Genomic DNA, 144,179 nt, shown 5'->3' with positions numbered 1-144,179 from the left:
AACTAAGGAGAGTGCTACCCTCCAGGTCTGCTTATAGAGGCTAACAGAGTCACCTGAAGAACAAGCTCTTAACAGTGACAACTAAAACAGCTAGCTTCAGAGATTACCAGATGGCGAAAGGCAAACGTAAGAATCCTACTAACAGAAATCAAGACCACTCACCATCATCAGAACGCAGCACTCCCACCCCACCTAGTTCTGGGCACCCCAACACAACCGAAAATCTAGACACAGATTTAAAAACATTTCTCATGATGATGATAGAGGACATCAAGAAGGACTTTCATAAGTCACTTAAAGAATTACAGGAGAGCACTGCTAAAGAGTTACAAGTCCTTAAAGAAAAGCAGGAAAACACCGCCAAACAGGTAGAAATCATTAAAGAAAAACAGGAAAACACATCCAAACAGGTGATGGAAATGAACAAAACCATACTAGAACTAAAAGGGGAAGTAGACACAATAAAGAAAACCCAAAGCGAGGCAACGCTGGAGATAGAAACCCTAGGAATGAGATCTGGAACCATAGATGCGAGCATCAGCAACAGAATACAAGAAATGGAAGAGAGAATCTCAGGTGCAGAAGATTCCATAGAGAACATCGACACAACAGTCAAAGAAAATACAAAATGCAAAAGGATCCTAACTCAAAACATCCAGGTAATCCAGGACACAATGAGAAGACCAAACCTACGGATAATAGGAATTGATGAGAATGAAGATTTTCAACTTAAAGGGCCAGCTAATATCTTCAACAAAATAATAGAAGAAAACTTCCCAAACATAAAAAAAGAGATGCCCATGATCATACAAGAAGCCTACAGAACTCCAAATAGACTGGACCAGAAAAGAAATTCCTCCCGACACATAATAATCAGAACAACAAATGCACTAAATAAAGATAGAATATTAAAAGCAGTAAGGGAGAAAGGTCAAGTAACATATAAAGGAAGGCCTATCAGAATTACACCAGACTTTTCACCAGAGACTATGAAAGCCAGAAGAGCCTGGACAGATGTTATACAGACACTAAGAGAACACAAATGCCAGCCCAGGCTACTTTACCCAGCCAAACTCTCAATTACCATAGATGGAGAAACCAAAGTATTCCATGACAAAAAAAAATTCACACAATATCTTTCCACGAATCCAGCCCTTCAAAGGATAATAACAGAAAAGAAGCAATACAAGGACGGAAATCACGCCCTAGAACAACCAAGAAAGTAATCATTCAACAAACCAAAAAGACAGCCACAAGAACAGAATGCCAACTCTAACAACAAAAATAAAAGAAAGCAACAATTACTTTTCCTTAATATCTCTTAATATCAATGGACTAAATTCCCCAATAAAAAGACATAGACTAACAGACTGGCTACACAAACAGGACCCAACATTCTGCTGTTTACAGAAAACCCATCTCAGGGAAAAAGACAGACACTACCTCAGAGTGAAAGGCTGGAAAACAATTTTCCAAGCAAATGGACTGAAGAAACAAGCTGGAGTAGCCATTTTAATATCGGATAAAATCGACTTCCAACCCAAAGTTATCAAAAAAGACAAGGAGGGACACTTCATACTCATCAAAGGTAAAATCCTCCAAGAGGAACTCTCAATTCTGAATATCTACGCACCAAATGCAAGGGCAGCCACATTCATTAGAGACACTTTAGTAAAGCTCAAAGCATACATTGCACCTCACACAATAATAGTGGGAGACTTCAACACACCACTTTCTTCAATGGACAGATCGTGGAAACAGAAACTAAACAGGGACACAGTGAAACTAACAGAAGTTATGAAACAAATGGACCTGACAGATATCTACAGAACATTTTATCCTAAAACAAAAGGATATACCTTCTTCTCAGCACCTCACGGGACCTTCTCCAAAATTGACCATATAATTGGTCACAAAACAGGCCTCAATAGATACAAAAATATTGAAATTGTCCCATGTATCCTATCAGACCACCATGGCCTAAGACTGATCTTCAATAACAACATAAATAATGGAAAGCCAACATTCACGTGGAAACTGAATAACACTCTTCTCAATGATACCTTGGTCAAGGAAGGAATAAAGAAATTAAAGACTTTTTAGAGTTTAATGAAAATGAAGCCACAACGTACCCAAACCTATGGGACACAATGAAAGCATTTCTAAGAGGGAAACTCATAGCTCTGAGTGCCTCCAAGAAGAAACGGGAGACAGCACATACTAGCAGCTTGACAACACATCTAAAAGCCCTAGAAAAAAAGGAAGCAAATTCACCCAAGAGGAGTAGAAGGCAGGAAATAATCAAACTCAGGGGTGAAATCAACCAAGTGGAAACAAGAAGAACTATTCAAAGAATTAACCAAACAAGGAGTTGGTTCTTTGAGAAAATCAACAAGATAGATAAACCCTTAGCTAGACTCACTAAAGGGCACAGGGACAAAATCCTAATTAACAAAATCAGAAATGAAAAGGGAGACATAACAACAGATCCTGAAGAAATCCAAAACACCATCAGATCCTTCTACAAAAGGCTATACTCAACAAAACTGGAAAACCTGGACGAAATGGACAAATTTCTGGACAGATACCAGGTACCAAAGTTGAATCAGGATCAAGTTGACCATCTAAACAGTCCCATATCACCTAAAGAAATAGAAGCAGTTATTAATAGTCTCCCAACCAAAAAAAGCCCAGGACCAGATGGGTTTAGTGCAGAGTTCTATCAGACCTTCAAAGAAGATCTAATTCCAGTTCTGCACAAACTATTTCACAAAATAGAAGTAGAAGGTACTCTACCCAACTCATTTTATGAAGCCACTATTACTCTGATACCTAAACCACAGAAAGACCCAACAAAGATAGAGAACTTCAGACCAATCTCTCTTATGAATATCGATGCAAAAATCCTTAATAAAATTCTCGCTAACCGAATCCAAGAACACATTAAAGCAATCATCCATCCTGACCAAGTAGGTTTTATTCCAGGGATGCAGGGATGGTTTAATATACGAAAATCCATCAATGTAATCCATTATATAAACAAACTCAAAGACAAAAACCACATGATCATCTCGTTAGATGCAGAAAAAGCATTTGACAAGATCCAACACCCATTCATGATAAAAGTTTTGGAAAGATCAGGAATTCAAGGCCCATACCTAAACATGATAAAAGCAATATACAGCAAACCGGTAGCCAACATCAAAGTAAATGGAGAGAAGCTGGAAGCAATCCCACTAAAATCAGGGACTAGACAAGGCTGCCCAATTTCTCCCTACCTTTTCAACATAGTACTTGAAGTATTAGCCAGAGCAATTCGACAACAAAACGAGATCAAGGGGATACAAATTGGAAAAGAGGAAGTCAAAATATCACTTTTTTGCAGATGATATGATAGTATATATAAGTGACCCTAAAAATTCTACCAGAGAACTTTTAAACCTGATAAACAGCTTCGGTGAAGTAGCTGGATATAAAATAAACTCAAACAAGTCAATGGCCTTTCTCTATACAAAGAATAAACAGGCTGAGAAAGAAATTAGGGAAACGACACCCTTCTCAATAGTCACAAATAATATAAAATATCTCGGCATGACTCTAACTAAGGAAGTGAAAGATCTGTATGATAAAAACTTCAAATCTCTGAAGAAAGAAATTAAGGAAGATCTCAGAAGATGGAAAGATCTCCCATGCTCATGGATTGGCAGGATCAACATTGTAAAAATGGCTATCTTGCCAAAAGCAATCTACAGATTCAATGCAATCCCCATCAAAATTCCAACTCAATTCTTCAACGAATTGGAAGGAGCAATTTGCAAATTCATCGGAATAACAAAAAACCTAGGATAGCAAAAACTCTTCTCAAGGATAAAAGAACCTCTGGTGGAATCACCATGCCTGACCTAAAGCTTTACTACAGAGCAATTGTGATAAAAACTGCATGGTACTGGTATAGAGACAGACAAGTAGACCAATGGAATAGAATTGAAGACCCAGAAATGAACCCACAAACCTATGGTCACTTGATCTTCGACAAGGGATCTAAAACCATCCAGTGGAAGAAAGAGAGCATTTTCAACAATTGGTGCTGGCACAACTGGTTGTTATCGTGTAGAAGAATGCGAATCGATCCATACTTATCTCCTTGTACTAAGGTCAAATCTAAGTGGATCAAGGAACTTCACATAAAACCAGAGACACTGAAACTTATAGAGGAGAAAGTGGGGAAAAGCCTTGAAGATATGGGCACAGGGGAAAAATTCCTGAACAGAACAGCAATGGCTTGTGCTGTAAGATCGAGAATTGACAAATGGGACCTAATGAAACTCCAAAGTTTCTGCAAGGCAAAAGACACCGTCAATAAGACAAAAAGACCACCAACAGATTGGGAAAGGATCTTTACCTATCCTAAATCAGATAGGGGACTAATATCCAACATATATAAAGAACTCAAGAAGGTGGACTTCAGAAAATCAAATAACCCCATTAAAAAATGGGGCTCAGAACTGAACAAAGAATTCTCACCTGAGGAATACGGAATGGCAGAGAAGCACCTGAAAAAATGTTCAACATCCTTAATCATCAGGGAAATGCAAATCAAAACAACCCTGAGATTCCACCTCACACCAGTCAGAATGGCTAAGATCAAAAATTCAGGTGACAGCAGATGCTGGCGTGGATGTGGAGAAAGAGGAACACTCCTCCATTGTTGGTGGGATTGCAGGCTTGTACAACCACTCTGGAAATCAGTCTGGCGGTTCCTCAGAAAATTGGACATAGTACTACCGGAGGATCCCGCAATACCTCTCCTGGGCATATATCCAGAAGATGCCCCAACTGGTAAGAAGGACACATGCTCCACTATGTTCATAGCAGCCTTATTTATAATAGCCAGAAGCTGGAAAGAACCCAGATGCCCCTCAACAGAGGAATGGATACAGAAAATGTGGTACATTTACACAATGGAGTACTACTCAGCTATTAAAAAGAATGAATTTATGAAATTCCTAGCAAAATGGATGGACCTGGAGGGCATCATCCTGAGTGAGGTAACACATTCACAAAGAAACTCACACAATATGTACTCACTGATAAGTGGATATTAGCCCCAAACCTAGGATACCCAAGATATAAGATATAATTTGCTAAACACATGAAACTCATGAAGAGTGAAGACTGAAGTGTGGACACTATGCACCTCCTTAGATTTGGCAACAAAACACCCATGGAAGGAGTTACAGAGACAAAGTTTGGAGCTGAGATGAAAGGATGGACCATGTAGAGACTGCCATATCCAGGGATCCACCGCATAATCAGCATCCAAACGCTGACACCACTGCATACACTAGCAAGATTTTATTGAAAGGACCCAGATGTAGCTGTCTCTTGTGAGACTATGCCGGGGCCTAGCAAACACAGAAGTGGATGCTCACAGTCAGCTAATGGATGGATCATAGGGCTCCCAATGGAGGAGCTAGAGAAAGTAGCCAAGGAGCTAAAGGGATCTGCAACCCTATAGGCGGAACAACATTATGAACTAACCAGTACCCCGGAGCTCTTGACTCTAGCTGCATATATATCAAAAGATGGCCTAGTCGGCCATCACTGGAAAGAGAGGCCTATTGGACTTGCAAACTTTATATGCCCCAGTACAGGGGAACACCAGGGCCAAAAAGGGGGAGTGGGTGGGCGGGGGAGTGGGGGTGGGTGGATATGGGGGACTTTTGGTATAGCATTGGAAATGTAAATGAGCTAAATCCCTAATAAAAAATGGAAAAAAAAATACAAAAAAAAAAAAGTCTCCCAACCAACCAACCAAAAAAAAAAAAAAAAAAAAAAAAAGCCCAGCGTCATATGGATTTAGTTCAGCATTCTACCAGATATTCAAATAAGAATAACCTCAATACTCTTCTAATTATCTCTCAAAATAAGAATAAGATGAACGTTCCCAAAATCTTTTGTGATATCAAAGTTACTCTGATACTTAAACCTCATAAAGATCAAATAAAGAAAGAGGATTGTAGGCTTTTTTTTTTTTTACAAATAGAGATGCAAATGATAGTGCAAACCAAGTCCAAAAACACATCAAAATAATCAGCCATCATGAACAAATAGGATTCATTTCAAAGATATAGACATTATAAGCATATATACATAAATGTAATCCACTATATAAACTGGAATATCAAAACCACACGATCATCTCATTTGGTGCAGAAAAGACCTTTGACAAAACCAACATCCCTTTATGATAAGAGTCCTGGAGAGATTATGGATACAGCAAGCCCATAGCCAATATCAACTTAAATAGAAAAAAACTCAAGGGAATTGTTTAAAATCAGAAACAAGACATTAACCACCCTCTCCATATCAATTTAGTACAGCACTTGAGGTTTTAGTTAAATCAATAAGGCAACTGAAGGAGATCAAGGCAAAACAAATTGGAAAGAAGTCAAAGTACATTTACAGATGATAAGATAGTATACATATGTGATCCTAACATTCCCATAAGGGAAGTCTGACAGCTGATAAACACTTTCATCAAAGTAGCAGGAATTTTTTATTCACGTATATCAACTCACAAAAAATCAGTACCATTCTATATATAAATGAAAAACTGAGAAAGAAAAGAGGAAAACAATACTTTCACAACCGTGTAAAATGATATAAAGTATTTTAGGGTAACTCTAGCCAAGTAATTGAAAGATCTATATGATAAAACTTCAAGTCTTTGAAGGAAATAAATTAAAGAAGGTATAAGAAGATAGAAAAATTCCTCTATGCTCATTGACTTGACTACTTAGGATTAACATAGTAAAATTGAACATACCACCAAAAGCAATCTAGAGGTTCAATGCAATCCTCATCGAATTTCTAACACAGAAATTCACAGAATTTTCTGAAAAACTTATTGATATTTTGTAAAATTCACATCTTGAACACCAACTCCACTCATCTCCCAGTCCCTCCACATCTGACCTCCACCTTGCAACCTTCCCACAGTGAGTTGGGAAGCAGGGGGAGACGGGAGTGTATAGGGGATTTGTAAATGAAGAAATATCTAACAAAAAAGAAAAGAAAAAAATAAAAATTAATAACACAAACAGTTTTACTTGCAAAAGTTCATTGCATTATCCAGAGGTTAGAGTCCTCTGGATTCTGCTACACTATCAATACTGGATCCACCACCGAGACTCCTCTTGGATATACTGTTGTCACACTTATCAGTGTACTTCATTCTCTGATAAATGAGGTAGATTCATAGATGTTGTGGTTGGCCAACTCGGAGCCCTGTATCTCTGCCTGGGTGGTAGCTAACTTGGTCACCCTGCCAGCTCTTCTGTGTCCACCCTACTAGGGCTCTGCCCATGCAAGGGGTAGGGCCATCTCTCCAGTGCTCACACCTTGGGGACAACTGGCCTATGCCCACCCAACAAGGCTAGCTCTACTGTGCTGCTCAGATAAGATATAGGTCCACTCTCCCAAGTGCTGCAGCCAGCAAGGGGAGGTGTCTGCTCACCTACTCTCAACCCCTCGGCTGCCCAGGTGAGGTGCAGTAGCTGCTCTTCCAAATACCATAGCCAATGAAGAAATCTTGAAAAGACAATTCTCAATTTCACATGAAAATACAAAAAGTAAAAAAGAAAAAATTAAAACAAAACAAAACAAAACAAAAAAAAAAAAAAAACAGGACACCAAAAACAACCCTAAACAATAAAAATACTATGGGATGTCTCACCATTTCTGATCTCAAGTTATACTACTGAGCTATAGTAATAAAAACCATGTGGTATTGACATAAAAATGGACATTTTGACTAATGGAATAGAACTGAATGCCCAGAAATAAACTCACACAATTAACAATAGCTTATCTTTTCTTTTTTACTTTTTATAAAGAAGCTAGAAATACACACTGATTTTTATTCAGATACACTGAATTTTATAGAAGAGAAAGTGGGGACCAGTTTTGGACTCATTAGCATAACAAGGGATTTTCTGAGCAGAACAACTTTAATATAGGCACTAAAAACATCATCATTTGTACAAAATGGAAAAGGTTTTTATAAACTACCTATCTAATAGAAGGCTAATATCCAAAATACATGGAAAGAGAAGCCCATTGGTCTTGCAAACTTTATATTGCCTCAGTACAGGGGAACGCCAGGGCCAAGAAGTGGGAGTGGGTGTGAAGGGGAGTCAGGGGGAGGGCATGGGGGACTTTTGGGATAAGCATTGGAAATGTAAATGAAGAAAATACCTACTTAAAAAATTTCAAAAAATGGACAAGAAAACAAATAAATCAATTAAATAATGGAAAAGAGATCTAAACAGAATTCTCAAGAGAGGGAAGTCAAATGACAGAAACATTTAAACAATTATTCCACATTCTTAGTCATCAAAGTAATAAAAATCCTTTGCAGTTCCATCTTACACCTGTCAGAATAGCTAAGATCAATAAATAATACAAGTGACAGCTCATGGCAAGGATGTGAAAAGAGGGGACTCTCATCTACGGTTGATAAAAGTGCAAATTTTAAAGCCATTAAGGAAATCAGTGTGGTGTCTCCTCAGGAAGATTGAGGTCAATCTACCTCAAGATCCAGCTATTCCACTCTTACATATAAATCAAAAGGACTTTTCATCCTATTACAGAGACATTTGTTCAACAATGTCCACTGTTACTCTATTCATATAGCCAGAAATGGAAACAATCTAGATGTCTGTCAATGGATAAATGAATAATGAAAATGTGGTATGTTTACACTGTGTTACATAATGAATATTACTTGGCCTTTAAATACTAAATCATGAAATTTACAGGTAAATGGATGGGACTAGGAAAATCATCCCAAGTGAGGTAATTCAGACCTAGAAAGACAAATATATTATGTATCCTCATATATGAGCATGTTATTTATTAAGTCATTGATTAGTAAGCTATAAACCATATCAGTACAGAGATTAGATAAAAAGTAAGGGACCATGGAGGAGGGATGGATCTCCTTAGGAGGGAAAATAGAATAGTTATAGATGGACAAGTTGGTGACTGGAATGGTAATATCAAGAATGAAGGAGGAGGGAAAGGGTTGGAGAGAGAGGGAATACAGGGAGGGACAACTAAAACTAAGAGCAACTTGAGGGCTGAGGGCTTGTATTCAAACATAGTAAGTAGAGGCTTTCTACATTATATAGATATTTGAAGTTGATCCAAACAAATAGGCAAATAATGAAACAGAGACCCATCTGGACATCTCTCATCACCAAGTGATGTTTCCAGTATTGGGAACAGGTTTCATCTAATCAAGATGTTAGCTAAAGAGCCCCATGGGAACCCCAAGCAACCAAGGGCATCCACCAAGGCTATTGTTGGCTCTCCTAAAAAAAGATGGTACAGTCCTTTTCCTGAAAACATCTGCATAACTCATTGAAAACAGAAAAGTCAGCCAACTGCTTACTTAGATCCTTCATCCTATAGATCTAATATGCATGGTCCTAGGAGGTGTTCTGCATGATACCAAAAGGGGTAAAAACCAACCCAGTTACAAACCCTTTACTCTACAACAGTAACCTGCCTGCAAGATAGGCTGGCTCAATGGTGACACAAAGTTTGTGGGAATAACCAGGCCAATATCTAATTTGAATTAAAGCATACTCTATGATATGAGACCCATATTCATCACTTCTTGGGTTGCCAAGTATACTAGAAAGGCAACAGACCTAGGGAAAAACCAATATTACTATTCTGTTAAAAAATCAGAGCAATGAAATAACTCCTAATAATATTCTCCTATAGTCACAGATCAGTGCCTTGCTCGGTCATCATTACAGAAGCTTCTTCCTGTAGAAGATGAGAACAAATACAGAGACCCACAGCCAGACATTATGATGAGAGTGAAAGAGCTTGGGATATTCAACTCTAAAAGGGCAGTCTCCATCAAATCCCTCCTGTTAGGGGTCAGGGTACTCTGTGAAAGAGGAGACAAAGGAGTGTAAGAGCCAGAGGGGACAGAGTACACTGAGTAATTAAGACATTCTAAACTCAACAGAACCAATATACGTATGAACACATATAGATCATGGCAGCAGGCACATGATCTAGATGAATCTGCCCCAGACAGGGTCCTAGAGTTGAAAGGAGAAAGGGGCAAACCCATTTCTAACTGAGAAACTATTCCAACAGATAACTACTTGAAGATAAAAAAAATCAGTTTTATTCAAGGGAGTCTCACTAGGGAAACAAGTCACTCTTAAGGATAGGTCCTATTCATGGGAACATATGACCATTATAAATTATACATAATACAGAATTTATAATATATATATAAATGTATAAGTATATATAGTCAAAGAATGTGATGTCATAAAATAAATTCAAATAGGTATTAAAGAAGCAGACCTAAACACAATAAATATGGCTAACTTCAATATGCCACTGTAACCAATATATAAACCAGAAATAAAAGATGACAGCATAATAAAATTTACATAACATGCTCATATCCATTATTACAATGAAACTGGAAGATCCTGAAAATATTTTCTTTAAAATGCTTACCCCTCTTATTCAATATAGTACTTGAAATCTTAGCCATAGAAAAATATAAGCAAGAAAGGAAAATATAAAATTATACCAATTAGCAGATTATATAATTCTGTACTTTAAAAATGTTAAATAATCCAGAGAAGTTTTTAATCTGACTGAGAAATTCATCAGAGCAACAGGATGGTAATTTAGCATGAACACACTACTAGGTTTTTCATGCGTTAATCATAAACTTGCTGGGAAAGAAATAAAAATTCTCTTTCACGATGTCTTCAAAAAGCACATCAGAATAACTTATTCAAAAAATTAAGAACCCCTCTATAATAAAAATTATGATACACCAACAAAAGAAATTGAAGAAGACAGACACTGAATTATGTGAGGGCTTCCCATATACATGAATAAGCAAATCAATAATGTGAAAATGGCTATATTTTCAGATGTAATTTACACATTTATGTAATTTCCTTAAAATTATGAATGAATTTATTTATGTGAATAAATTAAAAAGCCATAAATTAAAGTGTACTTGGAAGTAAAATTGAATACCAGTGTTGGGGGTATGATAATACATGACTTCAAAATATTTTATTACAATTTCGTAGTAATAGAAGCAGAAGTGACATTGGTATAAACACACCAGTAAAACTGAATGGCAGGCAGTGGTAGTGCATGCCTTTAATCCCAGCATTCAGGCAGCAGAGGTAGGCAGATTTCTGACTTCCTGGCCAGCCTGGTCTACAGAGTGAGTTCCTGGACAGCCAGGGCTACACAGAGAAACTCTGTCTCGAAAAACAAACAAACAAACAAAAACAGAATGGAATATTCAGAAAACCATTGACATGTTTGTGCCATCTGACTCCCAGAAAAAGTGCCACATTTTAGAGAAAATATAGACCTTTTACAAGTGATACTATGAAACTTGAATAGACATATGTAAGAGAAAGAAACTAGACCCCTATCTATTAACACATCTAGGAATCAATTTTAAAAATCTATCAAAGACCTTATTATGACACATGAAACTTTGAAGCTACTGAAAGGAAACACGTCAAGGCATAAGCAAAGGCAGGAGTTTCCTGAATAGAGCTCTGTTCATTCAGGAAACAATACAGAGAAATGACAAAAAGGGTCACATGAAACTAAATCTTCTGCATACTGAAGGACACACTCAACACAGTGAGAAGACGGCTGCAGCATCAGAGGAAATCACTGCCAGCTAATCCTTTGACAGAGTCCAGACTATAGAACCAGCTCCAAACAGTTACTACTGAAAAGAAAAGAGTAATGTAGCCACGAAGTGTGCAGAAGAGTGGAGCAGATGTTTCCAAGATGATATGAAAGATGAATTATTGTATAAAAAATGTCCAGCATCTTTAGTCAGAAGGAAAATGTAAATCAAAACTATATTGAGATTCCAACTCACTCAAGACAGAATTTCTATCATCAGGAAAGTATAAAAAGCAGATGTTATCAAGGTTGGAGACTGGATTATACAATGTTGGTAGCAATGTGAATAAGCAAAGCCACTATGAAAAGGAGCATGCTGGTTGTTCAAAAAGATAAAAGCAGGACTACAGTGTTATTCAGTGGTACCACACTTGGTTTGTTTACTGATAGGCACCAGAGTCAGCATATATACACCCATGTTTATCAAAGCATTGTTCAAATATAGCCAAGTCACACACTCAATCTAGATGCCCATCAGTCTATGAATGGATAGAGAAAATGAGGTATTCATACACAAGCAATGATTATTCAGATATTAGGAAGAATATAGTTAAGTCAAGAAGATGGTAAAAAAAAAAAAAGAAGATGGTAAAAGCATTTGATAAACAAGCTGACCACCTGAGTTCTATCCTCAGATCCACAGTGGGAAACAAGCGGCTTCTGAAGATTGTCCTTGGACTTTTGCTTGAGAATGTGGTATGCAAATGCTTTTACTCCTTAATATACAACCATTGTACTCCATCTCCAATAAAGAGCTAATATACAAAATATATGCAGAACTCAAGAGACTAGATATCAACAAACCAAACAATCCAATTAAGCAATGGGGTATAGACCTAAACAAATTCTCAATAGGGGACTCTGAAATGGCTGAGAAGCACTTACAGAAATGGTCAATATCCTTAGCTATAAGGGAAATGCATGTCAATACTACTCTGAAATTCCATCTTACATCTGTCAGAATGGCTAAGATCAACAACACAAGTAACAGCTCATGCTGGCAAGGAGCAACTCCATTGCTTAGGGAAGTGTAAACTTGCACATTTACCATGGGAAGAAAAAACATCGTTGTTTTTTAGAAAATTGGGAAACTATGTACATAGCAGCTTTATAGTAGACAGAAACAAAATAACATAAATGTCTCTCAATTAAAAAGTAGATAAGGAAAAAAAGTAGATAAGGAAAAGAAACACACTAAAATCCACAGATTCAGAAAAGCTAGCCAAAGAGGAGAGGTCTGGGGGCATGGGGTGGAACATATGGATTTCTGTGGGAGGGGAAAATAGAATAAATTTTAGGAGTGTAAGTTTGGTGGAGGAGGTAGGGATAGAACCAGGAAGGATTCAGCCAGAAAGAGAGGGACGGAAGGAGAGAGTATAGGGAGAAATGACTGAAATAGATGAGCATTTAAGGGGTAATAATTAAATCTAGTACAGTGGAAACTTCTTAGAACTTAGGAGGTTGACCATAGAGAGGATTCCTAGTAATGGAGGCTATGGAGCTGAACCAGCAGCCATCTCCTGTAATCAGGCAAGGCTCCCAGTGGTGAGACTGCCACTACACTAACCTAGCCACAATAATCTATGAACCACAAACTGCCCTGTCTGCAACACACTCTGGGACAGTGGTAGCTCAGAGCTTGTTGCAGTGATCAACCTGACAGATGTAACCAGAAGCCTACACCATGAGAGAGTGCAAACCATACCTAACACTGCCTAGATGACCATGATCCAGAACCTGGATGTCTTTGAAACCTAGAGTAGAACTAAACATGACTGACAAGATAGAGATAAGATAGAGATAGAGATAGAGAGAGAGAGAGAGAGAGAGAGAGAGAGAGAGAGAGAGAGAGAGAGAGAGAGATGAGAGAGAGAGAGAGAGATAGAGAGAGAGAGAGAGAGAGATAGAGATAGAGATAGAGATAGAGATAGAGATAGAGATAGAGATAGAGATAGAGATAGAGATAGAGATAGAGATAGAGATAGATAATCTCTTATGTACTGTGTGGAATCCTCACCTGTCAATAAAAAGCTGATGGCCTATTAGCTGAGGGAAGAAATACAAGGTGGGACATTGGGCAGGATAAGATCCTAGGAAACAGTAAAGAATGGGGAGATTTCACTCTGAGCTCAGAGGAGATGGACACATGAAACTGAAGAGAGGTAAATAGTCATGTGGCAGACACAGACAGACTAAATGGGTTACATAAGTTACAAGATAGTAGGAGAATGAGTCAAAGCTTATGGCCTAGACATTTATTCATAAATAATTAAGTATCAGAGTTGTTATTCTGGAAACAAAGAGGCTGTACAGAAAAGCCCCTAGTTACACAAAACAAGAACAACAAAAAATCCAATATAATTATTCCTAATGATATTCTGCTATTCTCATGGTATTGGTGCCTAGAGCAATGATCATTAGCGAGGCACTACCCAGCAACTGATGGGAGCAGAACAGAGAGATACCCACAGCCAAACATTAGGTGGAGCTCAGGGAACTCTGTAGAAGAGGGGAAGGAAGGATCTTAAAAGCCAAAGGAGCCAAGGACACCAGGAGAGCACAGCTTACAGAATCAGCTAAGCAGAGCTCACAGAGACTGAAGCAGCATCCATGGCATCCATGGCACCTGCATGGGTCTGTGTCAGGCCTCTGCATACATGCTGTAGTCCTTTAACTGGGTTTTTGTAGGACTCGTAACCATGGGAATGGCTGTATCTCTGACTCACTTGCCTGCTCGTAGAACTTTTTCCCTCCTACTTGGTTGCCTTATGCAGCCTTGATATGAGAGTATATGCCTAGTCTCACTGAATCTTGTTATGATGAGTTCCATTGATATCACTGGGAGGCTTGCTCTTTTCTGAAGGGAAGTAGATATGAGGGAGAAGGGAGGTGGTGGGAGGGAACTGGGAGAAGGTGATGAAGGAAGCTGCAGCTGGGATATATTGCATAAGAAAATAATTAATTTAAAAAATTATACACATGTCATACACTCATAGTAGTAAAAAATAAACTTAAAAAATAAAATTGTTTTCTAGTTCCATCCATTTGTTACAAAATTCATGACGTACATTTTTTTTAAGATTTATTTATTATATGTAAGTACACTGTAGCTATCCTCAGATACTCCAGAAGAGGGCATCAGATTTCATTACGGATGGTTGTGAGCCACCATGTGGTTGCTGGGATTTAAACTCGGGACCTTCAGAAGAGCAGTCAGCGCTCTTAACCACTGAGCCATCTCGCCAGCCCCATGACATACATTTTTAATAGCCGAATAGTATTCCATTGTATAAATAAACCACATGTTCTGTATCCATTCTTCCATTGTGGGACATCTGGGTTGTTTCCAACTTTCGGCTATCACAAATAAGGCTGCTATGAACATAGTGAAGCACATGCCTTTGAGTGAGGGAAATCAGACCCAAAAGGATATGCATGGTATATACTGACTAATAAGTGGACATCAGCTAAAAATGTACAGACTACCTAGGATACAATCCACAGAACTCAAGAAAGTTAAAAAAGGGCCCAAGTGAGGATGGCTCAATCCCACTTGGGAGGAAGAAGAAAGCAATCACAGGTGACAGAGGGAGGCAGGGATCTGGGTGGGAGAGGAGACATAGAGGAGAAAAGGAGAACATGAACAGGTTTTGGGGTGACAGGAGTAAAGCCCTGAGGGCCAACAGAATGAATGGAAACGATCAATCTCAGGAAGTAGGATGTGGGTGGACCATCTAGAATGTACCAGAGACCTGGGAGGTGAGAGAATCTAAGGATTCAAAGGAGGAACCTTAGATGAAATGCCCAACAGTGGGGAGAAGGAACTTGTAGAGTCTACCTCCAGTAGAAAGACAAGGGATCAAGTGGAGGGATTGGATTGCCATCCTACAGTCAAAAACTTTGACTCAGAATTGTTCCTATCTAAAAGAACTTCAGGGACAAAAACGGAGAAGAGACTGAGGGACAGGAGGTCCAGTGACTGGCCCTAATTGGGATCCAGCTCAAGGGGAAACTCCAAGGCCTGACACTATTACTGATGCTATGGTGTGTTTGCAGACAGGAGCCTAGCATGGCTGTCCTCTGAGAGGCCCAACAAGTAGCTGAAGGAGTCAGATGCAGATACTTACACCCAACCAATGAACAGAAGCTGGGGACCCCTGTGGTTGAATTAGGGAAAGGCTGGAAGAAGTTGAGGAGGAGGGTGACCTCATAGGAAGACAAGGTGTCTCAACCTACCTGGAACTCCGAGATCTTTCAGACACTGACCTACCAACCAAGCAGTGCACACTAGCTGATATAGATCCCCTGACACATATGCAGCAAAGGACTGCCTGTATGACCTCAGTGAGAGAAGATACTCCAAACTCTTGAAAGACTTGAGGTCCCAGGGAATGGGGAAGCCTGGTGTGGTTGGGAGGGGGCATCCTCTTGGAGATGGGGGAGGAGGAATAGGATGAGGAACTGTTGGAGGGCAGACTGGAAGGGGAATAACTACTGGACTGTAAAACATGATTAAATAGTAGTAGTAGTAGTAGTAGTAGTAGTAGTAGTAGTAGTAGTAGTAGTAGTAGTACAGTAATCTTCAAAATCAAAAAAGGAAAAGAAATGTGAAGTACCACTCAACTGTTTAAAAAATGACATGAAATTGTCAGGCAAATGGATGGAACTACAAAGTAACAGCCTAAGAGAGGTAATCCAGAATCCAAAAGATAAATATGATATGTATTCACTTATATCTAGATATTTGCCTTTAAAATTATAACCAAGCTACAATCAATATATCCAGAGAGCTTAGGCATAGAAGAAAGGACTCAGGATGGCAAATTAATCTCTCTGTATGGGGGAATAAAATAAATTTTTAAAGTGGACTGGAAACAGGGGTGTGGTAGAAGGGATGAGAATTGGTGGATCCAATGGAAATAGAAAAGGGAGATGAGATTGAATAAATGTATGCAGGCAGAGACCTCTAGAATTAAATCGTGTTTAAAGGACAATATAGAAATCTAGTACAGGGGACACTTTTTATAACATACGAAGGAGATCCTAATGAAGTCTCCAAATAATGAGGGAGATGCAACCCCAACTGGCCATCTCTTGTCACCACCAAGTGAAGTTTCCAATTGTGTTTTATCCAATTGAGTTGTTGGCCAAAACTATCCCATGTAAATTCCCAACAACCCTTACTGTTGACAAGATAACAGGTTGTTCTCCACAAACTGACAGCAAAGCCATATTGAAGAAGACATCATACAATTCATTAACATGGAGAGATAAAGCTGGTGCCTATTAGATTCTTCTCCCCTGTATTATAGTGTCAATGACATAAAAAGGTACTCTGAGGCTACCAAAAGGGAAACATAAACACTATCCCAACCTCAGAACTTCTTGACCTACAATCTGCCCTGCATGCAAAGTATGCTAGGGCAATGGTATCACAAAACTTGTGGGAGTAACAAACTGATGTCTGACTTGACTTAAGACCCACTTCGAGATGGTACCCATACCTGACTGATTGGGTGTCCAAGAACCAGAGATTAAATAGCCAAGAGGCCTTGGGTAAAACCATATACTACTTGTCTAAAAAAAAATGAGACACAATAAAAATATTCCTAATGATACTGTGCTATAATCGTAGATCAGTGCCTTACAGCCATCATCAGAGAGTCTTCTGTAGCAGATGGGAACAAACACAGAGACCCACAGAGAGTTACCTTGGAACATACACCTCTGTATTTATGAAATCACTCCCTTCAGAGCTCAGGGTGTCCTGTAGAAGAGGCAGAAGGAATGAGGAAGATAGCATAGATGAAGAACTTCAGGAGAACAAGGCCCTCTAAATTGACTGAGAAAAGTTTATAAGAACTCACAGAGAGGAAATCAACAATCATAGATCTTACACAGGTCTGCTCCCAATTCTCTGTATATGTATTGTATCTTTATGAGGTATGCATATGTACTTTATGAGACTCCTGGATGTGTAAACAAGTGGGTCTCTGACTCTCTTGTGCCTTTTCTTGGGCTCTTTAAAAAAAAAATGTTTTATCTAACTTTGATATGAGGATTATGGTCTTAGAAGGGGGAACAAAGTTCCCAAGGTCAGAGCAGAGACTGAAGGAATGACCATCCAGAGACTGCCCCACCTGGGGATCCATCCCATAAACAACCACCAAACCCAGACACTATGGCAGATGCCAGCAAGAACCTGCTGACAGGAGCCTGATATAGCTGTCTCCTGAGAGGCTCTGCCAGTGCCTTGCAAATACAAAAGTGGATGCTCACAATAATCCATTGGACGGAGCACAAGGTCCCCAATGAAGGACTTAGAGAAAGGACCCAAGGAGCTGAAGGGGTTCCCATTTCCATAGGAAGAACATCAATATGAACTAACCAGTACCCGCAGAGCTCCTTGGAACTAAACCATCAATCAAAGAAAACATATGGTGGAACTTGTGGCTCTAGCTGTATATGTAGCAGAGAATGGCCTAGTCAGTCATCAATGGGAGGAGAGGCCCTAGGTTCTGTGAAGGTTCTATGCCCCAGTATATGCCAGGATCAGGAATGGGAGTGGGTGGGTTGGGGAGCAGTGGGAGGAGGGAAGGGGATAGGGATTTTCAGAGGGGAAACTAGGAAAGGGGATAACATTTGAAATGTAAATAAAGAAAATATCTAATAAAAATATTAAATAAAAAGAAATTATTAAATAAGGATAAAATAGGGAAAGGGTTTGCAGGAAAATTCTCTTTTTAGTCATGTGGTAATAAAGTCACATAGTATTTTATCTAGAGCATTAAAAGCTTGTTCAGTTTTACTGCAGTTGGAAATGATACTGCAGTCATACTCCTGATTGCTCACTAGCAGTTATTTCGACCTCATGCAAGATAACTCTTTGTTCAAAAAATATCAGCCCTTTGCAGACATGAGCTGCACCTGAAGTAAAAACAAAAAGTTATCTGGTGAGATTGAGCAATAGTAGCATATGCATAAAAATGTCAGAAAAGTTTAAATTATACACTATCAAACTGGCTTCTACAGAAGGAAAATCCTTGCTTTCTTTCTAGCCTTATATTCAATGAACTAAAGTATATCACCATTTTCATTTCTTACTTTTTATCACAATCATTTCAGATGTATGGTTATTCTTGACAATAAACTATTCTGTCCTATAGAATCTTTTCTCAAGGAGAAAACTAGATTCCTACAGCTACTGTCTCACTCATTCTTTGAATCTCATATATTGGCTGGAATTTTATGTCTGACATTGACTTTGGAAAGATGAATAAGTTAAAGTTTTGGTCGTCAAAGAACTCAACTGCAATATGAGAAAACAGATACCACAAAAACACTATTAATAATTCAGTGACCAATCGAAAAGATAGTGTGTTATGATAGAGGAAGAAAACTGTAACTTTGTGTGGATATAGAAATGGGGATATGGGAGGACCCCAAAATGGAATAATCTTGGGAAAAGAAAAGAAAAAAAAAAAACAGTGGCTTCAGGCTTGGGCCCACAAGAAGGCTAGAAGGAGGAATAAAACCCTGTCATTTCTTCCTTCTGTTTCTCTCTGTGTCCTTACTTGGGCCAGTTGCTTGCTTCTCTGGGCCAGCATGTTAATCACTCAAGAAGTCAGTCTAATGGAACTTGTTCTCCAAACCATAGACACAGAGATAAGTCTTTGTCCTTAACTTTAAGTCATCTTGGATTCTAGAGAAAATAAAACTTTCTGGAGCCAATTTGCTTCCCCTCAAAATCCCCAAGAAAGGACAGTTACCCACAAAGGCAGTGTGTATACTGGGCCAGAAGGAATCAACTCCTATGAACCAATTCAGCACATGTTGAACCACTATTTATCATCAAAACTTGAGACAAAGATAAATGATAGTATATTTTCTACCAATACTACATGTTTAAGCATTCCTCTTACTGCTTGCCCTGATTTTTAAAACTGAAGTCCCTGTCAGTATCCCCAAAGCAAATGCAGGCTCACTAGACCCCTTATTTGTTCCTATTTCAAATGTGGCCACACTGAATAAATCAATCTCTCTCCACCTCTTCTCTCTATTTCTCACTCACATAAGTTATCTCTTAGATTAAAATTTTAGTGATGAGGAACCTACAGTTATACCCCAAATCTCCAATCACAGACATCCTGAGAAAGGTAATGAAAGACCCACAATGTGAGAACTCCCCCACGTTCTGAACACCCCAAATCACTCACGAGACACGCTCTTGATGCAAACTGCCATGGTGCCAAGCCTCAACTCCTTTGCATGACCCCTTCAGTCCTGGGCCATCAATTGCAACTGAGGCTGCACCTTCACCAATGGCCTTCCATGGTCTCTCACAGTGCTGAGCCTCAGCTGCTCTGCCTGATCCCTTCATGCCTTCAAAACCACTACCATCTGGGTCCTGGAACAATGGGGCAAGTTCTACTCCCTGCCATTAATGAGGTCTATTTTGGACACAGGTCTAGGGGCTTAAATAATTTTTCACTCTCTCTCTCTCAGGATCTTTCAGTAGCATGGCTAGTTTATACATAGTACACTGGGAATTTTGGAGGCAATCATTTTGAGGGACCTCCTAACATTTGTATTCTTCTATTAAAATAATAAGGTAATGGAAGAATTGGTCATTAAATGCAAAATATGAATAATTATTGATTCAAAGGTCTTGATCTATTCATTTAGCATGAATTATACCCACAGTCTGAAAAATAAGCCTAAACAAAAAAGTATGAATATAATTCACAAACAAATGAGTTGTTTTAGATTAGTTATCCTACAAATTATCTTCTTTTAGGCCATAGTAACCTTAATTCTAGGTTTCCTACCTTTTAAAGATGTAGGCAAACTGGCAATGATGATTTAGTATCATGGTATAGCCTTGATAGGCACATGTTTAGCACTAGTAGATGATAAAGTTAGAAATCTGGGCACACAAATTAGAACATTAGAGATATAATGATTAAGAATAATGTTCTGAGAGAAATTATCAAGAGCTATAAAGTATCCACTTCATCAAAATGGATCAAGAAGGACAAGATAAAGAAGGATAATGAGGCTTAATTATAAATACTTGGGTTCATTATAGGTATCTCCTAGTTTTCCTGATTTGAAAAAAATAATTAAAACAAAAATTGATATAGAAAATGGATTTATTTATGTTGCTCAAATCAGGAGAAAAACAAAGTCTACACACACACACACACACACACACACACACACACACACACACATACACACACAAACATATCATTTATTGCCATCTTAAAATATATAAATAAATCCATGAAACAAATAGGTCAAAACATAAATATATTCAATTGTGAGGCAGATGGGTTGTTCTTTTCCTGAGGAAGGGGACCTGGGCTCTAGGTTGTCTCTAAAACACTTTTCCCATTTAAGTCCAGGTAGACAAAAATGAGGTCTTAATGATTCTGCTTTTAATATTCAATGCGAAGCTCAGATCTAATTTTGAATGGATTAAGAGATCTTTTGTGAACCATTTATGAATAATCATACCAGACAAATCAAATTCAGGTTGTCCCAAATAGACTATTTCAATATGGGCATGGCTTCATCAAGGTCTTATTGCCACAGGACAAACAAGGGGCACTAATGAAGGCATTTTGTAACACATTGGTGGAAACATCAGATAGACAAGTTACAACTAAGAGAGGACATCTTTATCATAGGTTCCAGACACCATATGAGGACGTTTTTAGATTTTGTCTGGTAAAACCTAGTGGCTACTAAGGTTAAGTACTATTTACTACTTTTGTTCCTGTGAGAAAAGGCAAAAGCATATGAAGAAAGAAAATGGCTTATTTTGACTTACTGTGCAAGAATACATTCTAATACATTGTCACGATAGGTTACAATCATATAAAAAGTTCTTGATAGAAAAAAATCTTCAACTAAAAATAGATCTTTTTATTATTATTATTATTATTACTACTAATAATAATAATTTTCTTTATTTACATTTCAAATGTTACCATCCTTCCCAGTTTCCTCTCTGAAACCCTCCCATCCCCAATTTACACCCACACATTACATCATTAACATTCTAAACAAATTTTCAGAGGAAAAAAAATCTTCAAGAAAGGTTTTTAAGTTTTAAAATATCCATTTGGCATGTGTGAGTATGGTGCTCCGATGCCAGGAACCACACGTGGAGGTCAGAAGACAGCATTGTAGATGTTTCTCTCCTCCCTATAAAGGATTCAGGGGCTGAACTTGTATCACCAGGCTTTGTATCGAGTATTTTCATCTTATGAGATATAACACCAGCTAAAAAAGAACACTCTGGTGTCTTTTAGCTAGTAGCCATGCATGGTAAAAAGGTCTTTTTTTTTTTTTTTAAGTCAGTTAATTTGTTAATTTCTCCAGACATAGACAAGGTCAATTTTTGAACTAGAAAATATGGCCACTGTGCCATTTGCTGTTTGTTTGTTTTTTAAACCAGTTACCATGTTTGCCCTTGGACTTTTGCTGGACTCTACCTCTAAAGGTAAAGTTATAACAAATTATAATTCTCTGCAAGAAAAATAAAAGATTGTAAAAGAGAGCTCCATTTTTTAAAAGATTTGTTTTATTTTTATTAACGTGCATGTGTCTGTATTTACGTCCACACGTGTTTAGGTGGCCAACGGATCCAGAAGAGGATGTCAAGTACTCTGGGCCTGGAGTTACAGGAGGTTGTGAACGAACTCATTTGGGTTCTTTGAACTCTGTTCTTTTTCTGAAAGAGAAGCTAGCACTGTTAACCAGTGAACAATTGCTCCATCCTTGAGAAAGCCCTCATGTGAAATCTCCAGAAGACACCATTGCAAAAGATCTCATCCCACAGACATTACTAAGGGTAAGTCCCTCTTAGTATATGAATAAGGAAAAGAGGTCAGGGGGAGAAATCAGTACTTTTTTTAAAGCCTGCCTTTGCAATCTGTTTATCCTTAGAGAAATGGCTAAAGAATTGAGGGTTTTTTATTAAGTGAAGATTCTGTCAGCCTCTTTTACTGTTTTGTAGTCCTTTCAAAACGGTAAGATCTAATCTCTCACTCCAAAGTACACAGGTTCTATCCAACTTTGCTTTCGATGAGACACTTGCTCATCCTAGCTGTAATAACATGACCCAGAATGGAGTTAAACAGGGGAGAAAAGCACACCAATGAATAACAATCAGCTCAACTTAGACTTGGGCTTCTTATGGCCCAGAACCTGGTCAGACTTTCTTCTGTAGATAACTTTTCAATCCACGAATACATTATGGGTGTTTTCTTTTTACCCCAATAGGTTTTTGTCTTATCCCATCTAACAATGACTTAAGGTTTAATGTTGTCATTGCCTATCATTGAGCATAAGTTATCATTTTTTTATAAATTAGATACTTTCTTTATTTACATTTCAAATGTTATCCCCTTTCCTGGTTTCCCCTCTGAAAACCCCCTATCCCATCCCCCTCCCCCTGATCACAAATCCATCCACTCCTGCTTCCTGGCCCTGGCATTCCGATATACTGGGGAATAGAACCTTCACAGGACCAAGGACCTCTCCTCCCATTGATGACTAACTAGGCCATCCTCTGCTACATATGCAGCTAGAGCCAAGAGTCCCACCATGTGTTTTCTTTGGTTGGTGGTTTAGTCCCAGGGAACTCTGGGGGTACTGGTTAGTTCATATTGTTGTTCCTCCTATGGAGCTGCCAATCCCTTCAGCTCCTTGGGTACTTTCTTTAGCTCCTTCATTGGGGACCCCGTGCTCCATCCAATGGATGGCTGTGAGCATCCGCTTCTGTATTTGTCACACACTGGCAGAGCCTCACATGAGACAGCTATATCAGGCTCCTGTCAGGAATCTCTTTTTGGTATCCACAATAGTGTCTGGGTTTGATGGTTGTATATGGAATGAATCCCCAGGTGGGGCAGAGACTGAAGAAATGACCATCCATAAGTTATCTTCTTAAATAAGATAACATATATCACTAACTAGATATTTTATCCTACAGTTAATTATCACAATTACAATTAGTTAATTTATTTTTCAGATAAGGTATCAATCAAGTATTAAGAGAGGCTATGGTACTTGATTGGATATGTAACAATAGAGCTATTATATGCAAGTGTAAAATCCAAGCTGGTGAACCCCACCTTTAGTCTATCATATCTAGCCTTAATTTCCTGACACACATGATTTTGACTTATCCTTTCTGCTAAAATAAAAGTTTTTGCTAGTCAAGAATCAAATTTTGCTTTGTTCCTTCAAAAATATTTGTCACAGTGCTCTGCGTTAATTTATTTCAAATGCTATGGTTGCCAGACACTCAGATTTAAGAAGATGCATGGATTGATGGTCAAATAGGCAGACATGCAGGCAGGTAGACAGACAGACAGGCAGCCAGACATTGAAATAATGAGAGGAGATCAGCAGAGGACTGTAAGGAGGAAACAAAAAATTTCAAATGTAATACTTCAGTTCTAATTTATTGCAGCCAAATCAAGTAATAAGATATATATATATTTTTTACAAATAATTGCTAATGTCTCTTCTGATTTATACTTGAAAGGATTTATTGCTGGTCTCAGCTCTGCAAAGCAATGTGAGGTAAACAGGATTAGTTGAATTATATTGTGGTTCTCCACAGAATTTAATGCCAGCTGGGGCTGTTAAAAATTTATAGAAACAAATAAGAAAGTCCAATATCCGCTGAAGTCCTAATCCCCACCAAATGAAAACCAACTTCTAGATAACCATTTTCTTTGGAAATATAAACCCAACCAATTGATGTTTGCAGATTCCGCTGGTCTTACCTTAAAGCAGGAAAGTAGAAGAAGGAGAAATGACTGGACAGATATAGAGGAGAACCTGAAGACACTGGCACTCTGTGTGTGTGAGAGCACCTACAGCAGTAAATACAGAAATGAGAAGAAATAACTGAAGGATGGAGAAGGTAAATCTGCCCTGTCAGTAATGAAGTATAAAACAATCACATGATAATTAGAAGCAAGGTACCCTGAAGAAGGCATGATGACATCTATGGTATTAAATTTTATTCATTTGTTCACAATTTATTTGTTTGTCCACAAGTTTAAAAGATGACTTACATCTATTAAAAAGGAAACTCATCAGCAATAGATATTTATATAACCAAGATTTTCTTTGACAATCAATAGAAGTAACCAGAGAACAGGATTTTTGGCTCTGAGTCCTAAGCCCTCCTGATCACACTGGAAACACTGCCCTGAATTGGAATCAGATGTGTTCAGTCCTTCTGACATGTGGCTCTTTTTTTCCTATCATTCACTGTGGAACCTATGATTTAAAGAATCCATTCAAAAATGAATATTATACGTATTATTTACTAAGAAAAAGCAAGATATACCCATAGTGTGATAAATTCTCCTTAAACTAGATAACTGTAATATTAAGATGAAACATTGTTCCACATTTTGCTCTGTTGCTTCTTTTTCTAACTCATGCATCTATCTTCATACTGTGTCTGACCCAAGGGCTGACCTGAAAAGGCTACATGCCTAATACTTAGGACCCTCCTTGGATCTTAGGCATTCAAGGCCACACTACTTTTTAAATGACAGTAAGTATAGTTGTGTGCAAAAACCAGGTTGAGCCCTGCTGTGGCCTCAGCAGGCATTAAAGCAATGGACCAAATGGAGTTATAGACAAGATGGGGTATATTCAGGGAAGCATGGCTGTCACCAAGTAACATTACTGTCATTGCATTCTTCATTTACCAAACTAAATGGGGAGAAAAATAGAGAAAAAAATCAATGTCAATTTATTAATGCCCATGGTTGAGCAGAAAGACTAGCCTCACCCTCTGAGTTCATGTCTTTTTGCTACTCCAGGTAATGTAATGTGTATGTGCAGGGAGCATTTCTGCCACGTTCAAAAAATAAGATATTTGCCTCCCCAAAAGCAGTTACTGCTATTCCTTTAAGCTGCATGCTGAACTACCCAATCTTCTCATGGGTTACCATTCAGAAAGATCAATATACAAATTATGATTATAGAGAATGAGGGTTTAGCAGATCTTTTATCAGGAAATAACATGAGTCTGTTACTTCAAGAAAAACAGTTGACAGTATTTATTTCCAATGATACAATTTATATTTTTAAACAGGCAATAGGATTTTTGAAAACTGTTTTTAATGATTGGGAGTTTTACACTGTCAGTGTGTCAATCAATATTTGGTAGAAATGCATAATTCATTAAACTATTATCTTCAAGATTATCAAACTTGAAGCTTCAAAATCTAGACTTGAATATATAAACTAAATCAGTGACTGTCACCAAAACCTATGTGCTGAATGTTTGGTCCCAAGCCTTCGTGGTACTGTTGGGAGGATTGAAGCATTCCAAGGTGGGTCCTAATAACAAGTTAGTCATGGAGGTGTGCCTTTAAAGATTATATTGGGATAAGCTGTCCTTTGTGTCTCTCACTTTGCTTCCTGACCATGAAGTCAGCAGTTTCCTTCTCTGCTATATTGCATTGCCATAGACTCAGAGGCCATAGGACAAGAAATGACGTCCTGAAACCATGAGACAATATTAACCTCCATTTTATAAGTTGATTTATTTCAGGTGTTTGTGACAGTGATAGCAAAATGATTAACGTATAAGCTACAAAATACATAAGGATGTAATTTCAAATTATGTAGTGTACTAACTAGTATAGTTACTTTCTGTTGCTGTGATGAAACACAGGCCAAAATGAACCTGACAGGCAAAAGGTCTTCGTACAACTCCCAGAGCACAATCCATAGCTGAGAAATCAAGACAGAAGCTGAAGGAGGGATTTTGGAGGGAGCAACTGGAGCAGAAAGCATGAAGGATCACTGTCTCCTGGGTTGCTCCTTGTGACTTACTCAGCTTATTTTCTTATTCAGCCCAAGACCACCTGCCCACAGTTGGCACCACCCACACAGGTCTGGGAACCCTGCATCAATTGTTAATAAGAAAATGACGCTGTCCTAGCAAAGAAAATTAAAAACCTAACCAGCACAGTAACCTTTAAGAAACCACTCATTGAACATTAGCACATTTAAAAAGAGTGTCTGTAAGTATCTGAAAATGTACTTATTTATGATCTTATATGTTCTCATTATCTTACTGTACAGAGGTAGATTTCATTCTATACCTCAACCAAAACAACATATCACAACATTTGGATGAAAATTAATATAAGGATTTAGTAGTCTTTTATTAAAGCAATTTTGAAACATGAAATGCTACCTCTAGTTTTTAAATATGTCTACCATTTTTTTCCATCAAAGGATGCCACTTTTATCACCACACTATGGAATTTTGTTGTTTAGGGATTTTGTGTGTATTATTGTTTTGATTTTGTTTTGAGACAGGGTCTTACTATGAAACCTAGAAGGCCTAGGTAGAGGAGGGTGGTAGAGGAGGGTGGCCTCAGATTCATAGGGATTGCTTGCCTCCTGAGCGCTGAGATTAAGGGCTGAGATTAAGGCATGTACCATCATTCTAGACTCTGACACTGTAAGACCCCCGAAGCTGGGCCTCCGCTCAAGTCCCGGGATGAGCTGGCCAACACCCCAACGACTGAGAGAAAACCACACCTGATGCAAACTGCAAGAGGTTTTATTATCAGCTAGCTGAGGACGAACCCCTTCTGCCTCACAGGGCAGGGGAGTTCGACCCTGAGTGGTAACAGTAGGGGGCTTTTAACAGCTAGCTGAGGAATTGGGAGGAGTTGGGAGGAGAGTTGGCTACAGCTCCTTTCTGGTGAGGGGTGGGAGTGAGCTGCAGCCTCCTCTCTGGTGTCTATCTCCATGTCCTTGTAGGTCTTCCTGCATCTCTGGCTGTAAGGCCCAGGAACAAAAAGGCTTTTTGCTGGCTATAGAGAACAAAGAGCTTCTTTCTGGCTGTTTTTTGTTTGTTTGTTTGTTTGTTTGTTTGTTTTTGTTTTGTTTTGTTTTGTTTTGTTTTAGAGATCAGGGAAAACAAGCTTGGGGAACATCCAGGGGCTTTGCCTTCTAGGGAGAAATGCTCTAAGTCGGGGTCTCACAACACTACAGATTTTAATTATTTTGTTTGGATTAATAACCATTTTTTAGACTTTATTTATGGTGTGACCAACATCAAGAAAGGTTCACTCAAAAATTCTTGGGGTGATCAATAACTTTTAAAAGATGTGTGTGTGTATATATATATATATATATATATATATATATATATATATATATATCCATGCTCATGGTTATGTATGTTTATACAATACATGTGTGTGAGGATATGTGTCTATATGTGTGTACATACATGCAGAGGCCAGAGAATGATGTAAGGTGTCTTTCTTGATCATTCTCCACTTTGTAAGGAGAGGAAGGGTCTCTCTCACTTGAATCCAAAACCTCAGGACTCAGCTTACACAGCCAACTAGCTTTTCCTGGGATCCTGTCTCCACTTCCCACATTCTGTGATTACAGGAGGGCCATCCTGCCCACCCAGAACTTACATTGCTACCGGAGACCTGAATTCCAGTCATCATGCTTGCTCAGCAAGCATTTTTGCCTCCTAAAACACCTTCCCAGGTTCCTCAATGCATTTTTTTTTGGTTATTTTATTTACCTACATTTCAAATGTTATCCTCCTTCCCAGTTTTCCCTCTGCAACCCCCCTATCCCATCTCACCTTCCATCATTGATATATTAGTTCATTCTATGTGGTTGTTTTGTGAACTGGAGCATTGGGGCAGGAGGGTGCTACAGCTTTGTTAAGGATTCTACAAGGAGGATTGCCTAATGATCAGGACTTTTATGACTATGGGAAGTGGAAATGTTGCAGGATCTGTGTCAAATTACTTAGGACTACCTATAATCAACCCTAGTAACCATTCATTGTATCTGACCTATCACCCATGCTTGTGGCTATTAGGTAAATCCTGACATATACAATTAGATCACAAACTGCCATCAGTCTGAAGGCTAAGAATGTCTCCAGGTGATAGCCGAAGCCTGTAACTGATTCCCCTGCTGTGCTGACACCCACCTCACTTAATGTTCCCAACAGTGTGTTTGAAAAGCGCCCTGATTAGTTACTTTGTCCTGTTACTATTTTTTAAACCTTATAAAATTGCTCTTGTGTTAGTACATAGTATTTGGGATGAGTTAATTCTGTGTGTCTGATCCATGGTCACTCACCTTTGACTCCAGAAGAAACCATTCCCTTTGAAGTAAAAAATAAATAAATAAATAAAAATAATAAAAAAAGAAACTGCATTTTTACATCAGCAACCTGAACATCAAGAACTATTTATGTATTGTGAGGGATTTTTAAAATAAGGAGTAGTAGCAGTCTACAACTCAGTCACCAACCTGTACTTGACGTTATTTAACAGATGAGTTTTGCTGCCTGGAGAATATAGGATCCAGCTCTTCCTGAGCTTAAGGTAAATAAGGCCCTTTCCAATAAGACACAGTGTGAATAATCTTCTGTCTCAAGTATACACCTGGGTCTCCAAATAAATAGATCTTACATATCCACATATAGATATTTCCAAATCCTTTCTATACAACAGAGGCTAGTCTGTAGGAGGTGCAACAAAAATATTCTCCATTTACATTGTGGCTCTCTCTCTCTCTCTCTCTCTCTCTCTCTCTCTCTCTCTCTCTCTCTCTCTCTCTCATAAATCTTTCATTATAAACAGCAAATATTTACCTTGGACCTCCCTCTATTCATAATTATCTTTCAATTGCTGCTTTCCAACTTCAACCACCTTAAGAAAATGGAAGGCAAAAAGAAAAACAAACTTAACTAATAACAAAACAGGATAGCTTAAAGGGCCCTGTAATTCATCTCAAGACTCAGAGCTAGTAGATACAGTAACCACACTTGAGCCTGTGTTTTAACGTCAGGAGAGTGAACTATAGGTGAGCCCACTCATTTCCTGAGTTTCATAAACACCTACATTAGGCAGTGGGCAGTGGAACAAGTGTGTTCCTTCTCTCAATGAACTTAGGATCCTCCAGGGTAATCAGACCAGATGTGTATCAAACCTAGCTCCTCAGAATGCAACCTGTCGAATGATGCCCACAGAAACCATGGATATAGCAGAGGAAGATTACAGTGGAAAAGCAGAGGGCTTCCAAGAGGAGCTAGCATTTTAACTGCACTTGAGTGATGGGTGGAATATAATGAGGAAGCTGTCAAAGGAGCAGAAAGTAGGCTGAGCGCCTACTGGTCTAGGATGGAAGAGATGGAAGGTAGAGAAAAGGGAGCTATTTATTACCAATTGTCACTGTTTGGGATTTTGCTCCTTGTATTCACAAGCAGCTCAAATCAGAACCTAGAAAGGGCAGACCCTTCCCTGGGATTGCCCACCAGGCCTTCTCATAGCTACTGCTGTTCCCCAGACACTTGCAGATGTGTCTGGTGCTGGAGGCTGTCACTGAATTCTTAAAGAGTTTCTCATCGCTGCCCTTCAGCTTACAACTTTGGCTGTCATTTCATTCTGCACACTCACCCTGTCTGAAAGAGGCAAGTAGCACCAAAACTGCGAGAACTGGCAGCAGGGGTTAAAAAGATTTTTTAAAACGAAAAGGAGGACCAATAAGCTATCTAAATTGGTAAAGGCACTCACTGCCAAGCTTGATGACCTAAACCCCTGGGACTCACATGGTCAAGGGAAAGAATTGACTCCTGCAGGTTTCCCTATGGTATGCATGTACAAATAACAAAAATAGTTGCTCTGTCTCTCTGTCTGTCTTTCTCTCTCTCTCTCTCTCTCTCTGTGTGTGTGTGTGTGTGTGTGTGTGTGTGTGTGTGTGTGTGTGTGTGTGTGTGTGTAGCAGCCTCTGAACAAATCTGAACCACTCTACTCAGGCAGCATCAGACATTTAAAAGGTTGGGATGTGTCCAGTGAGTGGGCATCAGAAGTTGTCCATCACCACAGCCCTGCTTACCCCTTGTCTTATACACAGAACATCGCACCCTTACTTCCTCAAAGAGGAATGACTCTTTGTAAGGAAGCATCGCATTGTTTTTCTGAAGTGAATGACCATTTATTTTTTTATTATTTTATTTATTTTTTTCCATTTTATTAGGTATTTAGCTCATTTACATTTCCAATGCTATACCAAAAGTCCCCCATACCCACCCACCCCCATTCCCCTACCCACCCACTCCCCCTTTTTGGCCCTGGCGTTCCCCTATACGACCATTTATAATCAAAGTAAGAGAATGAATGTTCAAATGTCTGGACAGAAAACTGTGGATAGTTAATCACAGAGCTGAAAGAAACCCCAACCCTAGAAACCCCTGCCATGTCTGAGATTTTTCTAGCTCTATCATAACGCTCTTCAACTTTGTAAATAAAAAAGAAGCTTATATGATTTGCAAAGACATCCTATACCACATTTAAATGGTCATAGATCTTACTTAAGAGTTTCTCAAATGGATACCTGCCACTCTGCTAACTTGTTGACATTAGGCATTTAATTTTCTTTATTGATATCTAGTTATATTACAAATTAAAATGTATGAGTTACCTTTCAAAGATACGTGCAATACAGGTATGTTAGAAGGAAGCAGGAGAATTCAATCGTAAGGAAATAAAATCGAGCCAGGCAAGAGGGTGATAGAAAATACATACTGCAAAGTATTTGTGATGCATCTATGCCACCCCCATCCCCACCCCACCCGAAGTTTTCCAACAGGCACTGTCATTTCTAGTTTATCATATAATTCTGCTTCTCAAAGATAAAATCAAACCACCTGTCAGGACATTAATCAATAACTCTTCATGAGGGAGCTACCAGTCTCATATGGGCCAAGCATCAGCTTCTATTAAGCAAGGTCCTCAGAACATTCATGAGTCTTTTTTTTTTCATCTTGTGTTTACACTGGGACTAGATCCTGACTCCTAACCTGTGCACACAAATCCCAGAGGAAACTCAGAGCTCCTGCAAGGCTTTCAGAAACAGTGTCCATAAATTTATGACAGAACAATTTTCCCAGTCACCGATGTTAAATATGTGTAAAAGCTGTTGTGGCTATAAAATATACACTGCTTAGGCTTCGTAAATGATAAGTGGAATTTTATTTTCTCATTTTACAGTTGACAATAGAAACTTAAAATTATTGTCAATGGGTGAAAATGGAGCAACGATGTCCTTGTGAATATGTAAATGAATCATGTTATCCAAAGGCAGTGTGCAGCCACGGTAGCCACCTTTCATTCTGACTCAGTTCTTATTTTAAATCCTTACTTGGTTATCTCTTGGGGAAGAAAGAGCAAACAGTTGTGTATCTAGCAGACTTAAAGAATGACTATCCTCCTGGCTGGGACTCCCTCCTCTTGCTACATAAATATGAATATGTTATAACCAACAGGTGGTCTAGAAGAGCAGTTGGTGCCATCTTATGTTATTTGAGGTGCCTGATGTGGATATATCTCTAACTGCTGTTCTAAAATGGGATTCAAGCAGTACATGAAAATACACCTGCAATTCCTCCTACCTTCCTTCCATATAGTAAAAAAAAAAAAAAAAAAAAAGTGTATTCCAGAAGGAGCCAAAGACCATTGCCACGATTGCCTTAACCAAGAATATTTGACAGCGAATTAAATCTAAATGCCCTCACCACCATTTTAAAAATGTCATTCATGGAAAACCTTATTTTCATGATATGTTATTTCCTCTTGTTCCTTTCATCAAAAATTAAAGAAAAAAGTAAAAAACTACTGAAGGAGGTGGTTTGCTATATGAAATTATTAAATAAAGCTAATGTAAAATAAGTAGAACTCTGCAAAGTTACTTCATTGGTGTCTCAGAGTTTCTATTGTTACAGCAAAACACCATGACCAAAAAGCAAAGCAAGCTGGGGAGTAAAGGGTTTATTCAGCTTACACTTCCATATCTCTGTTCATTACCAAAGGTAGGTCAGACAGGAACTCAAACAGGACAGGCAGTATTCTGGAAGCAAGAGCTGATGTAGAGACCATGGAGGAGTGCTGCTTACTGGTTTCCTTCAAATGGCTTGCTCAGCCTACTTTCTTCAAGAACCCAGGGTCACCAGCCTAGGAATCGTACCACGCACAGTAACCTGGGTCCTCTCCCATCAATAACTAGTTAAGAAAATGCCCTACGAAATGCAAATCAAAACAACCCTGAGATTCCATCTCACACCAGTCAGAATGGCTAAGATCAAAAATTCAGGTGACAGCAGATGCTGGCAAGGATGTGGAGAAAGAGGAACACTCCTCCATTGTTGGTGGGATTGCAGGCTTGTACAACCACTCTGGAAATCAGTCTGGTGGTACCTCAGAAAATTGGACATAATACTACCAGAGGATCCTGCAATACCTCTCCTGGGAATATATCCAGAAGATGTTCCAACTGGTAAGAAGGACACATGCTCCACCATGTTCATAGCAGCCTTATTTATAAAAGCCAGAAGCTGGAAAGAACCCAGATGCCCCTCAACAGAGGAATGGATACAGAAAATGTGGTACATTTACACTCAGCTATTAAAAAGAATGAATTTATGAAATTCCTAGCCAAATGGATGGACCTGGAGGGCATCATCCTGAGTAAGGTAACCCAATCACAAAAGAACTCACACAACATGTACTCACTCATAAGTGGATATTAGCACAGAAACTTAGAATACCCAAGATATAAGATACAATTTGCTAAACACATGAAACTCAAGAAGAACGAAGACCAAAGTGTGGACACTTTGCCCCTTCTTAGAATTGGGAACAAAACACCCATGGAAGGAGTAACAGAGACAAAGTTTGGAGTTGAGACGAAAGGATGGACCATCTATAGACTGCCATATCCAGGGATCCATCCCATAATCAGCCTCCAAACACTGACACCATTGCATACACTAGCAAGATTTTGCTGAAAGGACCCAGATATAGCTGTCTCTTGTGAGACTATGCTGGGGCCTAGCAAACACAGAAGTGGATGCTCACAGTCAGCTATTGGATGGATCACGGGGCCCCCAATGGAGGAGCTAGAGAAAGCACCCAAGGGGCTGGGGGGGATCTGCAATTCTATAGGTGGAACAACAATATGAACTAACTAGTACCCCCCGGAGTTCGTGTCTCTAGCTGCATATGTATGAGAAGATGGCCTAGTTGGCCATCAGTGGAAAGAGAGGCCCATTGGTCGTGCAACCTTTATATGCCTCAGTACAGGGGAACGCCAGGGCCAAGAAGTGGGAGTGGGTGGGTGGGGGAGTGGGTTGGGGTATGTGTGGGGGACTTTTGGGAGAGCATTGGAAATGTAAATGAAATAAATACCTAAAAAAAAAATGAAAGAAAGAAAAAAAAGAATTAAAATCCAGAACACACACACACACACACACACAAAAAGAAAGAAAAAAGAAAAAAAGAAAAAAGAAAATGCCCTACAGCCAGATCTTATGGAGGCATTTTCAAAAGTAAGATTTCCCCTTTTCAGATAACTCTAGTTTGTGTGTCGTTGACATAAGACCAGCCAGCACAGTTGGGGTGTACTAAAATACTAAAATCTGTAATCTTTCCCTCTTTAATAATTAGATGGCATGTCAAATTGTCTTCTAAGATCTCTCCTACATCATTAGATTGAGAATATATCAACTTTATATAAAGGAAGGCCCATCCCAATGTGTTATGAAATGATAAGAAACTAATTAAAATGAAAGGGAATCAGGACACAGCCAGGCTTTATCTCAATGGAAAGGCTTGGTTCTTTGAGGAAGGATGCCACCAGTCACTCTGCATCTTGGGATATTAGGATTCGAATTCTACAAAGTCATGATAATTGAATGCAAGGCATAAGAGAAAATAAGGTAATTTCAAATAACTTAAGGGACCTTTTGCACACAAACCCAAAACTAATGAAAGATCAGTAAAATAATGAAAAGTAGTTTTCCATTATCTTGGATAGATTCATGCATAAATTTGCATTAAATAATAGCAAGAACTCACCCTTGTATTCTCCTTATCTAAAATACTAGATTATGAAACCCAGACTTCTACCTGCTCAAGAAATGAACCAGCCAATATTCCCAACAGAAGCTGAAATATTTACCCTCTCCAAGAAGAGGTGTAGCATATGGTATTTTCTAAAGTTGAATAAGCCCGCAAGGAACATGGTTAGCCATTCTCCATGTGTCCCAAATAACCTAGGCACTGCAGGCTATATTCCCTGGATCCTTTATTTAATTTGGACATTTTTATCGTGTTGGTAAAAAAAAAAAAAAGTAAACAAACAAAACAAAATAGGCCAAGCTGAAAGTAATAATAGTAAAAAAAACAAAAAAACAACAAAAAAAACCTTGCTCCTAAAAGTGCATCGGAACTATGATACAGAATTTTCAGCTTCCCAACTATAATCAACAGTAACATTTCCATCACAGGTGTTATTCCTCATGCCTTGCTTCCCTCTATTAAAACAACCACAGCACCAGAAGATATTGCTTGATGCAACTAGGGTGGTTAATTTTAGAAAATCAAAAGTATTGAGAATTAATGAAAATATAAGGAAAATGGAAATCTTATACAGTGTCTTTAGAAGTACAAAATAGCATAGACATTATGGAATACAGTTTTTTGTGATCCCTAAAAAGTTAAATACAGAATTAAATAAGAACCAGCAGCTCCACTTCTAGTATATGACGAACATAATGGAAAGCAAGGCTTTCTTCTTACACATCCACCACTGTTCACAAGAACCAAAAGGAAAGTGAACAATGAAGTGGCCATCAACAAATGAAGGCCTGCATGAAGTGCAGCTCACACATGCAATGTGATATTATTCAGACATAGAACGAGGAACAGCATGCTGACACCTCCTTCATTGTGAATGTTCCTTGGAAGCATCATGCTATGTGCAAGAAGCCAGACACAAAAGGACAAACACTGCGTGATACTAGTCTTATGAGGTTCCTAGAATAGGAAACTTCTGGGAGGCTGAAAATAAAATGTACCAGGAACTGAGGGAAAGAGGGGAAAACAAGCTGCTATGGTTAATGGTTCTCCGCTCAGAATGATGAAAAAGTTCTGGAAACAGAAGGTGATAACAGTTTTAAAAATTCTGTGAATGAATGTACTGAATTCTACTCAAGTGTACACTTTAAATGGCTGGAGCAGTAAATGTTCTTATGTGGAATTTGTCACATCCTCTAAATTCAATGCTAGAAACCACCACTCCCACACAAGTCTCTCTCTGCTCACAAATGTATACACATTCACACCATGATTCTGTGGCCTTTTATTTCATGCATCCCTTGAGTTCCCAGAACTGCACCTCCTGGGAACTCTGGCATGTCCCTGACAGATTATTTTGTGATGCTTCTCACATGATGGTTTCAGGGTGCCAGTGATGGAATTCATGGTTGTAACATATTTCTTAACCAACGGGTTGAATTTCAAACTGGCTACAATTATGTGGGTTTAATGAGGGTACATTTCTATGACAAGAGTTTTAGGACACAGTATGCCAAATGGAATCATTTCAATCTTTAAAGCAATTGAACATTATTGATAGAAAAGCCAGGAACTGGAAAGAGTAGGAATATGGGGGTTTTTTCTACACTGTCCCTCAACTTACCACCCACCATAGAAAAACATACAGGAAAAGGTGTGTATCACTTTCATAAAAAGCTCCCAAAAGTGACTTTTGTCTGAGCAATCGGGCTTGTGGTCATATCTGGAAATATTGCTTATTGGTATATAGACAGAATTGAAAGCTCGCTGAAAACATTCAGTCTTTTGGTGTGATTGTTAGAGACCCATTTCCTTCCTCAGACTGTTGGCCACAGATGAAACAGCCACATCCTCTTTGACTTCATCAGGGTGGGGATTAAGAAAGAGCAACAAATTGTTTCCAATTCTAAGAAGGGGCAAAGTGTCCACACTTTGGTCTTCGTTCTTCTTCAGTTTTATGTGTTTAGCAAATTGTATCTTATATCTCGCTATATTAAGTTTCTGGGCTAATATCCACTTATCAGTGAGTACCTATCATTTGAGTTCTTTTGTGATTGTGTTACCTCACTCAGGATGATGCCCTCCAGGTCAGAGACAAAGTTTGAAGCTGAGATAAAAGGATGGACCATCTAGAGACTGCCATATCCAGGGATCCATCCCATAATTAGCCTCCAAAAGATGACACCATTGCATACACTAGCATTTGCTGCAAGGACCCTGATATAGCTGTCTCTTGTGAGACTAGGCCAGGGCCTAGCAAACACATAAGTGGATGCTCACAGTCAGCTATTAGATGGATCACAGGGCCCCCAGTGGAGGAGCTAGAGAAAGTATCCAAGGAGCTAAAGAGATCTGCAACCCTGTAGGTGCAACATTATGAACTAACCAGTACCCCGGAGCTCTTGACCCTAGCTGCATATGTATCAAAAGACGGCCTAGATGGCCATCACTGGAAAGAGAGGCCCATTGGACTTGCAAACTTTATATGCCCCAGTACAGGGGAACGCCAGGGCAAAAAAATGGGAATGGGTGGGTAGGGAAGTTGGGGACTTTTGGGATAGCATTGGAAATGTAATTGAGGAAAATACATAATAATTATATATGTATGTATATAAAAGAAAGAAACAGCAATAGAGAAGCATAGAGAAATGAAACTGACCTACTTGCCCATATCACTTTCTTATATGACAGAAGGTAGTTTCTGATAAGTCTGAAGAACACAGTGGCTCTGTCTGGTGTGTAGGACATCCTGGCTCAGATGAAAGTATCCACTATCCACATGTCTGCTTTCTTTCTACTACTTCCCTTAGGGACAAAGGAGCTGAGGAATGAACAGCCCTGCTCCCTGCCTTGCAAGTTCTCTGCTGTGCTGCTTGCTATAGTAACACTTTCAATTATCAGGAACATATTTATAATGCATACTGCCAGCAGCATAGAGTGCAATGACCCAGTTCAGCTGCTGGAACCTACGCATGAAGCATATGAGAAGTACAACTCTCATTTCACAAGTGTGCAAACTGAGGCAATGCAAATCGAAAACTCCTACCTGGGGTTATTAGGGCCAGATAAGGAATACTCTCTCAGACATTCTTGGTTTGGTTGGCTGTTCCTCAAGTTTAGAACATTCTTCAGTTAGAGACACAAGAGAAACCTCATAGTTTGGCTAAGTATTTGGAGTTTGGATGAGGTTGAGTCAATTTATGTAAGGGGTACAAGTAGAGGGAAAACGTGTTTTAATCTCTTCTAGCTATTTACTCTGAGTCATCCATCTTTCAGGATAGTGGCCTCCATTTACATGATTGATGTCATGACAGCCATTTACACATTTGAAACTCTTAAAATGTCATTGGATGCATGATGTACTGGATTTTACTCAAAACAGGGAAAATGCAAATTGTTCCAAAATGACTTTCGTGGTTGGGATTTGATAGATAGTACCCCCAAAAAATTCCTAAGGTGATATTTAAAATATATATATAACAGAGTTGACTTCCCCCCACATACTTTGCTTTTGGAAATCTCATAAAATGTGTCTCTGTTGAGTGTGAGGACTATACTCCACAGCTAGTCTTTTCTGTGATTTGTGTCTTATCCCAATAAGCAAATGTTTTAAAACACACATGTACAAGCAACTTTTGCTTAAAAAAAATTGACTTCTCACTTGGGCCCACAAAGTAACTAAAAAGTATGATAAAGCTCTGATATTTCTGCTTTCGTTTTTATTCGGCTTCTTACTTTGGCCAAAGATATAGAGGTAAGTAGGTCACGGTCCTTAACCTTTGCCCTTGAGTTGCTGTGGATTCCCAGAACAGCAGCATTCTCAGGGTAAGAAAATCTCAGATGAGAACAGTCAGCCATGAGGGTGAAGATGTCCCTGGAGCAGAAGGAATAATTTTTTTAGGGAACAGATCATTCTTCTCAAACAAGCACTGCAAATAGGTTTCCAATAGTTTCCCCAACTAGTGAAGGCTCTGGGTTCCTGGAGACTTAATCAAAGAATTGAACTAGGGAATACTAGCAGTTTTCAGGGACATGTTTGATTCACACGAGAAAAACATAGTAGCAAGACAGCAAGTGAAGGGACTGAATGGGAGACGGTGCAAGAGCTCCAAGTCCCTTTTAGAGACTCTTATTTAGAAAAATAGACAGAGTGAGGGGCTCCATCCCTGCGGAAATGAATTAGATGTATTGTTGCCATGACTGACAGGAGGATAGCCATATAACTTTAGATAATCTGTGTGTATATTCTGTTTGCTTAAATATATGCACAATCATACATACTCATGAGATAGAAAATAAGGGTTTTTCTTTGATGGGTCATTCAGAGAATGACCGTTCATTCAGTTAGGCCCATTACTGTTCCTGTACCTAACACCAATATTATCTAGCATTTCTGCTCCTAGCAGGATGTGCCTGACTCAAGTTACCCACAGGAGGGGTGGAGGTTAAGTGTTGACTCACTGGGAAGAATACGGCTCTTAGTCCACTCGAGTGAGAGGTTTCCCAGGTTGCCTGGCTATACCTATGTTTGCCTGTCTCAGGAAGGCCTTCTTCAGACCACCCTCCAGAACCCAGATGAGATCATGATCAGCCAAACCAGGACAGCTTGATTTTGCAGGCAATTTGCTTCTGCCTCACCTTTTTGTTAAACCTATAGTATCCCAAAGATGGAATTGGAGCCATTGCACTTTTTGATTTGTTCTTATTTCTAATGTGACACATTAAAGAAATACCCTTTCTCTGCTTCTAACCATTACTTGTCTCTTTAATCGGCGTACTGGCAACGCACTTGGCACCAGGCAGGCAAAGCACTTAGCTAACGCATTAAATCAACACGTGCGTATTTCCTGGATTTTGCTTCACGTTTTCTACAAAATTGTAGCGACTACAGAGAAAGTAGAGAGGAAACTAAGCATTGTATTCTCCCTAGTCTGGCCAAACTGAGAATCAATACAATATTCTTCATCAACTTTGGTCTCCATCTGTTCAAGTAGAGAGGTAACTCTGGAGCAGCTGTAATGAATGTCAGCACTTGGGAACTGGACCAAAGACAACCATAAGAGAAGCCTGTGACTCACTGATTCCTGTGGTTGGAGTGAGGGGAGTTATGAGCCACTGGCTGTTTTTCCTGGTTGCCTGGTCCTTTGGTATTGACTGTCTATAAAAATATATTGATGAACTAGTAAAGGAAAGGGGATTTTAGATCTCTGTCTTGTACGTTTTGTGCAAAGCATGCTAGTGTTTAGTTTTATGATTTAGAGAGTTACTGGTAAACCCACACTCTGAACCTTGGTTTGTTTTGTACTCTTGGCACCAATTTGTGATGGGGCTTCATTTAAACAGCCTGTCAGTTTAAAAGCTCCACTGAGCCACTGGCTGAATGGTTGTTTGATTGCATGACCTGAAAGTTCAGACGACGTTTTTGTGGAGTGTTAGCACTGCTTGTTTTCTGTAGAACACTGCTTAGCATGCTTTGGATTTTCTGTTTGTCTCCATGTTTGGAGCTTGAAAGCCACTTGGATTTGTCTTTTCTCAGCTGAGTACCGTTCGTGAAACAACTACATTTGGGAGTAAATCATTTCTCCCCTCTGAGGCTCAGATAGCCACTCGGACGCTGTCTCTGTTATGGAATAAAAAACAAGAATCTTAGAACACTGCATGCTTACAATCTCAGTAAATTTCTTGTGAGATCTCTGTTGTGTTTTGTGCAGATGTAAAACATTGCAAGTCTATACTATACTGGGCACCCTTGAGAAGAATCTCTGTTGGTTCAACCTTTTGTGATCTAAGAGCACACAGAATTAATACAACTGTTTTATCTGTCTTTTGTTGTATTAGTCTCTGAGATAATTGGCTTGAAGAGAGGTATACCAGAAGCAGTAATGTCATTAAAGACATATTCCAGTAATGTTCCCATGGACTCAAAAATAATAATAATAGACAAATGTTCCTTGTGACACACTCTGAGTAACTACATGACCAGGCTTTTTACAGGGGAGTCGAGGTTGTCTAGTCTTACAATAGGTACAGTTTAACAAGGAAATGCATCATGGTTCACCCCATCCTGAGCTGAAGAATTCCAGTGGCTTGCATAAGAGTTTTGTCACCCACATCTTTTACTGCCCTGTACTTCTGAGACTTTCTGAGACATATGAGAGGACACTCAGCCAGTGTCCAATGAGAAAAAAAAAATCCTCATTAATCATCACATATTCCTAACCTAAAATACATCCCTAACTACTAGCTCTTATGTTAGCCACCAAGACAAACCCTAGCCTAAAACTCAATTTGTTCTAGAAGTCCAAAAAATTACTGGCTAATGTACTTGTGGTCATTTTTATTTGTTAATATGTTGTTGCAAATCCTATTACTTATTATTCTTGCCAGGCCTAATTTATAACATAGTTTGCTTTTGTATTAATTTACAAGATTGCTATGTATCACCTGTATCTTTTTTCTACCCCTTAACAAGCTGTCTTCTCAATATCTTAATCTCAGTTAGGCCTACCTTATAAAATGCTTAGGATCCAATGCTTCTAAATATTAACTCTAGAAACAAAAGGTTAAAACAAAACAAAAACCTTGCTGTGTGTTTGTACAGCAGACAAAAACATTAATTATAAGTTTAAAATTAAGACATCATCTTAGTTTATTGAAAATATAATTTAGATATAACTCTTTATTCAGAGAGTTGATGAATCTATGCAGCCTCTGTAGCTGAAGTGCTATTAACTTCTTAAGGACTATTACAATAGTATATTGGCTCTGTGAAAAGTATTCCATAAAACATGAAAATGATTTGAATATGCTGTATTTTACAAGAGTGATAAGCATCTATACTGCTTTACTAAAAGCAAATTTAGTTTTTTTAAAACATAATTCACTGAGCCATAACATAAAAATTCTGTTGAGTTATAAAGTTCTATATTTACATAGATGTCAGTAAAGATTTCTTCCAAAACAGATTCTAGGAAGAAAAGTTATTATTTTTTAATAGCTAAGCTTAATAAAAAATCAGAGAGCATATGAATGCTTCATGCCAGTCAAAATACCTCTAAATGACTCACCTTAAAATAATTTTAGAAGATTATTGATATGTTTTTTCAAGGATGCAACTAATAAATACAAAATTCGTATTAAGGCTCAGATACATATAAAATGATGGTTGTGTGTTTGTTCAAGATTTGTATGGTAAATTTCTATGTCTGAACTAGATTTATGGGCAATTCTACACACTATGAGGAGTAGCAGCTAGGATCTGGGACAGGTTTCACAATGTTTTGTGAGTAACGGCTGAAGTGACTAATACTAACAAGTCTAGGGAGAAATTGTCAGCCTGGGTTCAATTCCTGGGATCCAGTAGAAATAGAAAAAAAGATTCTCACAAGTTAACCTCTGACCTTCACAGGAGTACACACACACAAATAAATAAATAAATAAAAGTACAATATCATTTTCTTTTGTAAAAAATACATAAAAGACACTGGAAAGATATAGGTAGTTAAAAGCACCTACTGGTCTTGCAGTGACTCTGGTTCAGTTCCCAAGACTCACATGGTGACTCACCACCATCTGTAACTACAGTTCCAAGTGAACCAATGTCTCTCTCTGGCCTCCACAGCACCAGACATGCAGGTATACATATAGGCCAGATACACATAAGACAAATTAATAGATTTTTATAAATCTTAAAAACATGCAAAAGCTACAAGGACTGTATCAGAACACAATGCTAAGAACCCAAACCTGACTGATATTCTCGACAGTTGAGAGTAAGATGTTTATTAATGTCTCAGCCTGGAGACGCTCCTACCTCCTCTCTTCTGTCAGTTGTAGATTTTCATTCATTTTCATAGCTATCTAGTCGTCACTCCTGAGACAGAGAACTGGGATAAGGGAGAGACCCAAGAATCAATGGAGTGACCTTAACTGAGACACTGGGGATATGGAACCTGAAGAGGCCACCTCCAGTAGTCAGACAGGAATGCCAGTGGAGAGATAGAGACACCAACCCACCCACAAAACTTCCAACCCCAAATTTATCCTGTCTACAAGAAATGCAGGCACAGGGGAGAGAGCAGAGACTGAGGGAATGACTAACCAATAACTGACCCAACTTGAGACCCATCCCATGTTATGTTTGCAGGCAGGGGCAAACTTTCTTTTGAGAGGGCAAAACTTTCTTTTTTACCCAGCAGTAGATTCAGACAGATGAAGAAACTTACAGCCAAACAATGGATGCAGTTTGGGGACTCTTGTGGGAGAACAGGAGGAAGAATTGTGAACCTGGAAGAGGATAGGAACTCCACAGGAAGACCAACAGAATCAACTAACCTGAAACCCTGAAGCTCTGAGTATGAACCACCAACCATAGAACATACACAGGCTCAACCTAAGCCTCCCCGCACATATGTAGCAGATGTGCAGCTTGGCTTTCATGTGGGTCCAGGACAACTGGAACAGGCCTATCCCAAAAGCTGGTGCCTGTACCTGAGATATGTACGTCTAGCTGCACTGCTTTGTCTGGCTTCAATGGGAGAGGAAGTGCCCAGCCTCTCACAGACTTGAAGTGATGGAGTTGGTGGATACCGAGGTGGGGTACCCACTCAGAGGAGAAGAGGAGAGGGAATGTCTGTCCTAGAAAATATTTGTTATTTTATGTGTAATGTAAAGAATGCTATATAAATAAATTTCTAACAGATATAAGATTAAAAATGTCATTATAATTTCTGTCCATTTTTATCCTCATAGAAATTATTTTATTTTTTTATTTTTTATTTTTGAGATTATAATAATATAACTAAAACATTTCTCTTAACCCTGTCCTCTCTTCAAACCTTTCCACATACACCTCCCCACTCTCTTACAAATTCATGGCCTCTTTTCTCACTAGTTGTTATACATGCCCACACACACACCCACACACACACACACACACACACACACACACACACACACTTACATATAGCCTGTGTGGTCCATATAGAATATTACTTTCACGTATGTTTTCAGGATTGAACACTTAGCGCCAGTATTCCCTGGTGAGGGTCGCCTCTGCTGCTCTCAGCTTTCCTCAGATACCTATGATTCTCTGTAGGGCTGGGGCCTTGTGGGCCCTTCCTCATCTGTCTAGCATGTCCATGGGTGTTGTCCTTATTCAGTTCACATGTGGCTGAGGCTTTTTTGGTGTAGCTTTTCTCAAAGATATACAATATCTGTATGTGTCATGCATAATTGGTCTGGAATCTAGATATAAATTTACATGGTTCTTATAAAAGTGAATATAGTAAAAAAAGATCTCTATGATATTAGATCAATCATAAGCAAATATTATTTATAAGGTATTTTATATCCAAAGCAATTATATTTTAATAGAATACTGAACTACTTTTAGTAAAATTTATAAAATACTAGTTTTAAAATAGCTAAAGTTTCATGTTTCCTATTATTTTTATCAAGCTTTTAACAGAACCAGAGCTCATTAAAATTTTTGTTTAGATTTGAATCTTTTAATGGGCATTTTATAGCTTTGTTAAATAGGCTATCACTCCTGCATTATATGCAAATCACTAGGTGGTAAGTATTTAAAATATTATAAAAGATACTTGAAAATATGAATTTATCTAAATTATTCCCTAAGGTCAAATTTTAATGTCCTCATATAGAACTAGAAGCAAAAAGCTTCCTTAAAATACTGTTCTAAGTAATATTTGAAAAATAAATTGCCTTATAGAACAAGATTTTATGTTTTATTAAGGTAATTTCTTATATTTCTGCTGATTTTGTTAAACTCTGGGCTATTTCAAAAAACTAGTCTTAGGGAAGCTACACCCCTGAAATCACAACAATATGACTGAAACCTGAACAAGGACACCAACTGACATGTTAACATGAATGGGCACATGGCAAATAAGACTGCCAAGAGAGGGAGAATTTGTCTTCTCCTGATAGCAGGCCCTTAAATAGCTACCTAACCCTAAGTGGTCAGCCTGTATAAGTATATGTATGCATATGCATATGCATGTGATGTATATGTAATGTATATATATATATATATATATATATATATATATATATATATATATATATATATATATATATGTGTGTGTGTGTGTGTGTGTGTGTGCAGACATGTATATGTGCAACCCTAAATAGACTTAGTAGGTTGCATTTATACACACACACACACACACACACACAAACACATAAACACACACAAGCGATTAAGAGGCCATAAATTTAAAAGAGAGTTGAGGAGGAACATAGGAGAGGTTGAAAGAATGAAAGAACATGAGGAAAGTAATGAAATTATATTTTAATTAAATAAGAAAGAAAACCAAGTAGTGTCAAAGTCAAGTTACATTTATGTAATTCCTTATGCTAAATCCTCTAACAACCATCCTATAAACTATTATTATTTTAGAATACTTATAGCCATTTAATACTGTGGTAATTTGAATATGCTTGGCCCACTGAGTGGCACTATTAGGATGTGTGGCCTTGATGGAGGAAATGTGTCATAGTGGGGGTGGGCTTTTAGACCCTCCTCCTAGCCACATGGGAGACAGTCTTCTCCTTTTTGCCTTTGGAACAAGATATAGAACTCTCAGCTCCTCCAGTGCCATGCCTGCCTGGATGCTGCCATGCTTCCTGCCTTGATGATAATGGACTGAACCTCTGAACCTGTAAGCCAGCTCTAAATAAATGTTGTCCTCTTATATGTTTACTTTTTATTACTTTTATTTTTTTTACACTCCAGTCATTATCCCCCTCCAACCCCTGCCACAGTGCCTCATCCCATTCCTCCTTCCTCCTGTCTCCAAGAGGATGCTTCTACCTCCCCATCTTTCATCTCCATACCCCCTCCATGTATATGTGCAACCCTAAATAGACTTAGTAGGTTGAATTTACACACACACACACACACACACACACACACACACACACACACACGAGATTAAGAGGCCATAAATTTAAAAGGGAGTTGAGGAGGAACATAGGAGAGGTTGAAAGAATGAAAGAGCATGAAAGACTTGAGGCCCCACCAGGCCTCATCTCTCCAGGGTTAGGTGCATCTTCTCTCACTGAGACCAGGCCAGGCAGTCCTCTGCTGTATATGTGTCAGGGGCCTTGGACTAGAGAGTGTATGATGCCTGGTTGGTGGCTCCGTGTTTGAGAGATCTCAGAGTCCATCCAGGTTAATTGAAACTGCTGGACTTCCAGTGAGGTCACTCTCCTCCTCAGCTTCTTCAAGCCTTTCCCTAGGAGTTGCCTTGGTGGTGGTGTCTCTTCACAGCAATAGAAACACTAACTAAGACAAATGCTCTAGGTATCTATGATTAGAATTGTGTCAAGCTGTATGTTGGAATCTTATCTAAATATTGTGCAAATGCATATAGAGTTAGAGTATGTTAATTCAATACTCATCAGGTGATCAAAGCGCTTACCTTTCATCCAATATAACTAGATTTTCAGTACACAAATAGAAAATGTTTTATCTTATTATCTTATTTATCTTTGTTATCTTTAGTCATTATTATTCAAATAAAAAAACCTGTCATGTGAGCAGTCCAGCTACTTAAAACTTGATCTTCACACATTTGTTTTAACCAAGCAAACAGCTTGTTATTGAATATACAAGATACATTTGTACACCAAGTCTAATTGTGGTCACCAGTACTGCCTCATCTAATTATAACAGTTCAAAATTTTTTGTGTGGCAACATTGTTGGCTTGTTACCTTAACAAATACAAGATTATAATTTCACATCAAAAGTAGATAGTGTGTGTGTATGTGTGTGTGTGTTTGTGTGTGTGTGTGTGTGTGTGTGTGTGTGTGTGTGTGTGAGAGAGAGAGAGAGAGAGACACATTTATGTATCTGCAGTACTGATTCTTGCAAGCTTCTTCATATATTAAATATATTTTTGTTCCCTAAGTAGGTAAGTCTTCTAAAATGTAGGGCTTATAACAACACTTGACCAAGACAGTGTCCTCCAGGTTTGTATAACTTTCAAGGTTTATATGTTCTTAATTGTACCATGACTGTTCAAAGAAGTGCCCAAACACTGTGCATCCAAATAGTACCTCCTAATAATTGAAAATATGGATATTGGTCACAAGGGTACATGTAAGCATGTGCAGTCTATATTTATTTAGAGAACTCTTCATTTGTACTGAAAAGACAAAATTAAGTGAATATTCATGTATAAATATAATCAATTATTGACAAATTTTGTCATTTTTAAAAATTGAGCCCAAAATTTAAATGCATTTGTGAGAAAACACTAGTATATCTCAATCAACCTGACATGATGTTATCAATTATAATTGTTATGCTCTGTTCAGTTGAGTGAACTTGGACTATTGTCAACTGCCAAACTTTTTTTTTTGCAGAATTCTGACCATGACTCTTCTAAGTCATTGTCAACACAGTCTTGATCCATCACCAAACAATAATAAACAAGTCCACATTAAATGACTGTAGCAAGTAACGTTGATCAAACTAGTGTAAAAATATATGCAGTTATTGGCTGTGTTTTGTCTTTCACTTATAAATCTTTGTAAGTGTTGTCAGTTGTTATTCTGCAGATAACCTGACCATCAAATAAGTAATTCTGGATATGCTAGGATATTACTCAGAAAACAGACAGAATCAGATTTAGGCTAAGCTTGCCCAGAGTCTGCTATTTTTTTCCAAGGTTTAATTTTAATTTTTTTAATTAGGCATATGTGCCTAATAAAATATTAAACACACATATGTGTGTTTGGGAGTAGGTGTGTGCACATGATTTTAGGTACCAATGGGATAGAGAAGATGGCATCAGATCCCAGCAAATTAGAGGCAATCATGTGACCCCCTTGACATGGATGCTGGGAACTGAATGGTATCTTCTAGAAGAGCAGTAAGTTCTCTTAACTGCTGAACCATCTCACCAGCCTCTAGAGCCTGTTCCTAAAGTCTACTCCTACTTAGACCTGGTAGAAAGTGGGGTTTTATTGGAACTGATTGCTAGTCATCTATCATTTCCTCCCTGATGTGGGATCACATTAGCGAATCGAAACAGGGTTCTCCCTGGCAATGAGGGATAAAACAAATTAAACCAAACCACAGGATGGCTAATGAGGCATGTCTTTGTAAAAACTTTCTTAGAGCCAAGGAAACTGTCAAAAATCAAATAAAATCATTATTAGAGTGCTTGCTGACACATTCCTGTAATCCTAGTACTTGAAAGGCTAAGCAGGAGAATTGACAGTTTGAGCTAGCAAGACTCTGGCTGTAAGCAAATAAAAAATCTTGGTCACTTGTTCCCTCTCCCTAAAATGTAGTGGAAACAAGAGGCTATATTTTTTTCTTTTCCTTTTCTTTTTTGTGTTTAGTGTCCATGTGTGTACATACATGCTTGCATGCATGTTTGCATGTGTGCGTTGTGTAGTATGTGTACTTGTGTGTGACAACATGCACATGAAAGAAGTATTTCATTTGAGGCAGGATCTCTTTATCAAACTCCCTACAATGTCTAGTCTTGCTAGCCAGCTTTTGGTAGAGAAACCCCTGCTTCTGTCTTCAATGGCCAGACTCCCAGGTGGTCTAGAACTCCTTCCTGGCACTTACCTCAATCCTAATGATGTAAACTTCAGTCTTCACACTTGCTGGCCAGGCTCCTTAGCCACCGAGCCATCCCAAGAAACACATCATATACATAGTTACCAGCACTAGGTGAATAGTTTCTAAAATGTTAATTATATTTTGCTTATAATGGTTTTTATACATGTCTAGCAAATCACTCAAGTCTCTCAAGATTGAGGTGTAAAAATAAAGAGAGGGAAACTGTCACCACTCCAATAGGAGAAGAGATATTCTGAAATCCAGGAAATGATTCCATGTGATTCTGAGAGTTGAATCTAGCATGTGCATTCTTAGCCTTTGCCTCATCTTTTTTGTAAAGTTATACCTAAAAAGGAGAGAAACTGGAAGCCTTTCTCCTCCTAGAATGGTGAAACCATAAGTAAATCCGATTTTCTTTATCAACTTAGGGCTCCCAGTTCTAAAATACAGGGGCTTATTCAATGAGCTTAGTAAATATAAGTGGTCCAGCAACATTTCATTCTAGAAATGGGACTGGGAGATAAAACTGAAAGAGGAAAAAAAGAAAGTTGCGACATTAGTGAAGCAAGGACACTACTTGTGAATCATCACTGATACGTAGCCTCAGCACACCTCACAAGGATACTTTATTTTGCGCATGCCTTAGACCATATACCCATGTGAGTGAGGTGCATTCATAAGTGGGTATTTATTAAAAGACAGCGGCTATATGCAGATTTCTCCTCCAGGGCTTGGAAAATTAGTGATACAAACACAAAATGTTTAAGTTTTTATTTGAGCAGAATGGTGGATTAGAGAAACAAAAAAAACAGAACAAAACAAAACAATAAACACATAAAGTCAGACACATAAAGTTAATTTCAGAGAACAGTAAATGCTATCAAATAGTGATCTACAATATGGCCAGTGGCAGTAAGGGAACAAAATAGGCTAAATGTGGTCATTGCATGACTTGCTGAAGTGGTAAACTCACAACTCTTAGTTGAACACAATAAAAATCCAAGCTAAAGACAGCAGTGAGTTTGTCAATTGAAAAAGATAGATACAATATTGGGGTGCCATTGGGATTGAATGAGGAATTACAGAGTCCAGGTTGATAGGACCATTTAGATGGCAAATTAGATCCAGAAAAGCTTAATTCCCATCTTCCCTTGCCTTGAGTCTTGGCTGACTTACACCAATCTTCCCTGCTGTCTTTTTCCCAGAAACTTCCAGAAAACAATCTCAGTTATCACAAGTCGTTCCATAGCCAGCATGGTGGCTGTGGGGAGTGGTTAATGGGTGGAAGGAAACATCGTGTAACCAACAGAAGAGAATATGTAAGCTCTACAACTGATGGCTAATATATTCCATCCTTGACTTCCCACCTGATTCAAAGGACTCTGTCCTGACACTAGCTCTGTATTTATCAATGCCAGAACCCTTACACAAGATGAAACACATACACTCCTTTCCTAACAGACTGGCTGAGCCAAATGATTTTTGTATCTAATCCCAAGTTTTATTGTATCGTGCCAAGTCATAAGTTTAATTGTCCTTATATGAGCAATATAAAATATGGAAGAGTACATAATATCTGTACCAAAAATCCCATTTGGAAGGCACAGAAAACACAAGTAAAACCAGTTATCTCTGGTTTTCATTATATTCACATGTTGCTGAACCAGAAGGCCAAGAATGTGCTTCTGTGGTTCATAAAGAAGCCATTGGACAAACCTATTTTCTTTACTCTTGATACCTGAGCATGCACACTGATAATAAACTGGGGGACAGGGGTCGTAGCCTGTGTCCCAAGCTAAGTTCTGGCACTCATCCTCAGTAAGGTAATTAATAGATCCAACTTTTTAGTGGAAAACTGAATAAAGGAGATGTCTTCAGTGTGGTCACAAAGAAAGAAATAAAGGAGATCCAGTGAGTCCCTTAAGTCTGAAATAAGGTTAAAATTTAAACAAAGAAACAGGCCCAAACTCTACCCCATACTCTGAGTTCCATATTCTGGCTCACAACTCTACCTGCTTCCCCCAGAGTCCACTCAGAGTTCATGTGGTACATTTACACAATGGAGTATTATCCATTATTCATCCTGCTACAATACACAGACCCAAAGAAGCTAAGTAACAAGGAGGGCTCGCAGGGCAGGGGGGATGCTTGAATCTCAGTGTGAGGAGAAATAGACTAGACATTGTGGGTGGATGAGGGGAGGGGATGCATGGGGGAGTGGGGATGGGAACAGGAATCACCAGGTTAGTGGAACATGGAGGAAGAGAGTACTGGGAGAGATAAATGGAATTGGAGGTGTCCCTGGGACAGGCTAGAAACCTAGTGGAATGGAAACACCTAGAGAGGACAATACTACATAAGACACTAGCAATGGTAAATATGCAGCCTAGGCTGGCCATTTCATGTAACCAGGAAAGACTGCCAATGGAGAGATTTGGACACCAACCCAGCAACAAAACTTTCAACCTACAATTTGCCCTGTCTACAAAATGATCTTGGGTGAAGGGATGGTGGGAATCACCAACCAATGACTGGTTAAGACCTATGGAGAGGGATTTCTCACTGATACTGCCTGGAAGGCCAGGAGGAGCCAAAGGCTGGATAGCCCAGAGACCTCGGATAGAGCCAAATAAAAATAGAAACAAAATAATGAAATGATTCCTAATGATACTCTGATTTGTGCCTAGTCCAATTGTCATCAGAGATTCACCGAGAAACTGATAGAAACAGATGCAGAGACTCACAGCCAAACATTAGGTGGATCTTGGGCAATCCTGCAGAAGAGGAAGAGGAGGGATTGAAGGTAACAGAGGGATCAAGGACACCACAAGAAAAGTTACAGAATCAAAATACCTGAGCCCATACATTCTCACAGAATCTGAACCACCAACAATAGAGCCTGCATAGGGCTGACCTAGGTTCTACACATATATGTTACAATTGTGTACCATGGTCTTATTACAGGAGTCATAACAGTGGGAGCAGGGGCTGTTTTTAACTTGGTTGCATGTCTTTGGGACCCATTCCTCCTACTGGGTTGCCTCATATAGACTTAATAGGAGAGGAGGTGCCTAGTCTCACTGTATTGGGGTAATCTTTCTTCACACTGTGTAAAAGTATGTCTCTGTATTTTCAATCATTAATTCTAATTATAGCATCAAAGTACTAAGTACTGACACAATTTTGGTATTGTCATTTCTATGGCCCACCACCAGGTCTTCTATTTTGTAAATATTTGTCCTTGTTCACCTAAAGGCAATCTAGAATTGTACCAGAGGTTGTCTCACTATTGATTTATTGTAATAAAGAACTGATGGCCAATAGCTTGGGCAGGAAGTGAGGGCAGTTCTTCTTGGTAGAGAGGAATGACACAGGGAGAAGAAAACAGATTCTAGAGAATCAATAGTGGACACTGAGGAAACAGATGCAGACCACAGTGGAGCAGTGAAAGGTTAAATGAGCTAGCAGAGACTGCCCAAACAAAGCAAAAGTCCTAAACCTTAAACTTTATTAGTAGCCTCTGGGTCTAGCGTTTATACTGCTAGCAGGTCCAAGAAAGTCCTACTATATGACTGAAACTTTATATGCCATGGCTGTTTGATATGCATGGGTAGTCTGCCATTTTCTGAAGAGAAACAGAGGAAAGGTAATGTAGATAAGGAAGTCAAGAAAGGATGTGGGGAAAGGGATTGGGAGGGTAAAAGGGGGAGAAAACTGCATTGAATTGTAAATAAATTTGTAAGGATATGCACATGTAAACTATCCCAGTCAGGGTACAACAGTACCTACCACTGGCCAATCATTGTCTGGGTCAGTCTTGTAAAGTGGGCTAAGACGTTGTTATATTTGTGTGAAATCTCTTCTAAGGAGACAAGTTTCCTCTCTGGCTGGCACCTTTTCCCTCTGCTGGGATGAGATTTCTGGAGAAAGTTCTATTTCTTTGGGGACCATTGTTTTGATAAACTTATACTCAAATTGAAAGGAACAAGATATTCTAAAATATGCTTTTGCTGTGAGACCAGATGCATGCTGTTGGCCTCTCCCAATGTGCCTTAGGCAAACTTAGACTCTTCTTAGTGTAACAAAGCTGTGTCCACTTCCTGTTGGTATAATTGTAAGAGCCAAAGGGTAGAAAATATAGGACAATTTTTGCTGGGATCAAGGTTCTTGCTAAACATAATTTCCATACTGTTCTGCAATATTTTTGTACCTTCTAGTACTTAATCACTAACATCAGAAATGTAGGCAAAATAGGTTTTGCAATGTTGGCCCAGTAACAAATTATACTTATTAACACACTGCGTTTTAGGAATCAGACTACCTATACCAACAGGAAAACTGAGGAAATGCCCCTATATTTAGTGATTCTCCCAAACAAACAAACAAAATACTTAAATTACTAACATTGCCAGATCTAATTCCATAACAAGCAAAGGGGTGTGTGTGTGTGTGTGTGTGTGTGTGTGTGTGTGTGTGCGCGTGCGTGCTCGCACGCGTGTGCCCTAGTATCAGTTTAATTGAACTGAATCCCAGGAAACACCAAGAAAGGAAAACAAGCTGCAGCAGAGACTCTGGAGCTCTGACTTCCTAGTAGCTCAGATTGGCTTCACCATCCAATTCTTCCTTAGAAGGTAGACAAGATGTCTGTGAAGGGATCCAAAATCTAAATTCCTCACTCAATAACCTCATGCGAAAGTAGTATTTTTTTTTAAGGAAGCAGCTTTGATATGTTGCCCTGCCAATTAAGGTTGAAGTCTACCATTGTCCTGATAGCCTTCAGGGCTCAATGCAAAATGGAGGGCTCTCTTCACTGGCAGGGTTTCCCTTTCTCTGACCTTCTATGCAGAGTTCAAAACCCCCATACAACTTACCTGTAGAATGTCGCACAGCCTAAGTTAGAATACAGGTTCAATTTCTTTCTCCTGATAAGAACCAGTTCAGCTAGCACCTGAGATTCTTAGAGTACTTCCCCATGCTAAGGAGGCGTCTCAGTATGTCACACCTTCAACCAATGAGCTTTGCCCTTCTTGGATCTTCTGATCCCCTTCCCCAAAACTATATAAGCCTTGAATCACCCCAAGCAAAGTTAATCTGTCTCCTGGCAACTAATTGGTCACACTGTTGGGTATTGTCATTTCTGTAAGTATTCATGGGGCTTCTAACTTCCCCCATTCTTTCTCCTCTCTTTGTCTCATAGACTGATATTGCTGACCACCCCCCAGGGGCAGAGAGTATTATGGGAAATATTTAAAAATGAACCAGCCAACTCTCAGCAGGGCCAGGCCATGCTCCTGCCACCAACAACAACTCGCTGTGGCTAACCCCTATGCCAGGTGGTCTCACTCACTCGGTCTCTCAGGCCACCAACTCTCTGGCCCCTTGAGTCCACAGGACTCCTGACAGTCCATATCTTGGACAGCCCCCTGACCCCCAAGTTCCTCTCGCTTCCATGAAATACCCTACACACCCCACAATCAGCCATCTCAACACCTAATTACCCCAGTAGAAACATAACTCTTAAAGCTTAATTATCCAATCAGATTTATATAATAATAAGATCACAATTTACAAGATGTTTATACAATAATTTTAGAGCCAATTGATAATGATAAAAAGCTTTATCCCAATTATTCTAACCTTGTGAAAATCTTAACTACTTGGGGCTGTTTAAAACCACTTGAGATCAGGATCTTCTTCCTGTCCATCTGCCTCCGTGTTGGCTTCTCCTCCTGAGACATCTCTCTCTGTCCCAACTCCCAGCTCTGCCTCCCTTCTCCTGTCCAATCATAGGTCTCCCACTGCCCTAATGTAATTGAACAGGGAAAATCCTGCAACAGAGAGAGTGACAATGATAAACTGACCTCAAAAATCCCTGTTCACATCAGTGACAAAAAGGAGTGGATAATCAGAGTAGGTCAAGACAAGAAAGACTAAGTTCTTCAGCAATAACTCCAGCCCCTATTGCTCTCTGTTCACATCATCTGCCAATCAGTTTAACACCAGCCTACACTAGAAAAGATGCTGTTGTGTTCTATAATTAGAAGTAAATGTATATTACTGTGATAAAATGAGTTATTTTCTATTTTCAGTGAGATACTTAGAGCCAATGCGAAGCCTGACTTCCCACTACAAGTTCTTGCTCATTCACTAACTTATTCAGCAAGTAGTTATATTATGGTTACCATTTCTCAAGCATGGAGTGAGGTATACACTATCTATCAATGTAAAGCATAGACACTATCTTCACTTACATAGATTGGGTGTTGTGATTTTAAGTAAAGAATCCCACAAAGTCAAACAAGTCACATAGTAAGAAATGTTGATTACATAAAAAGACATAATGAAGACACATAATTATTCTAGAGGTGAAATTTGGGTGAAAGTACTCAGGAAAGACTTGTGAGAAGAAACATGTGATCTGGTAAGAACAGTATTAGTCCAGAGTAAGATCTAGTGTCATCCCAGGTTGGCCCTGTTGCAGGACATGGCCTCTTGGGGAGGTGGAATGCAGAGAGTTTGACTGTCCTTATCCCACTCCACTCCTGGGTTCTGGGCTGTAGAGTGGAGCCAATACACTGCTCCATGGATGGGAAAGCACAGCCTGAGATGTGGGAAAGCTGGAGCTGGTTTGAGGGGTCCCTGGGCCTGCGATGAGGCCAGGGTGTGGGGTTCTCTGAGTCTTGGACATCCAGGCTCTGCTGTGAGTCAGAAAAGAGCAGAGAATGGAGTCAGGGGCTGTGAGCTGGGGACAGTTTCTAGCCAGGGTCAGGGGTGTGTGTGTGGTGGTGGTGGGGGGGGGGTAGGGGACAGCTTGGCAGAGGTAGGCTTGGTGGTAGTTGTGGCTGAAGTAGAAAATGCTGAGGCTGGTACCTTCCCATATCTTTGATAGCATCATTTTCATTAAGCATATCAAAAGAAGAATAAGACAGGTGAGAATATCTCTTTCCACTTGTCTACAGTTTTCCTTACAGGCATCTTTTTTATTATCCCTCAAGGGAGAAGTAGTGCAAATAGAAAATTATTACAGGTTAGAAGTCAGAGAAAATAAGTAAGCAAGTGTCTTTTCTATCTACCTCCAAACCACCACATCTAGCAATGTCTCTCCTATCTGCTCTCCATGCCATGATTCCTCCATCCCATGAAATGGCCTCTAAGTCTGAAAACAGCTTATAGGCAATGACAGCTGGCATGTTCCCTAGAAATAGTTGGACTTGCCTCAATGTGACTCCCTGTGAAGTAGCTTGATGCTCCCAGAGCAGTTGGCCTGCTTTAGAATTGTGTCCTCTCCCATGTCTCCTTGGTGGATGTGAAATTAACTGCTACCGAGTTTGTCGAAGTCACTAGGGTCATGCACAAAAAATAAATAGTTGTGCATGACTAAAATGAATAATCTATTATCAGATGCATTTGCATAATTAAGCTTGCTCCAAAAAAAAATTGGCAGAGCACAAACTGGCAAAGTAACATTGCATAATATCGACCATGAAGCCGTGGAATTTGATTCTAGCAGAACACAATGAAGCCAGAACTCTGTGTGTACAGCTTAGATAATGCATCAGCTCAGTGGCTGAAGACAAACTACATGCTTAGAATTTGTTAAATGCAGTTCCTTCTTTTTGAACAGAATAATGAGACTTCTAGCCAGGAACAGAGGCAGGGCAGACTGATATCAAGTTGCCATGCTGGCTGTCATAAGATGTTTGATCTCTAATATGTTTTGTAGCCTCTGGCCAGATATACTGCTATACTTTTTATTATATCTTGACTAGTTAAATAGTCAAAAGTGACTTCCTTACCTACCTGACGGGTTATAAAAAGCACAGAGAAAGAAAACAGAGAATGTAAGTGGCCAGCAGATGCACACTTCTTGACTCTGGAATGTGGTAATCACAGGCTTGTTGTATGCTCTATGGGAATTAATCTAGAGGTAGAGAAGTTGCCCTCTGACATTTCCTGTATTTCAAATCACAAAGAAGCAACAAAGCAGTCCAGAAACCTGGGGCTCCTGTTCATTGTTTATTGTAGAAGGGTTTCTAAGGGAGCAAGATGGCTGAAAGTGGCTTTAGAATTCTTTGTAATTCTGTGCCTTGACAAACAGGAAAGTCAGAATTGTAGTATCTTAGTACCAAAAAAAAACCCCAAAAAACAAAAAACAAACCAAAAAAAAAAAAAAACCCAAAAACAAACAAAAACAAAAACCTTTCTGCACAAAGAAAACCATCATTTCTATATTGTCTTTTCAACTGGAGCCTTTCTGAAATGCACATAGGAGAAAGAGGCTGCAAGGCAATATCTATTTTACCACTGTCTCTCTTCTGATTGTGTGAGAAGACTTTACTCAGATGTCAATGTATTCTACCTGTGACATCTACTGCCTATCAGTTATGTGGAGAAACTAGAGTTAATTTCTTTTCCTTTTCTTCTCTCATGCTTCCCACTGAAGCTGCTCTGTAGGTCAAAAAAGATCACTTTCTTAGATGAGAGTCTGCTGTTCTATAGAATAACACTAATTTAAATAATATCCGTTACAAATGCTATATGGTATCCACTTAGCACGTATTTAAATGATGCCATTTTATTCATGATGGTTCACTAAGCAAGCCTCAAACTGATTTTAAAAAACAACAAGAAACAAGAAAGGAGAAATAAGAAAACAATAGTGGCTTCATGAGTGCTAAGAAAGGGCATCTCCCTCAGATGTGATTAGATTCAAAATAACAAATCAAATGAGAAGTGCCAGATGACAATGAGAGTATGGACTCTGCTCAGACCTTAGAGTGGCAGCACATGGGGGAGGGGTGAGAATCTAGAACCCAAGTGCTGCTCCACATCTGTCTAGTCTTTCTGAAGAAGTCTATGTCTCACTGAGAGAGGCTCTGTCTCTGAAGAGAGACATCCTCAGTTCCCATGCATCAGCAAGAACTTTAAAAATCCAACCCGCAAAAAGTAGTTAAAACAGGAAAAGTGAGTTAGAAGAAAAATAGAGGTGAAGCTGAGAATGACAGAAGAAAAGAGATCAACACTTTGGGCTTTTTCCACTGGGCATCTTCTTCTACCCATGGGATAAAGGGTAAAGGAAAAGGAACCTCCCAGCAGAGAAATATTGAACAGTTAATATAAAAACTGACAGAATGGACTAAAGGAAGGCATCATCTCTAGCAGAACACTATCTGATAGGAATGCTGGTTATTGATTCCACTTGGATTGACTTAAAGCCCCATGTGTTACAATGCAAATCCCTTGGACTATGTTATTCATTGGGAGTCACAATGAATGATTGAGTTGTGTTGTATGCATGAAAATAAAAAGAATAGCCCAACAACAAATGATACTTCAAAAGATAAAATTAGAAATATAGGTTTTTCTCTCTGGAAAGTAGACATTTGGCCTTGTAGGCATCATGATTATGTTAAAGGGCATAGACTGGCAGCCTGGGTAAAAGGGGTTAAATCTGAATTTAAGCATAAAAACTTTAAGGAAATAATGGAAAATATTCACTGGATCTTTTCACGAACCTAAAAGTTGGTAGTCGTAAAAGTAAATAAATGCTAGAGGGGGGGCTTAAGACAATCTCAAAAGCTCATGGACAAAATGAAACATTTCTGCCATAAGATTGGTTCAGAAGAGCCCAGTGCCAACGATGAGAGTTGGCTACTGAAGGCATATGAGAGAATGAAAAGGAGTCACAGCAATGCAAGACTGGAAAAAGGACAATGTGTTAATAACTTAAGGGGAAAGCTGTCATGGGTAACTACAAGGTGTGAAAATGAACATAGCTCAGAACTAACACATATGTCCCTAGGCTTTTGTAAATCTATTAATGTGTCAAAGACCCTTAAGAAACAGTCCTAGTATCAATGGTCAGTCAAAATTCTTTATTGATGATCTTTATGATAATGTGTTTATAGCATAAGGTTTGGCTCATCTGCTAGGCAAAATGGTAATTGTGACCAACATGTTATAACAATCTTAGTTCCCTATGTAAAACTTACTGTGTTTTTAAACAAAATCTCAGTCATTCAATTTTACCAATGAAGACTCAGGAGCCAGATGCAGGGGTGAAAGCCTGCTAACTCAAAGAGGCAAAGTAACCAGATGACTTTCCTCCACAACCAACTTTACAAAAGGAAGTCCTCCATCTCCACACTATCTCCAAAACCCCTCAAACTGAGAGCCCCTCCCTTCTCTTTCCTGTGTGTCTTTCTCTCCATCTCCCGACTGCGTTTTACTTTCTATGTTTTTTCCTATGTTTATTCCCTGTCAACTGGTTGATTGCTCCATCTCTTAACTTATGGTTGACTTTATGTAATCCCGTTTACAATAAGCAGATTATTAATCTCGGATTAAACAAATGAACTAGGGCTGAGCCACACCACAACTAGAAAGAGGTTTGGTTTTTGGTTTTTTGGTTTTTTGGGTTTTTTTTTTTTTCAGTAAATAACAGTCTTGGGGTTAAGAGTGTGGTAAATATCCCCCACAACAACTTATAACTATATAAAACTATTTCCTCCTTTAACTCTAATAAATCTGACTGTAATTTTTCCCATGAGTGATCTGTTGATTTCCTGTTTTTTTTACCATGCTCACTGAAGATGTTGGTTTGGGCTTTGGGGTTTTTAGATTCACCTCATACCTACTTCTCTACCCTAAAATTCCACCAAACTCCTATAAATTAGACAAATTCTCCTTCTCAGTCCTGATGAGTTTCAGCTTCAATTCTATTTTGCCACACATGTTCATATTCACACTATTACTTTTTTACCATTATTGGAACCTTCAGTAACTCATATATTCATCATTTTGCAAAAGCCTGTCAAATACCTCCTGGTGATCATTGTATCATTCACTGTAAGCATAGTTAGAATTAAAAACAGAGAACCAGACCTCATAGTGCTTATAAACTATGGGGAGAGATAAATATACTGCCACACAATTAGAAAAGACCATAACAAATGCTTCACTGATATATTCTGGGATGCCCCAGGGAGAGATCTATATTGGATGTAGGCTGTCATGCAAAACTTCCTAGCACAAAATGATGTCTACATTGAGGATTTAAGAATGAGTACAAGTTAGTCAAGCATGCATGAGTGATTTGTAAGAGAGAAGCTTTGCTCCAGTCAAAAGAAATTATTGCTCAAAGGGAAAAAGAAGCATGGATTCGTTAAGGATCAGAAAGTTACTAAAATGGTATAATTGATAACTGACTGGCCATCTTATTTTCATGTGAGAATACAAAGACAATGCACAGATTTTTAGCTTCAACAACGAGGGAAGCGTCATTGTTATCCACTGCATGTTAGAGGAAAAGCAAAACTGAGAAAAGGTTAAGAGTTTAACTTGGGATGCACTGAACTCTGACATATAAAGACATCTCTGAAAATCCTAAACTTTCATCGCCATTGACCACATCCATCAGGACATTTTCAAGCACATGGAAATGCTTCATTACCTGAGATTCCCCATCCTCTGAGACTGCTTAAATGGCATTTTTAATTCCCACTGCCCATCCATGCTAAATCCTGGCATTCTAACTTTACTTTTATTGTACCCCACTATTTTAGAAATAGATAATTTACTGATTTAAACAGTGGCTTCAACAAATATGAGGTTCATTTTTTCAATAAATACTTTACTTTATAACCTTTATAGTAACTAAAATTTCTGAAGTTCTGCGCCCATTGATTCCTTTCTCATTCTAAACCTTTTTTGCTAGTGCAAAAATTAAAATAAAACAGAACAGGATAAAATAATTTTTTAAAATCCCAATGCAACTTACCAATAAACATCGCTTTAAGTACTGTTATAATGCATCATTCACTTTTGGGGGATAGGAGGACCCTCTACATTTAGCAGATTCTATGTAGCTACTCCTTTAAGTTGAATGAATGGTTAGTACTGCGTGGGTAAGAAAAGCAGAGTAAGGCAATTACCATTTTAATAGCCTTACAGCAGGGAGCCATTTTGTGTCTGGAAAGCAGACCTATAAACTCACAATTTAGAAGAATGTGCTGCAAGAAAGAATTAACCAATTTGGAGAGAAGTGCTACAAACTTGTAAATCCTGACAGTTGGGAGTTGAGGCAAAAGGACTGAAAGTTCAAAACAAGCCTGAGATACATAGTGCCTTCAAAGCCATTGGGGCTAAATAGTGAGACTATATCCTTCTATTGAAAACAAACAAAAAAATAGCTAACATGATGTCCATACTGAATAAACAGGAATCTGGGTCTTTAGAACAGAAGGGAGAATGTGGCTGTGAAGAAAAAATAAATGTATATTTTAGGAATAGAGCTGTATTCCGTAGCGTTTACTTGATGGAATACACACAGCATTTCAATTTGCCTGACTCCTGTGCAGTTATATGCAGATACAAAACTTTTGTGTGCAAATTCACTTACCTGGATCAATCCAGAAAGCAAAGAAAGAATGGAGTATGTGAGTGAAGGAAGTGGAGAGTTTGTTGGGAACAGGAACTCATATCTAAAAGGCCAAGGGAGAGTGAACCCTGAGGACTTGGTAATCTTGTTATGAGGACTTAAAGTCATTTCATTTCACTATCTGTAGTGGCTAATTTTATTGGGCCACAGGTAACTAAGAATTTAATTAAATATCATCTGGATGTCTCTGTGATGGTGATTCTCTATGACAATAGTATTTGAATCAGTAGACTGATTAAAGAAATTGCCTTCCCTGGTATTGATGATCTCATGAAATTTTTTTAAGGCCTGAATAGAAAAGCTAAATGAGAACTTAGTGTCTCTGCCTGTTTCCTCCCCATGACAGTGGTCCTCTGCTGTCTTCAGCCTCAAGCTTAGACTGAAGTATATGCCATTGGTTCAACTGGGCCTTCAGATTGCTGCATGAAGCTCTTAGATTTACTAGACTCTTTTGTCATGATCTAATTTCTCAACTTCTGTCTATCTATCTATCTATCTGTCTGTCTGTCTGTCTATCTATCTATCTATCTATCTATCTATCTATCTATCATCTATCTATCTGTCACCTATTTCTAACTTTACCTCCTCTTGTTGATTTTCTTTTCCTCTCCTGTCCATAACTATTATATATGGCAGGTATAATTATTATATTATGGCATGTTATAAATTATAACATATTGTAGCTTATGTCATTCTGAAATATCTAACATAGACAATTTAAGAGCTGTATATTCTTTCAAGTTATCAGAGAGTGTTAGTCTATCAGAGTGAGGAAGACAATGAAGAGCAATTTAGTTCATGGTGACAGGAGTGTGAGTTAGTAATTGTTCACATCATTACAAGCTAGGGAACAGAAAGAGCAAGTCAGGAACCAGAACCCAGGTATAACTTCAAAGGCCCATTCTTGCGTTAACTATACTTTCATATTTTTAAGTGAATTAATCATTTGTCAAACGTCCAAGAAAGAACTTAAACAAACCAAATGATAAAGCCTATCATATACCTGTTTTGTGACACTGCTCCAGGACTGGCATGAACAAGCATTTCCTATAAATGTAAATGTTGCTTATATTTTCTCAGATGATGGGAAAAGATGAGACCTGTACCCAAGCTTTATAAATACATGGCTCAGGCTGAGCCAAGAGTCTTTCTATCTAACTATACTTAGCCCTAAGCATGGAAGCTTTTAGTCTCCATACGATCTAATCTTCTGCAAGCCCAGACCTTGAAGATTTCACCTTCCAGCCTCCATCTGCTCCTGTGCCTAGAATCATTCAACCTCTGAGGGTGACTGCTGAATAAACTCACTCTTTTAACTCTTTGGAGAGTCTGATTCGCTGGTTCAACTCCGCTGTTCTGACTCAAACTCCTCTCCAAGCTGACTGAGTCTAATTGGCTTCCCTCAGCTTCTGACTGAATTGCTCTGCTTGGAAAGAATTTCTCTGAGTTCCATGAACTGACATGCTCCAAAGCAAACTCAACTGCCCTCAACTGAACTGAACTGAACTGAACTGAACTGAACTGAACTGAACTGAACTGAGCTGAGCTGAGCTGAGCTGAGCTGAGCTGAGCTGAGCTGAGCTGAGCTGAGCTGAGCTGAGCTGAGCTGAGCTGAGTTGACCTGACCTGACCTGACCTGACCTGACCTGACCTGGCCTGACCTGACCTGACCTGACCTGACCTGACCTGACCTGACCTGACCTGACCTGATTTGACTTGACCTGACCTGACCTGAACTGAATTCCTTTCTCCCTCTCTCCTCTTTAAGCACCCTCTCTTTCCTGTCTATTCTCATGAGAATTGGGCATATCCTATCTCCAACTCATTCTGTCAAATCTTTTTCTGATTCATCACTTTGTCTGCCCCACAAGTAGACACCGTTGTCAGGGATTAAAGGTATATCTGTATTCCAGCCAGAGGGATCAAAGGTGGGTACTACGGGTGGTGTGTGTTTAATCCAGGATAAAGGTATAAAGGTGTATGGTGTATCATATCCAAATCATATCTTTGGATGTGATCCCTTGCCATAAAAGCTATATTGCTGTATTAAAACGCCTCTACAATCTACTTACCCCAGGTAGGTAACTGATGACAATCCAAAGTAAGGACACCACTAAAGTCAAACTTGGTGAACCAATGTGTTCTCTTGGGGACTTTAAAAATATGGGTAATGGGGTACATGTGTATAAAGGCAAGAGTCTAATGAATTTTCTCAGTCTCAGGAACTTCCTAAAGTTTTTGAGTTGTTTACTTCCTGATTTTAATGTGCTTTATACCTATACCTCTCTATATAAAATATAAAATTAATATAAAAATATGTAAAGGTAGATATAGAGAATATAGGTTAATACAGATATAGACATAAAGAATCTCAACTAAAATACTCTCCTCCTTTTTATCTATGTAGCTATAAATTCACACTCATATAAATCTCTCAAAGCCATACATAGTAATAGGAGGCCAGCCTGAGCACCTAGTAGCTACCTTTGCACAAATCAACGAATCAATGAAAAGGCAGCAGCATAAGATTTCAGGAGCAGGTAGAAAACTAAAAAGAAACTGCTTTAGGGAAAGAAATATGGAAGAAGCAAGGAAAAACCAAGAACTACCCTGAGAAACTCATAGAACCAAGTAGAGAAGATGCTTTGAATCACTGTATATAGCTTCTGCAAAATCCAGGGTGGAAAAAATGGAAGATCAGACAAAAAATATGCAGAGTTGTCCATGTAGTGTGAAGCTAACATCCAGGAAAACAACAGGCAGAAGTTGTTCCAGGTCTAAAGAAAAGTGATTGCCAGACTATAATCAATCACCTGAACTTATAACAAAGTAATTCAAGGTACAAACATGGAACACAAGTGGTCCAAGATACCAAGAGACATGGTATGTTGTCTGTGACATCTGCTAGAAGAAATTAATAATGTGATTTTCTGAGTTACATGTAAAACATGAAGAAGAGAATTTTTTTGCTCCCAAAGGATTTCTTTGTAAGCTCTTCAATTGTTATTAGCATTGTTTAGGCTCAGTTCTCATAACGATAGCAAACATCAGATAGATCAAGCTGACCAAGTGGTTATCATCTCGTTAAGAATTCTATACTGGGTGGTTGACAGGGAGTAGCCATGACCCTAAAAAACACTACCACCATGGGCAAATGAAGATACCATTAAACAGGAAAAAGATATAAAATATTTTAAAACATTGGAAGAGATACTGGTATTTTTAATGCAGAAAGAAAAGTAAATGATGAAACTTTGACTAAAAAGTAAAATCAAAGAATAGAATCATGACTACGTTTTGCATCTGATACCATGTTACTTTTTGTCTATAAACTACTACACTTGGTGAGAAAGAAAACATATAATTGCAAAACAAAACAATACACTTCCTACTCTCCCCCACCAAAAACAAACAAACAAACCAAAAAACAGGCTGGTTGTTTTCTAATGTCAACTCATTCTTAATTTGACCCTAGCTTCTGGATTTGACCCTTCTACTGCATGATGAAACGAACGCCCACCCAGACAAAACAGAGCCCAGACAGCACAGCACACTATGTGGGTTCTTTCTTAATGACTTCCAGTGTCTGAGGCCTTCAGCAAAGGGCCTGTACAAAAAATACTCTGCTTTGTAGAACTTTGCTCCTATGATAATTATATTGAATGAGGTTATCTTAACTGGTATAAGAACCACAGATTTTTTCAATCTGTCTATCATATTTAGCCAAGATCTTTCTATCACAGGAGCAATAGATAAAAGTCTCTGATGACTGGAGCTGAGACGAAAGGATGGACCATCTAGAGACTGCCTTATCCAGGGATCCACCCCATAATCAGCTTCCAAACGCTGACACCATTGCATACACTAGCAAGATTTTATCGAAAGGACCCAGATGTAGCTGTTTCTTGTGAGACTATGCCAGGGCCTAGCAAACACAGAAGTGGATGCTCACAGTTAGCTATTGGATGGAACACAGGGCTCCCAATGGAGGAGCTAGAGAAAGTACCCAAGGAGCTAAAGGGATCTGCAACCCTATAGGTAGAACAACAATATGAACTAACCAGTACCCCGGAGCTCTTGACTCTAGCTGCATATGTATCAAAAGATGGCCTAGTTGGCCATCACTGGAAAGAGAGGCCCATTGGACACGCAAACTGTATATGCCCCAGTACAGGGGGAACGCCAGGGCCAAAAAAATGGGAATGGGTGAGTAGGGAAGTGTGGGGGAGGAGGGTATGGGGGACTTTTGGGATAACATTGGAAATGTAATTGAGGAAAATATGTAATAAAAAATATTAAAAAAAAAAAAAAAAGAAGGCACCAAAGCCTAGCCATGCTAACCTCAAGCAGACAATTTATCAGTGCACTTGAACTATAGTAAGAGTGGAGCTACCTAATGGGCAAATAGATCTGAGAGTACACATGCTATCAGGATACCCTTCACTCTTGCTTTCTCTATTTGTGGTGGCTGCATCTCTTCCAGTGTTGTTGACTCCATTTTCTCTTATTGTATTCTTCAAATGATGAATTCACAAACAGATACCAGCAACAGTCATAACTAATCAACTCAACTGTTAGCTTCGGACTGTGTTTCCAACTCTGCCTTACTGGCTGATATTTGCTCCCAATGTTCTAGGGTCTAGAACTTGACTCTGCTCCATCACCATTATGGGTTCCCTCCCTCTCTGATAAATGTTCCTCTCTTCTGTTCTCTTGTGGCAAATATATTTTAGTGAGATTTCTTATTTTTTTGAGAATTCATACAATATATTTTGATCATTTATTTTCCTTCTTCCTATACCCCCCCCAACTCCCTACTCACCCAACTTCAAATCCTCTTTCTCTTTCCCTCTTTTAAAATCAAAAGCAAAGGGAATGGAGAGATGGTTAAGCAGTTAAGAGCACCAACTACTCTTCCAGAGGACTGAAGTGCAATTCCTAGGACCAATATGAAGTTTCATAACTATCTGTATCCAGTTCCAGGGAATGAATACCCTCACACAGCAATGCATACAAGCAAAACACCAATGCATAGAAAAGAATAATAAATAAATTATAAAACAAAAACTGTATGCAAGAGACAGAGACAGAGAGACAGAGAGACAGAGAGACAGAGAGAGAGAGAGTCCAATATGTGTTGTACAACTATTCTTGAGCATGGGGCTCAAGAGCATGGAGCTGCTCTGGAACATAGTTAATATGCCCAGTGTTATCTAGTCTCCCTGGAGCTTGGCCTGAGGTGGGATAGTGCCCCCTTCACATCCCAATGTGTGTGAGTGTGTGTGTGTGTGTGTGTGTGTGTGTGTGTGTGTGTGTGTGTGTGTGTGTGTTTAAACATAGTATCTCGTGTATTCTAAACTGGCCTAGAACTCATCATACATCTGAGAATGACTATGAACTTCTCTCTACCTCACAAGTGCTGGGATTATGAGCATTCATGATCATGCCCAATTTTATGAGGCTCTTATGCCATTCTGTAGCTCTAAGGACTTTGTGCATGCTAGACAAGTACTTTATGAGCTGAGCTACACACCTAGCCTTCTTTATTTAAACATTCTTTTGTTAGATATTTTCTTCATTTACATTTCAAATGCTATCCCAAAAGTCCCCTATACCCTCCCCCTGCCCTGCTCCCCTACCCACCCACTCCCACTTCTTGGCCCTGGCTTTCCCCTGTACTGGGGCATATAAAGTTTCTAACACCAAGGGCCTCTCTTCCCAATGATAGCCGACTAGGCCATCTTCTGCTACATATGCAGCTAGAGACACGAGCTCTGGGGGTACTGGTTAGTTTATATTGTTGTTCTACCTATAGGGTTGCAGACCCCTTCAGCTCCTTGGGTACTTTCTCTAGCTCCTCCATTGGGGGCCCTGTGTTCTATCCTATAGATGACTGTGATCATCCACTTCTGTATTTTCCAGTCACTGGCATAGCCTCACAAGAGACAGCTATATCAGGGTCATATCAGCAAAATCTTGCTGGCATGTGCAATAGTGTCTGAGTTTGGTGACTGATTATGGGATGGATCCCCAGATGGGGCAGTCTTTGGATAGTCCATCCTTTCGTCTTGGCTCCAAACTTTGTCTGTGTAACTCCTTCTATGGGTATTGTCTCCTATTCTAAAGAGGAATGAAGTATCCATAATTTGATCTTCCTTCTTCTTGATTTTCATGCCTTTTGCAAATTGTATCTTGGGTATTCTAAGTTTCTGGGCTAATATCCACTTATCAGTGAGTGCATAACATGTGAGTTCTTTTGTGATTGAGCCTTATTTGTGAATACTCCTTAACAAACAATGTATTTGTTGAAAACTATAAAAGATGGTTTCTTATATAGCTTCTCTCTGACTAATATAACTACTAGTTTTACATTTTCTTTATCGTACCTTATATTTTCCAAAATCCTTTAAAATTATTTTTGTACAACGAAGAGATTCTAGTTTGATTATTTTATGGTTATGAGTGTTTTGCCTACATCTATTTATGCACACCATAAACATGCCTGGTGCTCCATGGAATAGGAACATGGAATGTGGACCTGGAATTACTGCTGTGAGGGGCTATGTGAGTGGTAAGACTTAAATCTGGGTACTCTGAAAGAACATCAATGCTGTTAACCACTGACCCATCTCACCAGTCCCATGGAGTTCTTTTATAATAAGGATGATAATAATAATAACAAACTCATACTAATGTAATGAGTTTTGTTTGCAAAACTGCACTCTACTAGGGGCAAATTCAAAAGAGTTGCCATTATCTGTAGGCCAAGCTAATTTTTAATATACCCAGACACCTATAATAAACTCTGTTAAATACATACAGCAAGGTAACTAAATTACATATTCTTAATATGTTTAATTTTCTATTAAAACTGTTGTCTATTTACTCATCCGACATTTACCAAATATTTTCTGTGCATCAGAATTAGAGCTAACTCGTAAAAGATTCAATAACAAGCAGTGCAAACATATGCAGTACATTCCATTGCAATGGACAAAGGTTAAGAATACTGAACATCATCCCACCAAATTCCAAAGACTGCTGTAAGAGGCAAGAAAGCATTGATAACAAAAGATATAAGAGTAGTACATTTTTTGATAGGAAATGATGGTCTCTCTTTGGAAATGAGATTTAAGATAAAGGGGAAAGACAAAAAGAAGGGACTGGGGTGTAAAGTTCTAAAGCAGACAAGTGTTTGGAAGGTATATGGAACTGAAAGAAAGGAGACGCTAAGGGATCAGAGCCAGCCTGGCACAGGATAGCACTGCGGAGAGGATCTATAGCCATGGGAGACCCTAGTACAGCTATCACAGCACTAATCTCATCCAGAGATTGGCAGCCTTCTTCAGAGAAAGGCCAAACACCCACTGAAGTCATCCCTTATTTTGAAACATTCACTTCATAAATAAAAACCTAAGACTGAGCGATAACACTCTGCAACATGCAGAAGCCTAAGCTAAGGTACAGAATGCCAAGAAAGAAGCAACAAGAAGAAGAAGAAGAAGAAGAAGAAGAAGAAGAAGAAGAAGAAGAAGAAGAAGAAGAAGAAGAAGAAGAAGAAGAAGAAACAAAAAGCAAGCAAACAAACAAACAAAAGCATACATTTTTTAATAGAAAAGAAAGAGTTAAAAAAGCACCTAGGTGAAAAAACACCAATACTCTAAAGCTTAGTGTACATAATTATTTAGTTATAACTTTTGTCACATGCACTACCACTACTTAAGGTATCAAAAATATACATATTCTATTACAGAACATGGCTTTCCATTAGCACTAAATATGTGAGAATCCATCCTGAGTAGTTTTATGTCAGCTTGACTAGAGCTAAGTCATCTGAAAGGATGTAACCACCTAAAGAAAATGTCTTCCCGAGATTGGGCTGTAGGCATGCGGACAGGGAACTTTCTTAATCAGTTACTGCTGGGGCAATGTTCAGAGCATTATCCACAGTGCTAGCCATAGCACATGGGTTCTAAGAGAAAGCAGGCCGAGCAAGCTATGAGGAGCAAGCCAGTAAATAGGACCCCTTACGACCTCTGCATCAGCTCCTGCCTCCAGGTTCCTGCCCTGTTTCAGTTCCGGTCCTGCCTTTCTTCAGTAATAAACAGGGGCATGAAAGTGTAAGCCAAACACCACCACCCCCAACTTGCTTTTAAGTCATGGCATTTCCTCGCAGCAATAGAAGCCCTAAAGCATAATCTATGTTTATGTTTATCACTTTACAATATAAAACAAATATAAAGTATAGTGTATATAAACATCTTGGTTTTCAGGCCTTTATTAATCTACCGTGGTCAGATAGGGCAGGAAAAAAGACATGTATTTCTCTACAACTCTCCATCTACACCAACTAAAACTTTTTTTTTTTTTTGGCCTGAGAGCATATGACTTATTCAATCCTACACCAGACAATGTGTATGAAGTTCTAAAATCAGCCCCCTAGGCTTGCTAACTATCGTGTTAAAGAGTTTTCTGATCAGGGAAAGAATGGCTCTGTGACCACTATGCTTTCTGTCTTTTCCCCCTTAGGAAAAAAGGGAGGTGGGAGATCAAATGATCAAGCTAATAAATTATACGCAAAGAACTTATCTATTTATTAGGATCAAGAAGGCTAATTAAGTGAAAACTACTGAAAGACAATGAAATTGATCTTCTTCAGGCTGCTGGAAAAATTAGCATAAAATTTTAAATTGTGAGCCAAAGAGAATTCTGAGTTACTGGGAAAGGAAATGAGACACAGATCTAGCTCTTTTGCAGATTGTTTTATTGCTGCTTTATGGAAAGCATAATCTTCCACTGGCAATGAAAGCTGCAGTAGAAACCTCTCGGGGTAAACTAAATAGGAGAGCTCAGAAACTGGCCGGTGGCACCACTACACTGAAAATTCTTAAATGGAAGAGAAATTATTTTTCATGAGATAATATTAAAATCCTGCAGAGCCCTGAGAAAAACTTAATACATGTCCTAGACAAGTGTTTTCAAGTCTTCCTTTCCCCCTGCTCTTTGATATAGTTTCATAAGGTAGTTTCTATAATTTTCTCTTTTTATTAATTAATTTATTTATTTTACATCCGGATAGGAGTTTGCCCTCCATCTTGTCTTCCCAGTCCCTCTCTCTACCCTGCCTCCTTTTCTCCTCAGAAAAAGGGAGGGTTCTCATAGATAACAACCCACCTTGCATATCTAGTTGCAGTAGGACTAGGCACATCTTCTCCTGTTGAGCCTAGACAAGGCAGCTCAGTTAGGGGAAAGGAGTACAAAGGCAGGCAACCCCTGCTCCAGAGTCAAAGGCAACCCCTGCTCCAGCTGTTAGGGGTCCCATATGAAGACTAAGCTGTACATCTGTTACCTCTGTGTAGGGGGCCTACCTAGGTCCATCACATGCATGTTCTTTAGTTGGCGGTTCAGTTTCTGTGAGCAACTATGTGCCTAAGCTAGTTGATTCTGTAAGTTACATTGTGGTGTCCTTGACCCCTCTGGCTCCTTCAAACCCTTACCACCACCTCCCACAAGATCCTCCAAGCTCTGCCTAATGTTTGGCTGTGGGTCTCTGAATCTGTTTCCATCAGCTGCTGGGTAAAGCCACTCAGAGGAAAGTTATCCTAGGCTACTGTCTGCAAGTATAGAAAAATATCATTAATAATGTCAGGAATGGGTTCTCTCTCATGGCAAGGGTTTCAAGCTGAGGCAGTATCAGTTGGCCAGTCCTCAATTCCTGTTTCATTTTTATCACTGCACATCTTGTAGATAGGACAAGTTGTGAGCTGATGGCTTTGTGGGTGGGCTGGTGTCCCCATACCTACGTTAGCAGTCTTTCCTTGTTACAGAATATGGCAATGTCAGAGTAAATGTCTCGGAGTCTTAGTTAAGGTCACTCTCATGGGTCACTGGAAGAGTCCATTGTCCAAAGTTTCTAGTTCCTCCCAAAGATGTCACTGACCACCACCAATCACAGTTCTGTCTCCCTCCCTCCTCCTAAAACTTGATTCCTCCAGTTCTACTCCCCACACAATCTCCCATCTAGTTCACTCCTTCCATCCACCTATGATGCCTAGTTTATTACCCATTCCTTTTGTATTGGATATTTATTTATTTAAATTTCAAATGTTATCCCCTTTCCTGATTCCCCTCCCTAGAAACCCCCTATCCCAACCCCCTCCTCCTGCTTCTATAAGGGTATACCCTCACCAACCCACCCATTCTTGCTTCCCCACCCTCGAATTCCCTTACATTGGGGCATCGAGCCTTCATGGGACCAAGGGCCTCTTCTCCCATTGATGCCCAACAAGGCCATGTTCTGCTACATATACGGCTGTAGTCATGGGTCCCTCCATGTATACTCCTTGGCTGGTGGTTTAGACCCTGGGAGCTCTGGTTGGTTGATATTGTTGCCTGATATAGCTGTTTCCTAAGAGGCTCTGCCAGAGCCTGACATACAGAGGAGGATGCTCACAGCCAACCACTGAACTGATCACGGGGTCCACAATGGAGGCGTTATTTCCCATTCTTAGTGAGATTTAAGTATTCTCCCTTATGCCCTACTTGTTACTTAACCTTTGAATCTGTGGGTTGTAGCATGGTTATCCTTTGTGTTATGGCAAATAACCACTTGTAAGTGGGTACTGTGTGTGTCTTTCTGGGTCTGGGTCACCTCATTCAAGGTGATATTTTGTAGCTCCATCCATTTGTCTGAAAATTTCATGTTGTCCTTATTTTTGATAGTTCATTAGTATTCCATTGTGTAAATGTAACACATTTTCTTTATCCATTCTTCAGTTGAGGGACTTCTAGGTTGTTTCTAGTTCCTGGATATTATAAATAAAGCTGCTGTGAACATAGTGGAATATGTGCCCCTGTGGTATGGAGGAACATCTTTTAGGTGAATGCCCAGAAATGATATAGCTGGGTCTTAAAATAGAATTATTCAAAATTTTCTGAGAAATGGCAAATTGATTTCTAAGGTGGTTGTACAGATATGCAATCCCACCTTCAATGAAGGAATGTTTCCTGTGCTCCACATCCTCAATGGCATTAGCTGCTCCTTGAATGTTTTATCTTAGTCATTCTGAGGAGTGTAAGATATAATCTCAGCATTGTTTTAATTTGCATTCTCTGAACAACTAAAGACATTGAACATTTCTTTAAGTGCTTCTTGGCCATTTGAGATTGCACTGTCAAGAATTCTGTTTAGCTCTACACCCCATTTTTAATTGAGTTTTTTGGGGGTAGATGCTCTCTAATTTCTTGAGTGTATATGTCTGGGTCTTCAGTTTGACTATATTGACAAACATGTTTGTTTTTAATGCCAATGCCGTGCAATTTTTATTACTATTGTTCTGTAATACAGCTAGAAGTCAGGAATGGTGATGTCTCTGGAAGTTCTTTTATTATACAGGATTGCATTAGCTATTCTGGGTTTTTTGTTTTTTCATATGAAGTTGAATATTATTCTTTCAAGGTCTGTAAAGAATTCTGTTTGAATTTAGATAGAAATTATATTGAATCTGTAGATTTTCTTTTGTAAGATGTTCGTTTTTACTATTTAAACCTACTGGTCCATAAGCATGGGACATCTCTCCATCTTCTGACATCTTCCGAGGTTCTTTCTTCAAAGACTTGAAGTACTTCTCATATAGGTGTTTCACTTGCTTGGTTAGAGTTACACCAAGGTATTTTATGCTATTTGTGGCTATTGTGAACGGTATTGTTTCCCTAATTTCTTTCTCACCCTGTTTATCATTTGTATAAAGGAGGGATGCTAATCTATTTTTAATTAATTTTGTATCCTGCCACTTTGCTGAAGGTGTTTATCAGCTATGGGAGTTCTCTGGTAGAATTTTGGGGATTGCTTTTATACTATCATATCATCAGCTAATAGTGATACTTTGGTTTCTTCCTTTTCAATTTGCATTACCTTGATATCCTTTATTTGTCTTGTTGCTCTAACCAAAACATCAAATACTGCATTGAATAGATACAGAGAGAGTGTTTATTATGGGCCTTGTGTCTCTGATATCTCCAAGACTTTTAACATGAAAAGTATTGGATTTTGTCAAAGGTTTTTGCCAGCATCACGTGAGATGATCATGCATTTTTGTTTTGTTTTATGTTTTGTTTTTGTTTTGTTTTTTTCAGTTTATTTATATGGTGGATTACATTGATAGACTTTCGTGTGTTGAACTATACCTGCATCTCTGGGGTAAACTCTACTTGCTTGTAATAGATGGAGGTTTTTATGTGTTCTTAGACTCAGTTTGCATGTATTTTATTATTTTTGCATTCATGTTTATAAGAGAAATTGGTCTGAAATACTCCTTTTTCTTTGTGAAATACTCTTTCTTTCTTGTCCATTTTGTTTAGATTTTGCAATTTTGTGGAGTATAGGTTTTTAAAGTAAAACCTAATAATTCTTTGGATTTCCTCAGTGTTTGCTGTTATATCGCCCTTTTCATTTCTGATTTTGATGATTTGGATATTCTCTGTCTGCCTTTTAGTTGGTTTGTCTAAGGGTTTGTCTAACTTGTTAATTTTCTCAAAGACCCAGCTCTTGGTTTCATTGATTCTCTGTACTGTTCTCTCTGTTTCTAATTTGCTTATTTCAGCCCTGAGTTTCATTATTTCTTACTATTTACTCCTTTTGGATGTTTTTGTTTCTTTTTGTTGTAGAGTTTTCAGGTATGCTACTAAGTTGCTATTAAGAGATCTTTCCAATGATTTTATGAGACCATTTGGTGCTACGAAGTTTTCCCTTAGAAATTCTTTTATGATGTTTCATAAGTTTGGAGATATTGTGCCTTCATTTTAATTGAATTCTAGAAAGTCTTTGATTTCTGTCTTTGTTTTTTTTTTTTGCCCTGACCCCAGGGTCATTGAGTAGAGAGTTGTTCAGTTTCCATGAGTCTGTAGGCTTTCTGTTGTTTCTGTTGTTAAAGTCCAGCTTTAATTCATGGTGGTCTAATAAGATACAAGGATTATTTCAATTTTCTTGTGTCTATTAAGGTGTGCTTTTATGGTCAGTTTTGGAGAAGGTGCCATGATGTGCTGAGAGGAACATGTGTTCTTTAGTGTTTCAGTGAAATGTTTTGTAGATGTCTATTAGGTCCATTTTAGTCATGATGTCTATAACTTTCATTATTTCTCTGTTTAGTTCCTGTCCAGATGACCCGTCTGTTGATGAGAGTGGGGTGTTAAAGTCTCCCACTACTAATGTGTGGGGTTTGATGTGCGCTTTAAGCTTTAGTAATGTTTCTTTTACAAATGTGGCTGCCTTTGTATTTGGGGCATAGATATTCAGAATAGAAACATCATCTTGATGGATTTTTACTTTGATAAGTATGAAATGTCCCTCCCCATCACTTTTGATTAATTTTTGTTGGAAGTCTATTTTATTAGATATTAGAATTTCTACTCTAGCTTGCTTCTGGAATCCATTTGCATGGAAAACCTTTTCCATTCATCTACTCTTTGAGGTGGTATCTATCCTTGCTGCTTAGATATGTTTCTTGTATGCAGCAGAATAATGGATTCTGCTTTTACATCCATTCTACTAACCTGTGTTCTTTTATTGTGGAAATGAGTTCATTGATGTTGACAGATATTAATGTCCAATGCTTTTTAATTCCTGTTATTTAGATGTTGGAGGTGATTGTAATTGTGATTGTAATTGTGTGTGTGTGTGTTTTCCTGGTGTGGAGTTATTTATTTCCTGTGTTTTCTTAGGTACAATTAAACTTGTGTCAAAGTTTTCCTTCTGTAGGGCTAAATTTCTGGATAGATATTATTTAAATCTGATTTATTCTTAGAATATCTTGATTTCACCATCTACTGTGATTGAAAGTTTTGCTGGGTATTATCATTTGGGCTGGCATATGTGGTTTCATTGAGACTGCAAAACTTCTGTGTTAGGTTATCCAGGGACTGCTGTAGTAAGATAATGGGGCTCCAGTGATACCATATTGCCCTGGCTTTGGTAATTGTGTTCTTAGCTGGCCTTTAGCCATTTGGTTGTGTCTGGTGCCAGCAGGACACCAGGAATGCCAGTAGAGTTGTGGACTGGAAAATGGAATGCTGGGAAGCAAATACAATTTACCACTATTGAGGATGCTTTAGGGGGACTTGACAGGCAGGAGCTTGGGGTAGGAGTTTTACCTGGCAATCACTGATGCCAGCAGGAACAGGAAACATGGCACATAGAATTTTCTGATTGTCATACTAAATTAAAATTTTAAGATACCTTTAATACCAGTTTTCTGATTACAATCAACCATATTGATGTGATGGATCTGTCGATGGATTCAAAAGTCATAGAGGAATCAACAGATGTGGCCAGGTATCTGGCTAAGATGGATTCTGAACTCACATAATTTCTATGTTTACTAGGCAGATTTCCATGGTACATAGAACTAGTAATAGGTATATGGTATAGAAAAAAGTAATACAAACTTCCCTGAAAGTGGACAATTGCCCTATCCTTCCTGCAGGGGAAAAAATCAGGCTAGAGAAATATTCTAGAAATCTTTTATTTCTTTTGCCAAAGAACCTTAAATGTCCACAGATAGTAAAACACAGTATGAGGAAACTCTTAGAGAAACCATATTTCCATAGCCTCATTTTCCCTCCAGCACCTTTGGACCATTTTCAATTACTTCAGATCAACATGTTGTGGCCCTTAGCAAGTGGAAAGTCACTCCCATACCTCTTTTTTCAATACTGAGATATCTTAAGACAAGCTGCTACAAGGCCTAGACTTCAGACTTTGGATTCTAAAAAGTAAGTACCTTGGATGAGTTGAAAATCAACTAAAAAACTAAAAACCTGGACTTGGCCTTTCTGTCTCCAGCTCCATGATCAGATGAGGACACTTACCTGGGGTGGGGGTGGAGGGCATATTTTCTTAATAGGCTTCTTTGTGCATACTCCTTTATTAGTGCCTTAATTACTGAAACCCTAGCTTGGAATATGGGCCATATATGGTATAGTTTTATAGGATATATAGGCCTTTGCATTTCTGGAAAGAGCAGACATAAAAACAGGAGTACAAACTTAAATGAAAACTTAAAGTTTAAAAGATTGATAAGACAGATCATCATTGCCCCTGTGGCCACTCACCTTTCAGAGTGTTTAATAATGTTTGATTAATACTTGAAGATGTGTGTGTGTGTGTGTGTGAGAGAGAGAGAGAGAGAGAGAGAGAGAGAGAGAGAGAGAGAGAGAGAGACTCGCTATTTAGCCTGGGCTGGCTTAGAACTCGAAATGAAGACTGTGTTGCTCTTGAATAGATGGAGATTGGTCATTCTCTGCCTTCCAAGTGACAGAATTAGATGTGTGTGCCATCATGCTCAGCCAAAAACTAAATTTTTAAGTTTTGGACCTAAAATAATTATATCCTGTTAAGAAAAAGTATGAGACACATATCTGAATCTTTTGCAGAACACTTATTGTTTCTTTGTGGAGAACACATTTCAACTGCAGTGAAAGTAGCTTATAAAAGCCTCCCAAGGGAAACAAAATAGTTGTTGAGCATATGTCCTTCTGAAGGGTAAACTGGTTTATAGAGTTCATCTGACTTGACTCTTGTTTCCAGTGCGAAAGTAGTGAAGGATGGAAGATGGACAGATTTGCCAAATCTTCCCTCTAGTCTGTGATCTGTGGGAGCCAGGTAAGCCAACTGAGAGCTGGATCACTATAGATGGCATTGCTCTTGTATTTGGTATTCTTAGCTCATGTTTATCACTCAGAGATGCTGTGTCCTGAGAGAAATACCCTGCCAAAATAGCAGGCAGAGTTTAACCTGATATTTGTTAAACAGGTTTTTCCTGCTAGCCTGCAGTCAAAATAAATAAATGTAATAGGATGTGTTTATTTATAAAATGGAACTATGCCAAAGAGACTAGTGTCAAGATGACTTCCAAGGGACTTAGACTAATTTGCTTCTGCTCTTTCTGGCTTGCTGTGCATTAAGAATGCCTGTAACTTATCTAAAACTAAAGAATACTTAAAAAATTGTAATGTTGTATTTGATATATCATCCTTCTGAATTTTCATGCGCAAATTGTATTACCTTTATAACTACTACATGTAAACAATCAATGATTACTTTTTTCTTATCTTTTGCAGTACACTAAGATCTCATGACCGAACAATATTATCAGACTTTAAGACCAACACAAAACAATAAATTAAGATGTACCATGGAAACAAAACACTTGTTAGCATCCCTTGCCAAAGTATAAAATGGCATTAATTCTAGCACAATAACTTGGGATTTAAGTTGGTTTTTTTTTCCCTTGAAACAGTATCTTACTGTCACCTCTTGGCATTGAGAGAGTGTATTCCTGGGAATACATAGTTTAAGTCTGCAGTCAGAACTATTGAGGGAAAAATCAAACAGCAAGTAAATCTCCCTATAATCATAGCCTAGTAGCTCTTAAATGTCTGTGGATTGAAGAAAATTAATAAGCAATTCACAATGCAATACAGTGTGTAGAAAATGCCCTGCGAACATTCACATGCAATTGATTTTCTCTCTTAGATTGCATCTTATTAGGAGACAATATTCTCTCAGAGTCCATATATACAAACCTGAATCCAACTGAGAGCACATAATGAAAATTTCAGTAGAGCTTCAATAAAGATGAGAAGTACTGGGCCAGAGAGATTGCTCAGCAATTAAAAGCAGTGGATGCTCTTGCAGAGGAACTAGGCTTGGTTTTCAGCATCCACACAGCATCTCACACCCATTTGGAAGTCCAATGCCAAGGGATCTGACATCTTCTGCCTCAGCAGGAACTGCATTCACATAGTATAAAACAGAAAAGCAAAAAGAGTCATATGCATAAATAAAAATATTTTTAAAAGAAGTATAGAATTATGTAGAGCATCCTAATTATTCATCTCAGAAATGTTTATATTATCTTCAATTATATCAGCTCTATTCCTTGAAGGTTGAAACACCAATTTGGGTGAAATCTGGAGCCTGAAGCTTACCGATTCCTGCAGACTAGGTGTCTTATGGGGAAAAGTTGGGTAGAACCTCAAAGCCTCATGTAAATTCTACAGGTAGATATCTAACAATATAGAAAATATTGTGAAGAATCTCAGAGCCAGAGGATGAGAAGCAGTGCTGGGAAGCACTGTTGTCTGGACATGGCAATTCCTGTAGTTGCCTGAACAAGACCCATCAAGAGCAAACAATCTATAGGCATAGTGTTTCTGTGACCTGTGTAAAGGTTATCCTTGTGTTATTCCAATGTTGATTTCTCTGCCCTCATATCTATTCACTCCAGACACAACATTGCATTGATTATGCTTAGAAACTCCTGTCTCAAGTTTATGTAAACAATACTTAACATTTATGCTCTGCTCAGTCAATAAATTCTGATCACCTAAAGGCTAGGCAGAAGAGACAATAGGGTGGAAACTTCTGCCAGCCAGGGGGAAGAGAGAGAGAGAGGGAGAGAGAGAGAGAGAGAGAGAGAGAGAGAGAGAGAGAGAGAGAGAGAGCCCATGAATAGAAAGGAGGTTGGAAAGATACCATGAGAAAAAAAAATCTGACCCAAAGAGCCAGATCATTAATAATATTCAAGTATCATGGGATGGGTCTGGGAAGTAGCCAGATTAGCATAGGAGATTAATATAAGTCAATACTGCACAAATATTTAGGAGTAGTTTGAAATAAATCTTGGTTTCTGAGTGGAGACTAGCAAAGATAGCAAAATACAGTTGCCATATTAATTTATTGATTGCAGCTATATTAAAATAATTAATTTTACACAAGCCAAAATTCCAGCCTAGATGAAATAGATAATTTCTAGGCCCTTGTCTTAATCAGGGTTTCTATTTCTGCACAAACATCATGACCAAAAAGCAAGTTGGGGAAGAAAGGGTTTATTCAGCTTACACTTCCAAATTGCTGTTCATCACCAAAGGAAGTCAGGACTGGAACTCAAGCAGGTCAGGATACAGGAGCTGATGCAGATGCCATGGAGGAATGTTTCTTACTGGCTTGCTTCCCCTGGGTTGCTCAGCTTGCTCTTTTATAGAACCCAAGACCAGCAGCCTAGGGTTGGTACCACCCACAATGAGCCCTCCCGTCTGGATCACTAATTGAGAAAATGCCTTACAGCTGGATCTCATGGAGGCATTTCCTCAATTGAAGCTCTTTTCTCTGTGATAACTCCAGCCTGTGTCAAGTTGACACACAAAACTAGCCAGTACAGTCACAGTCCAAACTGAGGAGGCATATTTGCTGTGGAAAGTACAATAATTCTTTTTTGAAGGACTTGTCTCTAGTAAGTAGAAAGAAAAAAAGAAAGAAAAAAAAAAGAAATTTGGAAGGTTCGTGTTGTAGGGGATAGGGAGGAGTTGGAGATGAGAATGGGAAGTAGATATGTACAACATTCTCAAAAGGAAAGAAAACTTTTAAGGTCACACAGGTTCAAAGCATGTTGTATTACCAGCTGAGCAGCACGGGGAAACTTAGGGAAACCTTCCTCATCTGTATGATAATAAAAACACCTATGTCTTGAGTTGCCTGAGCAGGAAGATAACATATGTTACAAGCATTGTCAGCTATTTTTCATAAAGGATAATGGTTTCCAACTAGCATCCAAACTAAGAACCAATGTATCTCACTGAACTTGAGGAAAGCATTTTATTTTATTCTCTCCAGATTTGACTTAATTTATTTACACTCTGAATGCAAAGGGGAATTCTTACATCTATTATTTCAGTTTTGAGACTATATTCATCTCAATACCTTACATATTTTGTTAAAGAAATCACACAGTTTGAAGATATAATTATTATTTATAATATGAACATATACATTTTGAAAGTGTTAATTATAATCAATATGTCATTTTTTCTAAAATAATAATATCACAGGTTGAAGTTTTCCAGTTGTCAATGATTAGTCATTCTTGATCTTTAAGTCCTAAGGCATTTTTAGGGGATGAGAAGACATATATATGAATTAAATCCAGAAATTATTTTATTAGTGTGTGTGTGTGTATACAAAATCCAGGAAGACTCAAAAGAAATGGCCAAACATCTGCTTCCTTTGATTTTGACTTTTGCACATTGGTGAATATGCTGAAGCCAGGCTATTAACCTCAGTAACTGTATGGCAACAGAGAGAGAGAGAGAGAGAGAGAGAGAGAGAGAGAGAGAGAGAGAGAAAGAGAGAGAGAGAGAGAGAGAGAGAGATTACACTGCTGAGTCAGCATAAAACACTCGTATGCACACTGTCATCTTAGGCTCCGAGAAACCTCCTACACAAACAGTTTCGAGTTTTAATCTCCAAAGCTTTTAAATTTATGTAAATGTTAAGCTACATACTCTACAAGCTACATACTCTACAAGCTACATACTCTACAAGCTACATACTCTACAAGCTACATACTCTACAAGCTACATACTCTACAAGCTACATACTCTACAAGCTACATACTCTACAAGCTACATGCTCTACAAGCTACATACTCTACAAGCTACATTCTATACAAGCTACATACTATAACAAAAATACTAAAGCTTCAGGAGGTCAGCTACATACCATTATGTTAATGTCATTGTCCACAAAAGTAGTATCATTGCCTTTACAAAGCAGTTCTCAAAAAAGTTTGAAATCCTTTCCATAAAATAGAGATACTAAAATGGACTGGATTGTACCTGGGAGGCATTACAGATAATGGAAAATGCAAGATCTGTCCATTGGATTAACTGATTCTTTTCAACCAAAATAGTGTGGGCTTTGTGCTGAAAAGGACAGAAATAATTGACATAGTCCATTTCAAGCTTATGAGTACAGCACACCTTCCTTTAAATGCAGACTATTGCAAAGGAGGAAGATAAAGTCAAGCGTCAGAGCGAAGATATTTAAAACTCTTGAAACTCTGAGAAAAAGAGCACAGCCACATTGCTGCAGACCACTCCTCCTCACATCAAAGATCACCCAACACTAGTCATGCGTATGCAGTCAAATATAGAGCATGAAACGTGTGTCTTAGGGTTTCCATTGCTGTAAAGACACACCATTACAAAGGCAACTCTTATACAGGAAAACACTTACTTGGTGCTAGCTTGCAGGTTCAGAGATTTAGTCCATTATCATCAGGGTGGGAAACATGGCAGCATCCGGACAGACATGCCACTGGAGGAGCTGAGAGTTCTATATCTTGAACTAAAGGTAGGCAGAAGGAGACTTGCTTCCATAGGCAGCCAGGCATAAGCTTACTTTTCTGCACTAGGCAGAGCTTGAGCACTAGGAGCCCCCAAAGCTGTCCTACACAGTAACATACTTCCTCCAACAAGGCCACACCTCCTAATAACGCCACTTCCCAAGGGCCAATATATAATATATATTGTTTTATAAATCAGATAGGCTTTTTGTAAAAATGTAGAAATATAGCCTTTTGAAGTACTACAATGCAATGGTAATTTGGATTTCTTTTATATATCCATAAAATTTTCTTATGTTTGCCCTTATTAAAAATGCTATTGGTTTATTTGCATGCAAATTTGCTACATTATTTCAGAGAGAGAAAGAAAAGGTGAAAAATTAACAATTGTCTAACCCATTTTACTCAACAAATTGCTCTTAAATTCCTGCATATTATCTCTGAGATGAATTAGAATAAGGAAAACAATCATGTTTCTCCTCAAGTTCCTAAAAAGAAACATTTTTCTCACATTCATCTTCATCCATATCCATTCCAATGGCATTGGCAATTATTTGCTGAAATATTGAAAGAGTCCAAGATTAATCTCCAAAATGTTGGGAATACACTAAACATAATCCATTATTTCTCTACTTTATACTGTGATATTGTTGGTTTTAAGAGACTGAAATAGAATTGAAGCCAACTGTGAGAATAAGCTTATAAAGGAGATTTATTTATTCTCAAACTTTCCATCAGACAGCAAAACCTCTAAATTCAGTCAGAACTGACTTGGCTGATTGAAAAGTTTAAAGGAGATGATCTTGAATTATTTTCCAGGCTCTTAGCCATTTGCACAAAAGAAGAGAATATGTTATATCAATATCAAGAATCAATTTTAACACTTTTCTTTGCCTTTAGTAAAAGATTATCCCCTCCCTGAATTGCTCAAATGAAAAGAGAGAGTTTATATCTCACTCTTGCTGCAGATTTGCAGCCTATATTCAGAGAGAAATCCTTTTTGCTTGCTTATATATATCCCCAGAATCGCAAGTCCCAAAATATTGGTTAGCTGTAGATCACATAGACCAAAGAATTAGTTTCCACATGTTTTTCAGTGAAAACAGTAACTAGGTGCCAGAATGTGGGGGTTTCCTCTTTCTTGTTGCTACTATGCACAAACTGTGCCACCCAGCATGGGTCATTTGTTTACTTTCTCACTCAGTTGACCCATTTATAAAATCTATTTCCTCCCCAATACTGTTACTTTATGACTCTAAAGGTGAAGTTTCTCCTTAACAGCTATTGAAATAAGAGCCATGGAGCTGGACTTATTATATTATGGTCTGGCAGTTTTGCCATTTCTACTTTTCCCCTATTTTTAATTTCTCCCATATGAGGCTTTATGTTGGAACTACAGCACACTTCACTATCCAGCTTTTTCTTCTAGAAGGTTTTATCAACCAATCAGTGGTTTGTGTTTTTCTCACTGTGTATGGCTCTTTAAAAGCTGAGTGAATTGAGCAAGAAATTTTATGCATTAGATAGGAGAGAGAGAGAGAGAATTCTGTTTATGCCTCAGCCAAACTACTAAATAGGCTGAATTAGTTTCACCTGGATTTACCTTTTCCCATCTACTGTGCATTTTTGCAGATTCAGCTCTCAAGATATTATTTCACCCAGTCTACATTATTCTTCATGTAAATCCATTAGTAGAATAGCAGTCTCCAACTCTACTGTCTGCCTGAGCCTAACATAATTGGGATGAGTATAATTCCAAAAAAGAGAACAGTGGAGTGAAGTGCAGATTAAATACAATACCTAGACTCCAGTTGATTTTTAAAAAGTAATAGCCTTTAAAAGGCCAAGCAAAAACTATACAGATATTCTTCTATAGCCTTTCTTCTTTACTCCATCCTTCAGTTTTAGCTTCCAACAGCAGAGGCCCTCTTTCCTGTTAAATGTTCTGGCCATGGTCAGGAAATCAGGTAGGATACCTTCACTCTCAATTCAATCCCAAAATTCCAATTCCCCAGTTTCACCTACAGCCCCTTAGCAGATCACTTGAGAGTTCTGTCTTCCTTCTCTTCTTTAATTCCTTGTGGATTCCATGGATCCTTATGAGAAATACAGCTTTCTTCCCTCTTGTGGACCTTCTTAAACTATGCCTCTGCCCTTCTATACTATCCCAATTAAGACTATCAGCTCCACAAAGCAAAGAACACAGTCTACTTGGGACATTCAGTGTCCCCATCCACCAGGGACTCAGAAAGCTCTACCATGCAACCCAGATCCACCACAACCAAGAAATGGAAAACTCTTTGTTTAGCTCTGTATTCCATTTTTAATAGGGTTACTTGGTTCTCTGGACTCTAACTTCTTGAGTTCTTTGTATATATTGGATATCAGCCCTCTATTGGATATAGGGTTGCTAAAGATTCTTTTCCTAATCTGAGGTTGCCATTTTGTTCTATTGACAGTGTCCTTTGGCTTACAGAAGCTTTTCAACTTTATGAGATCCCATTTGTCAATAGTTAACCTTAGAGCCTGAGCCATTGGTGTTCTGTTCAGGAAATTTCCCCTTGTGATGATGTGTTTGAGGCTCTTTTCAACTTTATCTTCTACTAGATTCAGTGTAACTGATTTTATGTGGAGGTCCTTGATCCACTTGGACTTGAGCTTTGTACAAGGAGATAAGAATAGGTCAATTCGCATTCTTCAACATGCTGACTGACACTTTTATCAGCCCCATTTGTTCAATACACTGTCCTTTTTTCTCTGGATGGTTTTGACTACTTTGTCAAAGACTGGGTGACCATAGATGTGTGTGTATATTTCTGCGTCTTCAATTCTGTTCCATTGATCTATCTGTCTGTCTCTGTACCCGTACCATTTGATTTTTATTACTATTGCTCTGTAGTAAAGCTTGAGGTCAGAGATAGTGATTCCCCCTAGAAGTTCTTTTATTGTGGTGAAGAGTTTTTGCTATCCTGGGTTTTTCTGTTATTCCAAATGAATTTGAGAATTACTCTTTCTATCTCTGTGAAGAATTGAGTTGGAATTTTGATGGGGATTGCATTGGATCTGTAAATTGCTTTTGGTAAGATGTTCATTATTACTATGTTGATCCTGATGATCCATGGGCATGGGAGATCTTTTGAGGAATTACAAATGCCCAAGAAGCACCTAAGGAAATGTTCAACATCCTTAGTCATCAGACAAATGCAAAATCAAAAGGACCCTGAGATTCCATCTCATACCAGTCAGAATGGCTAAGATCAAAAACTCAGGTGACAGCAAATGCTGTCGAGGATGGGAGAAAGAAGAACACTCTTCTATTGCTGGTAGGATTGCAAGCTGGTACAATCACTCTGGAAATCAGTCTGGCAGTTCTTCAGAAAATTGGAAATAGTTCTACCTGAGGAATCAGTATACCACTCCTAGGCATATACCTAAAAGATACTCCAACATATAACAAGAACACATGTTCCACTATGTTCATATTAGCATTATTTATAGTTGCCAGAAGCTGAAAACATCCCAGATGTCCCTCAACAGAGGAATGGATACCGAAATTATAGTACATTTACACAGTGGACTACTACTCAGATATTAAAAACAATGAATTCATGAATGCAGGCAAATGGATGGAACTAGAAAATATCAACCTGAATGAGGCAACCCAGTCACACACACACACACACACACACACACACACACACACACGGTATGTACTTACCGGTAAGTGGATATTAGGAAAAAAGCTCAGAATACCCATGAAACAACTCACATACCATATGAAGTTCAAGAAAAAAGAAGACCAAAGTACTTAGAAGGGGGAACAAAATCACCAAAGGTGGAGAGAGGGGTGTCTGGGCGGAAGAGAGGAGGGAGAGGAAAAAGGGAGGCAGGATCATGTGTGGGAGAAGATGGGGGAGAAGTACAGAGAGTAAAGAAATTGAATAGAGGTGTGTAGTAGTGGGGGAGAGGGAACTTGGAATATCCACTAGATAGTCCCAGATGCCAGGGAAGCAAGAGGTTCCCAGAACACCAGAATGGGGATGACATTAGCCGAAATTCCACACAAAGTGAAGACAGAACCTATAGAGACCATATCAAGTGGGCGGAGCCATCCACCCATCTCAAAAATGTTAACCCAGAATGGTCCCTGTCTAAAGGAAGTAAAGGGACAAAGAATGGAACAGAGACTGAAGGAAAGGCCATCAAGAGACCATCCTGCCTATAGATCCATCCCATCTGCAGCACCAAACTAGACACTTTTGCTGATGCCAAGAAATGCTTGCCAACAGGAGCCTGATATAGCTGTTCCCTGAGAGGCTGTGCCAGAGCCTGACCAATACAGATGCAGATGCTCAAAGCCAATATGAGACTAAGCATGGGGACCCCAATGGAAGAGTTGGGGGGGGGGAACTGAAGGAGCTGAAGGGGATTGCAACTCCATGGGAAGAACAACAATATCAACTTACTGGACACCGACACCCCTCCAACCCCCGAGCTTCCAGAGATCAAGTTACCAACCAAAGAATACACACAGAGGGGCCCATGGCTCCAACTACACGTGTAGCAGAAGATGGCATTATCTGGCATCAATGGGACTGGAGACCGTTGGTCCTGTGGAGGCTCAATGACTCAGTGTAGGAGGATGTTAGGGTGGTGAGACATGAGTGGGCAGATGGGAGGGAGAGCATCCTGATAGAGGCAGTGGGATGTGATGGGGGTGGGGGGGTTAGGGAGGGGAAACTAGGAAGTGGGATATAATTTGAAATGTAAATAAATAAATTAACCAATAAAAAGTGGAAAACTCACTCAACAAAGAACAGATACCGGCTGGTGAGATGGCTCAGTGGGTAAGAGCACCCGACTGCTTTTCCGAAGGTCCGAAGTTCAAATCCCAGCAACCACATGGTGGCTCACAACCACCCTTAATGAGATCTGACTCCCTCTTCTGGAGTGTCTGAAGACAGCTACAGTGTACTTACATGTAATAAATAAATAAATCATTAAAAAAAAAAAAAGAACAGATATCAATACCTAGAATTACAATCATCGAAACCCAGATGCCTAGACACCAGAAAGAAAATATTAATAATAATAATGGCTAGGGTATTATGCCTCCAGTAGATCCAATTAGCCCTACTAGAGTAGGTTCTAAGCTATGCAATATAGCTGAACCTGTATAATACAAGGATTTCAAAATAACTTATGAGTATTTTAGAGGTCCTCAAAGATGATATGAATAAATCCATTATGCGCTCTATGAAAATGCAAATAATGTAATGAAGAGGAAAAAAAAAAAGAGAGAGAGAGAGAGTTCAGGTAGATATAGAATCAACAAAGACAACCCAGACTGAGATAAACCAGAAAATGAAATATTTAGGAACTCAAACAGGAATCTCAATGAACACAATACAAGAGATGAAAGAAAAAATTATAGGCATTGAAGACAAGAAAGAAAAACGTTTACCTCAGTCAAAGAAAAATGTTAAAATTTAATAAAGAAATCCAGGTACAAAACAACTAGGAAATCTGGGACCTTATGAAAAGGCTAAATCTAAGAAAAACAAGAATAAAGGAAGGAGAAGAAACACAGGTCAAAGGGTTTCAAACAGGAAGTATTTTCAGCAATATAATAAAAGAAAATTTTCCTAATCTAAGGAAAGGAGATGCCCATTGAAGTATAAGAATCATACAAAATGGCAGAAAGACTGAACCAGAAAAGAATTTCCCCCAAGACACATAATAATCCAAATACTAAATATAGAGAACAGAGAAAGTATGTTAAATGCTTTAAGAAAAAATTTAACATATAAAGGCAATTCTATTAGAATAACATCTGATATTTCAATGGAATCTCCAAAAGCAAGAGGGGTTCAATAAATGCTCTACAAATTCTGAGAACCACAGATGTCACCCCTGCCTACTATAAATGACAAAACTTCCAATCACAGTAGATGGAGTAAGAAACACATTCCAAGATAAAACCAAGCTTCAGCACTATAGATCTACCAATCCAGCTCTACAAAAGGTGCTAAAAGAAAAACTACAACACAAAGAGGCTAACTACAACCAATAAAACACAATATTGGAGCAGTGAACCAAAGGAAGAGATTAACAAACACACACTGCAATAACAAAATAATGGCAATCAACAAACACTGCTCATTGATAATGTTCAACATTGATGGCTTAAATTCTCCAATAGAAAGACAGACTAACAGAATGAATACAAAAACAGAATCCACCTACTCATACCTTCAAGAAACTCACCTTAACATCAAGAGCAGACATCACCTTAAGGTAAAAAAAATTTTTTAAATATATATTTCAAGCAAAACAAGCCAGTGTGTCCACTTTAATATCTGAAAAAATTATACTCCAACCCAATGCTAATCAAAAGAGATATTGTGGAACACTATACATTCATCAAAAGAAAAACACACCAACATTTATATTGAGTTCTAACGTCCATGCACCAAACACAAAGGCAGCCAGGTTCATGAAAGAAATAATACTACAAGGTTAATCACATATTGACCCTCGCACAGTGAGAGTAGGTGACTCGAACACCCCACTATCACCAATAGAGAGGTAATCTAAACGAAGTGGTTTGAAAAAATGCTAGTGCTACACAACAGCACAAACTACATGGTACTTGCAAACAGAATTTAAGAACATATAAAATAGATCATCCACCATGATCAAGTAGGTTTATCCCAGTATTGCAGGGATGGTTTAACAAACAAAAATAGATGAATCCACTCTTTAAACAGACTGAAACACAAAAAAAACACATAATCATCTTATATGATGCAGAAAAAGGTTTTAACAAAATCCAACAACCCTTTATCATAAGTCTAGTAGAGACTGGAGACACAAGGGATATGCCTCAATATAATAAAGATTTACAGTAAACCCACAGAAATCTCATACAGTAAAAGAGAGAAATTCAAAGAATTTCTACTTAAATCAGGAACAAGACAATGTCATCTACTCCCTTGATACCTAGTCAATATAGTACTTGAAGTCTTAGCTAAAGCAATAGGGACTTTAAAGGGTTGCAAATATGAAGGGGAAAAGGTAGAGTAAATTAATTTGCACATGATATGATAGTATAGAGTAGTAGCCCTAAAAACTCTACTGGAAAATTCCTACAGCAGATAAACACTTTGAGAAAACTAGCAGAATACAAAATTAATCTATGAAAATTAGTAGCCTTCCTACATAAAAATGACAAATGGACTGAGAAGGAAGTCGGGTTAACCATATCTTTCACAATAGCATTTTTTAAAAAGTGTCCATATTGTTGTTCCTCCTATGAGTCTGCAAACCCCTTCAGCTCCTTGGTTACTTTCTCTAGCTTCTTCCTTGGGGACCCTGTGCTCCATCCAATGGATGGCTGTGAGCATCCACTTCTGTATTTGTCAGGCACTGGCAGAGTCAGTATAGGGGAGTGCCAGGCCAGGAGGCAGGAGTGGGTAGATTGGTGAACAGGGGGAAGGGAGAAGGTATAGGGAGTTTTCAAAGGGGAAATCAGTAAAGGGGATAACATTTGAAATGTAAATAAAGAAAATATCTAGTAAAAAAATAAGTGTCTTGGGGTAACTCTAACCAGACAAGTGAAAGACTTATATAGTAAAACTTTTAAGACTTTGAAAAAAAATGAAGAAGATATCGGAAGATAGAAAGATCTCTCGTGCTTATGGATCAGTAGGATTAATACTGTAAAAATGAGGATGCTTCCACAAGCAATCTTTACTTTCAATGCATTCCCCATTAAAAATCTAACACAATTCTTCAAAGATCTTGAAAGGACAATTTTTAGCTTCATATGGAAACATATACAAATAAATAAATCAGATAGATAGATAGATGATAGAGAGAGAGATAGATAGATAGATAGATAGATGATAGATAGATAGATAGATAGATAGATAGATAGATAGATAGATAGATAGATAGATAGATATTATAGGAAATTAACTAGATATGGCTATGGAGCCTTGGAAGTCAGACCCACTTGTAAGACTGTAGAGTCAAGGAAGTTGGCATATTGGCTCAGTCACAATCTAAAGGCCTCAAAACCACTGCATCCCATGATGCTTCAACCCAAGTCCAAGGCTTAAGAATGCAATGAGTTAATGTACCACACTTTCTGGACACAATGGAGTACTACTCAGCTATTAAAAACAATGAATTTATGAAATTCTTGGACAAATGGATGTATCTGGAGGATATCATCCTTAGTGAGGTAACCCAATCACAAAAGAAATCACTTGATATGCACTCACTGATAAGTGGATATTAGCCCAGAAACTTAGAATACCCAAGATACAATCTGCAAACACAAGAAAATCAAGAAGGAAGACCAAAGTGTGGATACTTTATTCCTCCTTAGAATAGGGAACAAAATACCCATGGAAGGAGTTACAGAGACAAAGTTTGGAGATAAGATGAAAGGATGAACCATCCAGAGACTACTCCACCCAGGGATCCATTCCATAATCAGCCACCAAACACAGACGCTATTGCATATGCCACCAAGATTTTGCTGACATGACTCTGATATAGCTGTCTCATGTGAGGCTATGCTAGTGCCTGGCAAATACAGAAGTGGATGCTCACAGTCATCTATAGGATGGAACACAGGGCCCCCAATGGAGGAGCTAGAGAAAGTACCCAAGGAGCTGAAGGGGTTTGCAATCCTATAGGTGGAACAACAATATGAACTAACTAGTACCCCCAGAGCTTGTGTCTCTAGCTGCATATGTAGCAGAAAATGGCCCAGTTGGCCATCATTGGGAAGAGAGGCCCCTTGGTCTTGCAAACTTTATATGCCCCAGTACAGGGGAATGCCAGGGTCAAGAAGTGGGAGTGGGTGGGTAGGGGAGTAGGATGGTGGGAGGGCATAGGGAACTTTTGGGATAGCATTTGAAATGTAAATAAAGAAAATATCTTTTAAAAAATATGCAATGAGTTGTGAATGGAAATTCTGGGCTTTGGTGACCAGAAACCATGTGCTTCTGATGTCCATGGATAGAGAAATGGTGTCTAAGCTCCGTTAGCAAAAGAGAAAAGTAATCTTTAATTTGCCACTGATTCTATCTGGGCCATCAGATAGTTGAACTGTACCTGTGCACATAGTGTGGACAGGGCAGATATTTCTACTCAGCCTATTATTTTAATTCCAGTGTCTTCTGGAAACACCCCCAAAGACAAGCAGAAATAGTGTTTACTATATTTAAGTATCCTTTAATATAGTTAAACCAATACTTTAAAATTATTCATCACTTCCTCTTTATCTGAAAAAAACTCATTGAAAATATTTTTAGTCTTATGATGTGAAATTGGAAAGAGTTACAGAAAATCATGATTAGAATTTCTCCAAATTAGGTGGCAACAGAGTGAATAAGGAGTGTGATTTCCGTCACTCTCTGGACAGCACCAAACAACTGACATCCAAAACTAAAAATTATCTAAACATTATTCACTGACTTCTTGAAAAACTTTTGAGCAGAATGTTTAATGTGACCTGAATATCAGAAGAGACTGAAAATTATTACTTTTTGTAAAGTGTAATTTTGGTTACATACAGCACATAATTTAAAGATATTCATATAGAAAAATCTAGGGATGAAGTAATATGGCATTATTTATTTATAGTAAAACATTCCAGAAATAATGTATGTGTAAAAAAAAAAACTAAATAAAAATAACAGTCTGAAGATGGAAACATGAATAAAATGTTAATCTCCATCATGATAGTTAATTTCATGTGTCATCTTGACTAGGCTGGGAGATACCCAGATTCTTTTTAATATATAATTTCTTAGTGTTCCTATTAGACATTTCTAGACTCAGTTGGCTGAGTGAAGAACACTGTCATTCATCAAAGTGAGTGTGCCAGGTCTACACTGGGGACTCAGATATCCTGAATAACATACTCAGCGAGGGTACTCGGTCAGGGGGTTTTAAAAGCAAAGAACACAAAATTACATCCTGTCTTACATGCAAGCAAAAGGTCATCTTGTACATAGCAGGCATTTGTCTTTAAGTCATTTCTACTCCTGTAAGCAAACTCTTACCCGTATTCCTGTAGGAGACTTTCATAAAACATATTGGTTCACTGAGTTGGACTTTGGTGCTATCCGTACTTTGGCCTACCATGAGCTCCCTGTCTGCGATGAATAGACTTGTGTTGCATCTTCCCAGAAAAAGTCTGTCACACAAGGAGAGAGATGGAAAGTGCTTAAATAACGTTTGTTGACTTGCCTATTCAAATGAATCAAATGTTATACAACTAAGAAAACAATTGCCCTTGCTAATGAATTGTTAACTATACTTCAAAGCAAACGATAATGGCCAAGGGCTTCTAGTCTTCTCAAATTAAACTTACTCTCAGACACATATTCATATGTTAGTGTAGTTTATTATCAGCTATGCTCTAATATTTGTATTTCTGTTTACTTTTAAATTTAAGTTTTGAATTAAAATTGCTTCATTCTACATATTTTATTGTGACTTTCCATTTATGACAAATTATTATGTTCTATACAAAATAGGGTTTTTTTTCTCATATTCATTTAAGTTTAAAAAATAGTGTACTTTATAAAATTTTAGCAAGAATTATAAAGGTAACAGCTGAATAAATGAAGAGTGGAAGATTTTATGCTAAAGGAAAGAAAAAGTTAAAAATCAGTTTTGACAAAGTCACTTTCTGGAAACATGCTCTCCGGAAAAAAAAAATGTAGGAAGAAGATGGTTAGAGAATATTGCTCCACAGTCCTCTAAGTGGTTCACAATGCACATTAGCAAATTAAAAGCTTGGAATCATTTGCAATGAAGAATCTTATTTAATTTTAAGTCAGCAATTCCCAAATCTACTTGAACCTTTCTGGAATGAACAATGATGTTCATCTGCAAAATGTTTGCTACCAGAAAGCTGGGGGTAACTTTTTCCTAAGACCGGTTTTAGAAAATGTCAGTTGTGAAAGGTTCTACAGAGAGAAGAGCTTGCTGGGATTGATGCAAGACTAGGCAGCACCCAATGCCTTATTCTTTCCTTCTCTGAGATCTTCAGGGGGTGAGAGAACAACTGAACTAGCAGAATCCAGAACCAGCTGAATGGAAGATGAGACTCTGAAAGAGGGAAGGTGCTGACTACCTGCCTCTGGTGCAGGTCAGGTTCCAGAAGACTATAACTAGGCAGGGAGTTGGGAGAGCTGCGGATTCTGCACAGACTTCTGGGACAGGGCTCTTGGGCCTCAGCTAAGAGAAATAAAGTTGCTTCGGGTGCTTCAAAAATAGCCTACAAGGATTCACATTGAGTTTTAGGAGTTGTGTCTTCTTGCAGAATGCAGTCTCAAGATTACCCTTCAAATGGTGATTATTATTTAATTTTCTGACATCTGCCTGCATTCTGCTTGGTGCTCAAAAATAGCCCACATGAAAACTGTTGGCCAGAAGTTAAATTAAATTGAAAATTTAAAGGATTATTTTCAATGTGTATAGAACATTGTTACAAATCTGCTTATTTATTGAAGATGATTTCAATATTGAAAGGGCCAAAATGCAGATAAGACCACATAGTTGAAACCAAAAGCACTACCAAATTAAGTCTTGTAATTGGTTAATTTTGTAAGCACTAAATAAAAAATGCAAATCAAAACCAAAAAATAAACCAGCAGTATGGAAGATAATTTTACTCTATGAACTAAGAAATGGCAGTAGCTGTGGGCCAGACCTTCTCTTGAATGAAGAATGATGTTCAAATGCAAACGGTTTGCAACTGGATATCTAGGAGGGTAACTTTTAGTGTGAGGCTCCAGCAAAATACTTCCTTGCCTAGCACACAGCATGCTATAAACGCAAAGTATATTCCTTCACAGAAATCATTTTGTTTATTTTTACCCTATTTTTCTCAATACAGCACAGCAGAGAGATTTATATTTTTCTATTTTGTGGGCAAGAAAGCAGAAATAATATGACTTGCAAAGTACAGACTGATTCATTGCAATAGACAACAGTTGAAGAAATGGAAAAAGAAGCCAGTGTTTTTCCAAGCCCATAAATTAAACCAAATGCCAGCATAGGAAAAAGTTATTAACTGTTCCTGGTTTTCTAAATGCTTTACACTCTGTGCTTGTAAACAAGACAGCAAAGAAATTACTGCCTAGCATGGCACTGATGGAACCTTGTTCTCATGACTTTCATTATTCTTGAGGCCGATAGATTTCTAACTGAAGAGGCCTATTGAAGATTTAAGGCTTCACATCTGCTGGGGGGGGGGGGGGTAGGAGTGGGCAGACTTTGACTCCAGTGAACCCTAAACAGGTAAACACATCCTAGTGGACTCAAAAAGAAAATTCTAAATAAAAATAGTAAATATTTAGATCAGGTTTACTTTGAGATGGGCATACTATCAAACACCTTATTATGTACATTGTCTCGACTAAATCTCCCAGAGCTACTTTCCAGATTAACAAAGCACAATTCAAAGAAATTGAGCCCAAGATTACAAAGCTTGGAAAAAATTGAACATGGCTTTGTTTTTACTGCAGGAAAATGATATTCCTCTTAACAAAATTTCTAATTTTATTATCTCTGTTATTATTTTTAAATAATAAGTAATAAATAAATAATTGTCCCTTGAGTTAGGCAGATCTTCTATGATTGACTAAAGTAATAAATCAGTATTTTATTTCTTGAATTTCACATAAGGAACCCTGAGCCTTCTGCCTTGGAGGTTTTGGTAATGATTTTTGCTAACTCCTACATGCAAATTTGAATCATATAAACTTTTGAGGGCCTGTGAGAAGGAAAACTCAAACTGCTTTTCTAAGGTTAAAGGCAAGTTGGAATTATAAATACTACATTTTTACTAGTCACATAAGAAATGTGTAGATCCCTTGGGCTGGTGAGATGGCTCAGTGGGTAAGAGCACCCGACTGCTCTTCCGAAGGTCAGGAGTTCAAATCCCAGCAACCACATGGTGGCTCACAACCATCCATAACGAGATCTGACTGGAGTGTCTGAGGACAGCTACAGTGTAAATATAATAAATAAATAAATAAATAAATAAATAAATCTTAAAAAAAAAAGAAATGTGTAGATCCCTAGCTGTCAGGAGAAAAAAAAGGTGGCATTCCAAATCCTACAGTGTCACCTGATGATCTCCAATAGATTTCAACCCCGTTTATTTTATTAAACTTATCCATGCCACCATGTCCTTCTGACTTCCTTTAAAATCTATCAACATATTCCCCTTCCACTAGATTTCCTCTTTTTTTCAATTGCTACTATTATTAAAGATTACCTAAATCTATTTAATATTGACCTTGTATGAGTAGATGTCCAGTCATCTACCCTGGCATGGGCAGCCCACCAGCAACACATTTTCCAAGGGTAAGTGATTCTTGCCTTCTCACCAGCCGTGAAATTCCAATAACTCCTCAAGTAGGGGCACACCCTTGAGTTCCCAGATAAGTACTGGAACTTTGACCTGGTATCTTGTGCAAGCAATTTTAGCTGTTGAGAATCGATATATACATCAGCTATGTCATGTCTAGAAGGCAGCATTTCACAGCTCTCCTTTCCATCCTTCAACTCTTACATTCTTCCTGTCCATTCTTCCACAGTATTTCCTAAGCCTAGAATGATATGATTTGGTTCTACAGTGGAATGCTTACAGTCGCTTATTCTTAGCACTTAACCAGATATGAGACTCTATGTTATCTAGTTCCCACTGCACAAAGAAGTTTTGCAGAGCACCTTTGACAGGAACAGAAATCTATGGATTATAAAATAAACATAAATATTAAGAAGGTGATTTGACAGAATGTCCATTTAGCAAATGACACAAAGAGGTTTCACCCTAGTACCTATGATCTCACAGTCATGGGCTTCTGACCAGGGATAAAATACCAGGCATGAAATCTTTCCTATGGAGTAGGCTTCAAATCCAACCCCATATACATCATTTCACTATTTCATAAGTGGTTGCAACTTGCCTAGCAGGTTGGTATTGTAGAATGCCAAGTCCAGTGCTGAGTAAGACCACTGAGGTCTGTTTACCACTAGCAGCTTACATTTCACCCTCCAGTACTATGAAAGTAGCCAGTAGGAGCAGAGGTTCCTGAGTAGGTTTGTGATTGATTTCTTGATGTCCTGCAACCAAAGTGGGTGGTGACTTCAGCCACAGGGTCTTATCATTTAGTATTTGTGGACAACCAATGATAGCCATCATCTCTGTTGTTTTAGGATGGCTTTGAGGCCTTTCTGGCCAATAGCTCAAAGGAAGGTGTCTTAGAACTGGTACTTAGATTTTCATTAAATAACCCATATTCTGGTACTATGTGAGTTATAGTTGGTCAACGTCCCCCTTTATTATATTTTAAATTATCTTATAAACTCATGAATTTCCATAAGTCTTCTTCATATATTTTTATTCATATATATTTTAATTTATCCACTCAATTCACTCGTGCTCACTCCTATTGCCCTGTTCTAATCCACACTTAGAACTTTGTCACTGTTTTTTGTTTGTTTGTTTGTTTGTTTTTTAATGTCACTTGTGTTTTACTGTGCCCTCTAATTTCATTACACTCTGGTTGCAAGATTGTAAGTTTCTGTATAGCTTTTGCATACATTCTTCATTTTGTTTAAACCTATTCCTGTTCCTTTAATTCCCCATTTCCACTGCTTTCCATGTTTGAACTTTTTTGGCCTGAGTCCTTCCACATCTACTTTCATTTCACCTGCTGTTTTTTGTTGTTGTTGTTGTTGTTGTTTGTTTTTAATATCTACCGTGCCTTAATGGATCTGTCTCCAATGGCATAGCCCTCACTTCTGATTTCTGATAATATAAAAGCAATTGCTTATTCCTCAATTTCCAGGAGGGTTTATCTACCCCTGGGATGTACAAAGCTTTGTTGCAAATGTCACTGAGTTTGTAGAGCATTGATTTTGGTCTAATTTAGTGCTCTTGATCTCTACATGATCTCAGCAAATTGAATATTTTAAAAGAAGAAAATGGACAGAGATCCAAAAGCAATCACAGTCCATCCATCCTATCATTTTCCCATTCTAGTCACAGCCCAAAATATACCAATGAGCCAGGTTTTCTATTCCTAAAGGCAATGGTACTAATGTTGATGCAATAATGATTCTCACAATTATACCTAGGCTTGCTGAGTGCTGCCTCGAAATGCATTTGTTAGAGAAAATTGTAAGAATGACATTGATTCTCTGAGACCAGCAATACAGTCCTTTTGTGTCTGATTCACACTCTTCTACCTAGTCCGAATCCTTTATGCATATCACCGGTATGTGAGAAATTGGTTTATTTCTCATTATCTTAATTATCCAACAGCTGTTGAAAGGAGGCTCACTGGTGATTTGTTCAAATATTTTGTTCTGCTTTCAAAGACCAAGTTTGTTTAGTAGTGAAAGTGAAAAACATCTGTGGGTTTGACATGTGGACTGGTTAAATGTTTTATTTTCCTGACACACAACCTTAAGGTGTTATCAACCAAAACACATTAGCATGTAAACCTAAATATAAAACAAGGAGCCATATTTACCTTTCCATGAGGTACAGTAGTAATTCAATAGAGGTATCTCTGTGTAGGGAATATTTAGGATGTTCTTCTTTGTCCTAAAGCCTAAAGTATGCATATGAAATATTGGACCAAAGTGGGGTATGTATCCATGTGCTTTCTTGGTTGACAACAGCAGCTGATATTTCCAGATGTCTGTGTTTATGAAGGAGCAGGCTAGTCATAGAAGAAAGGGCTCCTGTTACTTTTTAGTAGCTTCAAAATCTAGAGAGATGGCTGCACCATTAAGATCTCAGGCTACTTTTCCAGAAATCCTAAGCTCAATTTCTAGGACACACATGTGGTCTTACAACCATCTATAATGGGTTCTGATGCCCTCCCTTGGTGTGTAGGGGTTCATGAAGATAGAACACTCACATAGAAAATCAATCAATCAATCAATCAATCAATCAATCAATCAATCTAGTCTTGCCAAGCAGTGGTGGTTCACACCTTTAATCCCAGCACTTGGGAGGCATAGGCAAGGGCATCTCTGAGTTCGAGGCCAGCCTGGTCTATAGACCATCCAGGGTTACACAGGGATTCCTATCTTAGGGAAAAAAGGGAAGGGTAATTTAAAAGGGATCCATTCCCACTTGTGCCATACTTATTCTGCTTCTGGATTCACTGTTCTGCACTGCCAAGATATAAAGAGAAGAAACTGTAGTAGTTCTTATGAGCATCTGTTGATTGGAGGCATGAAGAAGACAAAAAGTCCAGATCAAACATGATTTGTTATGAGCCTTATTCACCTAGTGAGGAAGGTAGGTTGTACAATACCCACCCAACCCGCCATTCACTGAGTGCCAAGCAGGCATCACTTCTGGTCTCAGTCTTTGATGGCAGTGTTTCAGTTGTGCCTTAAAAACAACTCTATGAGGTCTCTGCTATTATAAATCCAACCTACAGTGAGAGCAACAACACAGAGAGAATTAAGCGACTCATATCAGGTCACACAGCACCCTTCACCAGGAATGAGAATTAGATGGGACTTGGTAAACCCAACAACTATATAGCTGCTCTCCTTTCAGATCTTGAGATGATTTCCTTTAACTTCCAGCATCACAAGGCAGATATCATTTGCTCCTGCTAGTTTTCACTCTTCTCACTGACTAAGCCCTTTGCTCTCTCCCTATCCACTAACTGCATCTGTGCTTGACATCCGAAGTCTTGGATAATCTGTAAATACATATTCATTGAAACTCACCAATGATTTAGTTATCTGATGAAATGTTTTTTTTTTTTTTTCAAAATTAGGTAACTGCTATGTTTTAAAAGGCTGATGATGCTCCAAAGATGTGTTATTGAGTGAATACACATCTTTTTTTTTCTTTCCATTTTTTATTAGGTATTTAGCTCATTTACATTTCCAATGCTATACCAAAAGTCCCCCATACCCACCCACCCCCACTCCCCTACCCGCCCACTCCCCCTTTTTGGCCCTGGCGTTCCCCTGTTCTGGGGCATATAAAGTTTGTGTGTCCAATGGGCCTCTCTTTCCAGTGATGGCCGACTAGGTCATCTTTTGATACATATGCAGCTAGAGTCAAGAGCTCCGGGGTACTGGTTAGTTCATAATGTTGATCCACCTATAGGGTTGCAGATCCCTTTAGCTCCTTGGGTACTTTCTCTAGCTCCTCCATTGGGAGCCCTGTGATCCATCCATTAGCTGACTGTGGGCATCCACTTCTGTGTTTGCTAGGCCCCGGCATAGTCTCACAAGAGACAGCTACATCTGGGTCCTTTCGATAAAATCTTTCTAGTGTATGCAATGGTGTCAGCGTTTGGATGCTGATTATGGGGTGGATCCCTGGATAAGGCAGTCTCTACATGGTCCATCCTTTCATCTCAGCTCCAAACTTTGTCTCTGTAACTCCTTCCAAGGGTGTTTTGTCCCCACTTCTAAGGAGGGGCATAGTGTCCACACTTCAGTCTTCATTTTTCTTGAGTTTCATGTGTTTAGGAAATTGTATCTTATATCTTGGGTATCCTAGGTTTTGGGCTAATATCCACTTATCAGTGAGTACATATTGTGTGAGTTCCTTTGTGAATGTGTTACCTCACTCAGGATGATGCCCTCCAGGTCCATCCATTTGGCTAGGAATTTCATAAATTCATTCTTTTTAATAGCTGAGTAGTACTCCATTGTGTAGATGTACCACATTTTCTGTATCCATTCCTCTGTTGAGGGGCATCTGGGTTCTTTCCAACTTCTGGCTATTATAAATAAGGCTGCTATGAACATAGTGGAGCATGTGTCCTTCTTACCAGTTGGGGCATCTTCTGGATATATGCCCAGGAGAGGTATTGCTGGATCCTCCGGTAGTACTATGTCCAATTTTCTGAGGAACCGCCAGACAAATTTCCAGAGTGGTTGTACAAGCCTGCAATCCCACCAACAATGAAGGAGTGTTCCTCTTTCTCCACATCCTCGCCAGCATCTGCTGTCACCTGAATTTTTGATCTTAGACATTCTGACTGGTGTGAGGTGGAATCTCAGGGTTGTTTTGATTTGCATTTCCCTGATGATTAAGGATGTTGAACATTTTTTCAGGTGCTTCTCTGCCATTCGGTATTCCTCAGGTGAGAATTCTTTGTTCAGTTCTGAGCCCCATTTTTTAATGGGGTTGTTTGATTTTCTGAAGTCCACCTTCTTGAGTTCTTTATATATGTTGGATATTAGTCCCCTATCTGATTTAGGATAGGTAAAGATCCTTTCCCAATCTGTTGGTGGTCTCTTTGTCTTATTGACGGTGTCTTTTGCCTTGCAGAAACTTTGGAGTTTCATTAGGTCCCATTTGTCAATTCTCGATCTTACAGCACAAGCCATTGCTGTTCTGTTCAGGAATTTTTCCCCTGTGCCCATATCTTCAAGGCTTTTCCCCACTTTCTCCTCTATAAGTTTCAGTGTCTCTGGTTTTATGTGAAGTTCTTTGATCCATTTAGATTTGACCTTAGTACAAGGAGATAAGTATGGATCGATTCGCATTCTTCTACATGATAACAACCAGTTGTGCCAGCACCATTTGTTGAAAATGCTGTCTTTCTTCCACTGGATGGTTTTAGCTCCCTTGTCGAAGATCAAGTGACCATAGGTGTGTGGGTTCATTTCTGGGTCTTCAATTCTATTCCATTGGTCTACTTGTCTGTCTCTATACCAGTACCATGCAGTTTTTACCACAATTGCTCTGTAGTAAAGCTTTAGGTCAGGCATGGTGATTCCACCAGAGGTTCTTTTATCCTTGAGAAGAGTTTTTGCTATCCTAGGTTTTTTGTTATTCCAGATGAATTTGCAAATTGCTCCTTCTAATTCGTTGAAGAATTGAGTTGGAATTTTGATGGGGATTGCATTGAATCTGTAGATTGCTTTTGGCAAGATAGCCATTTTTACAATATTGATCCTGCAAATCCACGAGCATGGGAGATCTTTCCATCTTCTGAGATCTTCTTTAATTTCTTTCTTCAGAGACTTGAAGTTTTTATCATACAGATCTTTCACTTCCTTAGTTAGAGTCACGCCGAGATATTTTATATTATTTGTGACTATTGAGAAGGGTGTTGTTTCCCTAATTTCTTTCTCAGCCTGTTTATTCTTTCTGTAGAGAAAGGCCATTGACTTGTTTGAGTTAATTTTATATCCAGCTACTTCACCGAAGCTGTTTATCAGCTTTAGGAGTTCTCTGGTGGAATTTTTAGGGTCACTTATATATACTATCATATCATCTGCAAAAAGTGATATTTTGACTTCCTCCTTTCCAATTTGTATCCCCTTGATCTCCTTTTGTTGTCGAATTGCTCTGGCTAATACTTCAAGTACTATGTTGAAAAGGTAGGGAGAAAGTGGGCAGCCTTGTCTAGTCCCTGATTTTAGTGGGATTGCTTCCAGCTTCTCTCCATTTACTTTGATGTTGGCTACTGGTTTGCTGTAGATTGCTTTTATCATGTTTAGGTATGGGCCTTGAATTCCTGATCTTTCCAGAACTTTTATCATGAATGGGTGTTGGATCTTGTCAAATGCTTTTTCTGCATCCAACGAGATGATCATGTGGTTTTTGTCTTTGAGTTTGTTTATATAGTGGATTACATTGATGGATTTTCGTATATTAAACCATCCCTGCATTCCTGGAATAAAACCTACTTGGTCAGGATGGATGATTGCTTTAATGTGTTCTTGGATTCGGTTACCGAGAATTTTTGAGGACTTTTGCATCGATATTCATAAGAGAAATTGGTCTGAAGTTCTCTATCTTTGTTGGATCTTTCTGTGGTTTAGGTATCAGAGTAATAGTGGCTTCATAAAATGAGTTGGGTAGAGTACTTTCTACTTCTATCTTGTGAAAAAGTTTGTGCAGAACTGGAATTAGATCTTCTTTGAAGGTCTGATAGAACTCTGCACTAAACCCGTCTGGTCCTGGGCTTTTTTTGGCTGGGAGACTATTTATAACTGCTTCTATTTCTTTAGGGGATATGGGACTGTTTAGAAGGTCAACTTGATCCTGATTCAACTTTGGTACCTGGTATCTGTCCAGAAATTTGTCCATTTCGTCCAGGTTTTCCAGTTTTGTTGAGTATAGCCTTTTGTAGAAGGATCTGATGGTGTTTTGGATTTCTTCAGGATCTGTTGTTATGTCTCCCTTTTCAGTTCTGATTTTGTTAATTAGGATTTTGTCTCTGTGCCCTCTAGTGAGTCTAGCTAAGGGTTTATCTATCTTGTTGATTTTCTCAAAAAACCAACTCCTCGTTTGGTTAATTCTTTGAATAGTTCTTCTTGTTTCCACTTGGTTGATTTCACCCCTGAGTTTGATTATTTCCTGCCGTCTACTCCTCTTGGGTGAATTTGCTTCCTTTTTTTCTAGAGCTTTTAGATGTGTTGTCAATCTGCTAGTATGTGCTCTCTCCCGTTTCTTCATGGAGGCACTCAGAGCTATGAGTTTCCCTCTTAGAAATGCTTTCATTGTGTCCCAAAGGTTTGGGTACGTTGTGGCTTCATTTTCATTAAACTCTAAAAAGTCTTTAATTTCTTTCTTTATTCCTTCCTTGACCAAGGTATCATTGAGAAGAGTGTTGTTCAGTTTCCACGTGAGTGTTGGCTTTCTGTTATTTTTTTTGTTATTGAAGATCAGCCTTAGTGCATGGTGATCTGATAGGATACATGGGACAATTTCAATATTTTTGAATCTGTTGAGGCCTGTTTTGTGACCTATTATGTGGTCAACTTTGGAGAAGGTACCATGAGGTGCTGAGAAGAAGGTATATCCTTTTGTTTTAGGATAAAATGTTCTGTAGATATCTGTCAGATCCATTTGTTTCATCACTTCTGTTAGTTTCAGTGTGTCCCTGTTTAGTTTCTGTTTCCATGATCTGTCCATTGGTGAAAGTGGTGTGTTGAAGTCTCCCACTATTATTGTGTGAGGTGCAATGTGTGCTTTGAGCTTTACTAAAGTTTCTTTAATGAATGTGGCTGCCCTTGTATTTGGCGCATAGATATTCAGAATTGAGAGTTCCTCTTGGAGGATTTTACCTTTGATGAGAACAAAGTGCCCCTCCTTGTCTTTTTTGATGACTTTGGGTTGGAAGTCAATCTTATCAGATATTAGGATGGCTACTCCAGCTTGTTTCTTCATACCATTTGCTTGGAAAATTGTTTTCCAGCCTTTTATTCTGAGGTAGTGTCTATCTTTTTCTCTGAGATGTGTCTCCTGTAAACAGCAAAATGTTGGGTCTTGTTTGTGTAGCCAGTTTGTTAGTCTATGTCTTTTTATTGGGGAGTTGAGACCATTGATGTTAAGAGATATTAAGGAAAAGTAATTGTTGCTTCCTGTTATTTTTGTTGTTAAAGTTGGCATTCTGTTCTTGTGGCTGTCTTCTTTTAGGTTTGTTGAGGGATTACCTTCTTGTTTTTTCTAGGGCATTGTTCCCGTTCTTGTATTGGTTTTTTTCTGTTATTAACCTTTGAAGGGCTGGATTCGTGGAGAGATAATGTGTGAATTTGGTTTTGTCGTGGAATACTTTGGTTTCTCCATCTATGGTAATTGAGAGTTTGGCTGGGTATAGTAGCCTGGGCTGGAATTTGTGTTCTCTTAGTGTCTGTATAACATCTGTCCAGGCTCTTCTGGCTTTCATAGTCTCTGGTGAAAAATCTGGTGTAATTCTGATAGGCTTGCCTTTGTATGTTACTTGACCTTTTTCCCTTACCGCTTTTAGTATTCTATCTTTATTTAGTGCATTTGTTGTTCTGATTATTATGTGTCGGGAGGAATTTCTTTTCTGGTCCAGTCTATTTGGAGTTCTGTAGGCTTCTTGTATGTTCATAGGTATCTCTTTCTTTATATTTGGGAAGTTTTCTTCAATAATTTTGTTGAAGATGTTTGCTGGTCCTTTGAGTTGAAAATCTTCATTCTCATCCACTCCTATTATCCGTAGGTTTGGTCTTCTCATTGTGTCCTGGATTTCCTGGATATTTTGAGTTAGGATCTTTTTGCATTTTCCATTTTCTTTGATTGTTGTGCCGATGTTCTCTATGGAATCTTCTGCACCTGAGATTCTCTCTTGCATCTCTTGTATTCTGTTGCTGATGCTCAAATCTATGGTTCCAGATTTCTTTCCTAGGGTTTCTATCTCCAGTGTTGCCTCACTTTGAGTTTTCTTTATTGTTTCTACTTCCCTTTTTAGGTCTAGTATGGTTTTGTTCATTTCCATCACCTGTTTGTATGTTTTTTCCTCTTTTTCTGTAAGGACTTCTACCTGTTTGATTGTGTTTTCCTGTTTTTCTTTAAGGACTTGTAACTCTTTAGCAGTGTTCTCCTGTATTTCTTTAAGTGATTTATTAAAGTCCTTCTTGATGTCCTCTACCATCATCATGAGATATGCTTTTAAATCTAGGTCTAGGTTTTCGGGTGTGTTGGGGTGCCCTGGACTGGGCGAAGTGGGAGTGCTGGGTTCTGATGATGGTGAGTGGTCTTGGTTCCTGTTAGTAGGATTCCTACATTTACCTTTCGCCATCTGGTAATCTCTGGAGTTAGTAGTTATAGTTGACTCTGTTTAGAGATTGTTCTTCTGGTGATTCTGTTACCGTCTCTCAGCAGACCTGGGAGACAGATTCTCTCCTCTGAGTTTCAGTGCTCAGAGCACTCTCTGCTGGCAAGCTCTCTTACAGGGAAGGTGCGCAGATATCTTGTTTTTGGACCTCCTCCTGGTCGAAGAAGAAGGCCCAAAACAGGGCCTCTCTCAGAAGCTGTGTTGCTTTGGCAGTTCCCAGAAGCTGTCAGCTTCTGTGGTGCAGACTCTCACCTGTGCAGACTAAAATCCTAAGTTCCAGGGAGTCCTGGAACCAAGATGGTGACCGCTGCTCCTGAGGCTGAGGCCGTCTCCCAAGCCAGGCGGACACCTGTCCTCTGGTCCGGATGGTGGCCGGTTGTCTGCGGCCCGCCCAGGCTGCTGCCTCAGCGGCTCTGTGCTTCTGCCCATCCCAGAAGCTGTCCGGTTCTCTGGCGCACCCTCTAACCTGTTCAGACTAATTTCCTAGGTCCCGCGGAGTCCCGGAACCAAGATGGCGACCGCTGCTGCTGAGGCTGAGGCCGCCTCCCAAGCCAGGCGGACACCTGTCCTCTGGTCCGGATGGTGGCCGGTTGTCTGTGGCCCGCCCAGGCTGCTGCCTCAGCGGCTCTGTGCTTCTGCCCGTCCCAGAAGCTGTCCGGTTCTCTCCAGAAATCAATTTCTACATCCCACAAGGGAGGCTATTAGGGGTGAGCATTAAGATGTGGCCAGAAAGATAGAGCTCCGGAGTCCCACATGGACCACACTGGCTTAGATTGGGGACTAGATCGTGAATACACATCTTACACTCAACCTGAAATATTCAACAAAAACTGAATAAAATGTTTTCCCTACAGTTCAAATACTTAAACTGCTTTGCACTTGAGATTGTCTCTTTCTCCATGATGAATGCAAGATTAGTCAGAAAGATAATTATAGAGATTTCCCTGTTAGATTCCTTCAGCCTAACAGATTCAGGAAAGCACTTATCTATCCACTTTAGAGAAAACATTGATTTCCATGGCCAGGCACCCACTGCGCATAAATTTCAGATTGAGATGCAGTGTGTTGCACATGGAACTCAATAATAATGTTGAATGGTGTGAGCATCACCAAGTCCTGATAGGCTATCAGGCAGTACCAGAATATTCCAGTAACTGAGCAGAATGCTCATAGGATCCATTGCTGCCTCTCTGCTTGCTGGTAGTGAGATGCGCTGATAAGCATTTGCACTGGTTGGAATGCTTTCATACATAATTGCAAAGCAGTTACAGCTTTAGTATCTAATGGGTTCCAATGGTAAGAAACAGATTTTAAAATCTCAGTATGTGTTTAGAGTTAATGGACACATATTTAGAGACCCTTTCATATATAAATGTTATGAAAGTAAAAGGGAAACATTTGAAAAAAATGTAAGAATAGAAACAAAAGCCAACAACAAAACCAACCAGTCACTTAGTCAAGGTCCAGGTGACTGTACTTTCAATTACCACCCACCTCTTCTCCTTGCTCAGTATGCCTAGGCTGGAGTCCAATCCCTGCTAAAAACAAGTTCATGGTTTTGAACAAATCACCACAATGATTATCTTTGGTTCATTTAGAAGGGATGACAGATGAATCATAAATAATCTCAAAGACGTTACTCTACTAAAATTATTCCCCTCCTCACAGGCTTGTTTCCATTTCATTTCTTTTCTTCTCTTTCCTATTTATTTACAATCCAGCCCTTGCACCCCTTCCCTGTAGCCCTCACACAGTTCCTAATCCCATTCCTCCAATGAATGTCTCCGAAAGGATACTCCCCCACCACAGGGCCTCCATTTCATTCCCTTGGGCTTCAAGTCTCTCGAGGATTAGGTAGACCTTCACTCACTGAAGCCAGACCAGGCAATCTTCTGCTATATATGTCTGGTGCCTCAAACCAACTACTGTATGCTGTCTGGTTGGTGGCTCAGTCTCTGGAAGCTCTTCGGGTTAGGTACGATTGATGGCCTTCTTGTGGGTTTGCCTTTCGCTTCTGCTTCTTCCATGCTTCCCCTGATTCAACCACTGGAGTCCCAAACTTTAGTCCAGATACTTACATGGGTGTAAGACCTGCATATGTCCCAGTCAGATGTTGGTTGGGCCTCTCAGAGGACAGCCATGCTAGACTCCTGTCTATAAGCACATCATCGAATCAGTAATAGTGTCAGGCCTTGGTGTCACCCCATGAGGTGAATTGCCAGATAGGCCCATCATTGGACCTCCTTTCCTTCAATCTCTTCTCCATTTTTGTCCCTGCATTTCTTCCAGAAAGGAACAATTCTGGGTCAGAAATTTTGACTGTGGATTGGTAACACCATCCCTCATCTTGAGGCCATCTACTGGAGGTGGACTCTTCGAGTTCCCAGTTTCCACTGTTGGGCATTTCATCTATGGTCACTTCCATTGAGTCCTGAGAGTCTCTCACCTCCCAGGTCGCTGGTACTTTCCAGATGGTCTCCTGATCTCTCATCTTCTGAGGCTGCTTATCTCTATTCATTCTGCTAGCCCTCTGGGCTTCTCTCCTGTCCCCACCGCCCCACTCTCGATCCTGTTCCCCTTCCTCCCCTCAGGGTCCCCACCCTAGGTCCCTCCTTCCCTCTGCCTATCATGATTATTTTCCTCCCCCTATTAAGTAGGATTGAAGCATCCTCACTTGGCCTTTGTGCTTGTTAAAGTTCTGAAATTCTGTGGATTGAATCCTAGGTATTTTTGGCTAAAATCCACTTATTAGAGAATACATACCATGTATGTCCTTTGGGGTCTGGGTTACCTCCCTCAGCATGATATTGTCTAGTTTTATTCATTTGCCTGCAAAACTTATAATGCCCTCATCCTTAATAGCTGAGTAGCATTCCATTGTGTAAATGTACACATTTTCTGTATCCTTTGTTCCATTCTGGGACATCTGGGTTGTTTCCAGCTACTGGCTATTACACATAAGACTGTTATGAACATTGTGGTGCATATGTTCCTTTGGTATGATGAGGCATCTTTTGGGTATATGCCCTAGAGAGGTATAGCTGGGTCCTTAGGTAGATCTATTTCCAATTTTCTGAGGAATCTCCAGATTGATTTCCAGAGTGGTTGAACCAGTTTGCAATCCCACCAGCAATGGAGGATTGTCCCTCTTTCCCCACATCCTTGTCAACATGTGCTGTCACCTGAGTTTTTGATCTTAGCCATTCTGATTGGTATGAGCTGTTTTGATTTGCATTCCCTGATGACTAGAGATTTTGAACATTTAAGTGCTTCTCAACATTTTTATATTCCTCTATTGTAAATTCTGTTTAGCTCTGAACCCCATTTCCAGTTTAGGATATTTGTTTCATTGAAGGCTAGCTTCTTGATTTCTTTATGTATTTTGGATATTAGCCTTTTATCAGATGTGGGGGTAGTAAAGATTTTTTTTTCCCAGTCTATAGGTTGGTGATTTTTCCTATTGTCTATGTCCTTTGTCTTACAGAAGTTTTTCAATTTTATGAGATCCCATTTATCAATTCTTGATCTTAGAGCTTGGGCCATTAGTGTTCTGTTTAGGAAATTTCTCACTGTGCCAATGAGTTCTAGGCTCTTTCCCACTTCCTCTTCTATTAGATTCAGTGTATCTTTTTTTATGTTGAAGTCCCTGATCCACTTGGACTTGAACTTTGTGCAAGGTGACAAATATGAATTTGTTTTCATATTTCTACATACAGGCCACAAGTTATACCAGAACCATTTATTAAAGATGCTTTCTTTTTTCCATTATATGTTTTTGGCTTTTTTGTCAAAGATCAAGTGTTCATAACTGTGGACTCATTTCTGGGTCTTCAATTCTATTCCATTGATCAACCTCTCTATCGCTGTACCAGTGCCATGCAGTTTTTATCACTACTGCTCTGGAGTAGCTTGCGGTCAGGGGTGGTAATTCCCCCAAGGTTATCTTGGGATTTTTGTTCTTCCATATGAAATAGAGAATTGTTCTTTCCACGTCTGTGAACAACTGTTTTGGAATCTTGATGGGGATTTGGTTGAATCTGTAGATTTTTTTTTTTTTTTTTTGGTAGCATGGCCATTTTTACTATGTTAGTCCTACAAATCCATGAGCATAGGAGATCTTTCCATCTTCTGAGGTCTTCTTCAACTTCTTTTTCAGAGATTTGAAGTTCTTGTTATATGGGTCTTTTACTTGCCTAGTAAGAGTTACACCAAGATATTTTATACTATTTGTGGCTATTATGAAGGGTGTCATTTCCCTACTTTCTCAGCCCATTTATCATTTGTATAAAGAAAGGCAACTGATTAGTTTGAGCTAATTTTATATCCAGCCACTTTGCTAAAGTCATTTACTAACTGCAGTAGTTCTCTTTTTGGAAAATTGGTTTAGTTGTGTGTACTTAGGCATGTATCTTCATGCAAATGAAGATGTCCACAGAGATCAGAAATTTCAGATCCCTTTGGAACCTGAGTTACAAGAATTATGAGCCATCCATGTTTATTAAATACCAAATTCTGGTCTTTTATAGTAGTAGTTCATGCTCTTAACCACTGAGTCATCTCTCCAGCCATCCCAAATGAGCTTTATATCCTTGTAGATCTCTAAGGCATATATTGGAATCCTCACTTTAACATGTGTCAACTGTGTGACTCTGGCTAAATTTAAGGTTTCTAACCTTGCTTACTAATATGCCTACAGAGCATGGAAGGAAAGAATTATGTAAATAATGCACATAAGAATTAGGACAATAGTTTGCACTGGGAAAAAAATGTTAACCACCCTCTCTTCCCAAGGGAATCCTTGGCACTGTCTGGAAAACTAGTTAATAGAAGCAAACCATGCTGATAATCAACCTTCCTGTAAAACATGGGAAGAACAGCCCTTACAACAAGCTGCCAATGTTATAAAAGTCCCTGGGTACATTTTCTGGCTCAGTGTAAGGAATAAATCTTAGCAATATTTACCTATTGTTGGCCCTGGAGATCATCAAATTGAAGCATTTTTATTAAAGTGTTAAAGCATATAAACACCCTGTGTGTACACATTTATCAACTGGAAAAACAGGGTTCTTGGTCTCATCCCTCATGCAATCAGAAAAAATTACGGTCCTGGCAGAAGGTCTGTGACTCCATATCCAAATCCTGCAGACACAGTCCACCATTACATTCCAAATCCAAATTCAGTCAAATGACATAAGACTCTGGAATTGTCCAGTATTTTATCAACCTAATCAGGAAGGGTTCCAAACTTAATATGCATTAAAATTTCTCATTTTCCAAATTTGTAATCTACTGTAGGTCAACCATAAATCATTCACTCCCAAAAATTCCATGCAGTAATTACTCCTTTCCAATCCAGTGCACTAAATTAGATTACAATTATTAGTCTCACGTGCAGCTTTTATTTGGACCTCAACTCTAGCCAATACAAAACAAGTGTTTGGAATGCTTATAAGCACTTTCTTTCTTTTTAACTTGATAGGGTTGTTGGTTTTTTTTTTTTAATACTCAATACATATCATTGTGAAAAAGTTGAAATTGTTTGATATTGTACAAATTGTAAGAATGGACAACCTGTCAAATATTGATCTTTGTAAGTGTGTAATTTCCTCTGATCCTACCACCCAAGAGAAGGCAATATTATTTGAAAGTAGGAGGTCAGTTGATCTAAGAGCTTTTTCCTGATGGGCTAGGAAGGCCTTCTGAAAGGTGTTTTCTTGAACCTTACTTTTGATGTCCTTCTAGGCCTTTGCACAGCAAAGTGAAAAGAATAAAGCTTAGACTTAGAGTTTATGAGTTCATCTACCATAAATAACCACCTCATTTACCCACAACAGGACCTTGATGAAGTTAAGTCCCAGAATCTCATCTGAAATTGCCCTTTAGGCTTGTGTTATATGCATCACAGAGTTGTGGTTAAGAACAAAAGATGATTCCTAGGACCAAGGAAGAGCTTACTAAATGTTGTCTGTGACTATCAGATATGTCTGTTTGGTTTACCCCTATAGACTTGGTTAACAGGACATTTCTACTCTCAGTCATTATGGGCTCAATAAAGAGTTGTCGCACAATTAAATAGAAGTAACTGGCCAGTGGGTGACTTTGGTCAATTTATTCAAACCTTCTGAATCACATTATATTAGTCTACGTATGTGAGAGAGGATTGTTGTTAAAATTAAATTATGTCATGTTTAGATCAATGTCTTACATACAATATTAGTTTAGTAGTTAAGATTGGTTGTTGTCATTTAATTGCTAGCATTGTTAGTCTTGTTGATGTTGAACAAGTCTTTTCATTCTAAGCTTTGTTTTTGTTACATAAAAATACAATCACTGACTGAATACCTTGAAAGGAAGTAAAGAAAAGTACATAAACAACATGAGGTCATTCCAGGACAATGTGATAAAGGGAGAAATAAGCAAAGGAATTTAAGGTGTTTATAGAAGACTGATCCGAATCAGGACCCAGGAAGCAAAAATAGACAGATAAATGGGGGCAAATGCTGCCAAGCATGAAGTAGATCCACCTGCTTTGAGCTGGTTAAACTGCTAGGAGAGAAAGAGGGAGGCCTAGTGGTACAGAAAACTTGGAGTAAGCTTTCCAAAAACATGCAGAGAGCTGCATTAGCCAGAAAAGATATAATGCTTCCACCTGCATGATGACTCACAGAATAAAGGCCCCTGCCACTAAGCCTGAAAACCTGAACTCAATCTATGTCCCACACAGTGGAAAGAAAAAACCAACTCTTACAAGTTATCCTCTGACCTCCACAAGTGCATTAGGGCACACACACACACACACCCTACAAATAAGTAAGTAATAAATTAATAAAATATAAAAAATATGCTGTTGATTAAATTTATTTGAGCCCTTTTTCTCTAGGAGAGTCATTAAGAGTTTATTAAAAAAATCAACCATTCTCACAGTTTCTCATTATCCTACTGACACAAATAATTGGTACTGCTTCACAATTATTCATTCAATAAATATTTATTGAGGGCCCCCTTCATGTGTCAAGCATTGTTTTATATTCTTGGAAATTGCACCCTATGCAGAAATTTCATTTTAAAAAGTTTACCAATTTTTATGACCTACGTGAACAAAAATTCCCTTCAGTGTGTAGATCACATTCCAAAGAAGAGTCAGTGAAAACAACACATGTTAAATACATTATACAGAAAGGATAAGGGCTATGGATGGAGGGGAAGAGACTGATTTGAAATGGGATGGTCAGTGTACAGCTCACTAAAGAGACCTTTCAGGAAAAGTTAAAAGACTAGCTCACCATTGTACTCTCTTGCAGAACAAACCACTTTTACCCTTAACATGTCTAAGTGGCTGACTATTGAAGGTTCCTTCTACATCTCCACACTTCACTGGTCAAGATCACTGCCATCTGTCCTTGTATATCTGAGCAAGATTCTCTCTCCAGCATGACAGTGAGGTAACCATCAACAAGAAATTGTCCCAAGATAAAACTACTTTGCGAAACCCAGCACACTGAACTCATGTCCTCTAATTTTTCAGGATGAGGTAACCCTTTCACACAGCCAGTTCTTCCTGATAAGTTCTTGCAGTAGAACCATGTACTGGCAGTATAACACTAGCACTGTCACTATCAATCAGGTCCTAATGTCTTACTTCCATTCTGAATACCACTAGAATGTCTAGGCTCCTTGTCTTAGTGAGGGTTACTATTGCTGTGATAATACACCATGACCACAAGCAAGTTAAGCAAGAAAGGATTTTCTTAGCTTATGCTTCCACATCACTATTCATCACTGAAGGAAGTCAGGACAAGAACTCAAAACGGCAGGAACCTGGAGACAGGCTCTGATGCAAAGGCCATGGAGGAATGCTGCTTACTGGCTTGCTGCACATGGTTTGCTCAGTCTGCTTTCTTATAAAACTCTGGACCACCAGGCAAGGGATTGCACTACCAATAATGGGTTGATCCTTCTCCCATCAATCACTAATTAAGGAAATGCCCTAAAGGCTTACCTTATCTTACGAATGCATTTTCTTAGTAGAAGTTCCCACGTCTCTGATGACTTTAGTTTGTGTCAAGTTGACACAAAAGTAGCCAACACACTCCTGTCATAAGATATCAAAATGACAGGATGCCTTAGTATGTAAGAGTTACTCTTCAGAACAAAAGCTTGCCTGTTCTCCCCTAACAGTATCTGCTATCTAGAAGCCCTGAGCCAGGAGACCATTACCCCAGAGGCCTCTACAGAGCATTTCTAGGAATGAATTCAGGTAGGTCTTTGCAAGTTCAATGTGGGGCCATCTTCTCATCCTCATCTCATGAGGGTTCCAGCCTCTTTAATGCAAAGTAGTATTCCAAAAAAGGTAAGCCTGAGTTAAGAGGTAAAAAACCATAGTGTCAGATATGCCCCCAAATCTGTTGTCATGTCTGCTAAGAAGACATCCTTTTCAATGACCGTTCAAGTTGATACCAGATATTTAAGAGACAGAAGCCTTCTAAAGGAACAACTCCAGCCACAGCCAAAGTAGTAAATAAATTATTCTTACAAAGAAATTTCTCCTTAATAAATTATCTTACTTGTAAATGTGAACATTCATAAAATATATATTTTGATGTCACTGCAAAAAATAAGAACAAACATCTATCCATATAACTAACTTAATCTGGACAAACAACCCAACTAGATAAGTCAAGTCCCATAAGACTTAATTGTGCTTACCTCATGGGTAATTAAGGCAAGTGTTTAAATAGTTTAAACTAGATCTTACAATATTTGCATAATTGCTTAGCTCCTTGGCTGTATAGTCACAATGGGGCTAGAGAAATTTTCTTTTTGGATTGGGAAGACTCTTGGTTCATTCAGCTAGATATTTGTGAAAAACAAAGTTCAAATGAAATTGATTAAAAATTCAAAAGCCCCATTGGTCGGAGCACAACGTCCCCAATGAAGGAGCCAGAGAAATACCCAGAGAGCTGAAGGGGTCTGAAGCTCCACAGAAGGAACATCAATATGAACTAACCAGTACCCCAGAGCTCCTTGGAACTAAACCACCAATCAAAGAAAACACATGGTGGAACTTGTGGCTCAAGCTCTATATGTAGCAGAGGATGGCCAAGTCAGTCATAAATGGGAGGAGAGGCCCTTGGTCCTGTGAAGGTTCTAAGTCCCAGTATAGGGGAATGCCAGGTCCAGGAAGTGGGTGAGTTAGGGAGCAAGGGGAGAGGAATAGGGGATTTTAGAGGGAAACTAGGAAAAAGGGTAACATTTGAATTTTTAAAAAAAAAAAATAAAATATCTAATAAGAAAACCTCACAAACCAAATATTTTTCAAGTATCTATTCTCCAAACGCAACTGGAACTTGAAGATTCTAGCTCATTTCCAGACATTTTTAAATAATTGTTTAGAATCTGGGGTTCCCATCGCTTTACAAAGTCCTATGGCATCTGTTGACAGTCTTCCAGCTTAAAGGAGATGGATTTTTAGATACTTTTTTGTTTGACCAAAGGGACCTCATAAAATTGCAAAGCACTTATATCTTGGGTATCCTAAGTTTCTGGGCTAATATCCACTTATCAGTGAGTACATATTGTGTGAGTTCCTTTGTGATTGGGTTAATTCACTCAGGATGATACCCTCCAGGTCCATCCATTTGCCTAGGAATTTCGTAAATTCATTTTTTTAATAGCTGAGTAGTATTCCATTGTGTAAATGTACCACATTTTCTGTATCCATTCCTCTGTTGAGGGGCATCTGGGTTTTTTCCAGCTTCTGGCTATTATAAATAAGGCTGCTATGTACATAGTGGAGCATGTGTTCATCTTACCGGTTGGGACATCTTCTGTATATATGCCCAGGAGAGGTATTGCTGGATCCTCTGGTAGTACTATGTCCAATTTTCGGAGGAACCGCCAGACTGATTTCCAGAGTGGTTGTACAAGCTTGCAATCCCACCAACAATGGAGGAGTGTTCCTCTTTCTCCACATCCTTGCCAGCATCTGCTGTCACCTGAGTTTTTGATCTTAGCCATTCTGACTGGAGTGAAGTGGAATCTCAGTGTTGTTTTGATTTGCATTTCCCTGATGATAAAGTATGTTGAACATTTTTTCAGGTGCTTCTCTGCCATTCGGTATTCCTCAGATGAGAATTCTTTGTTCAGCTCTGAGCCCCATTTTTTAATTGGGTTATTTGATTTCTGGAGTCCACCTTCTTGAGTTCTTTATATATATTGGATATTAGTCCCCTATCCGATTTGGGATAGGTAAAGATCCTTTCCCAATCTGTTGGTGGCCTTTTTGTCTTATTGACAGTGTCTTTTGCTTTGCAGAAGCTTTGCAATTTTATGAGGTCCCATTTATCGATTCTTGATCTTACAGCACAAGCCATTGCTGTTCTATTCAGGAATTTTTCCCCTGTACCCATATCTTCAAGGCTTTTCCCTACTTTCTCCTCTATAAGTTAGCCCAGAAACTTAGGATACCCAAGATATAAGATACAACTTGCCAAACACATGAAATTCAAGAAGAACGAAGACCAAAGTGTGGACACTCTACCCTTTCTTAGAAATGGGAACAAAACACCCATAGAAGGAGTTACAGAGACAAAATTTGGAGCTGTGACGAAAGGATGGACCATCTAGTGATTGCCATATGCAGGGATCCATCCCATAATCAGCTTCCAAATGCTGAAACCATTGCATACACTAGCAAGATTTTGCTGAAAGGACCCAGATATAGCTCTCTCTTGTGAGACTATGCCGGGGCCTAGCAAACACAGAAGTGGATGATCACAGTCAGCTATTGGATGGGTCACATGGCCTCTTATGGAGGAGCTAGAGAAATTACCCAAGGAGCTAAAGGGAACTGCAACCCTATAGGTGGAACAAAAATATGAACTAACCAGTACCCGGGAGCTCTTGTCTTTAGCTGCATATGTATCAAAAGATGGCCTAGTCGGTCATCACTGCAAAGAGAGGCCCATTGGACTTGCAAACTTTATATGCCCCAGTACAGGGGAACACCAGGGCCAAAAAGGGGCAGTGGGGGGTAGGGGATTGTGGGGGTGGGTATGGGGGACCTTTGGGATAGCATTGAAAATGTAAACGAGGAAAATACCTAATTAAAAAAAAAGAAGTCACATTATTTACAGCTGGGTACTCTAGAGTTTCTGCGATGATCCAGCTCATTCTGTCATCAATATCTATATTTGATTTTTGACAATTAAACACCTATGATAAATCCAAAAAAATTGCAAAGAACACTGTCAATAAGACAAAAAGACCACCAACAGATTGGGAAAGGATCTTTACCTATCTTAAATCAGATAGGGGACTAATATCCAATATATATAAAGAACTCAAGAGGGTGGACTCCAGAAAACCAAATAGCCCCCTTAAAAGATGGGGCTCAGAGCTGAACAAAGAATTCTCACCCAAGGAATACCGAAAGGCTGAGAAACACCTGAAAAAATGTTCAACATCCTTAATCATCAGGGAAATGCAAATCAAAACAACCCTGAGATTCCACTTCACTCCAGTCAGAATGGCTAAGATCAAAAATTCAGGTGACAGCAGATGCTGGCAAGGATGTGGAGAAAGAGGAACACTCCTCCATTGTTGGTGGGATTGCAAGCTTGTACAACCACTCTGGAAATCAGTCTGGCGGTTCCTCTGAAAATTGGACATAGTACTACCAGAGGATCCAGCAATACCTCTCCTGGGCATATATACAGAAGATGTCCCAACCGGTAAGAAGGACACATGCTCCACTATGTACATAGCAGCCTTATTTGTAATAGCCAGAAGCTAGAAAGAACCCAGATGTCCCTCAACAGAGGAATGGATAAAAAAAATGTGATACATTTACACAATGGAGTACTACTCAGCTATTAAAAAGAATGAATTTACGAAATTCCTAGGCAAATGGTTGGACCTGGAGGGCATCATCCTGAGTGAGGTAACCCAATCACAAAAGAACTCAAATGAAATGTACTCACTGATAAGTGGATATTAACCCAGAAACTTAGTATAGCGAGATATAAAGGTACAATATGTAAAACATATGAAACTGAAGAAGAACGAAGACCAAAGTGTGGACACTTTGCTCATTCTTAGAATTGGAAACAATCACCCATGGAAGGAGTTACAGGGACAGTTTGGAGCTGAGACAAAAGGATGGTCCATCTAGAGACTGCCATATCCAGGGATCCATCCCATAATTAGTCTCCAAGCGATGACACCATTGCATACACTAGCAAGCCTTTGTTGCAAGGACGGTGATATAGCTGTCCCTTGTGAGACTAGGCCGGGGCCTAGCAAACACAGAAGTGGATGCTCACAGTCAACTATTGGATGGATCACAGGGCCCCCAATGGAGGAGCTAGAGAAAGTATCCAAGGAGCTAAAGAGATCTGCAACCCTATCGGAGGAACAACATTATGAACTAACCAGTACCCCAGAGCTCTTGACTCTAGCTGCATATGTATCAAAAGATGACCTAGTCGGCCATCACTGGAAAGAGAGGCCCATTGGTCAGGGAAACGTTATATGCCCCAGTACAGGGGAACGCCAGGGCCAAAAAATGGGAATGGGAGGGAGGGGGTGGGGGACTTTTGGGATAGCATTGGAAATGTAATTGAAGAAAATACGTAATTAAAAAAAATTTTAAAAATAAAGTTAAAAAGATCCACGAAAAAATAAAAAATAAAAAAATAAAAACCCCTCAATGATCCTCCAAAAAAAAAAGAAAATATTAAAATATTTCTTTCAATTGAACCACTCATTTAAACTAACACAAGCATATAGCTTTAAAAAGTAACTAACATGATGGTTCAAGTTAACCCTAATGCAATAACATGCCTGAAGCAGCTAACCAGGCTGTGCTGTAGCTTGGGCTCAAAAATTGGCACTTGGCTGCATCACCTCACTTCATGGAGGTGAATGGTCTCAGGCCATGGAATAAGTAATCAGTGGCAGAATAACAATGGCTTGTGCTATAAGATCAGGAATTGACCAAGGGGACCTCATAAAATTGCAAAGAACACTGTCAATAAGACAAAAAGGCAATCAACAGATTGGAAAAAGATCTTTACCTATTCTAAATCTGGTAGAGGACTAATATCCAATATATGCAAAAAACTCAAAAAGTTAGACTCCAGAGAAACAAATAACCCTATTTAAAAACGGAGTACAGAGCTAAACAAAGAATACGCAACTGAGGATCAACGAATGACTGAGAAGCACCTAAAAATAATGTTCAATATCCTTAGTCATCAGGGAAATGCAAATTAAAACAACCCTGAGATTACACCTCACATCAGTCAGAATGGCTAAGATCAAAAACTCAAGTTACAGCAGATGCTAGTGAGGATGTGGAGAAAGAGGAACACTCCTCCATTGTTGGTGGGAATGCAAGCTGGTACAACCACTCTGGAAATCAGTTTGGCAGTTCTTTAGAAGATTGGACATAGTACTACCAGAGGACACGGCAATACCACTACTGGGCATATACCCAGAAGATGCTCCAACATGTAATAAGGACACATGCTCCACTATGTTCATAGCAGCTTTATTTATAATAGCCAAAAGCTGGAAAGAACCCAGATGTCCCTCAACAGAGGAATGGATACAGAAAATGTGGTACATTTACACAATGGAGTACTACTCAGCTATATATTTAAAAAATGAATTTATGAAATTCTTAGGCAAATGGATGGATCTGGAGGATGTCATCCTGAGTGAGGTGACCCAGTCACAAAAGAACACACATGATATGCATTCACTGATAAGTGGATATTAGTCCAGAAGCTTAGAACACCCAAGATACAATTTGCAAAACACATGAAGCTCAAGAAGAAGGGAGACCAAAGTATGGATACTTCAATCCTTCTTAGAAGGGAAAACAAAATACCCATGGGAGGAGTTACAGAGACAAAGTGTGGAGCAGAGACTGAAGGATAGGCCATCCAGAGACTGCCCCACCTAGGAATCCATCCCATATACAACCACCAAACCCAGACACTATTGTAGAGGCAACAAGGTCTTGCTGACAGGAGCCTGATAAAACTGTCCCCTGAGAGTCTCTGCCAGTGCCTGACAAATACAGAAGGAGATGCTCACAACCATCCATTGGACTAAGCACAGGGTCCCCAATGAAGCATCTAGAGAAAGGACCCAAGGAGTTAAAGGGGTTTACAGCTCCATAGTTGGAACAACGATATGAACAAACCAGTAACCCCAGAACTCCTAGGGACTAAACCACCAACCAAAGAGTACACATGGTGGGACTCATAGCTCCAACTACACATGCAGAAGAGGATTGCCTAGTAGGTCATCAATGGGAGGAGAGGTCCCAGGTCCTGTGAAGACTCTATGCCCCAGTGTAGGGGAATGCCAGGACCAGGAAGCAGGGGTGGGTGTGTTGGGACACAGGGGAAGAGAGGAAAGATAAGGGAAGGGGTACTTTGGAGGGAGACCAGGAAGAGGGATAACATTTGAAATGTAAATAAAGAAAATATCTAATAAAAGAAAAAATAAAAAAAATTTAAAGAAAACACCACAAAAAACAAAACAAAACAAATCAAGGTGGGGTCTTGTCCTAAGTCCCTAAGGAACTCCTATAGGAATCACCTCTTAAAGGGCCACAACTCCCCAAAACACCACCCTGAAGACTAAAACCCAAACAAGGCCCAAAACTGATTTATGCAAGTGGTTCTCATCTTCTTTGGTGACAGTTATTCCTTTTAGAATCAACTACATGATATGGAACATCCCAGAGAATCTATGTATGCATAATTTTAAATGATTCATAATGTAAAAGGTTCCACAGAATATTGGTATGTATGTAATTCAGACCAATATCTTCCATGTTTAATTTATCTTACTTTGCATTTGGTGCCAGAGATTTGAGTCCACATCCACTGCAGACTGTGACGTGCACCTTACTGCTATTGAGCTTCAAATTCAGACTCCCTTCCTGTTTCTCATTTAAAATAGAAAAAAAAGTGAGCTCACAAAAAAGAAAGTTTCAAAGCCAAACAAGCAATTAAAATGGGAAGGCAAGATTAGCATCTGTGCCAGGCATGGTGGCACACGCCTTTAATCCCAGGACTTGGGAGGCAGAGGTAGGTGAATTTCTGAGTTCGAGGCCAGCCTGGTCTACAGAGTGAGTTCTAGGACAGCCAGGGCTACACAGAGAAACCCTGTCTCAAAAAACAAAAAACAAAAACAAAAACAAAAACAAAAAAAAAAAAAGGAAAAAAAAAAAAGATTAGCATCTGTGCTGTTAAACCACACACACTGTTTTTTTTTCCTATGTCTCATCATCTTTCTGAGAAGAGAGGGCAAAGCTATAATCTCTCAAAATTCTCTAGTTTCTTTCATTTTATTAAAACTCTAAGCATATAACAAGGTGTTTTCTATGCTGACATATCACCAGCTACTTAATTTACGAGAAAAATAGCTTTTTTGGCTATTTTCCAACTTTAACACACCGAAGGCTCAGGTAGTAGTCCTATAGTAAATAGACTGTGTTTCACACTGACTATAAACTATGATAATACTTCAGAAAGAATATGGTCGTCTGCCTCAAGCTTATTTGAACAGAGAACAATAGGTATGTGCAGTATTCCAAGGGACAGCAATTGTGGAAATACTCCAGTTGGGTACCCAGGCCTATGTGTCACTTCCTGCATCATGGTAGAACCTTGCCCTTTTGGCAGAATCATTAGTATTTAATCTTGTGGCATATGTAAATCACACATTTTTTATTGGCGTTGCTTCTGAACCATCCAGGTATACATGTTTTGGGGCAGCCTGTCCCCATTCTCCTTACTTGGGCCTCAGATAGATTGCTCCTTCATATCAGCAGCAGTTTCAGTCTTGAATTGTTGTGTAAGAATCTCTGAAAGTTATGGCTGAAAAATTGTGCTTTATGATTTCCTTGGACCCTTTGTGTTGACTGAGTTCAGCTGGGTAGAATTATCTTATTCCTGTTGCCAGGCAGTGAATCAGGCTGAAGTCGTTAGACTGCCTGAGTGAACTTCTGCCCTGCCTTGCATGAAGCGGATCTCCATTGTCATCCAGAAGCTCAAATGGACCCGCCAAGCAGAATTTCTATCTTCTCCAGTTGACTCGAATTTTCCTCCTGAGGCAGTCACTGAGAGCTGGAAGGGACATCTCAGGAACCAGGACTAAGAAATACGGTTGGAAACTGCATGAGTTCTTAGGGGCTACAACTTAGAAACCATAGATCATCTCTTCCATCACACGCCTCGAGGTGAGCAAGTCTCTAGGGTAAGCTCATATCCAAGGGAATGGGAATTAAACTCTACATCTTAATACAGGTGTAGTATTAGATTTTTTTTTTTTTTACTAATCAAAACATTTGTTACTTTGCATTGTAAAGCCTATTTACTTGAATGTATTGCTCTAATATGAATTTGACAATTCTCCCAAAAAATCCATGGGTTAATAGTTTGGCTTGCAACTCATTTCAGTATTGGAAGATAATAAAACTTTTAAGTTATGAGGCCTAGTTAAAGCAAGTTAGGTCACTGGAAATGTGCCCTTAAATACTGAATTAAATAAGGTTCTCTAGAGCAGTGTTTCTCAACTTGTTAATTGCAGCCCCTTTAGTAAACCTCTGTCTCCAAAAATATTTACATTACAATTCATAACAATAACAAAATTACAGTTATAAAGTAACAACAAAAATAATTTTATGGTTCAGGATCACCATAACATAAGGAACTGTATTAAAGAGTTGTAACATTAGAACAGTTGAAGTCCCAGATATCAGGAAAGCAAGAGGCTCCCAGGATCCAATGGAGATGAAAGGAGCTGAAATTCCCAACCAAGGGGAGGGAGAACCTGTAGATACCATATCCAGAGGTTAGGCAAGGACCCTGGTTGAGGGATGAGGCCACCCACTTATCTCCAATTTTTTTCACCCAGAATTGCTCCTGTCTAAAGGAAATATGGGGACAAAGTGTGGAGCAGAGACTGAAGGAAAGGCCATCCAGAGACTGCCCCACCTGGGGATCCATTCCATATACAGACAACAAACCCAGACGCTATTGCAGATGCCAAGAAGTGCCTGTTGACAGGAGCCTGATATAGCTGTCTCCTGAGAGGCTCTGCCAGAGCCTGATAAATACAGGTGTTGATGTTTGCAGCCAACCATTGGACTAAGCACAGGAACCCCAAATGAAGGAGCTAAGGGAAAGGACTGAAGGAGCCGAAGGGGTTTGCAAACCCATAGGAAGAACAACAAACAATATCAATCAACCAGACCCCCCAGAGCTCCCAGGGACTAAACCACTAATCAAAGAATACACATGGAAGGACCTATGGCTCTAGCTGCATATGTAGCAGAGGATGGCCTTATCTCGCATCAATGGGAGGAGAGGCCCTTCATAGAAGCAGGGGAGGGGAATAGAATAGGGGGTTTGCAGAGAGGAAATCGGGAAAGAGTATAACATTTGAAATGTAAATAAATAAAATATCCAATAAATTATTTTTAAAAAGTAGAAAGGTTGAGAACCACTGGGCTATAGGAACAGAACCAATAGAGTTTGTGTTAGTGTGTTATGTGTAATATTCTGAAAGAGGAATTTCTAGGCTAATTTAGACAAATAGGAGCTAGGCATATGTATCCTATAGAGACAGAATCTAATAGCTGCTCAGCTTTGTAGTTAGCCTATCTCAGCGGTCCCAATGTAATAACAGAAGATCCTGGAAAGTTGCTCATCTTCATTTCACATTGACTAGCCAAAAAAGCTGGAGTGTGAGCAAAGGATAATAGCAGCTGGAAGCAGAATAAATAAACTGCACTCACCAGCAAGAAAGACGCTAGTCGGGTAAGTAGCACTTCAAGTCTCTATATCTAGATCACACACTGGAAGGTTGCCACTCACTCAAACAGAAGCAAGAAAGGGGACAGAAGGAGCATCAACTTGGCCTCCTTATGAGATCAAAAAGAACAAGATCCTTACCAAAAAGGAGGAAATGATTTTAGAAGAGAGGAGAGATCTTTTCTGGCTGACAAAGGAAGAGAAAAAAGTTTGTGTGAGGTGTAGACAAACTTATGAGAACAGAGAGACGTTGTGAGGATGTATACCTAATCATTGATGTCTATAAGCTAAGTAAAATAGCAGGAAAAAAGTATACATCCATCTATGTATACATATATACACATGTACACACACACACACACACATCTAGCTATGTTATGGTTAGCTTTAGTTTTCAATTTGACATGACCTAGAACCCCTTGAGAAGAGAGTCTCAATGTATATATTGTATGTATATATATATGCATATATACGTATTAAGATTAAAAAAATTAAAGCCCCAAGATGACATTATGAGACAAGGAACCTCCAAAGACTCTGTTGGTTCATTTTTCTATTGACTATCTACTTCTGGGCATGCAGTCTATCCTTAAGACTAGTTTGTTTCCACCACGAGACTTCCGTGGGAAAAATAAATTTTCATTTGCAAGTGGTTATCAATTGGAGTAGCTTCTGGGTTAAGGGATGGGCAACACATGTCGACTTCTCCTTTTAGGGATAGGATCCCATTTATATCAAAGCAGCAGAAACAGAACTGGAACAAGTTTAAATGTGCTTATTTCATTAGATAGTTTATTGACACATGCCAACAATGTGTGAAGCTCAGGGACATTTTGTTGCAGGTTAATGAGATCTATCCATGGTGGAATGAATACTTTAAAAAATAAATCTTACTATTTAAGTAATATTACTTAGAAGCAAAGTAGCTTTGCAAATTCTACCCTGCTACTACCTATCTTTCCCATTCCCAATAATGTCCAAATATTGCAATGACACCATAAGGAAATTTACAGTTATAATAAGCAAAGAAAGAGGAAAGAAGGTGGAGTGGAAAGAGGTTGCAGATTTGATTAGCCATCAATGACACTTTGCAACTAAAATATACTAAATGTTTCCTTCTAGAATCTAAGGTCAGGGAAATTCATTTTAAACCCCTAATGAATTTATTTCTTTTCTTTTCTAAATTAAAATTTTAATTAATGTGTCTTTTATTTTCAAATATCAGTAATGGCAACAGTTATCTTAGAGCATGATTACAATAATTATTCCATCTTAAATACAACTACATATCTACCACTTCTTTTTGTGTAATTTAAGGGGAAAAACAGCTTTTTCTGCCTTGTTTAGTCAGAGATTATGTATGAAACTTATTTCAAAATTGCACTGGGAGAGGGAAGGAAATGCAAAAGTTTTTAAGGAACTTGTAGACAGAGTAATAGAAAGGACTGGTCACTGAGCACTGACCTATCAACCCTGGAGCAGCTCTGATCATAATTCAGCATCATGGAGCTGGAATAAAAGAAGAAGGACAACAGAAACTCACATAATTACCATAGGTCACATAGGCAGTTAATATATGGCCATGCTCAACTCTGGTAAACTGGAGAAATGTAGACAACAAGTGAAGCAATTTAGGAAGAGTTGCCCCATTCTTCACAGTATCTCTTTCAGTAAATGCTAGTCTGGATTCTTAGAATTTGTCTTTTCCAAAACTGAAGAAAGTGAAACAAAAAGCTCAACAACAACAACAACAAACGGAGCCCATTTTGTGTTCTTAAGCTACTCCTGGGCATAGGGTCTGCTTGGACTGTGGTTGATAGACCCAATGACACACTACTGGAAAATAATGGTTTTCCCTTTCTAAGCAGATATCAATTGCAAATAACTTCTTGCTTAGAGTTGGGACTTTGCATCCACTTTCTCTTCTCAGTGCTAGAATTTTGTCTGAGTTGGGGTGAAATATGATGAAAATTATTGCACAAAATTAATATTTAAAGAATTTCCATGGTCTCGTTCAATTAGAGGTAGCACATATAATTTCAGTGCAAGGCCTCAAACTAAGCTTAAAACTAAAGATTCAATTACCCATGACTTTTAGTATTATTTATGTACTCAATGAATATTAAGTATTGTTTCTTGGAATCCACAAAGGATTGGTTCAAAAATCCAGGTGGATTCCAAAGTCTCTGGAATGAATTTCATCCCCTACATGAATTGTGTTGCTATTTCCAGTATATATATATATAAATAAACTATCTCTAGATTATAATACAAGTCTTATATAAACAGTTATTGTAACATTAAAATGTATATATTCAGTGCACAATAGTTTTTTTCCATCTATTTTCAGTGCATAGTTTGTCAAATCTGAGGATTCATTATCCACAGGTAGAAAGGGCCAATTTTACTATGAAATGGGTACTGGACTGTAAAGAAAGATATATTACGAGAGAAAAGAACAGAAGCTGGAGTGATGGCTCAACAGTTAAGAGCACTGACTACTCTTTCAGAGGACTGGGTTCAATTCCCAGCACCCACATAGCAGCTCACAACTGTCTGTAACTCCTTTTCCATGGGATCAAATTCACTCACACATGCAGGCAAAACAACAATGTACATAAAATAAAATAAATAAACAAATAAAAATCTTTTCTTAAAAAAAGAAAAGGACAAACTCATGACCTTACAGATTTTAGAAACTAATGAAGGAGTTAGGTATGTGGTAGGAAGAAGTAGTGTATGTAGTGGGTCAAATGGTTACCTCCAAAATATGTCTGCTTCTTAACTCTCATAAATTGTAAAGTACTACATTTTGTAGCAAGAGAAGTAGATCATGTTAACGATCTTGAGAGGAAACACTTATTCTGAGTAATTGGGATTGGTCTTGAGTGTAATCACTTACATAGTAATAAGGAAGGGGTTACAGAGACAAAGTTTGGAGCTGAGATAAAAGGACGGACCATCTAGAGACTGCCATATCCGGGGATCCATCCCATAATCAGCCTCCAAACGCTGACACCATTGCATACACTAGCAAGATTTTGCTGAAAGGACCCTGATATAGCTGTCTCTTGTGAGACTATGCCGGGGCCTAGCAAACACAGAAGTGAATGCTCACAGTTAGCTATTGGATGGATCACAGGGCCCCCAATAGTGGAGCTAGAGAAAGTACCCAAGGAGCTAAAGGGATCTGCAACCCTATAGGTGGAACAACAATATGAACTAACCAGTACCCCCAGAACTCGTGTCTCTAGCTGCATATGTAGCAGAAGATGGCCTAGTTGGCCATAAGTGGAAAGAGAGGCCCATTGGTTGTGCACACTTTATATGCCTCAGTAAAGGGGAACGCCAGGGCCAAGAAGGGGAGTGGTGGACGAGGGTATGGGGGACTTTTGGGATAGCACTGGAAATGTAAATGAAGAAAATACCTAATAAAAAATTAAAAATAAAAAAAGAGAGAGGCCAACTGGGGATTAAGTTAACCAACAAGGAGAAGATATTGTCAACATAGAACTGAATGGGGCAGGAAAAATGGCTTGTCAGGTAAAGTTGCTGCCATGAAAACATGAGGACAAGAGTTTGAGACATAATAACAGACAATTCAAATAAAAACCTGACGGGACAGTGGGATGTCCCACAAGTAGCTCTGTTACTGGGATGGTAGAGACATAGATCCCTGGACCAGGCTGGCTACCTAGATTAGCCCTAATTGGGTTGTCTGAGTATAAGTGAAAGATCCTGTGGTCACAAATAAGGTGAAGACTATTCCAGCAAGACTCTCGGTATCAACCTCTGGCCTCCACATGCATGTACACACCCATACATGCATCCATCTCCATACACAGGCAAACAAACATCACACACACCCAAGATGGCACCATATGAGAGCCACAAGCCACAGAATAAATATTACAGCCATCAGAAACCAAACAAAGTAAAGAACAGGTTCTTCCACAAAGACTCCAGAAGGAGTGTGGCCACAACACACACTGGTTTCAATCTTCTGAACTCCAGGATTCTGAGAGAATAAATTTAAGTTTCCAAGTCATTTGTTCCTGCAGCCCTAGGAAACTAATTCTGCACACAAATTAGTTATAATTATATTTTGTGATAAGTGTCAAGAGTGAATAGTACAGGATGTGTAGGAGTACAGCATGGAAACTGGGTTTTTACTGAGTGTAGTGAAATGGAAAATGGACAATATAATTATAGACTCAGTATATGGAAATTCTGATTACTAATCATGATGCTAAACATGGCAACATATTTGTATACCTGAGCTCTAAGAAATAATCCTTAAAGTATTGAAGATAGATGGAAGACAGGTGATTGACAGATTGATAAGGTAGGTAGGTAGGTAGGTAGGTAGGTAGTTAGGTAGCTAGGTAGCTAGGTAGCTAGGTAGGTAGATGTGAAGAGGGAAGATCTGAAGCTCATATGCCTTTGTGAGAAATGTATATTTCTACTATAAAAAGATAATTTGATGTGATTTGAAAAGACTTTACTTCTTCACTTAATTGAAGTGTGTAGGCATGATGCTTTTAAAACTATGCTTATATACATAACAGGTTTCTTTATTGTATTTTCATACCTGCATATAGTATATTTTAATCATATTTACCACAATGCCTTTTTTGTTCCATTCCTTCTACCACTGACTCCATTCCTCTCTCCAAGAATCTTCCTTCTACTTTCAAGATTTTGTGACCCGACCCAGTGAGTTCCATTAGGATTGCTTACAGAGCATAGATGAGGACTACCTATAATACAAGTACTTTACCTATGGCTACACCACTAACATTGGTATTTTTCCTCTTCTAGTAACTTAAATGCCTACAGACCCTTGGGGAAGAGTGGGCGCTCATGCTCCACAAGGAGGTCGACAGGTCCAATATGTGATCCTGTGAGTAACAATGTTGAATGCCCTTTTAAAATCCAGATTGTAGGGGCTGACAATGTTTTTATGTATTTAGTTCCTTTTTATTATGTCACCAAAACTTTTTTCGAAACCCAAACAGAAGAAAAAAAAAAGTGTAACCAAAAAAACTGACAAAATACATGGATGATATCATAAATACCATCAACTCATAAGGAACTGTATGAACCCTGGGATATGACTACAGGGTATCTACTATACCACATCCAGAATAAAATGTACAAAATCAGCATTTCAGTGGCAAAAAGGGCAGAAAATAAAAAGGAGCAATCAAGGTAACCAATAAGATGAGTGTGTAAAGTTGAAAAAAATCCAAATGTACTTTTCCCCCAAAGCACAGAGCACTTTTCTGAGGAAAAGCCCTTGCTGAAGGATTTGAGGCTGATCTTCTACAGTGAGGAACATTCTTTGATTTCCAAGTTTCTGGCATTGAAAATGTTTGTGGCCATAGAATAGAATCAATGATCAACTTGGGCTAATCTCTCAAGATATTTAAAACTATTTGTCTTTCTGGGACCAGTGACACAAGCATTTAATTCCAGCATTCAGGATACAGAGACAAATGGATCTCTGTGAGTTTGAAACCAGCCTGATCTATATAGCAAGTCCCTATCTCAAATGTATTTGGGTTATTTAAAAATACATTAATACATACCTATACACACATATAGATAGATAGATATAATTAAACCTAATAAAATATATAATATATAAAACCTTAATATATACATATATATTTAAATATATGGTTTGACAAACCTTTGAATAAATATCATATGTTATTATAGCATAGAATCAAACTGACTATCAAGGAAGAGTAGAAAATCAATAAATACAAAATAGAGTAAGTAGCAGTTTTGGGGGAACTAATGAAATAATACCATATGAATCAAAAAATGGCCTAGTCGGCCATCAGTGGAAAGAGAGGCCCATTATTCGTGCAAACTTTATATGCCTCAGTACAGGGGAACGACAGGGCTAAGAAGTGGGAGTGGGTGGGTGGGGGAGCGTGTGGGGGACTTTTGGGATAGCATTGGAAATGTAAATGAAATAAATACCCAATTAAAAAAAAAGAAAATATGAGAAATCAAGTAAGAGACACTCATTGAAGATAACAAATATAAAAGTCCAGTAAAAATTAGTGAGCAGAAAAAAAGAAAGAAGGAAGAAATAATAACTCACCTTAGTATGGGTCATGTTAGGAAAACAGGAGATAATATTTAAATATCATATGGATAACTCAAGGTCTTATGGGCTACAGGTATTCATTTGGCTACAGTAACTATAAGAAAAATATGTGCTTTAAGTATATATCATAGATCAATGAGAAAAAGTAATTAATATAGCAAAAATTTCATTGAGTATGTATAGAGCATGCAGCTATGTTATATACAAATATAAATTAATATGACCAACTAGGAATAAATTATGCTTTATGTATAAATAGGACTGAATCTTCTATAAAAATAATTTCAGACAGCTTAAAATGAATTTTAGCATTGAATAAAAAATACAATTAACTAAATAATTCATAAATTGGTGGTGGTTTTATTATGTGTGACTGTGAAATTTTGTAAGTGTATGTGTATGTGCCTATGTGTGAAGGCCAGATATTAATACCAGGTGACTTTCACAATCACTCTCCAGCATAATTTTTGAGCCAGAGCTCACCAATTGACTAGACTGCTTGAGCTGTTCCTGAGGGAGCCTCGCATCTCTACATCTCCAATACTGAACTTACCAGCACATGTTGTCTCAGATCTTATACATGAGTTCTGGGGATATGAACTTAGGTCTTCATGCTTGCACAGTGGGCACTTCCTGACTGACCCATCTCTTCAGGACCATAAGTATTTTGAAATATTTTTATTATTAAGAATATATTTAAAAAGCTAAGTGTTATTTATAATAGCCAGAAGCTGGAAAGAACCCAGATGCCCCTCAACAGAGGAATGGATACAGAAAATGTGGTACATTTACACAATGGAGTACTACTCAGCTATTAAAAAGAATGAATTTATGAAATTCCTAGGCAAATGGATGGACCTGGAGGGCATCATCCTGGGTGAGGTAACCCAATCACAAAGGAACTCACACAATATGTACTCACTGATAAGTGGATATTAGCCCAGAAACTTAGGATACCCAAGATATAAGATACAATTTGCTAAACGCATGAAACTCAAGAAGAACAAAGACCAAAGTGTGGACACTTTGCCCCTTCTTAGAATTGGGAACAAAACAGCCATGGAAGGAGTTACAGAGACAAAATTTGGAGCTGTGAGGAAAGGATGGACCATCTAGTGATTGCCATATCCGGGGATCCATCTCATAATCAGCCTCCAAACGCTGACACCATCGCATACACTAGCAAGATTTTGTTGAAAGGACCCAGATATAGCTGTCTGTTGTGAGACTATGCTGGGGCCTAGCAAACACAGAAGTGGATGCTCACAGTCAGCTATTGGATGGATCACAGGGCTCCCAATGGAGGAGCTAGTAGCTTGGGTACTAGTGAAAGTACCCAAGGAGCTAAAGGGATCTGCAACCCTATAGGTGGAACAACAATATGAACTAACCAGTACCCTGGAGCTCTTGACTCTAGCTGCATATGTATCAAAAGATACATAGTTGGCCATCACTGGAAAGAGAGGCTCACTGGACTTGCAAACTTTATATGCCCCAGTACAGGGGAACGCCAGGGCCAAAAAGGTGGAGTGGGTGGGTAGGGGAGTTGGGGGGGCGTATGGGGGACTTTTGGGATAGCATTGGAAATGTAAATGAGGAAAATACCTAATAAAAAATTTTTTAAAAAAAGGCTAAGTGTTGTGGTGCCTGTCTATAATCTTGGTGCTCAGGAGGCTAGGGCAGGGGTATCTTGAGTTTAAGACTACCCTAGGCTATATCACAAGAATCTGTTTCAAAAGAATTGAAAAATAGAAAAGTGAAAGAATATGTAAGGATTAAAACAGGATATATATGTATATACACATACACACACACACACACACACACACACACACACACACACACACACCTTGAGACAAAAGGTTACTTTTTTCTAGAATTCCTAGAAAACTAATGAAAATAAACACACCAGAACCAGTGAGAAAAGTCCTGCTGAAAAGTCCTGAGGACCAGGTCCCTTCTTGCCTTTATAAATTAGCTAAATAACTCAAGACTGTGGTGTTGTCTCCTATAGACTACATAACTCCAGGCAAAATTACTCCCCGGAGCTTTTCAAACTTTCTATTTAATGAAAATAATGGAAGCCCACCTTAAGCAAACTACTAAGTGAAGTGGTAATTTCTGATTTCTTTGGAAACTCAGTAATGTCATGTTTTGCTGGGGTAGACAGGTGAAAGGATGTTTTGCTAACGCAGCCATGTGAAAGAAGGTTGAGGCAGATATGTGAAAATATGTTTGGCTGAAGCAGACACATGAGAGGATGTGCGCTGTTTAGAAGGAATCTGAATGTGACCTCACAGTGAGAGGAGACTGGCTTTGGTCAGCCTTGCTCCACCTTCCTAGTCTTAACTGAGGAGGCTTTAGCACTGGTTCACCTTGCGTGATGTTACCGATCTTTGCTTCTCGTGACTTGGTAGAGAGTAACTTGCCGAAGAACTTACCGTGATATTCTGGCAACTTCTTGCTGCTTCTGCTGACTTGGACCAATTGCAGTTTCTTCTGGATCAAACTGTTGTTGCTGATTCCTGAGTGCTGATTGCCGAGTAGACTGAACTGCTGACAACAAAGATTGGAATAGCCCCATAGAACTATTTCTAAACAGGACCACTATTGTTTCTTTTTTTTTTCATTTTTTATTGGGTATTTAGCTCATTTACATTTCCAATGCTATACCAAAAATCCCCCATACCCACCCACCCCCACTCCCCTACCCACCCACTCCCCCTTTTTGGCCCTGGCGTTCCCCTGTACTGGGGCATATAAAGTTTGCGTGTCCAATGGGCCTCTCTTTCCAGTGATGGCCGACTAGGCCATCTTTTGATACATATGCAGCTAGAGTCAAGAGCTCCTGGGTACTGGTTAGTTCATAATGTTGTTCCACCTATAGGGTTGCAGATCCCTTTAGCTCCTTGGCTACTTTCTCTAGCTCCTCCATTGGGAGCCCTGTGATCCATCCAATAGCTGACTGTGAGCATCCACTTCTGTGTTTGCTAGGCCCCGGCATAGTCTCACAAGAGACAGCTACATCTGGGTCCTTTTGATAAAATCTTGCTAGTGTATGCAATGGTGTCAGCGTTTGGATGCTGATTATGGGGTGGATCCCTGGATATGGCAGTCTCTACATGGTCCATCCTTTCGTCTCAGCTCCAAACTGTTGTTTCTTATTCACCTTTCTTTTCCACTTCCTCTGCTGGGTGGTAGGCTAGAAGGGAGGAGGATGCGTTGAGAGACCCTTATTAAAGTTTTTTGCAGCTTCCACTTAGCCATTCTTAGGATTGCTACAGTAGTCAACACCTCTCATGGTCACATAGTTTGTCTTCAGGAGAGAATCCAGTCCGAGTGAAATCTCCATCCCTCTCCTTGTCTTTTATTCCACCCCCTTCTTCAAGCAAACCTTCTAACCAGGATACTCCTTCCCAAATGATGGTGGCCATTTAGTAAAGTGGTATTTGAACCCTTTTGTATAACTTCATTTTACCAGTAAATAAATAAAGATAAGCTTTCCAATAAGCCAAGAATAGCTCACCATGTGAGCTATTACCAGCTAATTTCAAACAGTGGCTAGCTGTCTTTGGGTAGTGCTCTTTTCTGTAGTGTTTAAAGAGTTGCCTCTCTGCTTGCCAAAACAGCCATACATGAGCTGTAGAAATCCCACTCTTAACCTTCTTCCATCCCATGCCCATGAGATATGCCTGCTTCAGGCCACACAAATGGGTATAGAGGCCAAGATAGGAAAATCATAGAATCTGTGTTCATGGTGATTGGCCCAAGAAAGTGTCTGACTAGGGTCAAGCCCTACACAGAAAGTAAGGAGAAGCTGAGAGAGAAATACTGTTTCCTCGTTTGTTTTTAAGTTATTAGACTCAAACCTTGGTAAATGCCAGGAGCTGTGATATATGCTGCAAAGCAAAGGTCACCTGATAAAAGGAGAAAATGAAACCATCAAGCAGAGATGAGAGACAGGCAGATGGACCTGGTGATCGCCAGTCCCTCTGATTATCTGCTATAAATGCTCTCTACCATGCTTCTTGTAAGCTACACCTTCTCCCTCCAGAAGCATCCTGGTTTTCCTTCAAGTAAATTGAATTGAATTTGTGTTTCTTACAAGCAAACAAACAATCCTGAGCTGAACAGTTTATCTTGTAGTGACTCGACTTTGACATCTGAAAGTGTGTTCTCCCTCTCGATGGCTGTGCACACTTGCTGTATAGTCCCTGAGGTGGAGGTAGAGGTAAAGGTGACAAAGATGAGATTAGCAATTAGCCACTATCATTTGTTGGTATCTTAATAAGTGTCAGACTTTATGTTAGGCACTCTTTCCATTAGCACTTTTAAAAGCTTCATAACTCTATTGGGTAGGTATGTTATTTATATGCCACATATTGGTAAACTGAGGCTCTGAGGGATTCTGTAATGCTCAATCAGAAAGCACATAAACAGTGGAGAATTAGAACACAAATCCTTCATGTTTTGTAAGTGGGTATTTTGCTATGGCCTTATACTACATATGGCAAAGCTATATAAAGTAGATCAGATCTTTTACAATGGTTCTATGATTTTAGGCTGATCTAGGGCGGGGGGTTCAATGGTTTTCTTCTGATATCCCTATAACTCCCAAGATGGGAGTTGCTGTGAGCTGGATTTGCACCTTAGCTGCAAAAAAAAAATCTTTTATGTTCCCAGATAATGCTCCAAATTTTTCCAGACTGATGATATAAATTCAGGTAAAATGGAAAGAAAATTCAAATGGCCATTATTGTTCACGGTCCAACATTCTTTCCTTGTTTATAGGAACTATTAAGATTAAATATTAAAATCCTGATGTATCATTATATTATTCAAAGTCAAGTTTTTACGACACCTACTTTTACAAAGATGAATCTCAAGAGAATGAGAAACATTTGGCTAAGTGTTTTGGGGTTTCAACTCCCCCCCAGGATCTACTGAGAGTAATCAAAGTGATTTTAAGCCAAAGAGATGGCACCACTCTGAGGTAACTGAAGAGATTCAAATGATTTACTATATCTTATGTCCTATTCCTAACACTAAGTTAACTGAAAGGAATGAGGTGAAATGGAAGCACCTGTCTACAGATTCAGGGCCCATATGCCTGCATTTGTATATAATATACATTATGTTACATTGTTGCTTCTGCATCCATGCTACAGCCAATAACTCAACAACAGCTTTATGCCAGCCAAGGGGGTAATAAATGGCAGGCTGTAGAATGTTTTATTCTGCATTAGTGCATTGCTTCAGCCAGCTAATGATTCTGACTTCCCAGCCTGCCTTCTTTATTACTGAACATGAATTTATAGGCAGCATCTGTCCTCCAGAGCCTAGAGAGGCTCCTGTGGTCCCTATGGTATGTTGTAGCCTCAGAGTTACATAGGTAACATACATAATGTAAATATTGCAATGGCCTGTTAAGAGGCCACTGGCTTCTGTTACACTATTAATATTGGAACCTCGTTGGGACTCCTCTCGGATATCCTGTTGCTGTCCTATGTCATGAAGATCCTGTAGCTTTAGATCTACAGTACTGGCTCCTCCATGCACTCCAGCAGTTCATCAATGCCGTAGAGGTTGAGGTGGGCCAATTCAAAGCCTCGGATCTGGGCCCGAGAGTTACCTGAGCTGTTTAGTTTGCCACCCACACCACCCCCATACCACTGGGACCACTCATCAGCCACCCCTGCAAATAGGGCTGGCTCTGCCCTGCTGCCCAGGCAAGACGCAGGGCCTGCTTTCTGAAGTGCTGCAGCAGGTGAAGGGCAGGACCATCTCTCATCCTCTCATGGACACGATGGGGCCAGCTCTCCTACCTAAGGTGGGTGGCAAGTGATAAGAAATGGGAGGCCACCAGCCTGAAGGGAGAAAGGGAACAGAGTTGGAGAGCAAGATTCAGGTGACTGTGATTAAAGACAGAATGACCTCCAGAGGCTGCTACAGTAAGATGAATCTACATTATTGTTTCAGGGATCGTATACATAGGGCTTTTTAGGAGTATGGGTGGAAAGGGTTAATTGGTCAGGGCATCAAGGCTGATTGGTTATAGTACAGCACTTAATAATCTTATCACGTGGACAGGAAGCCAGGGTGGCAATGTGTGTGCTGTTATGCAACCTTGCACAAAGTTCTATACAAGGTCACCTTTCAGACAAGGCTAGTTGTATTCAGGAACATTCTCCCGACTAAGAGAGTCAGAAACAGGCAGCGACCGAAAGTCCTGCTGATAAAGGGAGTCTTCCATTTTGTGTTTTGAGCTCAGAAAGCCTTTGGTCATGGGGGACTGCTACCTTAATAGCAAAGTTCTTCAACAGACAGGAGGGCATCTTTCCCTTGTCTGTGTGACTGTGCCACAGGAAAGAGTCAGGGTCGGCTCTCTGGCACTCAAGCCCTTGGAGCCAGCTCACCTGCAATCCCCACATCTAGAGCCAGTTCTACTTTACTGCTCTCCTGCCTCTCTTAGGCGGCAAGGGGCAATGGGAGGGGAGGGCATGTCATAGCTTAACAGACAAGCTGCGAGGCCAGTTCTCCCACACTCACACCCTCAGGGCTGGCTCACTCGTGCCAGTGCCATCAGAGTCATTCAGTTGAGCTTCCCAGGTGAGGTGCAGGGCCCGTTCTCCCAAATGCTGTGGCAGGTGAGGGACAAGATAATTTCTCCTCCACTTGTGACCCTGGTTGGGCAGGCTCACCCTCCTGAGGCAAGTGGTGAGGGCAAAAGGCAAGAGAGGGGTTCTCTTTCTCCCTTACTGGTGCCACCACACAGCAGACCAGAAGCAGGGCAGGCTGCCCGGTGCTCAGAACCTTGCTCCTGCCACCAGTCAGCTCCACTGTGCCGCCCAGGTGAGGTGCACAATCCGCTCTCGAAAGGGCTGCAGCTGGTGAAGGGCAGGGGCAGCTCACCTGCTCTCACGACCCCAAGGCCAGGTCTCCTTCCTGTCACAGGTGGCAAGGGGAAAGAGGTGGAAAGGGTATCTCTCCCTTTCCCATGCCACTGCACAGAATATGAGTAGCAGGGCCAGCTCTCCTATGCTCATATCCTTGGAGACAACTCACCCACAAGTCCTGCAAACAGGGCCAGCTCTACTTTGCTTCCTGGATGATATTCTTACCTGCTCTCCTGAGCTGGCAGGGGGCGGGATCAGGTCTCCTCACACCCTCAGGGCCAGTTCTCAGACCCAGGCAAGAGGTGACAGCAGTTTTACACAGCCTATAGACATCAACATGCCCGCAGGCAGCCCTGACCATGGATGTCTGCCCACACTTGGTGCTTACAGACCCCTGCTGCTGCAGGGCCAAGGACCCAGATGTGGCCCCCGGTGTTAGCATAGGTCATGACCCCATCATGGTCCTAGATAGCATCATCAGATACTCACATCAGACTGTCCCTAGCTACCCTTAAGTCTCCAGTCCTTCCTCTTCATCGTACCCACAACCTTCTGTTGCTCTTTCTCTTCCATTTTTCAACACTTACGTGCTCCTCTTAGTGGCACCTTAGGGTCTCTGAGTGTCTGGGGTCATCTCTGGAGTGGTCTCAGCAGTACTATGCCCTGCTTGTGCATTATGGCACTGGGCAGGGGCCATCTCAGGCATGGTCTGCCCCTCTAAAATTGCACAGCACAAGACTGATGATCATCTCAAGCTAGCTCCCTGACAAGACCCCATAGAAACAGACTAGTGGTCATCTGGTGCTCATTCTTCATCAGGGCCTGCCTATGTGGGCCCATGCAGAGGTTATCTACATCATACTTACTCCTGCCTGGGGCCTAAGGTCCTTCTAGTCTCCTTTTATCTTCCAATGGGCTGCATAGTCCCAGAAGGGGTTTATATCATCTTTGGCTTGCTTCCCACCATAAGAGCCCATCCAGGCCTGCACAGTGCAAGACCTGTGGTCATTGCAGGCTCACTTTTGGGGGGAATGTTAGGCATCTAATCATTTTGATGTGCACAGATCATAACACTAAGCTTAGACATAGCATCTCTCCTCTCTGCAATATATTGATGCACATGTGACAAAGCAGACATTCCTGCAATGTCTCTGGGGGCAGTAAAATGAAATTTTAATGTGGCTATTACCATTGTATAATCCTGAAAGAAAAAAAAAAAAGAACATCTTGATAGGTCACATTTGTCCTTCACTCAGAAATACATTTGTGATGTAACTTTCCTATCAGTTACTATGAATTTAGTGTGCCGTGTTGCAAGTAGTATTATGGGAGAAATATGATAAATTAGACAACCTTTTCTCAATGGCTTACTTCCAAGTTAAAAACAACAAGATCATTGCAATAGCTACATTCTACAGTGATTCATGTAGCTGTCATAAACAAAGTGCCAGCTAGTGCTGAACAAACTCAAAAGAGGTTTACATTAAATATTATTGTTATAATGTGGGAAAAAAAAGAGTAAATTACAAACGGAACAGAGAGGAAGGTTGGAGATTTGTACATCATAAGAAGAAAGGAAAACAAACTGATGGACAGAAAGAAACACAACCACAGAATTCAGAACACATGAGTGAGGAATGGACTTGGTTCTACAGCGCTCTTCACAACAATGGCGCTCAGGCCATAGTAGCCTGCAAATTTTGTTATACTGACGATAGTCTCATGCCCTTCGCTTTGTTTCTACAGCAACGACATCATTTAATAGAACAAGAACCTCTATTTCCAGGACTCCCCATCTTATTTCTACTGCCAGGATATCACAAGGAAACTGTGAAACAGTTCTGCATTTGATTTCATTTGGGATTTTTACAAAGCTTCATGTTGTTTGAGACATGATCTCACTACACAGCCCGGGATGAACTCAACTTTGTACCAGCCTCCTGCCTCTTGAGGGCTAATAGTATACATATGTCATGCCATGCCTGGATTGATTGAATTTTTATTTTTCTGCGCCAGCTGTGTTTTTGAAATTCAGGGCAGTTCTGCTGTGAATCCTGAATCTGACATGTAGCTCCATTTGTCTTGCTTGGCAAGCAACTCATCACACAAGCACCATGACTGCTCCCATTTTAGAGACTTGAAAAGCAAAGTCATACCTTTATAAATTAGGGATGCATTTAGATCCAGGTGTGTCTAAGCCCAAAGTCAGAGCTTTAGCTGTGAATCCATGCATCCCTTAATATTTCAAAGGATAGAGCCATTTGCTATTGGTTCAATGTCCATGACTGAGATTTACTTGACTACATAAAATGGAAAAGTCTAACCGCAAAGAAACTCATTTCTTCTTCCTATACACACACGCTGCCACACTGGACCTGCTTGTAACACTGTAAAATATTATATTTTTCGTTTGGGACATTTTCCAAGTTTGAAATGCTGCCTTTATTTTTCCAAAATCAAATAATAATTGCCTTCCTCCTAACAAAAAATTAAAGTGACAGAATTGTGTTTGCTTCTGGTTTTTATCAGATTGTATCAGAAAACACAGAGGAAAACACTAGTCTTGGACTATGTTAGGCAGTGGTGCTTGACAATACATGTATGAACAGTGATGAAAACATAACCCTGGTAAATAAATATATAGATAATTTGTGGATTTGCTCATTCCTTGTACACTAGAGCAGTTGTCTATAAAATGGTATAGCTGAATGGAACATATTTGGTTTGGTGTATTCCCTCAGTCACTGAAATTAGAGTGAAATCCAATCCTGAAGCAAAGCGTTGCTTTTGGAAACCAAATGCTTTTTATTAAATGATGCTCTCAGTTTTAAAAATGGGGGCTACTTAATTTGAATTATAATGTAATTCCAAATATGTACTATATAAAAAGTATTGGGAGTAGAAATGCCAAATCTCAGACACACATAATAAAATGAACAGGGGCAACGTTTCGACCACGTGGTTCACATGAGATTTGATCATGGAAGTATGGGTAGTCATTTAGGGGGGAAAGAATGTTTAATTTTTAATGTTAATTATTATTAAGTTATCTGAACAACAATAAAAAAAGATAAGAAATTGTCATTATACTACAGTGCAAAATCAAGACACACATGGAAAATATTTGCCAATGATCAGTAGAATTCTGCTAGCAAAAGTGTGGTAGCATCATCTATTATTTATCTATCTATCTATCTATCTATCTATCTATCTATCTATCTACCTATCTCTATCTATCTATCTATCTACCATTTTTCTATCATCTATCAATCTATCTATCTGTCTGTCTGTTTGTCTATCTATCTATCAATAATTTATCTATCAAGCAATAACCTTTCTATTCCTCTATCTATCATCTATCAATATAGAAATATAGATGATAGATAGAAAGATAGATGATAGAAAAATAGATGATAGATAGATGATAGGTAGATAATAGAAAATGGTAGAAAGATGATAGATGATAGGTAGATAGATGGAAAATGATAGAAAGATAGATAGACAGACAGACAGACAGACAGACAGACAGACAGACAGACAGACAGACAGATAGATGATGGATGGATGGATGGATGGATGGGTGGGTGGGTGGGTGGATGGATGGATGGATGGATAGATAGATAGATAGATAGATAGATAGATAGATAGATAGATAGATAGAAAATAGATGGAACATAAAGTTTTGAGAGTGCAGAGAGGATAGAGCTAGGAGAAGTTAGAGAGAAAAGTAACAGGATGAATATGATCAAAATGTGTTGTGTACATGTATAAAATGTTTAAACAATTAATAAAATATTACACTTTTAAAATGTGGGGGAAAAAAGTGTGGTAGCAGTGGGTAAGAGGTGAGCCTCCAGAAGCTTCTGCTCTAGATATAGCACCTAAGTTCAAAGTTCAACCTAAACATGTGCTAAAGATCAAGCTTTAACACCCTTGCCACAAAGCCAGTATCTAATTCAGTATGTAAAAACATTCATTATTGAAATGAATTCATACGTGTTGGAATGCTCACTCTCACCCATCAGTGTGGCTAGACATTGATGAGTCCCATTTTCACAACTAAAGTCATCCCTAATCTTCCCATACTTTCAGGGTTTGTCTCACACTTTTCTGTCTTACTTTCTGAGGGTATTGTATTATTATTTTCAGTCTCTCTGAGTTGCAGTTCATTTCATTAATTTTCAATATTTCTTATTTCCAAAAATATGTATTTGAAATCTGTAGTTCTTCCTCAGACACTTTTTTATGTTTCTATTTGAGTTGTGTTCTTATTTCAAGTCGATGTTAAGTATTTCATAAATCGTAATAAGCTTTTCTTTAACACATCAAGTATTTAGAATTATATCCCTCCCTTTCCAATTTCATGAAGGGGAAAAGAAAGTTATTTTTGAAATGTATTTCTGACTTACTGCATTATAGATTTTAATATGTGGTTGCTGAAATATTCCTTGGAATTTTTGAAGTTGTTTTTATTGCTTAGAATGTTGTCAGTTTTTAAAAATGAGTTACATGATCACTAAAAGCAATGTGAGTTTTCTATTTTTTGGAAGCAAGTTTCTCTATGCTGTACCTATCAAATAATGCACACTAATTATGTTATTCAAAACATATGTACTGTAAGTTTGCTTGGTGCTCCAATTTCTCAAATTTTGTACTTTTTAGCTGTATTAACTTTTGTGATTATAATATTATTACAATATTTTCCCTTCCCTATCCTTCCATGATAACTTCTTACATTATATTTCCTTATGTATAGTTTATGATAAATTTATCAATGGATGTAAAATCCTTCATGCTATGAAACCATGTGATACTGTAAATACTTTAGTTTTACCATGTTTTCCAATCAAAATTATTTTTTTTGTTGCTAATTTCTATTTATGTTCATAAGCAGACTTCAATGGAATCTTTACTTGCCATTGATTCTCTCTATGCTTTGTTCTTTACTTTGGAAAAACACACTTACAAAGAAAGTTCAAATGAAACAAAGAACTTCCATATGCACTTTGTATAAGCCTCCGTGATATTAACAAGTAAACCCTTCTACTTTATATATATTTTTATACACATTACTTTCTTGAACATTTAGGAGCAAGATGTAGAAAGGTAAGCAGATTCTCTTATAAAGCCAAGGCTCAATTAGCAAATTTATATGCAAGATTATATATAATCTATATCAGTTACTAGTGTTGTTTTAAACCTAAAGAATTTCTGTCTTTGTCTTTGTTTTGTTGTTGTTTTGGTTTTTGCTTTGTTTGGTTTTTGTCTCTTAAAATTGTGACCATATCAGTATTATAGGGTATGCTTTAGTAGCTTATGGTTGCATCATAATTATATTTAGTTAATAAGGTTAAGCACTTTGGGTAAAGAATCCTGCAGAAGTGATGTGTCAGGATGTAGAGTATTTTCCTGTTAATACTGACTTTGGTTGTACAGTTAAGCTCTAATGTGCCAGTATCCTCCTTGATAAAGTTATGATTTCTCCCTTTGCAGTACTAAGTATTTTGTACAAAGGAAGTCAAAGGCTAAGATTTCATGCTTTGACAAATTTTCATCTGCTATTTTAACTATTTTTCATGGTTCCTAGTTAATTAACTTCTAAAAATGCCAATGTCCAAGGAGGCGTCCATTGAACAATGAATCCAAGAAAACCAACCAGAGCTGTGTGCCCCATTGTGATCCAGCCTCCGCAGTCAGACAGCAACATTTCTACTCCAGTGTTACAAGTTAACCATGATGCAAATCAGAATCAACATGAAGAGAGCTATACTGAACCATCCAATTCAAAAGTAAATCAAAATAGCTGCATTCTCACTTATTTATTTGTATGTAAAAATATTTGCATTATTTGCATGCATATCTGTATTTATGTCTGTATGTGTGTAGATAAAATATATATGACAAACAAGGTAAACTTTTTAATATATAAGGAAAAAAGATGACATATATATGTATGTATGTACTTACATACATATTATATACATTCATACACATACATACATACATTCATACATACATGCATACATACATTCATACATACATATAACATAAGAGAACATGCTTATATTGGGGAAAGATTGATGAAAGCTGGTTGATAAATAGAAAGTAAATAAAAATGCTTGTGGATGAATGGTAGCATTTTATACAGTTAAAATTATGAGTGATGAAATGTTTTCAGCTGGAGCTTAATTTAAAATAAATAAGTGCAACCATGAAAAGAAGATGAATATAAAATTGTTTGCTGCTAACCCGCTAGTGCCAGTCTCCACCACAACAAGAAGTGCCACAAGTGACCCAGAAAGATGGTCAGTATTTCCCTGCTCCTGTCTGCCATGCTGGAGAATTTCCTCATGTATACTCACTTAGCACATGACCTGTTCTGGTATTCTGAACCACACACTGATATATGCTCTGGCAATGGTTGTTGTGTGAACATTACAGCCAAGCACACCAAATAAGCTTATAATATCCCAGTGCCATAGACATCATAAATACTTTACTAAAATATTTAAAATGCCAGCCTCAGATCACTAATACAAACTTATAATTTCCTCCAAAAGTTTGAATATTTCCAAATAGTAGGCAGAGTTCCAGTCCATTTTGTTTATAATAAATAAAATTTGGGCAAACATGCCTGTTTTCCTCTAAAGGGAAAGCTTATCAGTTATCCTTCTCATTCAGTTCTGAGTGTGTCACTGCCTATGAGAATATCTCTATGCCATTGGGACATGTACGAACCAATCAGGAGGAGGGAAAACTAGACTCTGTGGGTCTACTCCCTGGTTTTACCTTAAGTGTCTCTATTCATGTTCATTAATTCTAGGGAGATTTTCCAAACCTCCTCATTTCCAACATCACCCTTATGGACATTCTCTTCTTTGGGCTTAATTAAAATCTATTTATTACCTATTATTTTCTGTGGTTACATAGGAAACTAAGGCTATGAAACGAGCCTATAATTCAGAATATCCACACAGTTCATGGTTCTACCTAGGATAATCTTGCAAATGATACTGTATATTACCCACTCTCAACTCATAAGCTTGGCTTTACTCTAAATTGTCTATCACGTCGCCTTAACAGGATAGACAGTAGTGCTTCATTCTCACTCATTAATTTATATGTATACATATATGCATTGTTTATTTGTATGTGGGTGTGTATGAGATAGGGTAAATTTTTTAATTTGTAATCAAAATTATATGCATATGTATCTGAGTTACATTTTCTTGAAATTTTTTATTGAATAGTTTCTTTGTTTATATTTCAAATGTTATACTTTCTTGGTTTCCTTTTTCTGAAAACTCCCTATCCAACCTGCCCTCCCATTGCTTCTATGAGGGTGTCCCCTCCATCCACTCACCCATTGCCACATCCTAGGCATTCTCCTACACTGGGGCATCGAGCCTTCACAGAACCAAGGGCCTCTCCTCCCACTGGTGTTCCAAAAGGACATTCTCTGCTACATATGTGGCAGGAGCCATGGTTCCCTCCATGTGTACTCTTTGGTTGGTAATTTAGTCCCAGGGAGCTCTAGGGGAGAGGGGTCTGGTTGGCTGATATTGTTGTTACTCCTATGGAGCTGCAAACCCCTTCAGCTACTTCAGTCCTTTCTCTAACTCCTCCATTGGGGACCCAGTGCTCAGACCAATGGTTAGCTGTGCCTCTGTATTTGTCAGGCTCTGGCAGAGCCTCTAAGGAGACAGCTATACCAGGCTCCTGTCAGCAAGCACTTCTTAGCATCCACAACAGGGTCTGAATTTGTTAACTATGCATGGGATAGATCCCCAGGTCAGGGAGTATCTGGATGGCCTTTCCTTCTGTCTCTGTTCCACACTTGGTCTCCATATCTTCTCCCGTCTGTCTTTAGTTCCCCATTCTAAGAAGGACCAAAGCATCCATGATTTGGTCTTCATTCCTCTGGAACTTCAGGTGGTCTGTGAATTGTATCATGGGTATTCCGAACATTTGGGATAATATCCACTTATCATTGAGTGCATACCTTGTGTGTTCTTTTGTGATTGGGTAACCTCACTCAGGATGGTATTTTCATCCATTTGCATAATAATTTCATGGTTATTGTTTTTAATAGCTGAGTAGCACTCCATTGTGTAAATATACCACATTTTCTGTATCCATTCCTCTGTTGAAGGACATCTGGGTTCTTTCCAGCTTCTGGCTATTATAAATAAGGCGGCTATGAACATAGGGGTGCATGTAACCTTGGAATATGTTGGAGCATCTTTTGGGTATTTGCCCAGGAGTGATATAGCTGGGTCCTCAGGTAATACAACGTCTAATTATCTGAGTAACCACCAGACTGATTACCAGAGTGGTTGTACAAGTTTGCAATCCCACCAGCAATGGAGGAGTGCTCCTCTTTCTCTACATTCTAGCTAGCATCTGCTGCCACCTGAATTTTGATCTTAGACATTCTGGCTGGAGTGAGGTGGAATCTCAGGGTTTTGGTTTGCATTTCCCTGATGATTAAGGATGTTGAACATTTTTTAATATTTTTTATTATTATGTATTTTCCTCAATTACATTTAGAATGCTATACCAAAAGTCCCCCATACCCCCCCCCACTTCCCTACCCACCCATTCCCATTTTTTGGCCCTGGCATTCCACTGTACTGGGGCATATAAAGTTTGCGTGTCCAATGGGCCTCTCTTTCCAGTGATGGCCGACTAGGCCATCTTTTGATACATATGCAGCTAGAGTCAAGAGCTCCGGGGTACTGGTTAGTTCATAATGTTGTTGCACCTACAGGGTTGCAGATCTCTTTAGCTCCTTGGATACTTTCTCTAGCTCCTCCATTCGTTATTCCTCAGTTGAGAATTCTTTGTTTTGCTTTGTATCCCATTTTTAATAGGGTTATTTGATTCTCTGGACTCTAGATTCTTGAGTTCTTTATATATATTGGATATTAGCCCTCTATCAGATGTAGGGTTGGTTAGGATCTTTTCCCAATCTATTGGTTGCCATTTTGTCCAATTTACAGTGTCCTTTGCTTAAGGAAGCTTTGCAATTTTATGAGGTCTCATTTGTTGATTCTTAATCTTAGATAATAAGTCATTTGCATTCTGTCCAGGAAAATTTCCCCTGTGCCCGAGTGCTCGAGACACTTTCCCACTTTCTTTTCTATTAGTTTCAATGTATCTGATTTTACATGGAGGTCCTTGATCCAGTTGGACTTGAGCTTTGTACAAGGAGATAAGAATTTTGCATTCTTCTACATGCTGACCTTCAGTTGAACCATCACAAATCACAAATTGATGAAAATGCTGCCTTCTTTCCACTGGATGGTTTTAGCTTCTTTGTCAAAGATCAAGTGACCATAGCTATATTAGTCAGGGTTCTCTAGAGTCACAGAACTTATGGGTAGTCTCTAGATAGTAAAGGAATTTATTGATGACTTACAGTCGGCAGCCCAATTCCCAACAATTGTTCAGTCGCAGCTGTGAATGGAAGTCCAAGGATCTAGCAGTTACTCAGTCTCACACAGCAAGCAGGCGAAGGAGCAAGAGTTAGACTCCCTTCTTCCAATGTCCTTATATTGTCTCCAGCAGAAGGTGTAGCCCAGATTAAAGGTGTGTTCCACCACACCTTTAATCCCAGATGAAAGGTATGTTCCTTAAACTCGGAGATTCAATCTTCTGGAATCCATAGCCACTATGGCTCAAGATCTCCAAACCAAGATCCAGATAAGGATCTCCAAGCCTCAAGATAAG

The 144,179-nt window shown here is 39.0% G+C and overlaps 1 non-coding gene across 1 annotated transcript; it reads right to left on the bottom strand.

Annotated features, from left to right (window-relative positions):
• Positions 1-135,477: 135,477 nt before the first annotated feature.
• On the bottom strand, positions 135,478-135,609 carry Gm24006. Its single transcript, XR_003952952.1, has one exon. It is a non-coding gene; the product is annotated as a small nucleolar RNA SNORA17 (small nucleolar RNA).
• Between the last annotated feature and the right edge of the window lie 8,570 nt (positions 135,610-144,179).

The sequence above is a fragment of the Mus musculus genome, chromosome 19 (genome assembly GCF_000001635.26).
Source record: "Mus musculus strain C57BL/6J chromosome 19, GRCm38.p6 C57BL/6J".
Lineage (NCBI taxonomy): Eukaryota > Metazoa > Chordata > Mammalia > Rodentia > Muridae > Mus > Mus musculus.
Note: the sequence above shows the minus strand (reverse complement) of the source record. Positions and strands in the feature narration are given on the sequence as shown.